This window comes from Hippocampus bargibanti, linkage group LG01 (genome assembly GCF_051943395.1).
Source record: "Hippocampus bargibanti isolate YZ-2025 linkage group LG01, ASM5194339v1, whole genome shotgun sequence".
NCBI classification, from domain to species: Eukaryota; Metazoa; Chordata; class Actinopteri; order Syngnathiformes; family Syngnathidae; genus Hippocampus; species Hippocampus bargibanti.
Window position 1 is genome coordinate 12,325,231 of NC_142734.1, and position 121,896 is coordinate 12,447,126.

Below are 121,896 nucleotides of genomic sequence, written 5' to 3' on the forward strand. Positions count from 1 at the left end.
ACGCAATCCATGAACCCAGTGAGAAAATTACATGCCATAACCCCCATTACATCCCCCAGTTATCCCCCACAGGATCGGACATAACGATAGTACGGTTATATCGACATTTTTTCTGACTCCCAAGAATATCGATATAACGAGACTTTACTGTAATTCAAGTCGAGAAATGTCCGTGAGGTAGGCGACTTGCATAAATTAGCATACAGCCTGACGTCAGTTAAGACCAGCCCATTATTAACGTCCCGAGACTCTTTTTGTCTGATTTCAGGACCAGACAGCGGTAGGGCGGAGCGAATACATTAATAATGTTGAGTGTCAAAATTTCAAGCCAACAAATTTTGATGACATTTTTCAAGTTGGTCAATTCAAACAAAATATTTAACGTTTTGCAGTTTTGAGCATTGTTTTTTGCGAAACAATGAAATAAGAGTTTACTGAACTGATTACAATATTCCAGTGTCCATAAACTTAAAAATCAAAGTAAACATAACTGAGAAAATTTGGTTTGAAGCAAACAACGTGCACATTTGTATCATTTACATTTTTTCCAAGTTAAATTTCTCTTTCACTCCCCTAACAAAAAAGTTTTATACAGCATAGATGAGAATAGCAGTTAACGTCGTTTGATTCGGTTCTTCACCACTTGTAAAATAATCACACAGAACCTAAGGACTGATGTCATTGAACGAGTGCAGCGCAATAAAGTTCCTTCCTCATTGCCAAAATGTTACATCCAAGAACTGTCTGAAAAACATTCCCATAAGACAACACATGACACTGTGTCATAACACTTTCGGATTTTGGCCTAAAGCTGAACTTATATTGTTGTACATCATTTATAAGCGCCTTTCAAAACTCCAAAGGACACTTTACAGTCACAGGATACGTTTTTCTGACCAACGTTTATCAATAATTAGACCAGCAGTGTGCAAGTCCATCATCAAATGCAAAAAAGTACAATAGAAACAGTGAAACAGAGAAATAGTTAATTTTGTGGAACCAGGATCCAATGTCTTACAACTCACTGTGTTACGGAACACAGTGAGTTGTAACACTGTGAGTTGTAACACAGAACGCAGACCGGACCGAAAAATACACGCAAGGTTCCAACTAATTACAACTGCATTCACAATAATAGTATGTTGTGTTTTTAAAACAATAAAAAATAGGCTAAATATGCCTGTTTGTTGAAATGTGTCTTTTCTGGAAGGGTTGGCCACATTTCTAGGGTGCTGAAAAATCATTGAGATCATTTCTGAATTGGTTCATCACATTTTGGTCAGCTATAAATAATATAAATTTGTTCAATCCCCAAAATTTGGCAAGTTAATTTGCACCATCATTGGTGTTTTGTAGACGAATCCTTCTTTCTCATCCATTTCACTTGGAGAGCCATTCGCTGATATTTGTATCAGCTGCATGCTTACACGTTGGGTTTGAGCAAAATCGATTCATCGTTGCTAAATTCTGTTTTCGAGCAATTAAGGCCAAAAGGCTTGGCTTCAACGAGCAGAGGTGCTGCTGAGTCAATCTCACAAAAGCCAATATACAATACATACTGATGTATATAATAATAATAATAATAATAATAATAATAATAATAATAATAATACATTTGATTTCTAAGCGCCTGTCAAAACTCTCAAGGTCACTTTAGTCATAGGATTAGTTTTTCTGTGGGTGAGCAACGGCAGCCACACGTGCCAGTGTTCACTCAACCTAGAAGTAAATAGCGCTTCAACAACGCCTGAAGCTGTGACAAAGCCCTTAACATGGACACACTACGGCTACTTCCTTGTGAGACACTAGAATGTCATTTTAGGTCAGCGGTCGGGAATCTTTTTGACTAAGAGAGCCATAAAAGTAAAATATTTAGAAATGTTTTTCAGTGAGAGCCACAACACGAGAGCGCACGCGCGCACACACACGCGCGCACACACACGCGCACACAGACGCACGCGCGGCCACTTTTCAACAAAATGTCAGAATGTATTATTTAAAATAACTTTGTTATAGTACTCACCGTTAACATGATTGGTAAAAATCCAGCCAAACAATCGGAATGAAAGTCAACTTGCCGGCTCCATACGCGAAGTTACTGCTAGCTAGCCTGCACACGGCTCATTAGCTTCCACACTTGCTATGCAACATACTTCTCACAGAAGTACCTTAATGCTAACGTTAACATGGGGCTTGTTAAAATGTCACTGACATTTGACTGTTTCATCGATGGTATTGTTTCATTGCAAATTAGAATCAGAACCTTTTCTCTCCACAAAAGCGAATCCTCGGTGTATTCAAGATGAAGTGTACTTTGTTTTTACTCGTCGGGCTCATTTAAAGGGCCGTTTACCTGTTTCAACTGACGCCCAGTAGCATCCAATCAAAATCGCGCTTTCCGCCAACCTAGGTCAGTGTCATCCAATAAAAATTGCGCTTTCCGCCAACTGCAGCCACAACAGTAAATGAACAGAAAAAAACAAGAATGTGTATTTAGATTTATCGGCGAGCATTATGCAATCATCAAAAGAGCCATATATGGCTCGCGAGCCATAAGTTCCCGACCCCTGTTTAGATAATTCAGAGATATATGATCCAGACCATGAAATGTAATACTATAATAATAATAATAATAATAATAATAATAATAATAATAATAATAATAATAATAATAATAATAAATATCTCAAAAGTATTTGCTCCATGTTTCTCACGAACCACACACCATAATGCATACTGATACGCGTTCTGAGTAACGACTGGCCTGAATGCCTCACTTCCACCGGTATCACCTCATCAGTATTACTAATCCGATGTTGCCTAAGCAGGCTATTGTATGAACGATCCAAATTGAACCTCACCCCGCCAAACCGGTTTAATGAAGGATTTAGTTGTTTTATGAAAATCACTTCTTTTACTCCCCTTTCAAACCATGTATGTTCTTTCGCTAAAATTTTAACCTCATTGTCGTCAAATGAGTGATTGCTAGCTTTTAAGTGCATATGTACTGCCGATTGAGGCCCACTAGTATTATGCCTGCGATGTTGATAAAGTCTTTTTTCGAGAATGTGTTTCGTTTCCCCAATGTACTGCTCTTTACAATTTTCATTCTTACAATGTATTGAATAAACTACATTACTTTGTTTTTCATTTGGCAGCCTATCTTTTGGATGCACTAATTTTTGCCTTAAAGTGTTTATCAGTTTGAAATAAGTAGGAATTTTGTGTTGCCAAAGGACTCTTTGTAGTTTTTCAGAAACTCCTGCAATATAAGGTACTGCTACTCCTTTATCAGACTTTATCAAGAAGGGTTATAAAGAAGTAAGTATTGGTCAGTGTGCAGGGTTTATAAAGAAGGGTTCCCCCTCAGACCCATTGTTTGTAGCATTGACTCCTCTACATACAATGTAGCCAAATATTTAAAAACGATCTTAGCTCCGTTGGTTGGTAACACAGAATATCACGTAGAGAACACCACAGGGTTTGTAGAGAGGATCAAAGACCTTATATTGGAACCTGAGGAAACTTTGGCATCTTACGATGTGACTTCTCTCTTTACATCTGTCCCAACCACAGCAGCAGTCTCAGTGGTGAGGACGAGACTGCTGTCGGACGTTTCTCTGCATGAAAGAACCAAATTTAAACCGGATCAATCTGCCAATTATTGGGAATCTGCCTTAATACTACGTATTTTCAATTTAGGGAGAAATTTTACAAACAAATTCATGGTGGTGGTATGGGCTCACCAGTTTCACCCATAGTGGCTAATCTGTACATGGAAGAGATGGAGAAACAGGCCCTCACATCCTTCCCGGGGACAAAACCTAGACAGTGGTTTAGATATGTGGACGATACTTTTGTCATAATTAAAAAAAACAAGAAATTCAATCCTTCACAGATCACCTCAACTCGGTAGACATCAACATTAAATTTACTCGTGAGGACATTAAAGAGAACCAACAAGCCTTCTTGGATTGTAACGTAATTATAAAAGAGGACAGAACGCTAAAAACAGAAGTCTTTAGGAAGGCTACGCACACTGACCAATAGTTACTTTTTGATTCTAACCACCCTTTACAACACAAACTACGAGTTATCAGAACCCTCCAGCATAGGGCTAAACCAGGGGTCGGGAACCTATGGCTCGCGAGCCATATATGGCTCTTTTGATGATTGCATATGGCTCGCCGATAAAACTAAATACATATTCTCGCTTTTTTGCCGTTCATTTCCCGTTGGGGCTGCAGTTGACGGAAAGCGCAATTTTGATTGGATGACACTGACCTAGGTTGGCGGAAAGCGCAGGTTTGATTGGATTATACTGGCCGTCAGTTGAAACAGGTAAACGCCCCTTTAAATCAGCCCGACAGTTTAAAAAAAAAAGACGAGTACGCTCCAGCTTGAATGCATCGTAGGATTCGCAATTCTAATTTGCAATGAAACAATACCATCGATGAAACAGTCGAATGTCAGTGATATTTTAACAAGCCCCATGTTAACGTTTAGCATCAATATACTTCTGCGAGAAGTATATTGCAGATAGCAAGTATGGAAGCTAATGAGCCGTGTGCAGGCGAGCTAGCAGTAACTTTGCCTATGGACCCGGCAAGTTGACTTTCATTCCGATCGTTTGGGTGGATGTTTACCAATCATGAGGAACGGTAAACCATTCATGTTAACGGTGAGTACTATCACAAAGTTATTTTAAATAATACATTCTGACATTTTGTTGAAAAGCGGCCGCGCGTGCGTGCGTGTTTGCGTGCGCGCGGGTGTGTGGCTCTCACTGAAAAACATTTCTATATATTTTACTTTTATGGCTCTCTTCATCAAAAAGGTTCCCGACCCCTGGGCTAACTAATACCAACAAGCATTGAAGGTAGAGAAAAGGAGTCAAAACATATCAGGAGAGCACTCACTAACTGTGGGTATCATCAGTGGTCATTCAACAAATGTCAGAAAGAAAGAATAGGGAATGAAACCAAAAATTATCAAGATACAAAAAGGAGAGGAGGAGCAGTACCTTACATTGCAGGAGTTTCTGAAAAACTACAAAGAGTCCTTTGGCAACACAAAATTCCTACTTATTTCAAACCAATAAACACGTTAAGGCAAAAATTAGTGCATCCAAAAGATAGGCTGCCAAATGAAAAACAAAGTAATGTAGTTTATTCTATACATTGTAAGAATGAAAATGGTATAGAGCAGTACATTGGGGAGACTCAACACATTCTCAAAAAAAAACTTTATCAACATCGCAGGGATAATACGAGTGGGCCTCAATCGGCAGTACATTTGCACCTAAAAGCTAGCAACCACTCATTTGACGACAATGAGGTTAAAATCTTAGCGAAAGACCATAGATGGTTTGAAAGGGGAGTAAAAGAAGCGATTCTCATAAAACAACAAAATCCTTCATTAAAACGGTCTGGTGGGGTGAGGTTCAATTTGGATCGTTCATACAATAGCCTGCTTAGGCAAAACAGGTTACGCAACATTCTAATGCTGATGAGGTGATACCGCAGGGAGTGGGGCAAACAGGCCAGTCGTTAGTCAGGAATGTAGGAACAATCAGTGGGGCCACAGGGAGTGGTCCTCTGCTCCCCCCAACCTGAGAGTAGGGCCCTATCATAGCTGTGTCCGGCGCCGCCATGTCTGGAATTTAGGGATATATAAATAGGGCCGATACGACCAGTAAGACTTGAGTTCGCTGACGAAGCCTCTTGGATAGGAGGCGAAACATCCGACACCTTCAAAAAAGTACAGATGACGGCTGAAGAAACCTTCTCATCGATGGACCACTCCTGTACGACTGAGAGCCTACACAGACTTTATCAAGTCTTAATCAACATCGCAGGGATAATACTAGTGGGCCTCAATCGGCAGTACATATGCACCTAAAAGCTAGCAACCACTCATTTGACGACAATGAGGTTAAAATTTTTGCGAAAGAACATAGATGGTTTGAAAGGGGAGTCAAAGAAGTGACTTTCATAAAACAACTAAATCCTTCATTAAACCGGTTTGGTGGGGTGAGGTTCAATTTGGATCGTTCATACAATAGCCGGCTTAGGCAACATCGGATTAGTAATACTGATGAGGTGATACCGGTCGAAGTGGGGCAATCAGGCCAGTCGTTAGTCAGAACAATAGGAACATTCAGTGGAGTTGCAGGGAGTAGTCCTCTGCTCCCCCCCCAACCTGAGAGCAGGGACCTATCATAGCAAAGTCCGGCACCGCCATGTCTGAACAGTAGGGATATATATAGGGCCTAAACTGCCAGTAAGACTTTAGTTTGCTGACGAAGTTTCTTGCATAAGAAGCGAAACGTCCGACACTTTCAAAGAAGTACAGATGACGGCTGAAGAAACCTTTTCATCGAAAGCTTTGACATGATCGAATGAAACAGCTGCAGCTTCCTGTGTGGCACCAGAACCTTCCTGTCGCCTTGCTGCCAACAGCAACAGGTCAGCCAAGACATCAGCCAATAAGCTTAAAGCAGGAAGTCAGCCCGATTGCCTCAAGGAGAAAGATCATTACGAAACTCACAAAGTTCATCTGAGGATATGCCACGAGGGGTAGGAGTGAGCTATGCCTTTCCCATCTCTCTTTCTATCGCATGCACCCATGTTGGCGTGACTTTTTTTCTGTCTTTCTCTCATCACTCTCACAATATGACTCCCTGATAAAAGATAAAAAAGAAAAGAAAAAAAATGTTTGTATCCTAATGTATAAACAAATCAGAGACTGAACACACCACGCTGATGTCATACAATCTAGACAAATGGGGCAAGAAAACATGGCGCCTGGCCGTATCTCGCGATCTTCAACACGTGGCACCCTAGCGCCATCTTAGAACCCAGTGCGAGTGAAATGTTAGTAAAAGGCTCAGAAATGCAGATTAATCAATGTATATATATCGTACCTTGTCCTTTGTTTTTGTTCTTATTAAGGTAGCAAGACATCATCCAAATGCTTACTATCAGCCTTGGAAACACGCTGAGTAGTCCAGAGGCATTTTTGCTCATCTCCCCTTTTCTTCTTATGTGTCATCGGTTTTCAACCCACCTCATTTTCATGATGCAAATGATCGGCATAATCCACGGATGATATGAATCCCAAAATTCCATCCCTCTGCTTAAAAAAAAATGTTTCTTTGCTCGATTGTTAAACGCACCAACGTGCCTGTTCCTTCACCCCCTCCAGAAGGAAAAAAAATCCCTCAAAGGCAAAAGTGCAAACATTGCATGAGGGGGAATAAGAAACTTATCATAACAGCTCACACTGATAAGAGTTCCAGCAAGCACCCCAGTCGTCCTGCGTTTGTGATCCTTATAGAGTTAAATTGGACTTTAGAGGAACAAGAATATCAACGTTTCGTCCCCGATTTCAAAAGTTCACCTGCACGACCCATAACGTACTTGTGCCTGCCATCAGGCGACATGACACCTGTTCACTATGGAAAACCACTGAAAGATTGCTCAATGCTTGGTCCCAAAACAGAAAGAGAGGAGACAGCGAGCATTAGGGAGGTGGGCCAAGAGTGTGAAGCGACGCAATACGCGGCAGGGTGTCCCGAAGTCCCTCTAAACTCGACAAAAGTTTCTCCTGCTTTGCCCGTCGAGTGAAAATGGCGACGTGCGGCGTGGCAGCTGACAACCGACACGTTTACAAGCCCAAGATCAGGACAGCGGAGTAGGAGAGCAACGTGACAGGATGGTGAAATAGACAGCGAGAGGTGTTTCAGGGCGGAAAGCGAAAATACCTGCAGCCTGTATGAGAGCCACGACCTGTGCTGGAGGAGAAAAGGGCCATGATGACGGGAAGAAGGAAAAAGAGAGGAGTAGAGCACACCCTCTCAGAGCAACACCCCTTTTTTTCCCACAATCCCATCCTCCTGACAGGAGTGTGTCTGTGCATGCACAGGGTGACACACAGCCCTACAAACACATGCGCATACTCAGAATCGAGGGCAGGGCACCGAACCAAACTCAAGGAAACGAAACTGAGGCGATGACACTGCAGATGCGAGTTGTAAACATCTGCATGGTCAATTTTGCCAGCCTTTGGATCGCCCTCTGCTCTGGTCTGTGCTGTGTTTGCCTCCGTCTGCCAGCCCACTTTGGCACCGCTGCCAAGAGGAAAACAGAGCGAAGGGAGGGCAGACTGTACACATGCAGTAAGAGGAAGGGAGGGACATGTCGCGAGAGAGGACGGACGGAGAGGAGGAGTCTGCAAAAAAGGAAGCGTGGAAAGAAAAAGTGTTACAGTAAGAAGTCACATGAATTGTTCCAAGCAGATGCAGAGACACATCACAGTGACAAACTGCGCAGCTGGGTCACCGGTGTGTTAATGATCAGATCCCCACGCTTGGCCTTGTTTTGTCCTTACGCAGCGACGGACAGATTGCGAGTAGAGATGAGCTGGTGCCTTATTGTTCACCCTCGCCATTTTTGCTGGATGCTAGAGATGCTGCTTTACGCGAGAAACAAGTAACAGATGGACATTCACACTACCATTCTCTCCGTTCACTCAGTCGTCTTTTAGAGGCATGTCCATTTTCATGTGCTGCACATGAGTGATCTCAATCATTGCTGAAAGCAAAAATCCACCTTCTGTGCGCCTGCCCGTAGGCCAATGACTCGCCATGGAGCACACCAGCCGACCAATGTGAGCTCACGATAGAGCTGACATCATTTCAAAAAATGCAGAAAACAGAAAAGCGCCCTTTGTTTTCAACTTCTTACTTTTCACAAGCACCTGAGAACGCCACTTCGTTGGAAATACTATGACAAAACACATGCTCCTCCCACCCTCACCCGGGATTCTCCCGGTCCTTCAAACACTCACCCAGGAAATATCAGGAATAAAGTAATGGTCCGGGTTCTCAGCTTCAACTCCACTTGAGTCTTTTCTTGGAGACACACATACACACACACACACACACACACACACACACACACACACACACACACACACACACACACACGCAAACACACGCACACACATACACAGCTGTAGCGTACTGAAAGACATGTGGAACTAACAATCTAGTTGTTCCATGGACGCTCATATTCAGGCAAGAGCTCGGACAGCCCCTCCGACCTGACGTCACATCTCCTTTGTTGTTTATGAATTTATTTCTCTCCTCAGCTGAACTCTCTGAACCCAAAGTACCCACCCAACTCCTCCCCTCATCTAGTCCTGTTTTCCAGTCCTACAATTACTCCCAGTCAAAGAAGGCAGGCGCGTACAGTACGTCTATAACAAGGGGTACATGCAAAGGGGGAACATGGGGGAGGAAGAAGGGTGCTCAAAGTGCCTTTTCCATGCTCCTTGTCTTTCTCGACGGCTGCCTCGCGTCTCTTCCTGCAGGCTTTGTAAAAGTTTCATCTGCATGGCGAGCCGGCCTCTTTTGGCACTTGTCCAACGACTGACTCTTCTGTCCCTCTGCAAAAAAAGGTGGAGATGACAGCTATGGTGACGACTAGACTTGTATCGATTCTTGTTCTCAAAAGCCAGTTTACATTGCTAATTCATACATGTACAAAACAGAAGATTTAGGCATTGCTTCTCAATTCGGATGCATCAAAATTCAGCTGTGTGTTCGGTTGGATGTCAATGAAGAAAAGTCAGAAGTTTTGTCCTTTACAAAAAGAATAATACACTGTAGTTTGATTGCTGGACCCTTAGCTGCTGACAACCAGTTCACACAGGGACAAGCGTGCTTTCCTTTTTTAAATGAAATGTTCATGCTCTTGCCAGATAACAAGCAACTCAGCTGGAAAAAAATAAGCCTTTAATGGACAACCGACTTCTCCGGACAAGTTGTGTCCATAATTTGTAAAATCGCTTCAAATGTCTTCTACTGAGCGTATTTTACAAAGATTCCACCGCATATAGCTATATTTTACGTATTAAGACTCGCGCTGAATATTCCGGAAGTCTTGTTTTTGAGTTGGTGACGATTCCTCACCCTACGTCACTGAAGGAAGGCCCCTCACAGAGAAAGGACATACCTTGCATCACCTCAATGCATTTTGCGGTACTTTGTTTGGTCTGAAAACTTCATGTTGATCCGTGTTGATGGCGAAATTAGAAGGAAAACACATAAATAACGCAATGGTGAATCGTTGTGTGTTGCACCAAGACTTCTACAGTGTATTTGATGTTCGCTTACAAAACGTCCCAGGAGACAATTTACACGGAGCTTTGTCACCCTCCTCTGCCTTTTTTGTGGTACTGTGAGTACTAAAGAGTTTGTCACTACATTTCTCTACAGATGCATCAAAATAACTGGAATAAATTATTTAATCTATTGCAAACATGTATGCTTTCATCTTCAGAACTATTTGAATCATATTCATAACTGGATGAGTAACAAGAAAGCATCTTTTCCGAATCTGAAGCCATTGTTTTGATTCTCCAGCAAGGCAAGACGTCTTGGGGTGACACCACGAACAAGGGGGCGGGACCTTCTGAAACTGGCCACTTCCGGGTTCAATTTGAAGAAGTTTTTGGACACTTTAAGTCATTTTTATTGGTGTTTTGCATTTGACTAAAAAATATCATACTGCGTGTTTTGAGTATTTTAGATGCTATAAAACGTTTTTCTGATGACAGTTAGGAAACAAAAAGTGATGTTGGTTGTCCTTTAAATGATTAAGATCACTAAAAGCAATGTCATTGGAATAATAATAACAACAGAATTAAGTTGGTTTCCTCAAATTTGGAGAATAGGATGTACTTAAAAGCCTGGAACAAAAATCAACTATAACACCATGGCAAATTCAAATGTTAAAATATTCATTGAGTCAGTGTTCAAAAGTAGTGAATAATATTTCATCAGTTAAGACTGCCAGAAACAATTAAATGAATTCATAAAACCAAGGGAGGTTGAACTCGGGTAAAAACCTGATCTCCACTAATGCCTTTAGACTCACATGAAAGCGAAAACGTTCAAAATGTCATTTTGACATGGTCATCATAAAATCAAAGACGTATAGCTTTCCTCTGTTATTACATTAAATTTACATTATATGTTAATTCAGTTCCAGGCCCCTTAAAACAAAATTCAACCACGTCAAAATTATTTTTAACTAACTGTCTGCTGTAACTTTTGATTCCCAACGACCAAGACAGTACTGCCCTCCTGTGGTTGTATAGAAGCGAAACAATCCTTGAGGACGTGAACAGCTTGATATCTTTACTCAACTAGATTTTCTTTAACAGCACTGGTCACCGTTTATTTCTTTTTGTCATTTTCCTAAAATAACTCCATCTGGTAAACACATAAGCTAAGTCTGAATCAGCAGTGTCACTTTTAAAACTATTCTACTTGTGCTGATCTGATTACAGTGATTGAAAGTAGCCCTAGTGCTAATGGTGAGCTTGCCAACAGGCTGTTCCACCTGTATTAACGATCCACTCCCTGTCAGATGCCTGTTGCGGAGGCGTGGACTTTCCATCATTCGCCACACCTTGCTACCAAAGGGTATGTGATGTAAATCATTAAACAGGGCTGACGCAAGCTCTTTTGTTTCATTGTCATAGCAGTTTCATATAATAATAATAATAATAATACATTTAATTTACAAGCGCCTTTCTGAACACTCAAGGACACTTTACAACAAAGACAACACACAAAACAGTAAAATCATGCATAAAGCAATAAATAATAAAACAGCATAATAAATTAGACCATGTAAGCAAGTTTAAAGAGGTGGGTTTTCAGGTGAGATTTGAAAGTAGGAAGGGAGTCAATGTTGCGGATGTTGGGTGTGTGACGACGCTCGAGTGCAAAGAGGCAGAACTCGAGCGACGGAATCTTGGCGATAGGGAAGGACCCGAAATACACGGCGTGACAGGCTTGGATGGATCAAGAGTCTTTACTGGAACATGCATCAAATAATAACAAACAGGGAAGAGTGGAGGAAGATAACTAAATGACAGCAGACCTGGCAACACGGAAGTGGAAACGGCAATGACCAAAAATACTCCGACGGAGACGGTAGTGAGCGACAGACAGATATAGGCAAAAGGCACAATCAGTGAATGACAATCAGCTGTGGGAACCCAGGTGATGATGATTGGAGGGGCCGTCTCCCAAGATTGGCGGAGGAGGTGACAGGAGGGGCGGGGCGCGCCCCGGATGGCAACGAGATGTGACAGTGTGGAAGTGAGTTCCAGAGTTTAGGAGCGGAGCGGCTGAAAGCTCTGCACCCCATCGTTGTGAGACGGGCAGAGGGCGTGTAGAGGTGGAGGGAGGAAGAGGATCTGAGGGCCCGAGTAGGAACGGAGATTTGAATTAGGTCAGACAGATAGGGGGGGGCAAGGTTATGGATGGCTTTAAATGTAAACAGAAGTATCTTGAATTCAATACGGAGTTTAACAGGGAGCCAGTGGAGCTGTTGGAGGACAGGAGTGATGTGGTGAAATGAGGGGTTTTTTGTGATGATCCGGGCTGAGGAATTTTGGACTAGTTGGAGTTTATGGAGACATTTTTGATTGACCCCGAAAAGAAGTGAATTACAATAATCGATACGGGAGGTGACGAGACTGTGGACGAGGATAGCAGTGGTGTGAGGGGTGAGAGAGGGACGGAGACGATTGATATTGCGGAGGTGAAAATATGCAGACCGGGTTATGTTATTTATGTGGGAGTGAAAAGATAGTGTGCTATCAAGGATGACACCCAGGCTCTTAACCTGAAGGGCGGGGGACACGGTAGAATTGTCAATGGTGTCAATGGTGAGAGAGAAACTGTTTGCTTTGTGAAGGTTTTTTTTCGCTGTTTAGTTTGAGAAAGTTATGAGAAAACCAGGATTTGATTTCTGAGAGGCAAAGTGTAAGGGATGCAGGTGGAAGAGAGGCGTTTTGTTGTATAGGGAAAACAGAGTCCGTGAATTCCCACTGTTAGCATCAATCAGTCCAGAATAGTATTCCGATTTTGCGCGTGTGATAGAGTCCTTGTAGTGGGTGAGGTGAGCTGTGTACATGTCCTGGTGGGTGGTGAGGCCGGTCTTTCTGTAAAGTCTTTCCAGCTGCCGAGTTTTCGCCTTGGTGGAGCGGAGTTGGGCGGTGAACCAAGGGGCGGATCGAGTGAATTGGACTGACCGGGATTTAACAGGAGCAAGGGTGTTGAGCATGTGTGCAAGGCCCATGTTGTATTGGGAAACAAGTTCATCAGGGGGGGAGTTGTAGTCCGGTTTGAGGTTGGCAGCCATTGCAGTGAGGGTGACAGTGAGGGTATGCTGTGTATTCATGACTTCATGACATTTGTCACTGTTTTTTCTTCAAATTAACACATATCAAATATTTATTTGAATGTCTGCTGGCCTTAATTGTCACATAAAACTGAACATAGTAACAGGAATTGTTCACATATTATTTTAATCGAAATTCTATAGAGAATATACTTTGAAAAATACTATAAAGAAATACATTATTGGGTGTATCGAAAACAGCTGTAGAACATTAAATAGCATTTCCAAACAAAGACATTAGAAAGTGATTTTAAAAATGTGGCGGCCCAGTAGTCAAGTGGTTAGCACGCCGATTTCACAGTGCAGAGGTCCCCGGTTCGCGTCCCTCCCTGTGTGGAGTTTGCATGTTCTCCCTGGGCACGTGTGGGTTTTCTCTGGGACCTCCCGTTTCCTCCCACATTCCAAATTCTCCCTAGGTGTGAGTGTGAGGGTAAATGGTTGTTTGTCTCTGTGCCCTGCGATTGGCTGGCAACCAATTCAGGGTGCCCCCCCCCCCCCCCTCCTTCCCGAAGACGGCTGGGATAGGCTCCAGCACACCCCGCGACTCTAATGAGGAATTAGTGGTACGGAAAATGGATGGATGATTTTAAAAATGCATTTAAAAACCCTCACCTTTGGTATTGGGGGTCAAACGAATTGTTTTCAAACTGCATTTAAAAGTATTCACACTTGGGGCTAACTGACTGTTGGCTGTCTGTGTCCAGCATGGCACCCAAATGCTGCTTCACCATGTTTGCTTTGCAGTCTGGGCTCCACTAATTGGCATGTGTCTGTAGACTCCAGGACCTTTCCGGGGTCTTATACTCCGACTGAAAATCAATCAGCTACTCACACCAGTCAGGAAGTTTTTTTTCAGGCAGTCAATCACTGTTGCAAAATTTCTACATGATGAGTTATTTTTTCTGTCCCCTACTACAGTACAGTGTCAATTTGAGAAGTGTTGTCAAGTGTCAGTGATTGTGCTCCAATCAGGCCAGTGAGAGACAATGCATATCTACCTACTAGCCTCAGAACATCTTATTCTTGCTCAAGAATTTCTGTTGGGTTTGATTTCTCCAAATTTGAGAGTTGGATTTGTTTGAAATAAAATAAACGACCCATCACTGAACTATAACTATCCTAAGTATAATATGCAAAATGTCACAGACAAGTTAATGAATAGCAAAGGTGTCACAACTCTTCAAGAAATTGATGTTTGAACACAAATGGTGGAGCAACATATACCACATTGATAACAAGTCACATTTTGCCTTCAAGTGGCCAAGCAAAAAATGTAACTTGGATCGTAAATATCTGTGTAAGCTCTCAGTCGTACAGGAGTGGTCCATCGATGAAAAGGTTTCTTCAGCCGTCATCTGTACTTTTTTGAAGCTTGGATCGAAAAGCGGACTAAACCCATGACTCATTGCCAGTCATTAGCTGAGCACATAAAGTGATGACTGCCTTTCACACTCACTGTGTGGGAACGCAGCACACACCATATGCACTGTAGTCAAGTGAATCTCACACAACACCAATGGTGCCAAAATTTTATTTCATTTTAGGTCCACATAGAGAAAACCAGAAGGATGGTATACCCACTTTGAAATTACCTGAATTTAGTTTATTGAACACACAAAAATCAATCAAGCAAGCAATTAAGTTGTTTGTGTTTTCTGGTTTAAAAAAAGACTGCACTTGTGGAATATGAATGAAACACCAAAATGGCCCCATTATTATCAATCTTGGAGGGCTAGCCACATTTTTCTTGTACAGCACAGTGACTGAAAATGGCACCCAAGACTATTGTAAGATGACTAAACATAGAAAATAGATGAATGGTTGTTATGTTGAATTGGTCAAATAAAAAAAGTGCTGGATTCTGTCTTATTAAGGGCATTTATGCTTGTTTTTTTTAAGTTTAGCACCTTGTCAATAAAGGATGTTTCGAAGAGAATGCAAGGCTTGAAATAAGTGGTTTCATATCACTGTTTGCAAGACAAAATGTTCATTTTGTGATTCATCGGAAAATATTGAATTAGGGTAAGTACCGTATAAATGTGACTGAAATTCACTTGTATGACATTCACATCGTAATTCCTGTGTATACTATATACTTCGATGAGAAGGTTTCTTCAGCTGTCATCTGTACAAATTTGAAGGTTTCGGACGTTTCGCCTCCTATCCAAGAGGCTTCGTCAGCGAACTAAAGTCTGACTGGTCGTATCGGCCCTATTTATATATCCCTAATGTCCAGACATGGCGGCGCCGGACACAGCTATGATAGGTCCCTACTCTCAGGTTGGGGGGAGCAGAGGACCACTCCCTGTGGCCCCACTGATTGTTCCTACATTCCTGACTAACGACTGGCCTGTTTGCCCCACTCCCTCCGGTATCACCTCATCAGCATTATGAATATCGCGTAACCTGTTTTGCCTAAGCAGGCTATTGTATGAACGATCCAAATTGAACCTCACCCCACTAGACCGGTTTAATGAAGTATTATGTTGTTTTATAAGAATCGCTTCTTTTACCCCCCCCCCCTTTCAAACCAACTATGTTCTTTTTAACCTCATTGTCGTCAAATGAGTGGTTGCTAGCTTTTAGGTGCAAATGTACTGCCGATTGAGGCCCACTTGTATTATCCCTGCGATGTTGATAGTCTTTTTTTGAGAATTTGTTGAGTCTCCCCAATGTACTGCTCTTTACAATTTTCATTCTTACAATGTATTGAATAAGCTATATTACTTTGTTTTTCATTTGGTAGCCTATATTTTGGATGCACTCATTTTTACCTTAAGGTGTTTATCGGTTTGAAATAAGTAGGAATTTTGTGTTGCCAAAGGACTCTGTAATTTTTCAGAAACTCCTGCAATGTAAGGTACTGCTACTCCTCTCCTTTTTGTATCTTGACGGCTGAAGAAACCTTCTCATCGATGGACCATTCCTGTACGACTGAGAGCTTACACAGATGTATACTATATACTGTATACAGTTTCCATTATGCGAAATGCTTAAGCTTACCAAGGTCGTGTGCATGCTGAAACATAATTCAGCTGTTTTTGGGCAATGGACAGGCATTGTCAGCTGTTTGCATGACACACAGACAAACAAACACTCATCGTCACACTTAGCAGCAATTTTTAGCATCCAATGAACCTACCACACTCGCCTGACTTGTAGTGCGGACAATATTGGATCGGTTCCTGCTCAGTGATGGGGTGGATATGGGCGCGGGTGGTTGTTCATCTCTCTTTGTGCCCTTTTGTCTGAAGTCTGATGGGATTGGCTCGAGCACCACTCTCATGTTTATACGCAGGGTAAAAGTTGTCAAAAATTGTATTTAATGAAACCGGGATAACTGAAGAATGCCCACGCAGGCACAGGGAAAGCATACAAACTCCACATAGAAAGTTGGACCCCCCCATTGAGCCTGATGTGTGCGTGTGTGTGCGTGTGCGTGCGTGTGTGTGTGTGTGCGTGTGTGCGTGTGTGTGTGTGTGTGCGTGTGTGTGCGCGTGTGTGTGTGCAGTTGCGCTCGCTACACAACTCTCAGGACTAAAACTTAAACATAAAATGGATGACATTTTTAGTGTCAGTAATGTTATTTGTCTGTTTTCACAATACAGTGAGACCTCAACTTACAAACACCTCAACTTACAAACTTTTTGTCTTACAAACGTCAAATTTATGAAAATTAAACCTTATAATAAGCACTATTTTCATAATACACACCCACCACAGCTGGCGGAGTGATCTTCGGCGGAAGCACACGACCGAACAGCACCAGAGGTTAAGTTACCAACAGTCCTTATGGAAGGTGACTCTCCTTCCATAAGCCATCAACGACCATCAAAAAGGTAAATAAAACTTATTTTTACAGCACAGTTTATTTCTTTAATTACAGTCGTCATGTAATGCGCCTCTCTTTCCAAACAGCAATTCCCTTTGACCTTCGACCTCCAATGCCATTCCATCAAGCCATAAATGGCCATCACAAATGTAACTAAAGTGACTTTATGATACAATGCAGTGTATTTCTTTCATTACAATACAATAGCTCATTTATTATACATAGAATAAGGTATGTTGTGTGTAGTTTTAAGGCTTATTTAGTTGAAAAGTATATTTTATGGAAACCCGGGAACGGATTATTCCCATTTTAATGGTTTCCTATAGGATTTTTTTTTTGAGATACACACTTTTCGCCTTACACACTCTGTCTGGGAACCAATTAAGCTCGTAAGTTGAGGTCTCACTGTATAGAGTGCTGACTTCAAATTTTGACTTCTGTGCAACAAACATTTTCAAAGTTAGATTCCGGTAGATATACCTTGATCAATCAATGATTATATTTCAATAATGAAATTTGTTGCTTATATCAAAAACAAAAAAAAGTTCCATCGAAATATTGTCATGTTTTTTTTAATTATAAAATCTTTCCTTCTGGTATCTCTGGGGAGAAACCGCACTTCCTAATTAATTAGGAAGACACTCTTCAGATATAGTCATTGATTATCACTGTAGCATAATGCTGCTACACGGGGCGAAAAATGTAACAAGTAGCATGTACAATAATGTAATATTTATCAGGTAAATAATTGTCCATGAGGGGCAATGTAAAACTACACTTAGATGTGTTTTTTTCCATGGGTACGAGGAAATCTTCTGGTAGACCATAGTTTCATAAAAATGCCCCCCCAGCCAGAGGTTCAATGCCATTGAAGCACCTGCCTTTGTGTCCTGGTGTGGATAGAACCCTGGTCGTGAGGCCCAATTCATCAAATTTTTTTTTTACTTTTCATATTTTTATATAATAGGCTTCAGGATGGCGACTCGGTAGTCGCGTGGTTAGCACACACGGAGGCCGGTTCGCGTCCCACCCCAGCCTCCCTGTGTGGAGTTTGCATGTTCGCCCCGGGCCCGTGTGGGTTTTCTCCGGGTCCTCCGGTTTCCTCCCACATTCCAAAAACATGCATGTCAGGCAGATTGAACACTCTAAATTGTCCCTAGGTGTGAGAGTGACTGTTGTATGTCTTTGTGTGCCCTGTGATTGGCTGGCAACCAATTCAGGGTGTCCCCCGCCTCATGCCCGAAGACAGCTGGGATAGGCTCTAGCAACCCCCACGACCCTAATGAGGAATAAGCGGTACGGAAAATGGATGGATGGATGGATGGAGGCTTTAGGATTTTACATGATCATTTTCACAATTTTAGAATCAGAATCGGAAAGCCTTTAATATTCCGAAAATGGGGACATTTGCAATCCAAAGTAGCAAAATTGAAAGGGGTGGGTGGCTCAAAAGATAAGACAACGTATTCTATGGACAAAGGAAAATGTCAGGAGACTGAAATGTACAAATGCACAAAAAGAGCGGTGAGGCAGCAGCCGACTGAGCCTCACCATGGATTGCGCAATCACTATGCTAACTGTGCTGGCTTGCTCTGCAGTGAGACCGCATTGCTGTCCTTCTGCATATCGGTATTAAAGCGTTCAAACACGTTTAGTATGTGAACTAAATGTCTACAGTTTAGCTGGTGTATATAATGTACAGTCACTGTACATTATAAACACTGTACTACAGTGTTTATTTTGTTTTATTTTCATCAAAACTCTGTGCGTAGATGAGGCACACAGTTCTCCTGCCTCATGACAGAGGGCGCTTGTGATTCCAGAGATACTCCACGGCTGCAGAATAATAGAATTAGCGACAGCAAGCTACAGTAAACAGTTAGCAAGTAAAGTGCAACCCTCCAGTCATTTTTTCGTGTTGCTTGGCCTCATTTTCAGAATGGAGGATTACAGATATAAATTGAAAGAATTTTCTAAACTGGACTTTCAATCGAAGCAGGAGATAATAATTAAAGGAAAACCAACACCGGAGCTAAAAGGTTTGCTTCAGACAACGGGACCGAATACTCGCTCTTTTCAGATGGACTGGTACACACGAAAAGGCTGGCTGTGTGGATGTCTAGGAAGAAACCACCTTTTCTGCTTTTCCTGCCTTCTGTTCTCAACTTATGACAATGTCTGGACTCAAATGGGATATTGCGACCTAAATAATTTACAACGGAGCCTCATCAAACATGAGCGGTCGACCACACACATCCAAAGTCAAATCGCGCTAAACACATTCGGGATGTCCAGGATTGACTTGGCTTTGGATGAACAGCGAAGACTCAACATCAGCATCCACAATGCTAAGGTAAAGGAGAACCGGGATATTTTAAAAGATCTCATCAATGCCACCTGCTTCCTTGCCAAAAAACACCTAGCATTTCGTGGAAATGATGAAAGTAAAGGCTCTGCTAATCGTGGCATTACATGCTTTCGCTGAGAAAGATGACAGGCTAGCGAGACATTTGGAGACATCCACTGTATTTTCTGGCCTGTCAAACAGAATACAAAACGATTTAATTGAAGCAGTTGGTGATGTCATTAGAAATGACATTAAAAAGGAGATTGGTGCAGCCCCATTTGTTGCTAGAGAAGTAGATGAGACCACAGATGTTACAAACCAAGTTCAGATTTCGGTCATGTTACAGTATGTAGCTACATCTGAAGCAGTCTGTGAGGTGAAGGAAGCGTTTTTGGGCTTTGACGATGTGAGTGAGGACAGACGCGCTCCTGCCATTGCTGAGTACGTCCTCGGAGTGTTCGAGAAATATGACTGTGCTGATAAGCTTGTAGCTCAGACATATGATGGAGCCGCTGTAATGGCCTCAGAACTTAATGGTGTGCAAGCTAAAATTAAAGAAAAAGTGCCCGAAGCCATGTTTACGCACTGTTACGCACACAAACGGAACTTGGTGCTCTTGCATTCAGCGAAGTGCATGCCCGAATGTCGCACGTTTTTTAAAACAGCTGAGGGACTAGCGGCATTTTTCAGCAAGTGCACAAAGCGCACTCACTTGCTAGATGATATAGTAAAGCGCCGTTTACCCAGAGCAGCACTTACAAGATGGAGCTCTAACTCCAGGCTGCTGCAGACAATAAGCATGCACCAAAATGATCTGCGCACATTATTTCGGGTAATTACGGAAAATCCCGACAGCTGGGATAATGACACGCTGATGATGGCGGCAGGATACGATCGGTGGCTGTCAAAAGCATCAACATGCTTTCTCCTTATGGCATATGAGGACATTTTCTACAAAACTGACACACTTTTTAGAGTGCTACAAAACAAAGTGACCGACATTGAAGAATCATGAAACACTGGACGTGATGTTATTCTGTCCATTTGTGCCAATGGATGGTCCTCACATGAGATTAGCCTTGATGTTGAGAGTGGTGTGGGAGCTGTGCCCCAGGGATGGGAGGTTGTGAATTTGGGACACATCGTCAGTAGTGTGCCAAAGAATCATTGGGTGTTTCGGCCTTTTAATCACTAGACACCCTCATCGATGGTGGCCAGCGACAGGTTGATCACGCCCGCGCTTGTGCCCCATGCCCAATCAGATGTTGAGAAGCTGGTGGGGGGAGGGGTGTTGTGTCTTAGGTTGCTGTTCTATGAGCCCAACAAGGGTCCTTCCTCTTCATCCAGATCCACTGGCTGCTTCTTTCTACGGCTTCAGAGACTGATCTAACTGTGTGCCGCAGAGCCTGGCGGTGGATACCCAGGTCTTTTAGCAGCCTGATGGTGGAGGAAGCCACAAACCCTCTGCATCCAACTTCAATTGGATATACCTTAGCTTTCCATCCCCGCTGTTGCGCATCCACTGCGAGTTCTGTGTAGCGCAGCTTCTTGCGCTCATAGGCCTCTTCAACAGAGTTTTCCCACGGGACTGTGAGTTCTGCGATGTAGACAGCCTTGAGTGAAGGGGACCAGAGCACCAAGTCTGGTCTGAGGGTGGTGGCTGCAATCTCCGCTGGGAAAACCAATTGCTGGCCAATGTCAACCCGCATCTCCCAATCGCGGGCCCTGGATAGCTGTCCAACTTCTGGTTTGGCAGGAGGGTGGTTGGGCTTTTCCTGTCCCTCTCGGATGAAAATCAATGGTGCTGTGCTGGACGTGGTGGCTCTCATTGGCAAGGAGTTAATGGTATTCCTCTTGCTCTCAAGGACAACTGCCAAACTCTTCAGGACCTGGTTGTGCCTCGAGGTGTAGCGGGCTTGTGTGAGGCTGGTCTTACAACCGGGCAGGATGTGTTTGAGAGTTCCTGGAGTTCGACAGAGGTCACAGGTTGGATCTTCGCCATACCATTGGTGGAGGTTTTTTGGAGATGGGAGCACATCATTGATAGCTCTGATGATGAAGCTGATGTTGCTTGCCTCCTCCAGAGATCCCTCCAGCTGAGCTTTCTCTTCTCCAGGCCTTCCCACCTCATCCATTGTCCCTGCTTGGCAAGAGAGACAGCCTGTGCAGTTCTTTCAGCTTCCTCTTGGCGGCGCACCTCTGCCATCACCATTTTCCTTCTTTCCGATGTTGAAACCTTACGCCAAGAAGGTTTGTTTGTAAGGCCAAACCCTCCTCTTCCTAGCTGAACGTATCCCACAATGTCGCTGTGCCTTAGGGCTGCTGTGGCCAGCTGCACTGCAATGGATGGCGTCCATTTCTGTCCAGTTGATAGGGGGGGTGCAGCTTGACTGATCTTCCGGTCTCTGGAGTCTGTGAGGGTCATCTGAAGTCTCACTTTAGCACACTTGTACTCTTCGGTAAGGCTTGTGATTGGTAGCTCAAGGACCCCTTTGCCATAAAGGCCGATGTTGGACAGACAGCGTGGAACACCAAGTCAGAGTTTCATATATCTAGTGATGGCTCGCTCCATCTTCTCCACAGTTGAGAGTGGCACCTCATAGACTGTGAGTGGCCACATTACCCGAGGGAGAAGTCCAAACTGCAGACACCAGAGCTTGAGCTTTCCTGGCAGTGGAGTCTTGTTGATGTTTTCCAGACTATTGGTGATGTCCTACTTTAGTTGCTGCACTTGATCTTTGTCTCTGAGTCTTGCATTGTACCACCTGCCCAGGCTTTTGACCGGTTCCTCAAACACCGTTGGTATTGGGTCATCACCAATGCAGAACTTCACGTTTTTTAGCTGTCTCTTGACGATTGAGATGCTGCGTGACTTGTTCGGCTTGATTTTCATCCGGGCCCATTTGATGTTTTCCTGCAGTTTTCCAAGAAACCGCCTGGTGCAAGCTGCGGTAGTGGTCAAGGTGGTACATGTAATCCATGTATGCCCGGATAGGTGGGAGGTAAATCCCATTCCTTGTTCGCTCACCCCCCACCACCCACCTTGAGGCCCTGATGATGACCTCCATGGCCATTGTGAAGGCCAGGGGTGAAATCGTACAACCTGCCATGATGCCGATTTCTACCCGCTGCCATGATGTTGTGAAGTCAGGTGAACATTGTCTTGCACGCATCCTCGACACTGTTGCAGCTCTCGAGCGTATAAAACTGAAGTACGACAGGTTCTGTGACCGGTTTGAGCAGAAATGCAGCGCACTGGGCCTTACAGAGAGTGGAGACAGACATTTGATTAGATGTGAACGAGTGTTCTGTAACATTCTGGAGAACATAAGCTGTCAAATGAAGGCCAGGTCTGATCATTTTGGTGAGCTGGCTTTTCTTGGTTTGGTGGACTGCGCAAAATTTGGGGAAATGTCGAAACATTTTGATGAAGCGAAACTGCAAAGCCTGTCAAAATATGCCAGGTTCTTTGACTTTGTGAAGCTAAAGGCAGATCTCGTTGGACTGTAGAGCTCCCAACCAGTGAGTGATGGATGTAAATCTCCTCCACAGCTTCTCAGCTTTTTGACCCAAAAGGATCTAATTCAAACTGTTCCTGAGGCGACAAAGTTGCTCCAGCTCGTGCTTACTGTTCCAGCTACTACAACATCAGTGGAGCGGTCATTCTCAGCACTGAAAAAACTGAAAACATACAGTCGGAACGGGACTGATCAAGGACGACTTTCTTCACTGGCAGTGATCTCCATTGAGACAGAGATACTTTTAAAACTGAAGAAAGATAAGGAAGGCTTCTACAAAGAAGTTATCGATGCCTTTCTTCAGAAGGAGCGGCGCATGGACTTCATTTACAATAATAATAATAATACATTTTATTTCAAGCGCCTTTCAAAACACCCAAGGACACTTTACAATAAAAACAATAGAACACAGCACATAACAATAAAACCATAAGTAAAATGATAAATAATAAAATAGCAGAGAGAATTAGACATTGAAAGCAATTTTAAACAAATGGGTTTTGAGATGAGCCTTGAAAATAGGGAGGGAGTCAATATTACGGATGTTGGGTGGGAGTGAATTCCAGAGTTTGGGAGCAGAGCGGCTGAAAGCTCTGCATCCCATCGTGGTGAGACGGGCAGAGGGCACATAGAGGTGAAGGGAGGATGAGGATCTGAGGGACCGAGAGGGAACAGAGATTTGAAGAAGGTCAGAAAGATAGGGAGGAGCAAGGTTATGGATGGCTTTGAAAGTAAACAGAAGTATTTTGAATTCGATACGATGTTTAACCGGTAGCCAGTGGAGTTGCTGGAGTACAGGGGTGATGTGGTGAAAGGAGGGGGTTTTGGTGATGAATTTTGGACGAGTTGGAGTTTATGGAGAAATTTCTGATTGACACCGAAGAGAAGTGCGTTGCAATAATCGATGCGGGAGGTGACAAGACTGTGGATAAGGATAGCAGCGGAGTGAGGGGTGAGCGAGGGACGGAGACGGTTAATATTACGGAGGTGGAAATAAGCAGACCGAGTAATGTTATTAATATGGGAGTGAAAGGAAAGTGAGCTATCGAGGATGACACCCAGACTCTTGACCTGAGGGGAGGGGGACACGGTAGAACTGTCAATGGTGAGGGAGAAACTGTTAGTTTTGTGGAGGGTGGATTTGGTACCGACAAGAAGAAGTTCAGTTTTTTCACTGTTGAGCTTGAGAAAGTTATGGGAAAGCCAGGATTTAATTTCTGAGAGGCAACATGAGAGGGATGAAGGTGGAAGAGAAGCGTCGGGTTTGCTGGAGAGGTAGAGTTGGGTGTCATCCGCGAAGCAGTGAAAGTGAATGCCAAACTTACGGAAAATATTGCCAAGAGGAAGTAGGTAGATAATAAAGAGAAGTGGCCCCAGGACAGACCCTTGAGGCACACCAGAGGACACCGGAGAGGACCGTGAGGTGAACGAGTTGATTTGGATGAATTGTGCGCGATCAGAGAGATAGGAGTGAAACCAGCGGAGTGGGATGTGGGTGATGCCTAGGGTGGAAAGTCTGTCGAGAAGGATAGGGTGGGAAATGGTGTCAAAAGCTGAGGTCAGGTCGAGAAGAATGAGGATGGAGAGTGAACCGGCATCGGCTGCCATAGAAAGATCATTCGTGATTTTTATGAGAGCTGATTCAGTACTGTGGCGGGGGCGGAAACCAGACTGGAATTGTTCGTAGAGGTTATTGTGAGTGAGGTGTGAGTGAAGCTGGGAAACAACTGTCTTTTCAAGAATTTTGGCGATGAATGGAAGGTGGGAAATTGGACGTAGGTTATTGAAATCGTTTGGGTCTGAGCCAGGTTTTTTCAAGATTGGAGTGACAGCTGCGGTTTTGAGTGGGATAGGAACAATTCCAGTTGATAATGAGGAGTGAATAATAGTAGAAATAAATGGGAGAAGAGAGGGTAGGCAGGACTTGATAAGGATAGTGGGGAGGGGGTCGAGTTGACAGGAGGAGTTCTTGGATTTAGTGATAATGTCTGAGATTATAGAGGGATGGGGGAGTGCAAAAGCGGAAAAAAGTTTGGAAGGAGTAGAAAGGCTGGGAGAAGGGGGGCGGACAGAGGACCCGAGGTGCTGATGGATTTTGTTGATCTTTTCGCTAAAAAACATCAGCAGAGTGTTGCATGTCTCAGAGGAATAAAAGTGTAACAAGTAAAGGTAACACAATAATAATGTTTTTTTTTAAAATAATTTTTTCTATGCTACAGTTTGTATATATAAAGAATGCTGACATGACATTTTAAACAAAACACGTTAACTGTTGCCAATCAAATGGTGAATAAAATACTCTGTAGAGTTCATGTGTTTGTAAATCGGACTATGATGACGTCAGTGCCTCACCAGCCATGAACCTCACCAGACGTCACTGGTTTTAAATAATAATGTTCAAACTTTTACACGATAAATAACACGGATTTACATGTTAAATGTTTTTTTTATCCTGATGTGGCAGCATTACGCTTGCGTGGATAACAGCAAGAAAAACACGTATTTCGAGAAATTCGAGGCTTGGAATAGTAGCGCATGCTCGTCTGAGGAAAAACGCGAAATGTGCGGCAGGGATTGTGTGACGTGCTGGGAGGAGTTTGGAGTGCTCGAGCCAGCCAAACTTTTGCGTTTGCGCGTGTAGGCGACGCCACGCCTCTGTTCGTACGTGCACAACGCGCACTCATTTCACTTCAAACTCATTCTCGCCAGTATCACCTTTGCTGCCAAATTCGTACTTCTACATCTTGTTATTGGCGAGTGCGTTCTTTTTGTAAGACGCATTCGCGGACCAACCCAGCGGCGGCAGAGCAGCTAAGCCGTCACAAGGTGAGAACGTTTGCCCAGCCAGCAAACTTTCTTTGTCTTTGTTGCACGCAGAAACTTTCAGGGGCATTGCGGGTCGGCCGAATAGCTCCGGCGAAGTTTTGGGATACTTGGCATATTTTGCATCGTTCTTGCCGGTGTTTTGATAATTCGCATCTTACTATGCGTGTGTTTTGGATTGCTTGATCCGTGTTCTCCTTTCACCCCAACGACTCCCCCTCCCAAGTCTTCTCCCAACTTTGCCTGACTTGCTTGCTGTATTATTAGCACAAGCGCTAACCGCCTAGCCTGCCCGCGCGTTAGCTGTCGCTTGTTTTGATTTATTCAATTCATTTACAGCCGTCAAATATTGTTTTTGACGTCTCTGTTATGACTCTTCTTTTTGTTGCTGTTGTTTAGCTGTTTTGAGCACTCTAGCCTCCTTTATCAACCAACCTAAAGAAAATAAATATTTTTTATTTATTTTTTGTTTGCTAGCAATTGCGAGTCTGATTTGAAAACAAATTTTTACCCTTCCGAAAAAGTTGTTTCCATACTTAATTAAGTTTCTCTGTGCCCACTGCCTAGTAAAGCCGCCTGTTGTGGAGCTCCAACTGAGCCCGTGGATGCTAGTAAAAGCACACGCAAAGCAAAGCCACGAACCTTTATTACTGGGGTGTCCTCATTCAAGCAAGAAGCTTGTTGTCACAGGAGTTGGTCTGCGTGGGTATTGCCAGCGTTTGCTGAGCTCGGTGCTTTATTTAGCTCGGTGGCCGCTAGCCTGGATCCCCACTGCACTCAACCACTGACCTTTTGGTTATAGTGATCTCGATATAGCATTGGTGTCAAACTCATTTCTGTAGCGGGATGCATTGTAGTTGTGGTTTCCCTTGGAAGGCTGATATGATTTTTGGGAAACCATATACAGTACAATACATGCAATACAATACATACACACACTGCATGCACAGTGCAGAACGAATATGTGGATAACTAGTTTAAAGCCAGAAGTCAAGAATAGTGACTGTTACTGTGGATTACATAGGATAGTTTGAAATTTTGGTTCAGAGTTCAGAAAGCATCATGGAACTTCGAAAAAGGTGTGGAGACATGATCTGGCCCATGGCCCTTGGCTTTGATACCTGTGCTATATACGATCCCGACTTTCCAAGAAGCATCAAATGTACATTTTCACACAGAATGCGCTATTAACACTATTCAAATGCCCTTCTTGGTCAAAACACACTCTTCTCTTGTCTGTTGCACCTTTTTTAAACCACTAAGAATACATCGGTCTCAATTTTAGGTCCACCTCCATAATCTATTAAGGTTTATTTAAATCTCAACATTAAGTACCTCCCAATTAAGTTATTAAGTATTAGCTGCTTTGGTTTAATATCGATTTGGTGACCTTAAAGTGTTTCAGGTGCAAATTGAACTTTTGAAATATATTATTACAACAAGTGATATTTTAATTCTCAAGCATTTCATTTTTTTTCCAAGAGCTGAGCGACTTAAAACAAGTAGCGCATTTTTTATTAATTTATTTTTTAAGCAGCTTAATAATACGTCTGTGTAAGCTCTCAGTCGTACAGGAGTGGTCCATCGATGAGAAGGTTTCGGACGAAACCATGCAATGTTGTCTTGTACCACATTAAACAAAAACAGAGCATCAATCTTGGAAAACACACGTATTTCAAAAAGATGTAGATGAGAATCCAGAAGGAGTTGATTGAAAAATCCTCCCATTTATTTGAATGCACCTTGCGTAGTGCATACCACAATTACGCATCAACCATTTGTAAATCTTCGTTTCTAAGGTGCATTATAAGGAAATTTCTAAGGCCACCAATTTTGGATGGCATCAAGGTACTTTGGACCGTTTCAACTGATGTAAAGATGTTTTTCAAGCCATTTTAGACTGTCATTGTATATTTTGCGCACTGATTGCCCTTTGCTGGGACACGATCATTAAGATTACGTTTTTAATTACATTTGTGCAGCGAGGGAGATGTTTGTGCAACATTGAGCTATGACGACACCAGAAGGACATTTGTGGTTATTTGCTCTACCTCCATGTATGGGGATTTTTGTGCTTGCAATCTCATAACTGTTTAAATCTATAATATGTGTTTGTAGCGCACTGACCATAGTTGTATGTGATATTTTGCATTATTTAGTTGCTGTGACATTTAATGTTTGTTGTAAATTGCAAGGTTGTAATGTTTTCTAACTACCAACCGTGCCAGCAAAACACAAATAGACTGCATAAATATGCAATTTGCTTTACATGATGTGAGTGAAATGATCTGAGGCAGCGTAACATTCAGTGAACTGAATCGCCAATCCGACATGCCACAATAATATTTAACGGCCACACAATGTGGCAATGTATTTTTTTGACAATTGTAGAAATTAAGTAGTAACAGTGACACTAAAGAAAGCTGTTGGGCTACTCCGATGCCCTGTTTCTCTGTACATGAGCTCGATTTCATTACTCCTCTGTCTCACCTTGTTTTTCCCAATCGTGCTCAAGAATCTGACAAAATAAATGCAGTCAAATGTTTCTTTTTGTCCATCTGAATCTTCTATTTTGTCAAATGATTGTGTGTAAATGGGCGGAGTCTTGCTATGCTTTGTAACTGATTTTTTTTTTTTTTTTTTTGGGGGGGGGGGGTTTACCTATTGCTCGATGTGTGCAGTGATATGGGCAACAACAGTATGTGAGGATGCAAGAGGATTTTGCCCAAAGCCCCTGTTTGCCCCTGTTTCATGTGATTATGTTGCATTACTGACTCTGTGATGAGTTTACTACGAACACTGACAGCAAACCTAGAATTGGCTGAATAAATGTGTTGTCTGGTTCACATGGCGGGAGTGAAGTGATCTAAGCCAGTGTAACACTCAGCGAATCAATCGCCATGTGACATGCCGCGGTAATATTTGACACCAACCTAATGTGGCAACGTTTCTCTCTCTCTCTCTCTCTCTCTCTCTCTCTCTCTCTCTCTCTCTCTCTCTCTCTCTCTCTCTCTCTCTCTCTCTCTCTCTCTCTCTCTCTCTCTCTCCCTCGCTCTTCATCACAAGTACTATTATAATTAACACTACCGTGTTATCAAAGTTGTACGTTCAGTGAATGCACTGTGCCCAGACTCCTGCTCATCATGCAGTAATTTTAGTGCATATACAGTACTCAAAGGCCTTCTGCAATACTATTATACTTGAAATTGCAATCCCTCAGTTAGTGAATGTGAACCTCTGTGCGACTGAACGATGCATTGAACAAATCATTTTGATAATTTTATTCCGTGACTGCAGTAAAAGAGCCGCCAATCTCATCAACAGCACAAACAAACCTGGAAAAAACAACATCTTCCACTCAAAGACCCCCCTGTATATCACAATGTTCTCTAAGCCTTTGCTCTCTCCGAATCATGTCGCTCTGGGTCTGCCTGATTTCCATGGCAACAGCACAGTACTGTCAGTAGTGATTGAAAATAGGAAAGCCCTGTGCCAAATGTCCAACTAGCGTCCACCGCAGCAATGGAAGCTGCGCGACCACACTGATCCTCTCTGGATCAACTGTGGCGTGAAGCATGCTGGCCACTTTCTGGAAAACATTACGCACCAGCCGGGGTTCTCTTGCAGATGTCTGTTCGTGTCTTTCGAGCAGACTTGGAGCATCCTCAACAATAACACAAGAATGTGTAATTTCCTCATGTGGCCTGTGCAGACAACTGATCAGTTTTTTTTAAGTTAACATGAAGTCGATTTTAGTTCATAACCAGGGCTGTTTGCTAAGGAAAGAGACCAATTACATTAGAGCTGATTTTGACACCATGTCACTAGTTATCACAGCGTTAAACTGATGATTATCATATAACTACACCCAATAAAGCAGGAAAACCTCTGTGTTCTAGTTTCTTGGCATTTTAGTAAATATGGCCGAGGTACACACTGAAAAATCGTTGAAAGGGCTTTCTCCTGGTTTCGAGCTTTCCTGACTAAGGAAAAAAACAAAATGATTTAGTTTTTTCAATTATCTTGTGTTCTGCAGGGTTTTAAGAGTGAACAAAACTTTTGCTCCTAATACAGTGTGTTCATTTACAAAATCATGAGATTTTATAAGGTGATTTGAGTTTTTTTTTAATCTTGCTAACTTCCTTACAGTATCGGGATAATTATTGTTTTGTGAGGTTCGTCTAAATGATATCGTCTTATCACATTTGGGTATCGTTATATCCCTAAAAGCAGCCATAGTGACGCCATCTGACTTGAGGGAAACTGCAACACATTTAAAAAAACGCATGTGGGTGCGTGAATATAAAAGTCAACTGTTGCCTATATTGTTTTAGTCGTTCCCCACACAAGTATAAAGAAGCCTAAATAATTCCGTATTGCAAGTGCAATCTGTGATTGACACATTCGCTCACTTTCAGATGACAGAAAAGGTTGCAACGCATATTTTGCTACAAACCAAAAATAGACGATTACGTATGAATATGTTTATCTGATAATGTCATTCATATGCAATTATGGTTGAGTTTATTATAATGTAAAAATCATTGGACACCTCAATGAATGCTAATGTTCAAACTGTGTTTTCAAGGTGTGGCTGGAGCCGTCATCATTGCGTCGGAGTGGAGTTGCCGTAGCAGCCCTGACGGGGCGCAGGAGGAGGGCAGTGGCGATGGACTTGGTGACGGGGCAGACCGGGGCTTGGACGGCGACCCTGAAGGGGTGTGGAGTCCTGACATTGAGCAGAGCTTTCAGGAAGCTCTGGCCATCTACCCTCCTTGCGGCAGGAGGAAGATTATACTTTCGGATGAGGGCAAGATGTATGGTGAGGAAAAGCAAATGACTCAAACTTCCACTTTCTTTTCAAATTACAAGTGAACAGCAGCCAAGTGAACATTCTTAATTCTTAATGTCTTGAGTTTATTGTGACTGCCGTGCATGATTTGCCTTCTGCATTTTATTCCCAAAAAGTATGCTCAACTCAATAACTGGTAGCATTATCAGCAAATACGACATTTGTAGCAATGAGCATGCACATACGGTTGAACATACGTTTGTTTGCATGTACAGTGAGACCTCGGCTTACAAACACTTTAGCTCACGGACTTTTCGCCTTACGAACATTAAATTCACGAGAATATAATCTTGGCATACAAACTAGTTTTTGACGGACGAACCAAACCACACAGCGACACGGTGGCTGGTGGACTAGTTTAGGCAGATAAACAGCGCCACGGTGGCTGACGGACTAGTTTTCCACACCCACTTTCAGTGCAGACGTGGTTTGCTATTGAGTGGAGTACTTTTGCTATTATGGGAATGAAAAAAAACCCCACCACAGGCTAGTGTTAAATCGAAGAAGACACAAAAGAAAATTACGGTCGAGCAGAGAGAGGGGATCATTGAAAAACACGAACGAAGTGTGCGTTTGTGTGACTTAGCGTCCCAGTTCCAGTATGCTAAGTCGACCATTGCTACGTGTGGCTAAGGGTGTTTCTGTATTGTCTAAGCAACGGTCTCGGGCCAAAGAAGAGTTTGAAAAACTTCTGTTGATCTGGATTAACGAAAAGCAGCTAGCATGGGACCGTGTGAGTGAGGGTATTGTCGCCGAGAAAGCCGGGCAAATTCACTCTGATATCATCAAGAAGCAACTACATTAACAACTTTTGGCTTTTATAATTACTTTACTCTGCCCCCCCAACCTGAGAGTAGGGACCTATCATAGCTGTGTCCGGCGCCACCATGTCTGGACATTAGGGATATATAAATAGGGCCGATACGACCAGTCAGACTTTAGTTCGCTGACGAAGCCTCTTGGATAGGAGGCGAAACGTCCGAAACCTTCAAAATTGTACAGTTGACGGCTGAAGAAACCTTCTCATCATAGGACATAGTTCATAAGCAAAGTCGCGGCAGTGAGCTTCTCACATTTTGCTGTAACAAATTTCTTTCCACTATTTTGTGGGAAAATAAATCTGGTCATTACAATGTAGTTTACATTATAACAGTGTTTTTTGAATGCGAAATCAACAAATGGAAAGTGAATTATGTGCAATCACATCTTTGAATGTGAATGTTCGAGGGGTCAAAATGTTGTAAATTGGGTATGTCGAAAAGAGACTCGACTGTATTTTCTGCAGTGAGTACATAGATGAGCAGCTGTTTGGATGTGGTTGGAATGGAAGGGGAAGACTGAGAGTAAAAGCTGACCAGGCAGTTTATCCCAACCACATTTGAGAAGCCTATTAACTACGGTGTCCTGCATTCTGTTTTTCCCCCTCCCTTTTTTGCTTCATCTCCCTTGGCCATCCGCCAGCAACAACTACCAATGTTGCCTTCAATTTAGGCAAGTCTATAAAAGTCCAGCAGCAGTCTGAAGTTAATCCTCCATATGCTTCAGACTATTTTTACTGTCATGTTCAAAATTGGTGCTTCATTTCACATTTACTTTGGCACACAAACATTTTTTTCATAGGTGCTAAAGAATTGTTGAATGTTGAATGTGAATGAAAAACTCATGCAACACAGTGGTAAACATGAGCCTGCCCCAACTTTTTAGAACGGTCCCATAAAATTCAATGTTAACTTTTTTTTGCTTTAAAAAAAAAGTAGTATCACTTTGAACATATATCTTTGTAGTGTATTAAATTCTTAATTTGTGTGTGCATTTATGTATGTGTGTAAATATTTCTCTCTCTCTCTCTCTCTCTCTCTCTCTCTCTCTCTCTCTCTCTCTCTCTCTCTCTCTCTCTCTCTCTCTCTCTCTCTCTCTCTCTCTCTCTCTCTCTCTCTCTCTCTCTCTCTCTCTATATATATATATATATATATATATATATATATATATAGTCTCGTTATATATATTATAGTAAAAACACATATAAAGTATCGTTATATCGATATTCAAGGGAGTCCGAAAAATATCGATATAACCGGGACTATCGATATATCCGATACCCTATTTGCATGTAATTTTCTCCGTGCGTGCATATAAATAGTATCGATATAACCGGGACTATCGATATATCCGATATCGATATAACGAGACTTTACTATATATATATATGTATATATATATGTATATATATATATATATATATATATATATATATATATATATATATATATATATATATATATATATATATATATATGTATGTATGTATGTATGTATATATATATATATATATATATATATATATATATATATATATATATATGTATGTATGTATGTATGTAATATATATATATATATATATATATATAAAATATATATATACACACACAGTGAGACCTTGGCTTACGAACTTAATTGGTTCCCAGACAGTGTGTAAGGCGAAAAGTGTGTATCCCCAAAAAAAATCCCATAGGAAACCATTAAAATGAGAATAATCCGTTCCCAGGTTTCCATAAAATATCATTTTCAACTAAATAAACCTTAAAACTACACACAACATACCTTATTCTATGTATAGTAAATGTGCTATTGTATTGTAATGAAAGAAATGCACTCTATGATAAAGTCAAACGGAAACAAATTGTTTCCGTTTGACAATATTTGCCATCCAACGGTGAGTTATGTGGAGTCCCATTGTGATGTCATTTCTCTTTTTCCCTTGTAGGTCGAAACGAGCTGATAGCTCGCTATATTAAGCTACGGACAGGAAAGACACGCACACGCAAACAGGTGCGCATGCCTTGACGGTTTCATTTTTGTAACCTATGAGTGATTGTTCATTGTCATGTGGCATCTCTCCCTTATTAAAAAAATGTAAACCCTCCTTGTGGAGATGTTATCCTCCCTTCTAATGTTAACCTTGGCCAATAGGTGTCTAGTCACATTCAGGTTCTGGCCCGCAAGAGGGTGCGTGAATACCAGGCGAGCATCAAGGTGGGCGGCCGCCGAATAAAACTCATCCCTCTGAGCTTATCTTCTGTCTTCTTTCTCTTTTCCTCTTCTTCCTGTCTTCTTTGCTGCATTCCGAACTTGACGATCCGCCTTCAGGTCTCTAGTCACCTGCAGGTCTTGGCCAAACGAAAATCTCGTGAGATTCACTCTAAGCTGAAGGTACACGCTCTGTGTTACTGCAATGCTTCCTGATCTGCCCTGTACGGCAACCCAATTCGCATTAACACTGTCATTGAGCCCAGGCTGACTGGCATGCCTTGACGTCGTATAACCTTCTTTGCTACAATTAAAATGAATACATTTCTTAAAGGACAACCGACATCTCCGGACAAGTTGTGTCCATAATTTGTAAAATGGCTTCAAATGACTTCTTCTGAGCGTATTTTACAAAGATTCCAGCGCATATAGCTATATTTTACATTTTAAGAACATTCCGGAAGTCTTGTTTTTGAGTTGGTGACGAGTCCGTACGTGACGTCACTGAAGGAACGCCCCTGACCGAAAAAAGGACACATTGTAGCAGTCCTTCCATCACGTCAATATATTTTGCTGTACTTGTTTGGTCTTAAAATGTCATGTTGCACCAAAAAGAGCCAGAAGGGGGCGACGAAGCTCCATGTAATGAATTTATCAGCCTGTGGAAACGGGCTGATTAATTCCTCACACGGAGCTTGGTCGCTATTTTCTGCCTCTTTTTTGGTGATACATTTCCCCCCAATGTTGCCTCAAAATGGCACGGAATTAATTATTTAATCGATTGCAAACATGTATGCTTTCCTCTTCAGAACTATTTGAATCATATTCATAACTGGATGCGTAACAAGAAAGCATATTCTCCGAATCTGAAGCCATTGTTTTGATTTTCGAGCAATGCAAGACGTCTTGGCGCGACGTCACGAACTAGAGGCGGGACTTTCTGAAAATGTCCAATTCGCAGGTCAATTTTTTGCAGATTTTGGACACTTTAAGTCATTTTTATTGGTGTTTTGCATTTGAATAAAAATATCAGCCTTTGTGTTTTGGGTATTTTAGATTCTATAAAACATTTTTCTGATGTCAGTTAGGAAACAAAAAAGTGATGTCGGTTGTCCTTTAATGTATAGATAAGGGACTAAAGGCAATGCATGATCAGGCCTTTTGGATTTTGAATACCAACAATTAATAGCAATGAATGGATCTTTTATGTTAAGAAAAATGTGTTTCAAATTTTGATGTACGGTTATTCAGTTTGTTCTGCGTTTGTCTATTAACGGCTGAGTTAATCTTTGGTCGGTTACTTTTAGAAGCTCAGCTTAATTATATTTTAGCTTGTTTTCTTTCCACACTCTCCCTCTCTCTCTCCCTCCATCTCTTTATCTCTCTATCTATAAACATGTATGCATGTTGCCATGCCGTTTGCATGAGATTGAGTTGCTATCACATGACCCAGCTTGCACCCGCACTAATGTGTGGTGAGGTTTTCTTGAGTGTCGTCAATGCATTCTGGGAACTCTTTCTGCCTTGATGCATTTCTCCATATTCACGCTTGGACGTTTCCCTCAGCTCTTCAGATCTTCACTGATTTTTCTTGTGGTTTTACCATTCCCAGTAATCAAATTTCTTTCTCAGCCAAATATGTCTAAATACCTGTTTGTGGTCAGTTAGTTAATGTTCTAATCTTGCATTACAGTCTCCCTTTCTGTCATTGTAATTATGTGTTTTAGTTTTACGTATGTTGGACAGTACTATTAAATGTAGCAGGATGGTTCCCCTTTTTTGACAAACGGCTCCATTACTCAAACGATGCTCTTTTTCTTTTTGACGTTTCTTCTTTGCCGTAGGCCATGAACTTGGTAAGTTTTGGACATACTACAGTACTCTGCTTTTATGCTTAATTGTTGGCCTCACAGTTAACAATAAATGCAGTGCAACTTCTCCATCAAAAAGATCGGCTTATGTATGTTTCTTTATTTGAAGTGGCTTTAGTATCATAATGGTGGTGGCTATAATTTCCTCTACTAGCACCTCCAGCTTTAGCATCACACTGTATCTCATCTGCTTTGCACTCTGTTCTGAATTTGTCTTAGTTATTGCATCATGCAGAAGGAATTTATTTGAAGATATGCATGTTCAGTTATTGGAAGACTCAAATTTATTTTTAGGTGTGAATGTGAGTTTCTTGCCATTACGCCAAGCTTACCAATACATTTTCGATAGGCTTCAAGTTGTGTTTTTTGTTTTTGTTTTTGTAATGGACAGATGGAGTATTTTTGTTTGCAGGCTGGCTTGCTGTCAAGAGTAGCCATGAATGATAACGCTTTGGAATGTTGAGTTCGTAGGTCTGGCTTTGTCCAGTTGGAACAACAACCATTTTATTCATGTTCAGGACCAGGTTTCCAAAGACAAAGCACTACAGACAGTGGCCAACCTTTCATCAGCTCAGATTGTGTCTGCGAGTGTGATGAAAAGCCAAGCTTCTTTCCCTCCACCAGTCAGGGTACGAAGACACACACCGACATACTCACACATCTGGATGAAAGACTGTAGTCAAGATTGCTCTTTCCCCTCTCCGCTGTTTTCCTTGGTCTAGTTTTGGCCGGGCCATATGGCAGGACAGCCTGGACATTCTCAGGAGTAAGCATCCTTTGTACATCACATGCATCACGGGTGCAGTTTTTCAATCAGTATTTTTTTATTTATTTTAGCATCAAGCCCTTTGCACAGCCCCCATACACAACACTAGCGGCTCCTGTCCCTGCACCCATCAGTAAGTATAGAACTCTTAGTAACTGTAGAGCAGCGCATGACATGGGGGAGAGTATACAATTGAACTGAAAAGAGAAATATATTAATGACCCATGTGATGTAATAATTTGCTATAAAGTAGTACCAAATGGAAAAGTCAACATGGGCATGCGATCAATGTCAAGGGTTTTCCAAAACAAAAAGAAGTAACAAATTGCACATTTATTGTACTGTACAGTGATGACTCTGCTACATGATGTTCTTTTCTCTTAAAATATCTATCCAATGACACTTGCTCTCACTCCCATAGCCAAATCACTAGATTTCACAGCGTCCTTATTCTTTAATATCGTACTGATCGTAGATTTCGCCATGCTGTATTCCCTACCAGGGGTGCTCAATACATCGACCGTGATCGACCAATCGATCTCCATGGTAATATTGGTAGATCGCAAGAGAAGGTGATGTGACATTGTCAGGAACTGACGCTTAACAAATCAAGTGGAGTTCTTTTGAAAAAAAACTCGACGTCAGCCAATCAGCCATCCCTTTATTTAATTGATACACCGGAGAACCAATCTCACTGAGAGACTCACTGCGAGCTCAAACAAAGCCCCTTCGTTGCAAAGTGAACAAGGATGTCGTTAGTTACATCCCAATTTTTCGCTCGGTTTTCCCCTTAAACGTAAGAGAGTATAAAAAAAGTGGAAGAGTTGGACAAAGTAAGAAGAAAAAACAACGTATCACTTTCATACGGAATGAGAGGATGACTTTTTTTCACAATGACATTTTCATGTGCGGTTGTCTCGTCTGCCAGTTATCAGAGTGTACTCAGGTAATGGCAAACAATTGACATAATTATGTTGTGTTGTGCAACATATGCGGATATACATCAACATAAATTGCAATAATCTTCACTATATTTCTCAATAAATATAATGAGTAGGTCATTTTGACTTGGTCATTTCAAAAGTAGCTCCCTTGCTGTATAAAGTGTGAGCGCCCCTGCCCTAGCCAGATCAGACACTCGCACACCTCCTTCATATTTCGCTATTATTTCTTTCTTAAATGCAATAGTTGTACGCACTACTTTACATTTTTCACTTGTAGCAGCACTTACTTTCTTTGGAGGCATGATTAGGGGCTAAAACTCTTCGTACACCTATATTAAACGCGAGAGCAAAACGCAGCACGTCCGCAAGCGACAACAGTTGGTCACGAAGAGAGCGATACACCCGTACGCCGCTCAGCATCCCACCCTCGCGTACGCACTCACGGGTCGCACCGGCGTTCGAAATCCCATTGTTGTTCGAACTACGAAGCAAGAATTTCTCGAATATTTTGTTCGGACTCCGATTTGTTCGAGCTGTGAGTCGTTCGAAAACCGAGGTTCCACTGTACTTTATTCTTACTTGTGACCTATTCTTTGCTTCTTCTATTTTGAAAATTACCACATGATTCACTTTGACAGTGCTTTATTTACGACGTTATATCAAAGGTTAGCAGAAACCCATTTCCATCTGTTTGGCAGGCTACGAGTCCCTAGCTCCCCCTCGCCCGGCAGCAATCGCAGCGCCTGTGTGGCAGGACAGAACCATCGCCTCAGCGAAACTACGGCTTCTGGAGTACTCTGCTTTTATGGAGACTCAGAAAGACAACGAGATGGTACCTTTCGTCGTCACTGTGCAACTTCAGTTCCATCTTTTCTTTGTTTCCTTGCTCTTCTTACATTTGCTCATTTCTTCTTGCAGTATAAGCATCTGTTTGTGCATATTGGCCCATCCAACCCCAGCCACAGTGACCCGGTGCTGGAGTCCATAGACGTCAGGCAGATTTACGACAAATTCTCTGAGAAGAAAGGAGGTCTCAAGGAGCTGTATGAGAACGGGCCCCACAATGCTTTCTTTCTTGTGAAATTCTGGGTTAGTAAACTTAACATAGCATTGAGGGAAAAAAAATCACAACATGGGATCCATAGGAATTTCAATCGATTCAAAATAGTGACGTGAGTTATGGGATTATACTTTACTAATCCACAAGGGTGAAGAAAATAGCAATGTAACAGTTTTGATACAGTTTCATTTTCCTTTCTAAATGGTTATGTTTGATGAGGGCCTGCTTTGTAAACATGTCACATTTTGTCAATGCTTTATTTAGGCAGATCTTAGCAGTGATCTTGAGGAAGGTTCCGGTGCATTCTACGGTGTGAGTAGCCAATACAGTGGAACGGAGAATATCACGATCAGCGTCTCAACAAAGGTCTGCTCCTTTGGCAAGCAAGTGGTGGAAAAAGTCGAGGTAAGCAAAGCAACCCACATCGGCTTTTAAATGTGAGTCGACTTTCTCTTTTCTCCTTGCTCACTCCAGACAGAGTACGCACACTCAGAGGGAGGAAAGCACATGTTCCGTATCCATCGCTCGCCTATGTGTGAATATATGATCAATTTCATCCACAAACTCAAACATCTACCAGAGAAATATATGATGAATAGCGTGTTGGAGAACTTCACCATACTACAGGTTAGTAAACTTGTCCTGTTGGGGATACATTAATGCCGCAATTAAATTATTTCACCCTGATGAGAGCAAAGTAAATTAGCAATTACTGTATGTTTACGGTCACAAGAGTGTGTTAATTCATTCGTAAAACCCACCTGTGAGATTTGGTCCTGGGCCACGAGTGGGTGACCTAATTCACCTCTTAAAAACACCATCAAGTCAGAAAGTAACATACAAAATAAACGGTATGCAACAATAATGGTATTTGTGGCATTAAATAATATATTATTAACATATTTAACCATTATAGACCATTATTACTGAAGCAAAAAATACAGTTATGTGTTACAACAAAACCTCAACACAACAAGATAGCAGTCCACTACCATTATGTATTAAAGGACAATCGCCCCCTCTGGGCAAGTTGTGTCCATACTTTGTAAAATCACTTCAAATGACTTCGACTGAGCGTATTTTACAAAGATTCCACTGTTAATAGCTATATTTTACGTTTTAAAGGACAAACAATGTCCCTTTTTTGTTTCCTAACTGACATCAGAAAAAACCTTTTATATCATCTCCAATACCCAAAACACGCAGTATGATACTTTTAGTCAAATGCAAAACACCAATAAAAATGACTTAAAGTGTCTAAAAAGTACTTCAATTTAAAACCGGAAGTGGCCAGTTTCAGAAGGTCCCACCCCCATGTTCGTGGTGTCACGGCAAGACGGCTTGCCTTGCTCGAGAATCAAAACAATGACTTCAGATTCGGAAAATATGCTTTCTTGTTACTCATCCAGTTATGAATATGATTCAAATAGTTCTGAAGAGGAAAGCATACATGTTTGCAATCGATTAAAGAATTTATTCCGTGTCGTTTTGGAAATATAGCACCGAATGTGTGTCATCTGGAGGGGGGGTGGAAATGTAGCACCGAAAAGAGGCAGAAGAAGGCGACAAAGCTCCGTGGAAACGGGCTGATTAATTCCTTACAGTTTTGTCAGTGAATATCAAATAGATGCTCGGTGCCACACACAAGGATTCACTATCGCATTATTTGTGTTTTCCTTCTTATTTCGCCATCAACACGAAGTTTTCAGACCAAACAAAGTATTGCAAAATGCATTGAGGTGATGCAAGGTATGTCCTTTCTCGCTGAGGGGCGTTCCTTCAGTGACGTAGGGTGAGGACTCGTCACCAATTCAAAAACAAGACTTCCGGAATATTCAGCGTGAGTCTTAAAACGTAAAATATAGCTATTTGCGGTGGAATCTTTGTAAAATACGCTCAGTAGAAGTCATTTGAAGCCATTTTACAAAAAATGGACACAACTTGTCCGGAGACGTCGGTTGTCCGTTAAGACTCGTGCTGAATATTCAGGAAGTCTTGTTTTCGAGTTGATGACGATCCCCTACGTGACGTCACATTTGGGTCGCCCCTGACCGAGAAAATGACACACAATGCATTTTGCGGTACTTTGTTTGGTCTGAAAACTTCGTGTTGATCGTGTTGATGGCGAAATTAGAAGGAAAACACATAAATAAAGTGATGGTGAATCGTTGTGTGTTGCACCAAGACTACTACAGTAAAGTCTCGTTATATCGATATCGGATATATCGATAGTCCCGGTTATATCGATACTATTTCTATGCACGCACGGAGAAAATTACATGCAAACAGGGTCGGATATATCGATAGTCCCGGTTATATCGATATTTTTTCGGACTCCCTTGAATATCGATATAACGAGACTTTACTGTATTTGATATTCGCTGACACAATTTCCCAGCAGACAAATCAGCCCATTTCCTATGGAGCTTGGGCGCCATCTTGTGCATTTTCTGGGACTCTACATTGCAGTCCAGACGCCTCAAAATGACACGGAATGACTTCTTTAATCGATTGCAAACATTTATGATTTCCTCTTCAGAACTATTCAAATCATATTCATAACCGGATGAGTAACAAGAAAGCATCTTCTCCAAATCTGAACTCCGTAAGCCCATTGTTTTGTTTCGTGAGCAAGGCAAGACGACTTGGCGTGATGTCACAAACTGGGGGTGGGACTTTCTGAAAATCCCCAGTTTTGAGCTGATTTGTTGCTGATTTTGGACACTTTAAGTCATTTTTTATTGGTGTTTTGCATTTCACTAAAAATATCAGCCTGCGTGTTTTGGGTATTTTAGATGCTATAAAACGTTTTTCTGATGTCAGTTAGGAAACAAAAAAATGGTGTTGGTTGTCCTTTAAGAGAAAAACCTTAAATTGTACTCACCGATGATGCTGATGCAGGGGTAGAAGACTTTTTTTTCCCTTCAGCTTTTTTAAGAAAGTTGTTCCACAAAATATTACGTGTTGAAACAGGCCACCCGGTTACTGTGTTGGTTGATTTAGCCTCATAAAATCCAGTTGTTGTAAAAAATGAGAATGGACAACTTTCAAGCAGCAATTCAAAGTGCAGCATGTGCTCATTTTGTGGAATAATATCTAAAACCTGACTTTTTACAACAAATTAGGCCCCCAGTTCCTCCTCCTTTATTGAGTCCATCTTGCTTACATTTTCATTTACTTGAGAACTTCATTTCATCTCTGTCAGTGTTACTTGTGATTCTATTTTTCTGGCGCTAGTGCTTTGACGGGCTCTGACCTGAGCTTTCTCCTATCTTCCACCAGGTGGTGTCCAACAGGGAAACTCAGGAGACTCTGTTGTGCATAGCGTTTGTGTTTGAAGTGTCCACCAGTGAACATGGCGCACAGTACCACGTTTACCGACTAGTTAACGATTAGCAAGTATCAAAAATACATCGACTATCCTTGACATTTGCAGCCTTTGTATCCAGATTGACACCAACAAACCACGTATGCCTCACCATCACAGTCCTAACTTGATATTTGAAACACTAAAGTGGGAAACGCGTGTCATGTATTTGAGTGTAAATAATCCATCCATGTTCTGTCACGTCGTACTCTTTCACTACTTTTCCGAGTATTTTTGTCAAATTCACAGAAGAATAACATGACTCCAAGAGAAAATCTCTGCAGAATTTGAATAGTTTGTGGGGAGTTTTTTTCTCAGTATGATGATGCATAAGAAGTCAGCACCATCATTCCCAGCAACATTGATGCGTCATCGACTGCCTATGACTTCGAATATACAGCAAGTACACAGCACACCTCATATCTTTTAAGAGGTGGAGTAGAAATAGTGATAATGAGGTTGTGCAAGTGTGCACACCCTATTAAACTGGGATTTGGCGGTGTTCACAATTAACCAATCACATTCAGACTTGTCAAGTGGGAGGCATCACACTTCTGCAACCATGATAGCTGCTTTTAATGACCCCCAAAAAGTTCTGATATTCTAGTAGGCTTTTCCTGACATCTGTTTGCTTTCTTCCAGATAGCCTGGTGGATTTGTGTTAACACTGACTGGTGCTTTTAAAGTGTTCATAATTAAAACAAAATCATCCCCAAAGCTGCCATCATCACGTGTCATTGTAACTATGGTTGTTTTTTGGTTGCTTCAAACAACTTGAGGGTTTTTAGCCAATTTCGTATTAAGTGGACCATAATAAAACGTCCCCTTGTGGGAGTGATTGTTTTTGGATGTCGCTGGGCTTGAATAAAACTTCAATTTTGCCAACCTTCCCCATTACCCTGACATATGGGGGACTGCGAATGTATTGGACTGCCAGTACTTGCCAGTAATTCCTGCAGCTCTTTCAATCTTGCTTTTGGGCTCTTGGCCCTCGTGACCAGTTTGTGTTTTCAACAATTTGGATGAATGTGCAGTTCTTGGCACTGGCACCAGTGTGGCAAATGTCCCCCACCTGATGATGACTGTTGCGTTTTATATTATACTGAATTCCTTGGAATTTACGTTACAATTTTCTTTTCAATTTACCTTTTGAACAATGAAATCCCAAGGATGGAGCGGGAACACTCATTCACCATAGCACATCCTTTCAAAGATGTCAGGATAAAGCCCTGTAGAACACCTGAACATTATATGGAGTTAATCAGGCGCATTCTGTGTCAACTGTGTGCTGACTCTTAACAGGAGTTTGAATGTTTGGGTTATTTTGAACATACTAGCCACATCCATATTTATTAGAAAGTCTGCACATTTAGCACAACCACGTGATATCATTGTTTTCATGTTTGCTTCTTAGATTCTTAATTTATTTAATCAATATCATTTATTTAGCCAAGTACAAAAGAAAAACATTGAGATTTCGAAAGCTCTTTTCCAAAAGTAACCTGACCGAAATGGCAGAACAGAATCAAAAGGTTTACAGCAAACGCACAAAATGTATCAATCCCACACTACAAAAGAAACAAATTGAGATTAGACACTTATAAAATCTCAATTTCAAGGCTTTCTGTGCATCATTCAAGGTACAAAGTAAAACGAGGCAGAAATATAAAACTTTCTTAAAATGTCTTGCGACCCTTGTTTGAGTTCAATTTGAGTTTTCAAATCGGAGTGTATTGTGTTAATGTTTGTAAAAGTTTGAAATAATTTGTCAGATTTTTGTTTTTAAATGGTATATCACAAAAACCTGTTATTTGGACAGGGGTGTGTAGGCCAATATCCATTACACAACTATTTTGGATTTTATATTTCATCACTGATATCTTATTGACCACAATAACCGTTTTCAGATGTCCTGTGTCTCGTGACATTTTCTGAGTCAGTCAAATGAAGACAAGTTACAAGAATGATGACACATTAACAGATGAGAAAATATTCATTCAAACCAAGTATGATAAATTGCCTCGCTTAATTGATTGGGAGTAAGAAAAGATCAACTCTCAATAAAGCATTAATGATCGCTTCAGTCGTTACCAACAAACAAAGTCACACAAAGGCTTTGACATTCTGAAAGGAAGACAAATTCCTGCGACTGTTTATTTCCCTTTGCTGCATTTTTCTACCTCCACTTATGTTGGGATTCAAAATGTGCTTTCATAAAGCCCCGACCTGTGGAGCACTGACGTATAGGATGTGTGTACACTACATTTTTAATGGTACGTTTAATAAGCCGAAATTAGCTCATTATACTCTTTTGTTTTTGTAAAAGCAAGCATTTTTACCTGTACTGCTAGCGCTATTTTTTTTGTTTGTTTTTTTTCTTGGCCAGCGTGGAACAGGTGTGGTCCATGCTGCTGTCAGCTGCACGTTACAGGGGTTAAGTCGTCCGAACTGACATTTGTTTTACTTTGTGGAATGTTTTTGACTGTGTACATTTAACCCTGACTAAGCAACAACTGTTAGTTGTCTTGTCATACCCCCATCGACCAACAAGATTATCAGTCATGTGGATGATGATTTTGTTTTTTTCACCATGAAAGTTTGAGCCAACATGTTCACTTGTTAATATCGCATTCACTGTGTGGAACTACGTTCTCGTTCTGTTTTTTGTAAGAGGGGGTCATATTCCTTCTGTCGGTGTATTCACATCTCAGTGCGTTGAATGTGTACCTTTGAGGCTATGCCAATAAAATCAGTCACGGTGTTTGCAGGGCCCAATGAATACTGTCCTTGTTGTTAGGTAGCGTTGCAAATTTGGTAAAACGTCGTTTATTTATTGCCACATATGAATTTTTTTGTGAACGTGGCCATTTCATTTCAAATGCATCATCAAACTAAGGAAGCAATAGGCTTACGTTGAATGTGTACAGCATTTCAGCTGCTAGGTGGCACTATTGCCACATTTATTGGAAGTCTTTTTTTTTTTACATTCCGGTACTGCATACAAATCAGCCCACTTGTTATTGAGTCGACTAAGTAATGTGCCGTATTAGTGCTCGTAAACAAAATGCGGTCACGAGGTCATTTTGAATGGGTGCATCCCTTCATGAGTAAATCAAATGCGAGCTTGAATTTGGGTGACTTCAATGACCAAATGCGCCCGAGTTGAGATTTGATGTTAAGATTGTATGTTTTACTGCGGTGACGATATGTTGAGTATGTAGAAAAGACATTTCCTTTACATGCCGCAGCATTGCAATGTGAGCTTTCACCAACCCTCATCACCAGGAACTTTCTCGAAGCCGGATCATGTTATCTCAAAGAACAACATTCATGCAATTTAAGTACAGCCTTCTGTGACTCATTTGTTGAATGACTTGCTACTGCTCTGTCCCCTCGCTACCCCAATAGTACAGTAATCCCTCGTTTATCGCGGTAAATGTGGACCGGTACCACCCGCAATAGATGAAATACCGCGACATAGCGAACTCGACATGGATTGTTAAATTTACATGCGTATAAGTACAAAAAATATTTATAAGGCCAAATTTAGTGGAACACAGTACAGGACATGCGTAATAAAGAAGCACAATAAATGATAGTAGTACAGTAAAAAAACTAATGCAATAAAGTAAACAGGCCACTATCAATATGAAGTATTTACAGTACTGTATAATTACAGTATACTGTACACGTTAAGTTTCAGAAGGCGTCGAGGGTTCTGCGGAAAGCTCGGATGATGATTCACGATGGGTGAGGAACATTGTAATAGGTAATTGGTCACACTCTCTGGCTTCCTCATCTTCCTGGCCTGCTCCTTGATCAGAAATATATATGAGATGAATTATAGTTCCAGAGCGTCAACGCCATTATTCTTAAATTTAACAACACATGCCTCTTTTCATCTGTGTTGTTCTCAGAGGTTTCCCCAAACTGTTGTATTTCATTTAGATCGGTGCCTCACGTTATATAGAATTCAAATCAAGTTTGTCATAAAGCCGAACAAGTAAAGTGTTTTGTAAACTTTATGCATAGTGCACATTTTAACACTGCCTGAAGATCGTAAAGTTAAACATTAGTTTCAATAACTCTATTAAACTGTTGCACCAATTACACTGATAAATGCAGTATAAAAACAAACTATTAAAGATTAAATGGACTGCTGAAACTGCTGAACTTTACGATGTGTGACATTAAGATCACTGTTGCAAACATAAATGTGTCTGTGCGTTAAAAACAAAGCACCACATTTGTCCATCATAATATTGCAGTCTATCCTTTGCTTGACATATTGTCAGCATTGATAATGATTCCCATTATTGATGCACTGAAACTTTGCAGACATTCGGTTTTGTTGTGTTGCAGGTGTAAAGGGTGTGGTGGGAAAAATTTAGATCTGCCTGCATAAACGTAGCCAAAACATTCCGGTTATGCGCTCACGTTACTTAATTTTAGCTCCTCCTCCTTGTCATAATGTACTTTGCTAGGCTTGCTCGTGTCATGGCCTGTTTCGCTCAGGCACTTTGCCAATATGAGCATTAGTGTCAATGTTTGAGCAGTAGTAATGGTTGGATCCAGATTGAAGTATTTATCCTAAGCGAATCCTGACTGTTTTGACCTTTTCTGGAAAGGAGCAGAAACATGTGTTGGGTTGAATTTTGCATTGTGAGTAATTGTTAGCTCACTACCTAAGGCAGCAAAATGAAATGGGTGGAGAATATGCTCATAAATCAGTGAGTCACATTGACCCATCATAACACCAAAGGTCAGCCTAAACACACAATCAACATCTGGCGTTTAAGTCTTCCGAGCATCTATCGTAACTGCGGCCCAACCCAGACAAGTGATCCCACAATTTAGTCGTCCAAATCTGATCACGTTGTCTGAATTGAAAGGGAACTGCCCAAACACGTAGGTCTTTGTGTCATAATTTTCAGTTAAAAGACACATACAAGGAGAGGGGGTGGAGATGAAGAGGTTGAATGCCGCAACAAAAGGTGGAAAACATGCCTCACAATGATGTTACGTCACCTCACATCTGTCTACCCGCAAGAGTTTTAATCAAAGGGGCATGGAGCAGCAAGCACAAAAATGTTCAGCGTTACAAGTATGGACCGGCAACTTAAAGGAAATGTCAGGAATCACCCTGGAGGCCGAATGATAGCTTCACTGTGGCAAGAAAGCCTTGTCACACCTTAGCTCTTATCTAACTGGAGAAAAGATTCAGAATTGGAACCCCAAGCACCTGGGGTGGCAGGCAATCTTGACTACCCCTGGTTAAACTCGTTCTTTGTCCCGGGTCGCTTAGGAGTTCTGTCTTCCCCATGAGGGCCGTTGCAACAGTGAAACCGAATAAATGTTCAATCATCACATTATATTATTTGTACACAACAAATTGATGCTTTGTTTGTTTTGAAATTCAGTCAAGTCACCTACCGGTATTTGATTGTTGAATTATTGCTTAAGTGTTATAAAATATGTGTAATAAAATTATCATAAAATCTTAATTACACATGACAATGTGACATTTCACAATATATTTTAACACGGATCCTGAGAGTTGACACACATAAAATGACACGGGCATTCCGAATGCAGCCCTCGGCCTTGAGTTTGACAACTGTGATCATTCACCAGAAAATTAACAAGTACAGTGAGACCTCAACTTACGAACTTAATTGGTTCCCAGACAGAGTGTGTAAGGCGAAAAGTGTGTATCTAAAAAACAACATTTCCCATAGGAAACCATTAAAATGGGAATAATCCGTTCCCGGGTTTCCATAAAATATACTTTTCAACTAAATAAGCCTTAAAACTACACACAACATACCTTATTCTATGTATAATAAATGTGCTATTGTATTGTAATGAAAGAAATACACTGCATTGTATCATTTACATTTGTGATGGTCATTGATGGCTTGATGGAATGGCGTTGGAGGTCGAAGGTCAAAGGGAATTGCTGTTTGGAAAGAGAGGCGCATTACACGAGGACTGTAATTAAAGAAATAAACTGTACTGTAAAATAAAGTTTTATTTGCCTTTTTGATGTTCGTTGATGGCTTATGGAAGGAGAGTCACCTTCCATAAGGACTGTTGGTAACTTAACCTCTGGTGCTGTTCGGTCGTGTGCTTCCGCCGAAGATCACTCCGCCAGCCGTGATGGGTGTGTATTATGAAAATAGTGCTTATTATAAGGTTTAATTTTGAGAAATTTGACGTGTGTAAGATGAAAAGTTTGTAATATAAGGTGTTTGTAAGTTGAGGTCTCACTGTACAGGTTATCAAAATGGAGACAGAGGAAAATTTGTCGCGTTTCGAAAGGTGATTAGGTTAGAACAGGGATGGACAATCTTCTCTGCTAGCCTTGAAATATCTGAATCACAGACTAATGTGAATATTTTGTCCATGAATTCTTGTGAAATATTTCAAAATTGTCTTTCAGCTTCCTTTCATTGCTTTTCCACTGTTGTACTGCTTCCAGATGCGTGTTTTTGTATTATAACCATTTAAATCAATCACATTTCAGCCATCATTTGTTACCAGGGTCAGAAATCTACCTGGACGCCTTCACAATCAGTTCTGTGGGCCTTGTCGCATGAAATGACTCTGTTGCTTTAACCAATCAAATTTTGAGTTGGTGACGCGGAGGGCCTGCTTGCTGACCTGGGTTGCATCAGAGTTTTTGCAAACTATTAGATTTGTCACATGATTAGCTAGTCACTAGCCAATCATAGTATCACTAGCCGCTAGTAATAAGAGCATACTGGCCAGAGCTAGCATACCGTATCTGCAGCGAGCTGCCAAAGAAAATATATTGTCAATTTAATAGTCATTTTGTCAGCCCACAATGGCTGAAGGGGGAGAAGAAATGGATTCGGTTGGAGATTTACTGTGAAAGCCATTTTCAAGACAGGCCTTTCAATAATAGATGGACATCATTCAGCCGTTGTACGGCTGTGAAGCTAACAAAAATAGCAAATAATATCGCCATTTTATGAGGCTATCATGAATCCACTTTTTCATAGTAAAGATTCGAACAGTTTAATGACAGTATTTCTTCAGTTTCTTCAAGTCCCAAGTTATTTCCTGGCCAACGACATCCTCTAGTGGACATGTAGTAAATCACTCGCTGCGCATTTATTCAGACTTAATAATAATGATAATACATTTCATTTATAAACGCCTTTCAAGTCTCAAGGTCACTTTTCAGTCACAGGATCGTTTTTTCTGCGGGTGAGCAGCAGCAGCCACATGCGCCAGCGTTCACTCAACCCAGTAGTAACTCAAATAGATAGAAAGCTAGCTAGCTAACAAATAGCCAATCGATAGCAAATGGATAACCAGCCAGGTAGCTAGATAGCTAATAGATAGCCAGCTAGACAGTTAGCTAACGAGCTAGATAGCCATACAGTCAATAAATAGCATGCTACACAACTAGCTAGCCAGATAGCTAATAGATAGCCAGTTAGGCAGATAGCTAATATATAGTAAATAAATAGCCAGCTAGATAGCAAATAGGTAGCAAACTTAGCACGATTGAAGGGCGAGGACTGACATTCACGGCTCGCCACTGGGTTAGAAAGTACATCACTGGTACTGAGGGTCTGTGCGCAACCAAAGAAACTAAATCTGAAGTGTTATTTGGGCAAAGGACAGAATACTGGCCAACAAAGACTTGAATTGTTCCACGAGGTTCCCCTGAGTCAAATTCTTCCGATTTCCCACTGTCCCTCTTTGTGTCTGCTATGAATGAAGCACTTGCTCTTTAAACACCACATATTGTTTAGCAACCTTTGCCCATCACCCTTTGGGGATTTTGTCTTAAAATACGTATCAAGTCCCGATCAATTGCTATCATGGACACATGTTGAGCAAAGGCCCGCACAGAGGAAAAAAAAGAAACATGTTGAGAGAAGAGAAGCCATTAAAGTAGGCGTCGTCCGACAACACTTAGACGCTTGAAAAGCATGCTTGCGTTAAACAAATTTGAAAGTGACTATTTAAATACTCTGACACACAGTTTAACCCTCTCGTTAGGTTTTTTTCTCACAAAGATAAAATTCCTTGGTTAATTTGGTACCTGGATATATGTCAGTATTCACATACTGTATTTGTATGTATTTAATCACCATTGGATTAATTTTGTGTGCATTACCACTCAGTGTATCTATTTAAATAGTTTCGTTTCTTGCAATGGTGAATTTTGGGTTTCAAGCGAGAATGGTCACAATTGAAATAATAAAAGCGAACATTTTACTATTCTGACTGTATGTAGTGTTTGTGTGGCCATCGCTCATGCACCACAACTCAAACACTCACACACAACTAAACGTTCATATTCTGAAAAATGCTTTCCAGGGCCGTGTATAAATCGTTGGTACTGTGCAGGGTGTCCTCGTCTATATACAGTATTTTGGAGTGTCAAGTCCTCGTCATCTGTCTTCGGCGTTCCCACTTCGACTGGGCGCGGCGAAGTACCGGGGTGGAGCGCTGTCCACGCCTTGCGTGTTTTTGTGCGCACGTCCGCCGCGCGCTCGAAGCTCAGCTGAATCCAGGAGACAGGTGGTTCGGACAAGCAAACGTTTTGAACGACCGACCGAGCACCGAGCAAAGACATGATGCTTGCTGAGCCGCTTCGTTCGGCCATGACGATCGGGAGAGTGGAGGACACGTCGTTGGCTTTGCCGTCCGACGCCAGGCTGCACACGGGGGCGCACCGCGTGCTGGATCAAGTGCAGACGATCAAAAGGACCAAGTCGAAGCAGGGCAAGAGCGGAACTCCGACAAGTAGGCAACTACTTTGCTACTCATAATCCTGCGCGGGTGCACTTTGAACAACAGTCTCTTGCAACTAAACTACACTCTGAAAAAGAAAGTACTCTAATGCTGTTCTTAATTTGGCGCGTCTGCGAGGAAATTATTTGAGTACAATTTAAAAAACACAAACACTCGGTTATTTTGCGTCTGCATTTCTGTTATTGATTCCTTCAATTTGTTGTATGCTTTTCCCTTAACTTTCTTCACATGGCAAATGTGTGTTTTACTCTTTCATGAATATATACATATATGTATATCTGTGTGTATATATATATATATATATATATATATATATATATATATATATATATATATATATATATATATATATATATATATATATATATATATATAGTAAAGTCTCGTTATATCGATTATTCAGGGGAGTCCGAAAAAACATCGATATAACCGGGACTATCGATATATCCAATATCGATATAATGAGACTTTAATATATATATATATATATATATATATATATATATATATATATATATATATATATATATATATATATGTATGTATGTATGTATATATGTATGTATGTATATATATGTATATATATATATATATGTATGTATATATATATGTATATATATGTATATATGTATATATACGTATATATGTATATATACATATATATATATATATATATATATATATATACATATATATATATATGTAGATGTATATATATATACAGTAAAGTCTCGTTATATCGATATTCAAGGGAGTCTGAAAAAATATCGATATAACCGGGACTATCGATATATCCGACCCTGTTTGCATGTAATTTTCTCCGTGCGTGCATAGAAATAGTATTGATATAACCGGGACTATCGATATATCCGATATCGATATAACGAGACTTTACTGTATATATATATGTATGTATGTAGATGTATATATATATGTGTATATGCTGGCCACCTCAGCTCCACCCTGACTTAAACTATTTTTTTGTCCCTCTGAATTGGATGAATCAAATTAGAATTTGGTCCCGCATTTTTATTATTATTATTTTTTTTTTCAGAAGAAAATCACAGTTTATTATTTTATTAGAGCAACAACATTTCCCTGGCCTCAAAATAAGTTGTGACACTTTAGGCAGTGTGTATATAGTAATTGCAACCTACTGTATATCACAATTTGTACGCTTGAGTCTTACTTGATCCTATTTCTGACACCCTAAAGGTATCTTCTCTGTCAAGACTGCCACATTAGTGGCGTTTGATCCGTGAGTTTTCTTTTTGGGGCATGTAAAAAGAAATAAACAGTTTAGTTGTGCTCGAGTTGTGCTGCTGTGCACAGAGAAACGGCAGAAGTTGCACTCCTGCTTTTTGTGACGAGATGTGAATGGGATCTGCGGCTAGATCTGCCAAACGACTTGATGTCCGACTTTCTCTGCAGGGGCGTTTTGCTCCCTCCAAGACATGAATGAGACCCCTCATACTCGCACTCGAGCTTTTTCAGCTTGACTGCTTGCCCAGAAAAAAAAGAAGAAAAAAAAACAGAGATGAATGACTTTTATCCTAGTTTCTTCTGTGTAGCTGAGAGTCCGAGTGCAGACGAGATGCTGTCGGATAGCTTCGACACAGTCACATATAATCATTTGCTGATGCTTTGTGACATGTTATCATGAGTGTGAAATGTGGGATGCAGTCGATAAGGTCACTTCGGACCTATATGAAAAAGTATTGGAATATTTGGCAGTCATCTTGAGCTTGGCATGTTCAAGACAGAAACTAGAACACCTTATTTTAGGTTTAAAATCCGGGTTGGTTTCATGATGTCTTCATGCTAACACATTAAGGTTTCTTTGTAAATGCACAACATGAGTGCAGAAGGAAAAATAGGCGTAACCACAACAACGATAACCAGGCTCATTAATTCCCCAATGTTGGCACATTACTGGTTTATCCAGTACAAGCTGTTTTATTGCTCTTCAGTCAATGTGACAAAGGTCAATTAATGGGTGGATCTATTGATTACATTTTTCTTAACATTATGCCCTAATTTTTCCGATCGCTTTTTTGTCCAAGTAGAGGGATTGGAACATTCAGCCAGCCTGGTAAACCAGTCTTAAACACATGAAATATCCAGCACAGGATAGTACAATCGGCCAGAAAGAGCTTATGTGTACATGCCATCGATTGGTACGTGTTAAAGTGGGTGTGGAAAATCTCCAAGAGCTAATTCAGAAAAGGAAAAGATAAAAAAAGGTTACAAAGCCCTTTAAATGTCGAAGGGGAGGATAACAGTATCGCTGTTAGGTTTCATAAATGTGCAGACTCGAGTCAGTGAGTGAAGCCCGGGTTTTTAAAGAAAATGTGGTGATGTGACATCTTGCTGTGACGCTGCATCCAGATGGAATAAATTGCCAACACAAGCAAAGTCTATCCCAACTATAAATGCTTTGTAATGATTTTGGTTGAAAACAGTGCCCCTCCCTTTTTAATGAATATTCTTGTAAGCATATTTTCAATGAGTTTCATTTCACTGTCTTGAAGTAATTTTAAGTTACTTTAAGTTTTTTTTTAACGTTATGTGACTGTACTTAATTTCTGTCACGTTTAGTAATCTACTTTTTTTGCTATGCCTTTAAATATCTTCAGTTATTTTGTTTGGAAATACTTTCAAGTGAATTTGGTTCAGTGAATCACATTGAGTTATCCGGCCTTGCAAAAACACAGAGTGCCACAAAACAAAGATTCAAGATTCACCTGTGACTCTGAAGCCGCAGATTACAGACCGAGGGGTTAAGTTATTGCCCGTATGACTCATTTAGTTTTTTTAATGACATACAAAGAGCATAAAGCATGGCAGAGAAACCGCTTGGTATAATGTCCTTCAACATTTGAAACAGGCAGACGAAGAGAGCATAATCCTTTAAAGATTTTATCGGTTTTTGTGCCATGATTAGCATGCATTTATGAATCATGCGTGACAAATCAATGAGCCGAAACAAGTTCGTGCAGGTGATCTCTTTCAAACTTAACCATCAATGTGGGAATAACACGAGAGAAGCTATTGGAACAGTTGCATGCTGTATGTTTTTTAAACATTTTTTTTGTTCAAACTTAATGACAGACCATGGCAACGGTAGAAATATGACTCTCGAAAACAATCACGTTTCACGAATGGCCTCATTCCATCATGCGTACCTTTGCTGCTCATTAAGTAGATCTTTTGTTTCCTTCTGTTCATCAAGACAGACATGCTTACCAATTGTCCCGGTGGCATGCCGCCATGTTGGAGTGTACTTTTTTTCCCCCCTCCCACCATCATCATTGTTCTGTTTCCACAGGCCCTTTGTCGCCACTGGATGAGTTTGGAACATTCCAGTTTTTGCCCACCAAAGCCAATGGCACCTTTGGTCGCAGCGTCTCAACCAAGTCAGGAGCATACAACAAAGCGGTAATTGTTACTCCTGTGGAACACTCTCATTGGGTTTTGTGCCCTTTGAGAGAAACAAAGCCAAACATTCTGCACATTTTTTCCTTCTGTTTCCTCATTTATTTTGAAACATTTCAATGATTCTGCAATTAATCATTAGTGTATTAGATCAGGCTTCCTGCATGCAAGCAAATCTCTTGTTTGTTTGGTCCTAGTTTTTGACTGGAAACTCGTCCTGCATGTACACAGCTCTGTAGTGAGGATAGGTGGCATGGGGAATGGATAGATGGACTGTCAAATTATTCTCCCCATTTGAAAGGACAAGAGATGCTTATTATCCAGCCATTGCGCTCCTTCCAGTTTGTGCACCTTGGCTACCGATGGGTGAAATATAATAAATACAGCCACCTGTACATAAATGAAGATTTTCACAACAAAGTGACTTAGCATGCGTCAGTCATATTGTTTTTTTTTTTTTTTTTTTTGCAGAGGATAAAAAGAAATTGTGTGTTGGTGATTGTTCTATTGTTGCTGGAACACAAATGCTATTCTTTAGTTCATATGTGGTATTTTGCATTGTGTGTTATCGTTAAGCAAGTGTGGAAAGAAAACAGGTCCGAGTTGTTTTAAAATCACAAATTGTAAGTGACTTTATTTGATGTTCAGTTTGACGGTAAACCTTAACTCGAAGTGCTCTTTCAAGCCTCTCCTTTCAAGAATATTTTGCTATACAGCATATGTGGCAAATAGCATATGTGCTGCTAGCAGAGACGTGAGTTGCGTCCCAAATTTTTGCTCGTAAGTCCAAGCAAAACATTGGCCGAACGACAGTTTTACTGTTCCATGTTGCGGAAGGAATTCTATTGATTTTGAATGTTATCCTTTAAACAAGGAAGGTGGACATCGCCGTGTTCAAAAGTCAGCGCAGGTTAAACAAACAGTCAATTGTAGCTAAACGGTAAGTGACGTGACTGCCTATCGATTGGCCAGGCAAACACATGAAGACATCACCAGACCACATGTTTTGACTTTCTTTGTGAAAATAATGACTGACAATTTCCAAGTTTTGTGCTGTTACTCGTTCATTATGACACATACATTCAATTAACGTGTGTTTTTCACAGAGCAGGCAATGCTTGAAAGAACCAATATTCCCAGATAGTTCCAATGCCGAATAGCTTCCCAGTTAATGTGTTGGCAATTGATTGCAAGTCATCAGCTGAAAGGTGTGTCTGTTTAATAGAAAGGCCTGCCAGCCTTGGGTGATTCATGATGAGTAAGGACATTTCTTAGTGTATGCACTCATGGCCAGGCAATTCTCATTTTCCTCATGCAACTTGTCTTGCAATCAGGCCAGTTGTAGACCATAATCAGTCAGGACAATAGAATATAGTATAATAGTCCTCTGCTCCCCCCAACCTTAGAGCAGGGACCTATCATAGCAGCGGTCTGGCACCGCCACCTCTGGCCAGTAGGGATACATATATATATATATATAGTGCCAGAGCTACCAGCAAAATTTTAGTTAGCTGACGAAGCCGCTTGGATGAGAAGTGAAACGTCCGACACCTTCATAGAAGTACAGATGACGGCTGAAGAAACCTTTTCATCGACTCATGGAACTTGCTTTGTCTGAGAGAGAGACACAGAGACGGAGAGACAGAGATCACATAAAATTAATAGCACTGAGTTGCAATTAGACTGATCCAAACACAGCATATAAGCTGTTCTTTTTCCTTTTCTTGGGGGGAGAAGACTATGAATACACTGTCCATGTTTATCATCTTCCCCTCATACAGTAACTACGACATTAGATAACTGAAAAATGCAAGCCCTGTTTGTTTTGAAAGAAGTAGAGAAAAAAAGAGAACAGGACACAAAAGGCCAATGCCATTTCGGTAACAGCAAGTTCGCATTCGGCATTGATCATTTGCAGTGATTAATTATGGGAGATATTTACTGAGATGTCATTCAGGGGACAAAGCGAGAGATTCACAAACAAAATATACTGCTGATCTGACAATCTGTAATTAGATGCGATTTTAATTGCACCGGGTCTGTGAATTGAGGTTGTGCCGGTGCTGTGCACAAAGCACTGCTGTCTTTAGCTGCTCTCGTGGGCAGTCTCCGGTTGCAGCTATTATGTTACCCGCTCTTGGTCTGTGTGCTTGTTCTGTCCTTTCTGCTGCCGTTCACATAAACAGAAGAGTGAAAGAAAAGCAAAAGCTTGCAGCCTTGCTCCAGATTCCCTTCTTAACTTGTATGCATGAGAAAAAAACAGTTTTTAAACACCAATCTAGCACATAAGCCTGTTTTCACATTGCTGTTTCTCCAAATAAAACAGCGCACATCTCCCTCCCCCCACTGTTTTGTAGCAATATTCCCAAAAGAGTCGGACTCTGTCCACGAAAAGCCTGGGAGCAAGACACCTCAGCACCTCTGGTGGATGGGACCAACAAATCAATGTTTCTAACTGGCCTCAAAGTCCCGCCGGGATGAAGCCCAGCCGCAGTGATCCTGCCTTGGCTCCTGCGAGCATCAGGGTGATCACTTTTTCTGCTGGGAGGTTTCTGACGTGTTTTCATCGTTCATTTTAGTGTATTTGCATTTTGTTATTTGGTAGAGAACCAAAGGGCAGACCACACAGACTCAAGTGAAGAGACTCAGCACGTACTCCACAAGCAACGGCTTCCCCACGGCAATGGGCCAACAACGTTTTTTTGAAGCGCCTCCCGACCAGTCTCAATTTATCAAAACATCCAGGATTGAACAGCAATCTGCGTGAGTTCTTTTCTCGTGGCCACATTGGATGCAATAGAAGAAACATGTGCTCCTACTCAACTATTTGTGTGCATCTGCAGCCTCAACAGTTCACTGAATGCATCGGATTTGACAATCAAGGAAGCTGTCGAGTTCTTGTCTCACCCTGAGGAGAAGTTCCAGCAGTGTGGTGCCACCATCATTCAGCAAACCACTTTTAAAGAGGATCGTGCCAAACAAGAGGTCAGAGCGTAAAAGCATCCTCTTTGCAACAAGTACCTTATTTTCCACACTATCAGACACATTTGCCATATTTTTCGGTGTATAAGGCACACCCAAAATCCTTCATGTTCTTCAAAAGATGTCCCTGTGCCTTATGTGTGGGTGTGCTTTATATGTGAAGTAATATTGAGCCATAACAGATCTCACAACTACTGTCAGCAGCCACCGACTCCATTACCCCGTAGAAGTATTAGTGCATAACCCAAGCCTTTACTGTAGTTCCTTATAATGTGGTGTGCCTTATATTTGGAAAACGTTTTTCATTAATTGAAGGTGTACCTTTTAGTTCGGTGCGCATTATACAGTATATATAAAAGGTTTGAAAATACACCATTCATTGGGGGTGCGCCTTATACTCCGGTGCGCTTTGTACACCGGAAAATATGGTACTTTCTCAATGGCCGACTGTGCACGTTATATTTGGTGAGCCTTATATATGGATCAATATTCTGATTGCTTGGACGTCATATTTTAAATGTTCTGTAAAGTCTGTTGTAATAGCTGAAGCGGTTGTGGATTGTATTGTATTTATTTTAGCATAGCTCCATCTGGTGGATGCATAATGCAACCGCAGCCATGATTGTAGCTTTTATTGTACGGGCCTTATAAAACAGTGTGCCTTATGTATGAAAACAGTTGCCAATTTCCCCATTGTGGGACTATTAAAGGCTTTCTGATTCTGAACAGTTTTAAAATAGGCCATTGATTGAAAGTGCACTTCATGCTCCGAAGCACCATTAGAAATGTTGGAATCACAAATCCTTGGAGCGTCGCCTTCTCCTCACTTGATATACGACCACAAGCTTATGAAGGTATAACTAATATGAAGAGAAATATGATCTCTGCTCCTGCTTCTGGCTTAATTATTATGGAGCTGCATTTTAGGGCAGGTGAAGTGTCTCAACAAGAGTCCCTTGGATGGTCTATTTGCAATGTATTGGAAAAATCCCAGTGTCCAAAAAAGCATGAGCGACCTTATTGGGACCAGGTAGAGACAAAAAATACCAATAGTTTCTTCCCTTCTTCACAACTAAACCAGTTAATCTACGAATCGGCTGCACCAATGATTGAGCCTGCCAAGCGAGCCTTCCTACTAACACTGAGGGTGCAATGACTGGGAATGTTGTGTTTCCCAATCAGGTTCTCCAGCTTGGCGGGATCCCCACTCTGGTGACTCTGCTGCGCAGCCCAAGTCCTGCCGTCAGTCAGGCCGCCGCTGGTGCCTTGAGGAACCTGGTCTTCAAGCACCACAAGAATAAGCTGCAGGTTCAACAGTGTGGTGGTATCGCCAAAGCCCTGCAGTTACTCAAGGAAACCGACTGTAGTGAGACACAAAAGCAGATCACAGGTGCCGTATTTTAACACGGGCAAAGTATCACAAAAGGCGAGGGGGCAAATGAGGGTTTTCTCTGACAACGGTAGGCCTGCTGTGGAACTTATCCTCCGCCGATGAGCTGAAGGGGGAACTTATCGCCACGGCGCTGCCCGCCCTGACCGAGAACGTGGTGGTGCCGTTCACGCGCTGGTCGGACGACAGCGCCACCAACAATATCCACCCGGAGGTTTTCTACAACACCACCGGATGCCTGCGGTGAGAGTGCTTCAGGATCTCATAGGCTTCTCGTCAAGTGGTGGGGAGTGGAGTCTCGAATAAAAAGGATTTGTCATCCAGTTGAAGGCCCAGGCGCAATTTAGTATGTTCTTTTTATTCTCACTCAAGGACAACTTGGTAGTCAGACAAACTTCTCGTTACAAAGTGAGGCCAAACTGCAATTGGTAATTTTGATAATATTCTGTCTTTTTCAACAAGTGCACTGTTATGGTTTAGTCGTGAATTGCCTTGCTCGTGCGGACAAAGAGCGTACTATGTTGGACTTTTCTACAGCAGGATGGAGCTTTTGTACACTTCTGTAGTCTTCTAACTGAATACAAAGCCGCCGTTCTTTTGAAAGAATCTCACTGAGCCAAACCCTCAAATGTTTGCAGCAACCTGAGCTGCGCTCAAGTGAGAGAGAGGACGGCCATGAGAGACTGCCGTGGGCTTATCGACTCCCTCATGTGCTACCTTCAGTCCTGCGTGGCTGACAACAACCCCGATGACAAGGTTAGGCCAAGTCATTCTGCCAAAGGCCTTTGTAGAATAGCTTAAAATGAGTGCTAGTTATGTTATAATTCCTTTAACCTTGGTCTGCCGATTGAGATTGGCACAGCATTGCAAAAGAAGTGTTCCTGTCCACGCCAGAGCAGCGTAGTGACCATAAATCTTCTCAAACTGGCATCGAACAGAAAAACATCTTTCCTGGAGGCGATTTTGCAACACCGCACCAATGTTAGTTCTTTTGCAAAAAACTACAACCGTCACCTCTGACGCCTTCATAAAAGAAACCTGAAATATAAAGAAGGAAATGTATCATGTTCTTTATGTGTTATTAAACATGGTAAACTATTTTTTCTTCAACATCATCTTATGACATTGGCCTCATTGGCTGTCTGACTGGAATGATCACTCGCGTGAATTGCACTCCCATGCCCCATGTGACGCTCACAGTTTATATAATAAATTCATGCTTCAGATCATTTGCACGCACAAGCAGCTCTTTTTTTAAAATGGGTTGCACTGGCTTTTCCTGTCAATCTAGCCTTCGGCATCCGTACACAGCCGAGAGCGTTCAACCTTTGTTATTCTTTACATGGATACAACAGAGCTCCAAAAGGAAAGGTAGCCTGTTTTCAGTTGCTTGGATCTTTAGTCGTCACAAAGGGAATTCTTGACAATGTCCAGGCGCAGCTGAATAAATTAGGATATCATCCAAATCAGTAGTTCAATTATAAATCTTAATACTTACTTGACTTTTCTCATTTTCTGTCCCATTTGTGTAGTCTGTGGAGAATTGTGCATGCATCCTTCATAATCTGACCTACCAGCTGGAGACAGAGTCCCCCAAGTGCTTTGCTGATTACATCCCTTCGACAGAGAGCCAATCTGGCAGGAGAAGCCCGACTGCTGGATGCTTCAGCCCCAAGAGCGGCAAGGTTCAAAAGCAGGTCAATAACAACCCCTCGACCAAAATTGAAATGACTGAAACCCCATTGCAGCATCTTTTCTAAAGTGACCGGATCCTCCTCCTCCTCTTCGCTTCAGTTTTCATTTGATAGCGTTCGAGGACTGCTCAACGAAGCTGAGCCAACAGGTGCCAAGTGGTTGTGCCATCCCAAAGCCATGCAGACCTACTTGTCTCTGCTCAGCTCGTCCCAGAAAGACGCCACCTTGGAGGCGTGCTGTGGTGCGCTGCAGAACCTGACCGCCAGCAAAGACCTTGTAAGTCCTTGGGAGTTACAGAAAAATTCGACACACGTGCTATCACATTTTCACATTTTTGATGGCTTTTCCTGACATTTTTTCTGATGGAGTGATACCTCGGTTTACGAACGCTTTAGCTAATGAACATTTCGCCTTACAAATATTAAATTCGCGAGAATATAATTTTGGCATACAAGCTAGTTTTTGGGAAACACGCGGAGCGCCACAATGGCTGGCGGACTAGTTTTAGGCAGAAGAACACCAAACCACACGGCCGAACAGCGCCACTGTGGCTGCCGGGTTACTTTCCCACGCCTACTTTCTTTGAGTGCACTCAGTGCAGACGTGGTTTGTTATGGAGTGGATACTTTTGCTTTTTTGGGACCAAAAAAGACCCCACTACAGGCTAGTGTTCGGCGGAAGAGGACGCAAAACAAAATTACGGTCGAGCAGAAGAAGATCGAGAAACACAAACGAGTTGTGCGTTTGTGTGACTTAACGTCCCAGTGCCGGTATGCTAAGTCGACCGTTGCTACGTGTGGCTAAGGGTATTTCTGTGTTGTCGAAGCAACCGTCTCAGGCAATAGAAGAGGTTGAAAAACGTCTGTTGATTTGGATTAATGAAAAGCAGCTCGCAGGGGACCGTGTTAGTGAGGATATTATCCCTGAGAGAGCACGGCCACTTCACTCGGATATCATCAAGAAGCAACTACAAACTCAAAACGGCGGCTGTCACACCAATTCTTAAAAAGCCTTGATCTGATACCAATAACTTCAAAAACCTTTTCCAAAATCCGAGAAAAAGTTGTACACTCACCTCTCCCAGAATGATTTCTACGAACCATTCCAATGTGGTTTCCGCCCCCTCCACAGTACAGAATCAGCTCTCTTAAAAGTCACGAATGATCTTCTTTTGGCAGCTGACGCCGGTTTACTGTCCATCCTCGTCCTTCTTGACCTCTCTGCAGCATTAGACACCATTTCTCATCCCATCCTCCTTGACAGACTTTCCTCCATAGGGATCACCGACACGCCCCTACGCTGGTTCCACTCTTATCTCTCTGACTGCTCTCAGTTTACGCAAATTAACTCCTTCACTTCACAGTCCTCTCCTGCATCTTCTGGTGTGCCCCACGGCTCTTTCCTGGGACCGCTCCTCTTTATCGCCTTCTTCCCCTTGGCAATATTCTCCGCAAATTTGGTATACAATTTCATTGCTTTGCGCATGACACCCAGCTCTCTCTCTCTCCTGCAAACCCAACGCCTCTCTTCCACCTTCTTCCCTTTCACCCTGCCTCTCTGAAATTAAATCCTGGTTCATCCATAACTTCCTCAAACTTAACAGTGAAAAAACGGAAATTCTCCTCGTTGGTACCAAATCCACCTTGGGCAAAGCTAACAGTTTCTCTCTCACTATTGACAATTCGACCGTTTCTCCCTCCCATCAGGTGAAAAGCCTAGGTGTCATTCTTGACAGCACACTATCTTTCCACTCCCATATAAATAACTTACCCCAGTCGGCGTATTTCCACCTACACAATATCAATCTTCTTCGCCTGTCTCTCACTCCTCACACCACTGCTATCCTTGTTCATAGTCTTGTCACCTCCCGGATTGACTATTGCAATTCACTTCTCTTTGATGTCCCTCAGAAACGTCTCCACAAACTTCAAATCGTCCAGAATTCATCAGCTCGGACCATCACCAGAACCTCATCCTTTCACCACATCACCCCCGTCCTCCAAGAGCTAGCTCCACTGGCTCCCGGTCAAATATAGAATCAACTTTAAAATTCTTCTTTATACATTTAAAGCTATCCATAACCTTGCCCCCCATACCTATTTGACCTTCTTAAAATTTCTATTCCCTCTCGTTCCCCCAGATCTTCTTCCTCCCTCCGCCTCTGTGTGTGTCTCCCCCCCCCCCCCCCCCCCCCGCCCGTCTCAGCCCGATAGGTGACAGAGCCTTCAGCTGTTCTGCCCCCAAACTTTGGAACTCACTTCCTCCCAACATTCGTAACATCGATTCTCTTCCCACCTTCAAGTCCCATCTCAAAACCGACCTATTTAAAATTGCATTTTCTGTGCAGCTCTCTCTTGTTTCTATTTATAATTGTATGTTATTTATTGCATTGTATTTGTGATTATATTTTATTTATTATAGTACCTATGCTTGTCTGTGACTGCAAAGTGTCCTTGAGAGCTTTGAAAGGCGCTTAAAATGTATTATTATTATTATTATTATTATTACCATCACAAAGGTAAATAAAACAACTTTATTATACTGTACAGTTTATTTCTTTACAATACAATAGCACATTTATTATACATAAAATAAGGTATATTTTGTGTAGTTTTCAGAATCAGAATCAGAATACCTTTATTCGTCCCGCAATGTTTAAGGCTTATTTAGTAGAAAATTATGTTTTACGGGGACCTGGAAACTGATTATTCTCATTTTTAATGGTTTCCTACAGGAAATTAATGTTTGGAAGACACACTTTTTGCCTTACACACACTTTCTGGGAACCAATTAAGTTCGTAAGCTGAGGTATCACTGTATTATAGAAATGTCTTTATGGTATGCATATTGGAAAGTGTTTATAATTACCTCCACCTTGTTTAAGGCCCCACTTTTGCCTGAAGGACCCTTCCCCACTCCCCAAAAAAATCATTGTGCTCCCAGCACCCTTTAATGTGGGGAAGGCGTTCTTTGGGTGATGAACAGTATTGTTTTTGCCATCGTGAGAATCTCGGCCAAAATGGTCAATGGTATTTATTGTATTTATTTTATTTATTTTATTTATTTTTATTCTACGTGTTGTTATGACAAGGGTGTGGCGTGTCACCTTTTAGTTCGTCTTGGTGATTGAAGTTTTGTTGTTCAATCGCCTTTCAAAAAGAGTTTTGTAAAATAAATACTTAATGTAATATCTAAGAAAAAATAAAGAAACTTTGACAGACCGGTAGTCACACATGATTTGCTTGAGCTAGTAAAATCAAACGAGATGACACATCTGATCTGACCCCGGGGTCTGGAGTGTGACAGCTGTTCTATGACGAAGCACAAACATTATTTGAAAACCCTTTGGTAAGCAATTCCAACTGACAATCTAGTAGATTGTCAATTTTTCAAGGAAAAATGTGAATATGTACATTTTGCGTAGGACAGCCCAGTAGAAAGACTCAACTTGAGCTTATGTGATTTGTCTCTTCCAGGGGTCCAGTGCCATGAGTCAGATTCTGGTCCAGAAGTTGGGGGCTCTGATGCACATTGCCCCTCTTTTGAGGTCACCTAAGCCAAGCCTGCAGAAGGCCGCTGTGTCCCTGCTGGGTAACGTCGGTCGAACCAGCGGCTTGCAGTCCACCATTGGTGAGAAACGTCACATGAATGCAGCACTTATGAATCAGAATCAGAAAACCTTTATTCGCCCTACAATGGATATCTGCAGTCCACAGCAGCAATTTGAAAGGGGATGGGGTGGGGGGTGTGAAAGGATAGAAAAACAAGATATTCTAAGCATAGTAAAATAAAAATGTCAACTGTGCAAGTATCAAGAAAGGCATATGTGCGATCTATGTCATTTTGTTACCAGGCAGCACCGCTGAGTGTCTCGTGTCTTTTGTACAGCAAAGCAGGTTTTGCCTGAGCTCACCAGCCTCCTCGCTGCCGGCCCCCGAGAGCTGGGCAACTCGGATGAAAGCATTGCAACAGCTTGCAACACAGTACGCAATCTCATGATGGCGGACACGGAGGTCAACAAGAAGTTTATCGATGGCGATTTGGTGTCATCACTGGCCGATCTCAGCGGGAATGGGTGTGTTTTGAATATTGGAAATTGAGGCAGAGGCGAAATAAGCCTCTCGTGCGCTGTGAACGAATTGGCCAATTGCTTGGACAATACTTGAAAATGTGTAGTGAACCACAAACAACATTTAATGCCCTGAGAGTTCCAGCTTATTATAATTATGCAAAAACGGAAAACATCAGAGTGTGCTACATTTAGGGAGTGTGAAAATGTCGATGACCTCATTCATTGACTATATACAGTAAAGTCTCGTTATATCGATATCGGATATATCGATAGTCCCGGTTATATCGATACTATTTCTATGCACGCACGGAGAAAATTACATGCAAACAGGGTCGGATATATCGATAGTCCCGGTAATATCGATATTTTTTCGGACTCCCTTGAATATCGATATAACGAGACTTTACTGTATGTGCAAATCAGTGACAGAGACTCTCCACGCTTCACTCTTGAGTCAAGCCTTTATTGGTCTCACTGTGGAGAAATTTACATTTCACAGCAGCAAAGTTATGTATAATATATTAATTATAATTATATTATAATTCTGTATTATATTAAGTTATGTATAATAAACATACACTGTATAAAATGTTACTCTACATTGAGTGACAGATTAGTCGCTTTGGGGCACGTTGCTTGATGTACGGTGGGGCCAAAATGTTAGCTCATTCAAATAAACTGTCGACATGTGGAAAACAAGCAATAATTCATCTAGTGAAACTACGTATGGAAGGCTACAGTGTACCTTAAAATATGCCGGCATTTCTGAATTTCTATTTATTTTTTTTGTTCTTCCAGCTCTTTTCCCAAGGCAAGCAAAGCAGCCTCTGTGCTCCTCTACCACTTTTGGAATGACAAGAACTTACAAAGCATTTTGAAAAAGGTACATAACAAAAACAGTACAATGCAACATGCACAGTTAGAACTCAAAACATGGCTACCATTGTATATTCTCGTGTGTTTTATTAGTCTGGCTGCACATTCACTTTCTCTGTCGAGCCCCACCCTAGTTGTTTTGTGAACACGGAAACAGTCTGTTTGGAATCCTGGCAGACTGGTTCGCAGCACTCGCCATCTATTGTGGGAGGAGTAATGGAGGGAAACGGAGACATTAAAAAAAGGTCAAGGCACCTAGATTCCGAAATGTAGCTGTCAAGAAGAAAAGCATAGTCTGCTACTTTGCATAAAGACAGAAATGTGACTTGAATTGTGTATATACCTGAACAACTAGATCGCAACTAAAGAAAGGACAGCACTCGGGGGTAGGAAAACATTATAAAAGTGCAATTTTGACATAATTATGATTTACTAATTCTAATTACTTGCAGCATCTCTACCAATGCAGCATGCAGTTAGGTAATTACTTACACCTACACCCAGAAAAAAAATGCACCTTCCCCGAATACCGCTATTTACGAAACAGCCTGTTTTTTTACATTTAATTTTCGAAGAATTTGCCATTTTGTGTTATTCAGGCTGTATTGAAACATAAAACCTTGTGTGAAAGGTTTTAGCAAGAAGCATGTGCTCAAAGATGTGAGCCAAAGTCTGAATAACATTACCACTGTCTTTAATAAACAATTAACTTTCCCGCAAGTGTCCTTTTTACGTGGAATTAATATTGAATAATCATGCTGCTCGGCCGCAGCATCCGGAGGTCTGTTAGCTCACTAGCTAGAAGGTGGCTCATGCTTCATTTTGCATCGCTGGCATTTTGTTGGTTACCGACTTCAAACTTCTATATTTTAATGGCTCAGACGTGTCATGGGCGGTAGGCAAAAGCAAGAATATCGACAAATGCGGTACATTCGTTATGTATGTGATGAGGGTTTTCATTACTTTCTGTGGACTTGCTCACATAGCATTGATTACGTAGACAAGATAATGTCTCAATTTGAGAGGCTTGTTCACAAAACCTCTTCCTTTGTCATGGCAATTTTAAAAGACGTTTTTTTATTTTCACTTCAAAAAGTCTTCAGTTTTAATAATGAATCACAATGTTGGTGCTAGCATAGCTTATTGTTTTGGATGGTGTATTTGATGTAAATATTTGCTCTTGAGATTGTTCACAACCGCTAAACGAGTGGACTTCCTCTAACTGCTCATGTTTTTGAACTGTCTGATCCACAGCTAGGAATGAGCAAGTCATTATTCGTCAACGACAGCACAACGGCGGCATACAGGTCCGTGCAGATTATCGAGTGATGTGGAAGGTGGGGAGCGACGCCACGTTTGCCCAGAGGTATACTGTTGGAATTCCTGTGTGTCCACATTTGAGGGTTGGTAAATGCACAGCAGAGGGATTAAATCCTCCTTTCATTATGCCTCTGCCTCTTTTCAGAGATGTTTGTGTGTGCGTCTAGATGGAGATCAGCATGTTAAGATACTGTTGAGGCCACACCTTTGCAACATGGAGGGTAAAATTACCACCCTCACAACTGGTGCCCTGAAAGGGCTTTAGCAATTCTGAATCTTATCCTTGCTATACATAAAATGTTGGAAGAAAAAAAGGCATCAATAATCCTGCGGTGTTGTATGTATTTAATTTGGATTGGTTTGCATCTGTGTATAGAAATGGGCAAGATTTTTTTGTTTGCAGTTTTTTTTTTGCTTGGTTAACTTGTGAGTTTTTTTATGGCTTCTGTGGAATAGTACAATACATACAATACATATTGATTTATAAAGCGCTTTAACAACAGCTACAGCTGTAACAAAGTGCTTAATAGTACATATATGTAGTTAAAAAGTTTCACTATATCATTCCCAATCACATCTTTCTTGTGACCTTGAGGACTCAGGAGGTGATGATGATTATGAATGAAAGAAAAATGGGAATGTGTGCTTTGTTAATTTTTTTTTTTTGCTAAACATAGAGCTACAGGGAAATTGTTTTAGCTGACTAAAATGATATTTAAAGGAGAAATCTATACCATCTAAGACAGTTAACCTAGCCTGGCTTGGTTTTAGGCTTGGTTTAGGATCTCCTCACATAATACCGACCTAAAATGTTATAACTCATTGGTATATTTTGAAACATGAAAATATTAGAGATCATGATATACTGTGGAAACACATGACACGGTTACATTGCGTTTGCTATATTATTAACCCGCTACTGTCAACTCATAAAACTCACCGCAACAGTATATGTGTACCATTCACTTTGAATGTTCTTTTTCTGTTAATGTTACAAGCAGGCAAATGAATTGATTTATATTTCAGGTTACAGCTTCCTTTTTTTAACATTCTTTTTCTGTTTTATGAATAAAATGAGGAATTCAAAACACAGAATTTGTATTTGGGAATTGTTTTTATTGTGGTCAACCATTCCATGCATGGTCTTTTGAATAAACTGAAGCTAACAAATTGAACAAAGATGGAGCAAATCGTGACTTTACTAGCTCTATTGCTCAAGTAATTTTTTTGAAAGGAAAACATTGCAAAAAAATGTCCAGTTTGAGTCCAGTTTCCTCGAGTCATCCTTTGGGGATTATGACATGAGTGATTGATAATCTTCCCAAAGGGTTAAAAAAATTACCAACACATTGGTATTTGTTCCAATGATATACTATTATGCTATTGAGCTAACAAAGTGAAGATTGTTGACAATTTTCGTTCTCCCTTTTTATTGGTAAACATAATTTGACTGCTTTGAATTTCGAACACGCCGATGCAGTTAAAGTTTTGTTGAAATGTGTAAGAGGCATCTACTTACCAGCATTTACTGTCATCCTGTCACAAAAGAATTGTGCTTTTTTTTCTGTACACCTAAACTGCAATCGTAATCTTGTCATATTTTTGCACAACAAACGATGTAATGATACACTGTCACATTTCTCACGACAGGCGAAATCCCTGTATGTACTCATTTACTCCTTTGTGTATCTTTATCACTCAAGTTCTCTATTTCTTATTTGGATTGGATTGGATTTGCCTTTATTAATCTCGCAGTGGAGACATTTACATTTCACAGCAGCGAAGTTATGGAAGGAATGAAGGTAGAAAAACAAAATACAGGAGCTGCTGGAAAGGCAGCCACTCTCACGGCACCGTCTTGAAGTAAAAAAAAAATAAAAAATGAAATAACAAATAACATGAAAAAACAAAGACACAGAGAGTCATTCATTCTTAAGCACTTTCTGTACCCTCTTTGTTACACAACCAGCTATTTGCTATTTTTATTGATTCTTGAATGAAGACATATTTTTTTGCTTTGTGTCAGTTTCGTGACCTAATCATTTGAACAGTCCCAGTCAAGTCAGTGCTTGTTTTTCCTAAGGAACAATATTTTCTTTGCTTTAGGCTTTTTGGCCTTTTCATTCCTTTGTTGCTCTATCAAGTGGTGAACTCGCCCAGAATTACTGTTCACAAAGTCACAAAATAAAATTGAAATGATTTATTTAACATCCATAAATACAATAATGGTAAGTGATGATGCAGCCTGTCTATGTGATTGATGGTTGTTATCTGGAAAGAGTTGCGAGTGGTGATTGGTTTGAACTTGTTTGATTTCAACCTCCATCTTATTTCCTCAGGCCTCTCTTGGTCCTCTTCGATCTGTGGACAACACAGAGCGCATGAGCAAACACCCGTTGTTGTTCTCATTGTGGTAAACGCGCCGTTCCAAAAATATCATGTCAGTTAGCAGTATGTTGTGTGAAACATTCTGTGCCGGAGGTGTGGACTCTTGACAGCTGCGCCACACCCAACCAAGCAGCCAGCTCGTCCAGTTAGAGCAATCAGAAGAGGATTGCATCACATTACTAATTTTTAGTCATATTGCAGTGTCATCAAAGCGGGAGTTTACTTAGCAGACATGCACAATTGGGTGGAAATTAATGTGAGATGTAATAGGTTCTGCTCAAAAAGAGATTAGTTCAATGGTTGCTGTTCCACTTAATCAAAAAAGCAAAACAAAACTTCATATGAATATTGAAGAAGGATTATATGCAGGCTGCAGGCAGGGCCTGTATGAAATGAAATTGTGAGTGTTTATACGTTTTCTGGTGGTCACTGACACGGTTCCGTAGTACGTTGATCTGCAAAGAAGAAAAGATCAAAGTTTGACTTTGGCAAATTATGTATTCATATAAGGTACACTGGTGTTTGTTTTGCTTTTTTGCTTGAGGCTACATTAACTGCATTTGTACCAGTGGCGGACCGTCAAGGCCTGCAAAGCCTTCTCTGCTGTCCTAAAAATATCCGAATCACGGACTGATGTTAATTATATTTTGTCCATGAATTCTTTTATTATAATTCCAAATTGTGTTTCAGGTTCCTTTCATTACTTTTCCCCTGTTGCGCTGCTTCCAGATGTGTGTTTTCGTGTTGAAGCATTTAACCAATCCCATTTCAGCCATCATTTGTTAACAGGGTCAGAAATCTACCTGTGCGCCCTCAGTTCTGTCAGTCAGTTCTGCGGGCCCTGCCGCATTCAGAATAAAAATCAGAAAACCTTTATTCGTCCCACATTGGGGAAATTTGCAGTCCACAGCAGCATTTTGAAATTCAATTCAATGTGGTGTCGACCGATGACTCCGTTGCTTTAACCAATCAGATTTCGAGGCGGTGTCGTGCAGCGACTGCTCGCAGGCCTGAGGAATGTCAGAGTTTTCGCAAACTATGATTGGCTAGTCACCAGTCAATCATAGTATCACTTGACGCAAGAGCATACTGGCCAGAGTTAGCACACTGCATCGGTAGCGAGCTCCATTAGCAAATATATTGTGTTGATTTAATAGCAGTTTGGTCAACCCACAATGGCTGAATGATGAGAAGAAATGCATTTGGTTGAAGATTTACCGTTAAAGCCATTTTCAAGACGGACTTTTCAAGAAAAATGGACATCGTTAAGAAAGGTTGGACAGTTATTTCCTGGCTAATAGTGGCCTCTAGTGGACTTGTAGTAAATCACAACACACTACACTTTTTTAATATGGATTGATTCAGACGTAGCAGTACTGAAGGCCTAGCGATGAAATCCACAGCCCGCCACTGATTTGTACCGTACTGCACTTTACTAGATTTTGTTGTCATCTGTACATTTATGTGCATGTTTTTTTCTAATGTTTTTCATTTCTACTCATTAAATTTGAAAAGCGTTATCTGTACTTTCTGGTCACCATCGCTTCTTATGTTTACATTTTTCCCATCTAGCTCATTTAGCATTTTAGTCACTCCGTTCACACACAAAGCAAAGTGATGGGGATACGTTAGTGAGCTAGTCACGCCAATACGAGCTAGCTCTTTGACAACATGTAATCAAAGAATGTCAAATAATGAGATTAGCATCACAACATGTACACCCTCAAAAATTACTCCATCCCTTATATAACTCAGAAAAATATATTTTTTGTCAGTCCTGTGACCATCTTGAAAGTTAGCAATAAAAAAACTATTATGGTGAGCAGAGAAGTTATCAAAATAGGAAATATACTCTCAGCATGAATTTGTACTTTTTTTTAAGTACTAACTGGGTCCGCTTATATGCTTTTGCTTAAGTGGAATTGTTAAATATGTACATGTACTTTTATCAGTCATTTTAATACATGTACAGTAAAGTCTCGTTATATCGATATCGGATATATCGATAGTCCCGGTTATATCGATACTATTTCCATGCACGCACGGAGAAAATTACATGCAAACAGGGTCGGATATATCGATAGTCCCGGTTATATCGATATTTTTTCGGACTCCCTTGAATATCGATATAACGAGACTTTACTGTATCTTGATACAGTATTTACTCAGTATTTCCGCTTCTGTCGAGTTCTCATTCGATTGGGTGAGTATCAAATTCTTCCATTGTTAGCAAGGCCACACGCTGCCAAAATACAGACATACACATACCTCATATTTTTTGCTGGTGATCTGGTATTGCAGCTCAAACTTCTCGGCTTCCAGCTCTTTCATCCACTCCCACAACTCCTTCGCTTTCGTTCTGTAAGTCAGCAAAAGAAACAATGGAAAGGTGTGTTTGAACGTTTTAGAGAATAGCCCGTGTGCGACTAGCACAATCTTTTTTTTCCCCGACATACTTGAGCTGCTCCTGGTTCATAGTGTCAATATCAAGAGACTTGCGTCTTTCGCTCAATATTTTCTTCTTCTTCTCCCTCTCTGTTTGCTTCTTGCCGCTGCGCTTCTCCGTCTGTGGGACAGCCATGTGTGTTTTATTTCAAGAGTGCCATTTCACGAGTGAAGTTACCTGGGGTCACTTGACTGATCAACTTTCACCCTCGCGCCCCCAAATTCTCACCAGTTTCTGCATGTAGCCTCCAAAGTGAAGACTGGTCAGGGTTTTCTTCTTTTTGGCGTCCTCCTCAGCTCTTTTCTTGGCCTCCTCCTCTTCTTTGCGAGTGCGCTCCTCCTGAATGGCCACCAACGGATAATTTATTCAGAGGGCATCATTGAAGGACTACTTCTCACACACTCAACAGAGATTGTCTCAAGTGAACACTTGAAACATTCTCACCCACTCATGAAATGATCTCTTCAAAATAATGTTTTCATACATGCAGTATTTTTGGCACACAATTGAAATGGTCCTTCAAGCACTGCTGAACAGCTCTCACACACTATTTAATTAGAAGTTATTTTTCTGGTAATGTTCACATTTTAATTTGTTCATTAAAAAGACTCACATTCAAAATACCTTAGTTTTTTTTTTTTTTTTTTTTTTTTTTTTTAGGAAATTCAGCCATACACATGACTGAAAATACAGGGTAACCAAAAAGATGCGTACCCATGAAAATTTCAATTGTGGCTTTGATGAAAAAGCTATTTATTTCAAATTAAAACCACACATTACTCAGTTTGTGGAAGACCATTCACCAGAGTTTCAGCTATTTCTATAAATTTTAGTCAATCTGGCTTTCCCAAGAAACCATTCCGTTGCAAGCAAACCTGTACTCATCTGACAAAATTGTCAATCACTTCTACACACTCCTCTTTCGGGAGAAATTGACATCTACAGTGTTTCTAGAACTGGAACATTTATACACAGAAAAGAAATAATTTGCGATTGAAATGTCTCGTAATAATTTTATGACAGCGGTTCAGTGGAGTATCTAATAAGTAATCTTCAATTAAGTCCTCAGTGGTTTTTTAATTCTGTCGTTGTGTACCTCTAAACGTTTCTGTCTCTCTTTCTCTCGCTCGCTGCGGATTCTTTGCTGCTCTGCTCGTTCAGAGCGGCGCCTCTCCTGCATAAAAAAAAACACACTTTGAGCCATCTTGAACATGTGTTTTTCTTTGTGCGTGCATGTGTGTGTCTTAGTGCACTCACGATCCTCTCCTTAAGTTGCATGATCTCATCTTCTTCCTTCTTCCTGCTCTCAAAATGAACCTCAATCAAAGTTTGAAGCTCCATCAGGTCCTTTTCCATCCGTTTCCGATGTATGTCCTTTATAAGTGAGCACAAAAGGGGACCACCTTTGTTTTAGTCGTCTTGTGTTAGGGGGCAATGTGTACAAAAAAAACGACATTTAAATTTACAACAAAAAAATAAAATAAACAATAGTACATAGATGCAAAAAGTGTTTTCACTACCTTGTACCCATCCAAACAAACACAATTCTGACAGAATCGTGATGACAGCTTTAATTTTGGATTCATGCTGACACATTTTTGTGTGACTCTCATAAGCAAAGTAAAAATGACCAGTGAGTTCAAAGGAAAGTGAATGGGGGAAATGGGGGAATTTACTGACTAGTGTTGTACCAATAGTTGTGGTGTAGCATTACATCATAAGGAGGACTCTTTGTAAAATGTCTTATTTAACTACATGATACGCTTATACACCATCAATCTTCTTCTTTTCCTTTCGGCTTTTCCCTTCAGGGGTCGCCACAGCGAATCAATGTCCTCCATCTATCCCGGTTTTGTGCATCCTCTTCTCTCACACCAGCTACCTTCATGTCCTCTTTGACCACATCCATAAACCTCCTCTTCGGTCTTCCTGCCTGGCAGTTCAAGGCTCAGCATCCTTCTCCTGATATAGTCACTCTCTCTCCTCTGGACATGTCCGAATCATCTCAGTCTGGCCTCTCTGACTTTCTCTGCAAAGCCTCTAATATGAGTTGTCCCTCTAATATACTCATTCTTGATCCTATTCAACCTGGTCACTCCCAAAGAAAACCTCAACATCTTCTGCTCTGCTTCCTGTCTTTTCTTCAGTGGCACTGTCTCCAGTCCAAACATCATGGCTGGTCTCACCACTGTTTTATATACTTTTCCTTTCATCCTGGCTGAAACCCTTCTATCACACATCAGCTTATACACCATCAATAATAATAATAAAAATAATATTTTTTGGGGGCTCCAGTAGAAGACATACTAGGCAATAAAGATGATTCTGATTAATAATAATAATAATAATAATAAATCCGATGTTGGCTTGTAGGTGTTCCGAATATTGAACTGGATGCGCGTATTTAAAGTTGGATGATTTCCACCTCAGCACACGTGCTCCGTCTAGTACATAACTCACATCAAAATCAACCTTCTCGCCATCTGGAATTTTAGGCGGGATGAGGTTGGGCATCATGAAAGGCCTACAGAGGAAAACAAAGAAGATACTTGTATTTTTCAAAAAGATGGTTTGCTGCATGAAATAAAAGTGTAAGTGAATGGACGGGCTTACTTGAACTTTGGTTTACTTTCTTCTTTGTTGAGAAGCAACAGGATGCAACAAGAATGTAACAAGAGGAGAGAACTATTCAAGACTGCGCACGCTCATTTGCATTCAAGCGTGCAAGTTCAGACAATGAACGATGTGTGTGTGAGTTGGCCAAATGTGTTTCCCAGAAAGTTCAAGATAGAAACATGAACTCATTGGCGCTGTCAATTTTACCTTCTCCTTCGTCTGCTTCTGCATCAGCATCTGTAACCAAAAGCAGAATGCGTCAAACTCAAATGGCCAAGTGAAAGTCAATGAAGAGGACAGCACACACAAGGTGAGTAACACCTGTCACTTTGTCACTTACAAGGCCTTCGAGGTCAAGTGGCCATTTGTCCCGTTTTCCCACATGAACATTTGTGAAGTCACAATCCCCCAAAAGTATAATTCATCTTTCCTTTCGATAGTGTCGCTCCTTTAGAGTCCCTTGTTGTCAGAAGGGCGCACGTCATGCAGAGAGAGGCAGTTGAGTGAGTCCAAATTGACAGGCTGCATGTGAACCAGTGCTTCAGGCTGGCAAGGCCACATTAGCGAGCCTCATTGTCATGGCATATAAAAGGCCCGTGATGACATAAGACATGTTGACATAGTAGCATCAACATGGAAACAACATTATGTTTTTGGTTGTTGTTGTTGTTGTTTTGTTTTTTTTTTTGGGGGGGGGGGGGGGGGGGGGGTCAATACCCCCCAGGAGTTGATGAAACGCCCCTCACTGGCATAATATGAAGTCAGCAGATTATATAATGATGAATGGTGACTAAAGTTGCGCTTTGGTGTTAGTGTGTGCTTGTGTTTGTGTGTGTGTGGTGGAAAGGCGAAAACCAACACATGCTGCTCATCAAGTCGCTGCACTATCAAATACCAAAGTGACGTCTGTCTCAAATAACATGACTTTCTCATCAGTCTCGTATCCCCAAAAACATGCGATGCATGTGTCTCATGGCTTTATTTTATATGTTCACATTCAACCTGTACCTCGTGTTTCTCTTCTCTTACCTTCTTCCTCGGCCACGGCGTCCTCCTGCTCTTGGTCCGTGGGTTCGTCTGCTAGCAAGACAAAAATATGTCACGTGTAAGTGAGAATCTTGGCAGCCATGAAGCTTTAGAACAGAACTTCCTGATTTGATAACCTCATTGCAAAAGCTCAAGTTAGAAAGTATAAATCTTCAACTAAAGTCTTGAGTTGTTAAGAAATTCTCGAAATATATATATATATATATATATATATATATATATATATATATATATATATATATATATTTATATTATATTATATTGAATATATATATATATATATATATATATACAGTAAAGTCTCGTTATATCGATATCGGATATATCGATAGTCCCGGTTATATCGATACTATTTCTATGCACGCACGGAGAAAATTACATGCAAACAGGGTCGGATATATCGATAGTCCCGGTTATATCGATATTTTTTCGGACTCCCTTGAATATCGATATAACGAGACTTTACTGTATATATATTCACACAACTTGCACAAACAAGCTCTATATATATATATATATATATATATATATATATATATATATATATATATATATATATATATATATATATATATATCTTTGCGGAGCTGTTTTGGAAATCAATCACTTTATTTGAAGTGCTTTGTAATTTTGTGGAGCTTGTTTGTGCAAGTTGTGTGAAGGGACAACATTAGTTTTCTTTATTTTTTCACATATAAAACGAATGAACAATAGCTTATCATTTATTTTTGTGGTGCATTGAATAACTTTCACTGCCAATACGCCACATTTTTTTATAAAATCAACAATTTTTTATTCTTAAATCCACGAATGCATAGCTGCAAACCTTATTTTCTTGTGTTTTTGTGTGTAAACCAAAGATGATGCCACACCCAACCTGAAAAACAGGGGGAATAACCTGTGCCTCAATCCTTGACGTAGGTGACGTAAGCGATGCAGCCCAACAAAGTCTTTCTCTTCAATCTGTGAGTCGCAAAATGCTAAATTTGCCTTGCAAACTGTCATGCGAAAGCGCTTATTTCGAGCCTTGGATAACATTTTACAAGCAAATTCACCCGTGAGCGAGCTCTTCTGTTTGAAATGGGCTTTATTTGTGTAAGTGGGGAAATAGTGATCCGTTTGTTCCACTGAACCAAGGAAAAAAAAGTTGATCCAACATAAGGTCCTTGGAGATAACAACAATGAGCTACCCACCTCTTGTATTTCAAAGCACGTAACACTCAAAAATGATTCTGTGAGGGAGTGGGGGTGCGCGCGTTACTGTTAAAAAAAATTGTGAAAGAGGATTCATCCAGCAATTGAGCACAATGTGAGTCAGCAGTCAGCACCAATCACACACTGTACCTTGCTCCTCGACCTCCTCCTCTTCTTCCTGAACTTCCTCTACCTCCTCCTCCTCCTCTGGGAAAATAAGAAGTTGATGTGATTTGACGGAATCCTCTAAATGTCTCTGGAATGTTGGACTTTCAAAGAATTTTTGAGTTTGTCATGAAACTTGGAAAAACGGCAATGCAGTCGTGAACTACGTGCGCCCATTTACGGTGGGACTTGTGTTCATTTTGGGTCGCGGGTGAGCTGCAGCCTGTCCCAGTTAAATTTAGGTGACTGGTCGCCAGCCAATTGCAGGGTGCATTAGAAACAATCTATCAGGTGGATCAGTCAGTCAGTCACTAAGTTTCCGTCAATTACATCAAACAACAAAATAAATGTGGGAAAACTGATTATGATTACATTACTGTGTCTTATGTTCCATATTGTGTTATATTATTTTGTTAGTTTATGTTCTCTGGTCTGGAAATAACTTTACAGCTGTAGATATTGTGAAAGCACGAGAAATATAAATGTTCTATTGTATTGTATTGTATTGTATTGTATTGTGCTGTATTGTATTGTATTGTATTGTATTGTATTGTATTGTATTGTATTTCAGGCTATTGTATTGTATTGTATTGTATTTCAGGCTGACCAACCAAACCCCATCCGTCCTTGGTCGTGAAATCAAATCAACCACGTCGCTCCTGTTTGCGGGACCAAAAGGTATGCAACAACGTGCTAAGTCACTTTTTTTTGGGGGGGGGGGGGGGGCTGTATGTCAGGTATGTGACACCCGCTTGTAATGTGGCAAGTCCATTCCCAATGTAGTTTTTGGCCAACTCGTCGAGACTATACGGACCTGAAATATTGACGGAAAGCTCACAGGTGGACTACCACACAAATGAATGCTTACTTTGTGATTCATTACCACCCGAAGGACAATTTTAGAGCTTTCCTTGAACCTCACATGATTTAGGACAAAAAAGTTCACTTATAGGATCATACATACAAAAACAAAAGAGTTCTGTATTTGTTGGAGATGAGACAGAACGTCATTTGAAATTACCGTATTTTCTGGTGTATAAGGTGCACCGACCGCAGTATAAGGTGCACCCACAATGAATGGTCTATTTTCAAACCGTTTCCACATATAAGGCGCCGCCCTGGACTATAATGCAGACCTTCAATGAATGAAAAAAAGTTTAATATACAGTAAAGTCTCGTTATACCGATATTCAAGGGAGTCCGAAAAAATATCGATATAACCGGGACTATCGATATATCCGACCCTGTTTGCATGTAATTTTCTCCGTGCGTGCATAGAAATAGTATCGATATAACCGGGACTATCGATATATCCGATATCGATATAACGAGACTTTACTGTATAATATAGATTGGATTGCATGTACACTTCCTTTATTCGTCTCGCAGTGGAGAAATTTACATTTCACAGCAGCAAAGTAATGAAAGGAAGAGGAAGGGAAAGAAAGAAGTAGAAAAACCAAATACAGGAGCTGCTGGAAAGGCAGCCACTCTTGCGCCGTCATCTTGAAATTAAAAAAAACAAAACAAAAATAATATACAAATGTATGAAATATAAAAAAGTTTTCCAAACATAAGGCACACCACATTATAAAGCACGACAGTAGAGGCTGGGGTTACGCATGACTTCTACAGGGGGAAATGGAGTCCGTGGCTGCTGACAGTAGTTGCGAGACCTGTTGTGGCTCGATATCACTTCACATATAAGGGGCATCTGCGTATAAGGTACAGGGTCATCTTTTGAAGAAAATCTAGGCTTTTGGGTGCGCCTTATACACCGGAAAATACGGTATATTGAATAGATGTGCACAAAATTAAAATCCTCTGGATTCAGATACATTTTTAAGTACTTGTACAAATACAAACATAAAAATGTATCTGGATGCAGATTTTGCCAGTTATCTAGTCTACTTTCAAAAGATATTTGGATCCAGATGATTGTATTTCTTGCAACCAGCAAACAAAATAAAATTGAGCAAATCCAACATGAAATTTTTCCAGTACCGGTAAAAGGAGAATATTCCTTTTACATCTTTTCTCCAATTTGAAAAGATTTTTAGTCGAGAAATGCTTGTCATTTTTGACACATTTTGCCATCAAATTAAAAGTAGGCTTGTGGTATTTTTCCCTTTATATCGAAAAAGGTCCCAATTTGAACATTCTGCCCAATTACGTTTCAAATGAGGAGTTGTGATTTACTGCAAGCTTTGATTTTGCAACATTTACGATTCAAATTTGGGGAATTGGGGATTAAACGATCCGCGCTCATTTGGCAATGTGACCGATCACTGTCATGCACTTCTTTGAATAGTGACGAGCTTGTAAATTGTTGTGAGCACCTTGGGTGTCATGTTACCTTGTTAAGCCGTCATGTTTTGGAGTAAGCATTTGTTTGAACAGCGCACCTTTTGTTTTGCCAGCTTAGTGATCAGGACTTTTCTTACCTTCCACCTCCCTGTGAAAATAAAACACATTGAACACATTTTATGATGTGTATTAAAATGTGCGTTGCTCTACAGTTTAATATCAATGATGAAAAAATACTTACTCTTCATACTCCTCCTCCACCACCTCCTCGTTGTCCGACATGACCAGCGGTGACCTTCAACTCACACACCTTCAATTTATCCAGAAATTATCTATTGAGTCAAAATTTACAGGGAATCTCTCTTTGAGTTTTGTCACATAATAATGGTTTCAACTTCATGCAATGTATGAAGCAAACCTGCGAAACAGTGACGGGTCACAACAAAGGTCCTATGAGTGAAGCGTCAGGCCCAGTGTAAAAAGAATCAAAGTGGAAAGCTGAAAGACTGCACTAGCTTTTGTTTGGGTTATTAATAGCTTTGAAGATAGCTGCCGTTTGGCCTTTATCAGCATAACCAAATGCGGAAGATTGTAAATGCAAACACACATCCTTCTATGGCAACCATCCCGCTGACAAAACACAGACAGGGGACTCTAATCTGCAGAGATAAAACGATGGTGATGTCTAAAGTTAGGGTGTTTAATTGTGAAGTCTATTTTTAAACATTTTAAACATGTCCTTTCCACTGAGTTCAGTCACCCATAAAATTATACTTTTAGTGCAGTACAATCAGATGAATATTTGTATGTATGCATCTATTCAAATGTACACATGTGTGTATTATCAGTGATCAGACTTGAAAAAAGACAGGTTAAATCTTAACTCATTCACTGCCAGACGTGAAAAAAATGTGTCCACTCCAGTGCCAGGGTGTTTGTCATTGTCACTGAAATTCCAGGACCCACAGAATATTGAGATTTATGACTACATAAACATTCAATACAGCGTAAGAAACCTTAGTCTCTCTTCTTTGATCAGGAAAAAAAAGAGTTAATCATCCCTAAATTACATGGGTTTGGAGTTATATTAGCATGAAATGAGGGTGGCTGTCCAAAATACAATGGAATACATACATATTGGTTTATATAGCGCTTTGATAACAGCCGAAGCTGGAACAAGCGCTAACAGGGAAAACAGGGAAATGCTGCCTCCTTGTGGAAGGGAAAAAAACATTTCCAGAGGTCTGTCCAGCGCTTAATCGGCATCTAAGCAAGAAAAAAACAAAAACAAACTAATTCGGGAATGCCGCTGTATGTACGTCATCTTTTCAATTCCCGAATAAATTTGTGAATGACTTAAAAGGTTTTCTTTCTTTCCTTTCACAACAAAAGAATTCCCTTTTAGATTGGTGAATGAACTTCTTCAAAACTTCACCTATTCAATGGACAGGACTTAAATACTAACAAATTGCATTTGTACTTTTAACATGAAATAACCATTCATGGGAAGCATGGCCACCCATTAGTGAGCTCTTCAGCCTCACAGGACATAGGTGCAAGCTTCAATTGCAGCTGTGGTCTTCCTGTATGAAATTGGCATGTCTTCCTCAAGCCTAGGTGGGTTTTCTCAGGGTAATCCCATTTCCAACCACATTGCAAAAACATGCAAGGCGGTTTGATTTGGCACTCCAAATTGTCCCCAAGTTTTATCACGAACGTTTGGTAATCTACGTGTGTCCCGCAATTTTCAGGCAACCAGCTCAGGGTGGGTGACCAGCGCCTACTTGCTGAAAACCACTGCAAAAGGTTGTAACATGCCTGCTACACTTGTGATGATAAGTAGTTTATTAAACAACGTTTATTAAACAAATGGGTGGATAACCAATTCTCCTAACTGAGCAACAAACACGATCGTTTTCATTCTTGTGAAATTACAACTTGTTTTATTTGACGTTTTTCCCCTCCAGAAAGCCAACCAGGAAGGAGAAAACATATATTGTAACTCAAGAAAGACAACACGTCTGTGTAAGCTCTCAGTCGTACAGGAGTGGTCCATCGATGAAAAGGTTTCTTCAGCTGTCATCTGTACTTCTTTGAATGTGTCGGATGTTTCGCTTCTCATCCAAGAAACTTCGTCAGTAAACTAAAGTCTTAGTGGTAGTTTAGGCCCTATATATATCCCTATTGTCCAGACATGGCGGTGCCAGTTTCTGCTATGATAGGTCCCTGCTCTAAGGTTGGGGGGAGGAGAGGACTACTCCCTGCAGCTCCATTGATGATTCCTATTGTTCTGACTAACGACTGGCCTGATTGCCCACCGGTATCACTCCATCAGTATTACTAATCCTATGTTGCCTAAGCGGGCTATTGTATGAACCATCCAAATTGAACCTCACCCCACCATATCGGTTTAATGAAGGATTTAGTTGTTTTATCAACATCACTTCTTTTACTCCTCTTTCAAACCATCTATGTTCTTTCGCTAAGATTTTAACCTCATTGTCGTCACATGAGTGGTTGCTAGCTTTTAGGTGCATATGTACTGCCGATTGAGGCCCACTAGTATTATCCCTGCGATGTTGATAGTCTTTTTTTGAGAATTTGTTTAGTCTCCCCAATGTACTGCTCTTTACAATTTTCATTCTTACAATGTATTGAATAAACTACATTACTTTGTTTTTCATTTGGCAGCCTATCTTTTGGATGTAGTAGATGGAGTAGATGAAAAGGTTTCTTCAGCCGTCATCTGTACTTCTTTGAAGAAACCTTTTCATCGATAGACCACTCCTGTACGACTGAGAGATTACACAGACGTCTAGATGGAATAGATGTAGGTGGAGTAGACGCTGCTCCCCCCAACCTGAGAGCAGGGACCTATCATAGCAGAGTCCCGCACTGACATGTCTAGACAGTAGGGATATATATAGGGCCTAAACTACCAGTAAGACTTTAGTTTGCTGACGAACTTTCTTGGATAAGAAGTGAAACGTCCGACACCTTCAAAGAAGTACAGATGACGGCTGAACAAACCTTTTCATCGATCAAGAAAGACAAATACAAAATAATTAAAATGATTCAATTTCTCATATTTACAAAGATGAAACAAGGTTCCTTGTGCTTTGTCAAATTGATACGACCAAATAATGTTTCACTTGTACATTTTTCCTCGTTTGAAGCTCCTGACGTTTTTAGGGCTTCTCAAACAAATCCCTTTTGCTGTTGATGTCCACGTTTGAAGTCCTGCAACACAACACTGGAAGGTTATTGCTGGCATTTGAACAGGAAAATGCTGTGTTTGTCTTTAAAATGGATGGATGGATTTGCCTTTATTGTGGAGAAGTTTACATTTCACAGCAGCAAAGTTATAAAAGAAATGAAAGTATAAAAACAAAATACAGGAGCTGCTAGAAAGGCAGCCATTCTCGCGGCACCATCTTGAAGTCAAATGAACAAAATTATGTGACAAGAGAGGAGTGGCTGAAAATCCGACGCATTTCAAAGGATATAAACCTTAGAAGGCAATAAGAATGAACGAGTGTATCTAATTCTGATTAAATTTAGCTGCAGTAAAGAGGCTCCATCTATCGGTAAAGGAAATAATCACTCCCTCAGTTCAATAATGTTTATTTTTTTAAGTACAACTCGTGTTTAATAATTTACAGCGGTTTTAAGATTTTATTTAGGTTAATTTTTAAGTCTATGAATTGCTAAGTAGTTTTATTAAATATTTAAATGCAATTGTCCAATTAGTCAAAGTCAAAGTCAGCTTTATTGTCAAATATGCTAATATGCATGACATACAGCACAGATGAAATTACTGTCCTCTCTGACCCAGCATGCCCAATTACTAATTACAGTTGAGAATAATAAATACAATTTAAACAATAAAATCCTGTTTTGTGTTTGATGGTGTGATTCATTGTTGGTTGGGATGGTATAAAAGGTTTTGCTTTCACGCTACCCTGACAATAAAAAAAAAAAAATTAAATAAATTAAAAGGGAGGGGGAAATGGGCTATGTTCTTACATGCTTGGAAGGCCTTATTTGGCTGGCTGCTTGCGGCTCCTTCTCAAAGATGCCCCTCTTCCTGGACACCTCGTCGAGCAAGTACAAGGCACGCTGGCTTGCGTCAGGTGATCGGCCCGTTTCCGATTTCTGTGTAAATGTCAAATGAAATAAATCCGACTGATACTTGCTTGATGATGAAGATCCAACAATTCCAACCTGAGCAGCCTGGGCAAGTCTCTCCATCTTCTCCTGGATGGATCGAGATGAGACTCGTTGCACGGAACTACACAAGGGTTCCAATGTGGTGAGTCAAGGAGGAAATGTAAAGGTCTTCAAATAGATACGTAAAAAATAAAACTTACTTCCTCTGGAAAGGTGTTGCTTTGTCTTTGTTGAGGGTTTCATTCTGATCCAAACCAAAAATTAATTTATTAACACATCATAATCTGTGACCCAAGCAAGAGACATTCTGTGGACAAAGGTACTGAGATATCTGTTCCTTTCACCAAGAGCAATTGTAAAATGACACTAGCAATTGTCTTCCGCCAGAATGTTGTCTGGTAGAATTTTGTCCATTCTTCCAGAAGGGCATTGTGGATGTCAACGATTGCTGATGATGAACTTGTCTTGTAACAATCTGTGTTCCCGTTCATCCAAAAAGTTTTTGATGGACTTGTTTTTCCTGAACTGAACTCATCCAAGAATGCTCCTGTGTTTTGCTTTTCTACTTTCATTTATTTCATAACTTTGCTGCTGTGAAATGTAAATTTCTCCACTGCGAGACTAATAAAGGCAAATCCAATCCAATCCAATCCAATCCAATGCATTCTTGCAAACTAAAGCAGGCAAAATTAATAAAATATTCAAGGTCATCGATGAGTTACCTCAAGGGTCCGAAATCAGCTACAAATGGTTCATATTACTTTATTTTTAATGATACTTTAATTATATTGAAGGGAAAAGGAAAAAGGAAAAGAGATTGGCAGTGTTTTTTTAAATATTTAAATGTGTCTTACTAGCTGATGAATTAGTCAAATTCCATGCTGCATAAAAAATGAGCAAAGTGCATACTTTGCTGTGTCACACTGTTCATAATCGGTTAGAAAACAGGGACTTGATATGATTCGAGGGGATACCATGTTATTTAAAAAACATAAGACATTGGCTTATAAAGCAAAGTTATATCTGTGTTAAGGGTAACATTTGTGTAATAATCGCAATAATGATTGGGAATATGATTTGGGCTCGAATTTTTCATTAAACAAGTTTGAAAATATACATTTTATTTTTTTCATCATGATTACCGGTACATTTTCACTCCAATTAAATGTTACTTGATTGAGTACCTAGTTTGAAATCCGTTTTTCTTGTTAAAAACATATTGGGGCATAGGCTTGATAAACTGGTTTCTCGCTAACCGAATCTGATCGAATCAAACACGGATGGTCAATCCGTCTTTGCCTTTTTGCGTTCAAGCGCACGTCACCTTTCGCATCCTGTTCGTCTCACTTAAAAAAAAGTATTTTAAAATAAAATAAAATGCGTGTCACCGGAAGTTGTTTGCGGTTACGGCTCTTCAATGGCTCCTTGCGACCAGAGCTGTCGCGGTATGTCTGTTATTGTTATTGTTAGTATTATTGTTATTATTTGCATTCACAGTTTGTTTCATGTACAGCTCGCCGAGCGCACTGGCAAAGAATGGAAATCTGGAGTGCTGGGACATGTGAGCTCCGATCGTAGACACGCTGCAACAGTGAAAGCCATGCTTCCGTGTCGGGTCCGTACTTCTAAGGTAGGCAGTGATTTCCTTTTAACAAATTTGTCTATCTATTTTGACGTTTGACTTGTGGAAGTGTGTGCGTCTGTGTTGTAACACTTCGACCCCCTGGAATAAATCAGTACATCAATCAATAGTGGGACAGCATTGGACTTTTCAAAACAGGACCCACTATTGGAAGTGGATATTTGTCCAATTTGTCTGAATAATTACGTATTTGGAAGGAGGATGTGTCAATCCCTTTGTTCCCATTGTGTACTTTCAAGTTTGCGTATACTGATTTACCGTGTTGGGTTCAAACGTTTTGGGGGCCACCCTGACGCTTGCACTGAAACAGAGGAACAAAAATGGCAAACGGTTGGAAATCAACATTTCACACAGCCCCAAATCTTATCATAAAACACCATCGGACCTTCTTTGCAATGGTGAATTCTCTTCCTCTTTCTTCCTCATCAACTGTAGACCAAGCATAAGGTGTGTGTGTATTATTGTTTTTGGGGTGATAATACAATGCATATAATAATAATAAATTTCATTTTCAAGTGCCTTTCAAATTAATGCAAGTTATGCATTTACCCTAAAAGAAATTGTCCGGGAGCTTTTTCTGATGAAAATAGGTTTGTTCGGATCCTCTGCGTTGTTGTTGGTCAAAGAGCACACTGTGACAGTCTGAGAAATTGTAAAGCAATCGAATTTCAGAGCAGATTGATGACATTCACTAAAATTGCAATTTTCACACACCACATGCAAGATTTCACAAAATTCATTGACGTGAAAATAATCATTACATTTCTACAAAAAAATCATCTGTCCATCCCAGTGACTCGGTCTGAACAATTAAATGATTGAAGAAAACACACGCACGCAGGCACACACACACACACACACACACACACACACACACACACACACACACACACACACACACACACACACACACACACACACACACACACACACACACATATAAAACCTATAATATATTTGTTATATGTTGTTTCTTTATACATAAATTCAGTCCTTCAGAGGTGCACGTTTACATATCATTGCAAGAAAAATACGAAGTGCTAAATCCACAGATGTGTTTTCTTTATTGTTGTGATCTGTTTTATCTGTTCCTGAAGGGAAATATGAAAGAAACATGTCAACACTATATAATTTGACAAACTGTCTATTTATTAATGTATGGTTCATTTGGCCATATTTATGTATGAGACTGACATAAAAAACGAAAAAAATATGTATAATGTGTCTGGGAGTTTATTGTTCTATAGATTTATGTAATGATTGTTTTTTTTTTTGGTTGGTTTAGAAAGGTAAAATGTATTTGAGTCGAGCAATTTCAATCCAGGCGAATTTGCCATGATAACTTTTGACACTAGAGAGAGCTGTTGCCATTTTCTGACATTGAGCAGAGACATCGAGTCACCTGATTAAACTTGTGTTGAGCCTGCGTGCACTTACCTGTGGTGCGTGTCCATTGGAAACGGGGCTTCTCGGCCCTCGACGGGAGGGACTACTGCTGGCTGACGGCCATTGTTCTCGAGGTGACCTGGGGGTCATTGGCGAGAGGGGGCTCACGGGAGTTGTGTGCCCGCTAGCAGAGGGGCTCTTGTTGAGAGCGATTGAGAAAGAACTACAATAACACACACACAAGAATGTGTGAATGAGCCACAGCTCCCTGATCATCAATCCTCAAAGTATATACAGTACACAATTTCAAATGACGTTATGTCCCATGTCCATTTTTTTGGTGTTGTCTGACAAGTAAATGAATAGCAACATTTACAGCATCGAAGTCCAATCCATTTCTATGCCTTTCTGTGACTCTGCCAGTTCCGCTGTTATAACCTGCTGTCAGTGAGCATTCCCTTGTGAACATCCTGTTTACATAATGCAGGAAGTGATGCTGGTCAAAATGTGAACTGCATGCTTTGAAATAGTGTATTTTATTATATTGATCAAGTTCTGGCTCAAGCACCTTTTGTGCATGTTGCCATTCAGCTTCCTTTTCATTGTACAGTATATTTTCTTTGAATCTATATTGATGCAAAAAGAGATGGAAAAGAGTGCTTGTTCACCTGACAAATGTTTGTCTTGGGTTGGATGGTTGCCTGGAAACAGGGTCTTTCTCTGATGGTACTCCATTTTCTTGCTAACAAAGATAAACAGCAGACGGCACCAACATGAGTATGACGCTTTTGTGCAGTTACCTGATACACACCCCACATTATGTAACATCCTTGGGGCAAGGCCCTCCCCCATTGAGTCGTGTGTAATAAAATGTTCCAACTATAAATCTTGATGATCACTTGAGTCGCCAAAGACGCAATATAGAAGACCTTTAATTTTCTGATCTGCTTGTCATCATGTTGCTTATAACAGATAACGCTTAGAAAACTTGTGTGCGAAATATCAAAGCATGCTACAAGTGCATTTTTTTTTTTTGTTGGTTGAAATATGACAAACAAATCTAATTCTTAATGATTAAAGCAAAGGGTGAGTTAGCTCGAGACAACAAGCACACATGCAAACTGTCACGTGCTCTCCAGTCCTCCCTGAAGTTTGGAGAAACTGCCCCCCACACCTCTTTTTTTGTCTTTCTTTATTACTTGAGTGCTGCCATGACTGACTTGTTGTTCCAAATCGTAGAAGATGATTAACATGACTCTGTGTGGGGCAACTAGAGACTGCTAGCGCTATGTGGCATTTTCCAACTCAACCCCCTTGGTGATCATCTTTGCACAAATGTAATTACCCTCCGCCTGGTCGTACCGTCACGTCTTCAACAACTACAACATTTCCAAAACCAAAATGATCAGTTGAGCGACTGGAATCATGAATATTTGGAGATGGGCCCATTTCTTGTTTTGAGTTGTGGGTGCAAACTTGAAATACAAGCACTGTGTGGTGGAAGATAATGCTACTTGCTTTACAACAAGTGGCAGTTAGACAGATATGATCAGTAAATAGTTTAAAAAAAAAATGGTTTCATGCTGCTTATTGCCACTTTCAACTACAGGTGAATGTTACTGTCAAACTAAACTTCAAACAAAAATAATTACACATTTAGTATTTAGAAAAATGACATGGTAATGCGATATCGATGCTAACATACAAAGGGAAACCTTTTTGTTAAATGGGCTAATTTTTAGTATTTAAGTGGAGGTGTTGTTCCCATTTATGTCTTTAAACACAAATTGTGCTTCAACACATGCAGACACAATAACAATACTCACAGGCATTTGATCTGTATCCAATGCAACTACCGTATTTTCTGGTGTATAAGGCGCACTGGAGTGTAAGGCGCACCCCCAATGAATGATGTATTTTCAAACATTTCCCATATATAAGGCGCACTGAAGTATAAGGTGCACCTTCAATGAATGACAAGCGTTTTCCAAATATAATATTTAAATAGATAACATTTTTTGAAATATAAGGCACACAACATTATAAGGCGTTACAGTAGAGACTGCGGTTAAGCACTACTTCTTTTTCAGGGGGAAATGGAGTCGGTGGCTGCTGACAGTAGTTGCGAGACTTGTTGTGCCTCAATATTAGTTCACGTATAAGGCGCACCGGCGTATGAATCGCGAGGTCAGTTTTTGAAGAAAATCAAGGCTTTTGGGTATGCTTTATACACCAGAAAATATGGTAATATTACTGATGTAGTGAGAAGCCTACAGATGAGCTGAGCCACCAGCCCATGATATCAGTTTGCCTCCAGAATGATTAGCACAATTTAGAGCGATTGTGATGAAAAATGCATGTACAACATTGTCGTCTTGACTAATGCACTTCCAATTCTCTCAATATATTAAATAAAGAATGGTTAATTTTTTTAAACCTTCCTTGAATCATATCACATACCATTTATTGAGAGATGGTCTTTTATTGGAGAGATGCTTTTCTAACGTTGAGGCATAGTAATATAAAATGCGCCTTACGTGTCTGTTTGCGTCGATTTTGATGTCTTTGGGAGGGCAAGGTGTCATTTTTTGGGGCTGCTCTGATCTGCTTATGGTTTTGTGCTGCTGCACGGTTATCTCCTCCCTGAATCCTTCATCGCCACGCTCCTCGACATCCTCGCTGACCACCTTCTGGCGCCTCAGTGACGCTGTGTGTCTCAACCTTCGCTTCTCATCCCGGACACGCAATATCTCCATGAAGTCCACCTGCATTTGCTCCGCACTGAAAACCAAGTTGTAACCAAGTTGTAAATGAAACGTGTAATGACTGGCCTAAATAAAACCACACCGTCAAGTTCGACTCTGCTTTCCAAAAAAAAAAAACTCCTTTGATACGGGAGTCATTTCTTTTGACAAATTCATACACATTTTCATTCACCATGTCAACTTGAAATGTAAACCCATGATTCATCCCCGTGAGGCAAAAGTGTCAGATGCCTTCTATGCTATTGTTTCTGAGAAGACAACCAATACCAGAAAAACTGTGGAACTCTCACCATGGCACCTTGGATCCCGGAATAAAAAAATGGAGGCAAAACTAAAAGATGGATCGATGCTAAGATGGAGCACATACTTGTAAACAAAATTCAAAAGGAATTATTCAATGAATTTAACCTGCTCGAGCCCGGCGTAGTCTCAGGCAGGGGGTCGAACACTCGGTTGCTTGTGGGCGTGTCAACGGCTTCCGCACTATAGTCGCCCTCGGTATCATAGGCGCTGCTTGAACTCCTCACCCTCCTCCTCCTCTCCCTCTCCACCTCCTCCTCATCCTCCATTGTCCGCTGGCGCGCCAAACTAAGGACACAGTACACATGTAAGCTCATAAAACGGAAACGGCTGGACTGCTTTATATCAAATCTTTGCTACGGAAAGCCTGCAGCCTTTTACAAGATACTAAATATGCACATCTTTACGAGTATTACCAGTGATCTCAAACCATTAGATTGAGGAGAGAAAATCAAGCATCATGAAGTGCTTTCAATGAGACTCCATTTCAAATATGACGTTTAACCATTGTGTGCATGAATGAGAAATTACAATCCAAATTGATATTTTCATTGCCATTGTGGAAATGGCAACTTTCATTGCCATTTCGGCCACCTCACAATTGGTCGACTATTTGCTATGGGCAATATTTTTGTTCAGGAATGCAAGCAAGTTAAAGGACAACCGACGTCACTTTTTTGTTTCTTAACTGACATCAGAAAAACGTTTTCTAGCATCTAAAATACCCAAAACACGCAGTATGATATTTTTATTCAACGAATGGACCATGTTCCGTACCTCCCTTGCTGAGGCGGCAAATCAGAGTTGCGGCCGTAAGGTGGTTGGTGCCTGTCGTGGAGGCAATCCCCGTACTCGCTGGTGGACACCAGTAGTAAGGGATGCCGTAAAGCTGAAGAAGGAGTCCTACCGGGCTTATATAGCCTGTGGGACTCCTGAGACAGCTGACACGTATCGACTAGCCAAGCGGAATGCAGCCTCTGTGGTCGCCGAGGCAAAAACACGGGCATGGGAAGAGTTCGGTGAGGCCATGGAAGCCGACTTCCGGACCGCTTCGAGGAAATTCTGGTCCACCATCCGGCGTCTCAGGAGGGGAAAGCAGTGCACCACTAACACTGTGTACAGTGAGGGTGGGGCGCTGCTGACTTCGACTCGGGACGTCGTGAACCGGTGGGCAGAGTACTTCGAAGACCTCCTCAACTCCACCAACACGCCTTCCTTGGAGGAAGCAGTGTCTGGGGACTCCGAGGTGGGCCCTCCGATCCTTGTGACTGAAGTCACCGAGGTGGTTAAAAAGCTCCTCGGTGGCAAGGCCCCGGGGGTGGATGAGATCCGACCGGAGTTCCTAAAGGCTCTGGATGTTGTGGGGCTGTCCTGGCTGACACGCCTCTGCAACATTGCGTGGTCATCGGGGAGAGTGCCTCTGGATTGGCAGACCGGGGTGGTGGTCCCCCTTTTTAAGAAGGGGGACCGGAGGGTGTGTTCCAACTACAGAGGGATCACACTCCTCAGCCTCCCTGGAAAGGTCTATTCAGGGGTCCTAGAGGGGCGGGTCCGTCGGAAAGTCGAGCCTCAGATTGAGGAGGAACAGTGTGGTTTTCGTCCCAGCCGCGGAACAGTGGACCAGCTCTACACCCTTAGCAGGGTCCTCGAGGGCGCATGGGAATTCGCCCAACCACTCTACATGTGTTTTGTAGACTTGGAGAAAGCGTTTGACCGTGTCCCTCGTGGAGTTCTGTGGAGGGTACTTCGGGAGTATGGGGTACAGGAGCGGCTGATACGGGCCGTTCGGTCCCTATATGACCGATGTCAGAGTCTGGTTCGCATTGCCGGCAGTAAGTCGGAATCGTTTCCAGTGAGGGTTGGGCTCCGCCAAGGCTGCCCTTTGTCACCGATTCTGTTCATAACCTTTATGGACAGAATTTCTAGGCGCAGCCGAAGCGTTGAAGGTTTCCGTTTTGGTAGCCTCAGTATAGCATCTCTGCTTTTTGCAGATGATGTTGTACTGTTGGGGCCTTCAAGTGGAGCTCTCCAACTCTCGCTGGAGCGTTTCGCAGCTGAATGTGAAGCCGCTGGGATGAGAATCAGCACCTCCAAATCTGAGACAATGGTTCTCAGTCGGAAAAGGGTGGAGTGCCCTCTCCGGGTCGGGGAGGAGATTTTGCCTCAAGTGGAGGAGTTTAAGTATCTGGGTGTCTTGTTCACGAGTGAGGGTGAAAAGGATCGAGAGGTCGACAGGCGGATCGGTGCGGCGTCTGCCGTGATGCGGACTTTGTACCGATCTGTCGTGGTGAAGAAGGAGCTGAGCCAAAAAGCAAAGCTCTCAATCTACCGGTCGATCTACGTCCCAACCCTCATCTATGGTCACGAGCTATGGGTTGTGTCCGAAAGAACGAGATCCCGGATGCAAGCGGCCGAAATGAGCTTTCTCCGTCGGGTGTCCGGGCTCTCCCTTAGAGATAGGGTGAGAAGCTCGGTCATCCGGGAGGGGCTCAAAGTCGAGCCGCTTCTCCTCCACATCGAGAGGAGCCAGATGAGGTGGCTCGGGCATCTGATTAGGATGCCCCCGGGACGTCTCCCTCGCGAGGTGTTCCGGGCATGTCCCACTGGCAGGAGACCCCGGGGACGACCCAGAACACGCTGGAGAGACTATGTCTCCCAGCTGGCATGGGAACGCCTCGGGATCCGCCAGGACGAGCTGGAAGAAGTGGCTGGGGAGAGGGAAGTCTGGGCTTCCCTACTGAAGCTGCTGCCCCCGCGACCCGACCCCGGATAAGCGGCAGAAGATGGATGAATGGATGGATACAAAACACCAATAAAAATGACTTAAAGTGTCCAAAATCTGCAAAAAAATTGAGCTGCAAATTGGACAAGTCCCGCCCCCAGTTTGTGACATCACGCCAAGACGTCTTGCATTGCTTGAGAATCAAAACAATGGCTTCAGATTCGGAGAATATGCTTTCTTGTTACACCTCCAGTTATGAATATGATTCAAATAGTTCTGAAGAGGAAAGCATACATGTTTGCAATCGATTAAATAATTTTTCCCATGCCATTTTGAGGCAACATTGGGGAGAAACGATCACCAGAAAAGAGGCACAAAATGGCGACCTCCTGTGGCTACCTGAGTTTCCACAGGCTGTTAAATTTCTTATATGGTGCTTGGATACCCTCTTCTGGCGGCTTTTGGGTGCAACACAAGGTTTTCAGACCAAACAATACAGCAAAATACATTGACGTGATGGAAGGACTGCTACAATGTGTCTTTTTTTCGGTCAGGGGTGTTCCTTTAGTGACGTCACGTACGGACTCGTCACCAATTCAAAAACGAGACTTCCTGAATATTCAGCGTGAGTCTTAAAACGTAAAATATAGCTATATGCGGTGGAATCTTTTTAAAATACGCTCAGTAGAAGTCATTTGAAGCTATTTTACAAATTATGGACAAAACTTGTCCGGAGACGTCGGTTGTCCTTTAAGTCAAACATGATCATCACTAAATAACTATTGGATCCCCTTTTGGGTATAAATATGGTGCAGACCATATTGTATAAAATTATATAGTAACCTGCCAAGAACGGAGTGAGAAGTGAGGTGAGAAGTGTTTGCCTCCGAAGCCTGTCACATTCGTTACCATTCGTGTCTTCCGAAAAAGCTCTTTTGAACAGGGTGACACTCACCTGGACAAAGTGGACCAGTTTCTCCGACTGACTGACATTCCGGACGAAAACTGCGTCTTGGTGTACTTGACTGCGAATGAAATGCAACTGACGGGCACATGGAGGGCGGTGGCCAGTTCACAGCACTGAGCAATCACCTTTACCCTGTTCACTGAGGTGTCACATAACCACAAAGGTGAGCCACACACCTGAGGGAGACAAAAATAGTGAATAGACCCTTTCATTTTCAGCTAACAGATGGACGGGCACCGGGGTTTATTCTCTTCTCTTTTACTGTCATTAGCACGCTTTTGCATTTCAGTGAGTTTGAAATAGCCTTTAGTAGGCTCGCAGTGGAGACATTTACATTTCACAGAAGCAAAGTGATGAAAGTAAGAGGAAGCGAAAGGAAGTAGAAAAACAAAATACAGGAGCTGCTGTTAAGGCAACCACTGTCGTGGCACCATCTTGAAGTGAAAAAAAAGCACAATAACAATTAATGTGACACAACACAAAAGACACAGACAGTGTTTCAATACCTGATTTTTCATTCAGGGTAAATTGTAAATTAAAGGGATGTTTCAAAGGAGACTTTGAGTTGGAAATATCCCACATAGCTCTTTGAGCTATGGCGCTACCTTGACCATGCTAGTTTTGGATTGGATTGGATTTGCCTTTATTAGTCTTGCAGTGGAGAAATTTACATTTCACAGCAGCAAAGTTATGAAAGGAATGGAAGTAGAAAAACAAAATACAGGAGCTGCACTTTACTATGCCTTATAGTCCCTACCTAGTGTAAAAATTGTGCTATTTACCTGTCCCATCCTTTTCCCAACTTATGTGTCATATTAGTACCAAAGAGTAGAACTAAGACCATAACATTTCATCCTATCAGATTTGCAGCGGTCATCATGGGCTTCGGTGCAATGAATCTACTGATGCCCTCTGGTGCGCAACATGTAAACAGGACAACCATTCACTCTGAGCTCTTTTTTCCGCTATAAGTGTTTTTGTGCCTTATTGTGCAGAATTCCCTGCTTCATTGTATAGAATCCAACTTAACTAAAACGGCAATTCCTCGCCACCTACCATGCATTGATTTCTCACCAAATTGTTCTATATTACACACTGAATATTGAGGACAAAACAAAAAGAAGCTCTGCCACCATGTGATACTGTTTACAAAGAGAGATAAAAATCAACCTCACAATTTGTTTGCACAATTGAGTGTGCGAGTCGGAGCTTTGTTTGCTCTTTTGTAAAAGGCTTCAGCCTTTCTTGAAGCCCCGTTAATTTGGACTCTGACCCGGAATTTGTCCTACTTGTGCACACTGCCCCACCTTGTTCAGCTTTATGTTGTAATATCAAGTGTTGTTCTCTCCTCCAATAACAGTAATTATAACACTTCCACTTGCAGTTCTGCATTGATATGCCCACCATCTAGTTATAGCAGATGAACCAAAACCTAAAAATTGAACTAAGAACGGGCGCCGCATACCTGAAAGGGTCTATTTTCATTGCCCGTGTAAAGCTTCCAAGTAAATCTTTGTAAATTTGATCAGCGCACTTACAGACAAACTCAGATGTTATGCGGTGGCCATACTTGATTAAAAATATTAAAATCAAGTATTAAACATTTTTCCAAGTTATTCCATTGGACAACAGCGTTAATGAGTGGGCGCATGATGGATTGTGAGGTGAAGTTGACCACTTCACGATGCAAAAGTGTTTCCGTTCAATCAAGACTCTCATGTGTGACTCGAGCTGCTTTCATAGGCCACTGATTAATTAAAATATGAGTCAACCCACACAAAGAGCTCATGGAATCAAAATGAATTAGAAAGAGAAAAGTTAAATATATCTCCATTGCAAATTTCCCCATCGTGGGACTATTAAAGGCTTTCTGATTCTGATTGTATATCAAGTACCGTAAATTTGTGTCCCAAACCCAACTTCAGACGCCCCAGACCATCATCGTACACCATGAAGGCCTTCTGCATGATCTGAATACTGTCCACTTATGGCTATTATTCAGAGGTAACACAAAACATCACAAAGAAACCTGATTGATTTTAATACTGTGTATCACAATTCCAAATGTTTCAAATACACGGATCAAAGTAGTGATAAAACCAATAGACAGTCATGTCATGAGGTTAAAGCAAATCCAGCTGGACATTTGGACATTGTCTTGTGTAAAGTGAAGAAGCTGAGCTGCATTGTGAGAAAGCTGCCATGGGCAGTGAGAGGAGCTCATGTTGCAGGTTCACTGCGCGGAACCCTTGGCAGCGTCAAACATCTTCTTTCTCCCCTCCATGCCTGACATGGCTTCCACATTTTTCCTCCAGTCACTGTCCTCCACTGGCCTCTTCTGTAGACCAGAGAAGTGATACATTTATTTTCTCCAGACCAAAACAGCGATTCACAGCTCTGTGTCCTCATCACACTTTTGTCACGCACGTCGACACACTTTTCTCATTATTAAGCACCCATGACCTCATCTGCGCAGTGGAACTTTGTTTTGAATCGTGCAGTACACACACCTTCTCCGTGTCCTCTTTCTTGACAGACTTGAGGTTGGCTCGAAGATCCATTGAAACTTTGTGCTTCGACCCCAGCAGCGAGCGCAGGATGGCGTCGGCAGACACGCGAACGCGCCGGAGGGCGGGTCTCTTGAATTTCCCCCTTAGGTCCAACACCTTGATGCCAAGGTCTTGAATCTGGAGCAGAGAGAGAGAGAAAAGTCGTATCCGAAACAGGAACAAACATGTTTTGACTTGAGGCAAATGGCCGCCGCATATGGAGCAGGTGATGTACCTCTCGTGTGTTGAGCATCACTTTGGCCTCGATATCGTATCGCTCCTCGTCTACCTCGTCAATTTTCGCATGGAGCTGTCTGCACAGATCCTACATGACAAAGATACACACACACACACACACACACACACACACACACACACACACACACACACACACACACACACACACACACACACACACACACACACACACACACACACAGAATAAGTAAATACGATTTAAGATGCTTAAGATTTGCCTGTATAAATATAATAGTCCTAATTTTGAATGACTTGGTGTCATTTGTTTTCTCCATGTCGGAATCAGGGGGAAAGCGACAGGGTGAGCATGGGTGGCCAATTTGGGATGGACATTTTTGGATGTGTGATTTTTCGGCCATTTTCCTATATATACTGTGTTATTCTTTAAAACAACTGCATATTCAAAGCCTGAATGAAAACTCTACAATACACCTTTATATGTATTAAAAAACTAAACCGCCATTTTACTGTCCATGGCAATTCAAATTATTATTTTCACACGAGAGGTAGCCAACAAGAAGGTCGAGAAGTCATTGTTCGTCATAGCATTTGCAGTCATGGTTTTATGAAATAAAATGCACACACATACACTGTAATGATCTTACACTCAAGAAGGGATAAACGTAAGTAAAAATCAATCTTAATTCAATCACTGCCATACCTGAATTTATTTGGGAATTGAAAAGAATGATGTGGAGGGCCTTACGCGTTTTGGTTTTTCTTGTGGGTATGGTGGGTTGGGGCAAGGGAGATCAAGCTCCGGTCAGAACTCTAGCAATGTTTTTCTTCCCACGAGGGGCCGCATTTGCCTTTTGTACAGACTCCCCCACATCCACTCCAGATAACTCTAGAACCGGATAAGCAACTTTTTTTGGGGGGAAATGAAAGAAGAGTCTAAGGTTTCTTATGCTACATTGAATGTTTATGTAGTCCAAAAAAAATCTATATTCTGTGGGTCCTGCAATTTGAGTAAAAATGACAAAAACCTTGGCACTGGAGTGGACAAATGTTTTGCACATAGTCTGGCAGTGAATGGGGTTTCTAATAAATTAATCCCAGCAAAACGTTTCTTTTAACATTTGTTCCTGTGTGACTAAGAGTGTAATGGGCATTGTTCTGGACGTGTGAATTTTATTTCATGGCACTCGACTTGGAGCCTATCATGACGAAAGATGCCCTTTCCACCGATGAATTCACCCTCTCCACACCACTGAAAATGTTCAGACACAGTCCAAGCACCTGTAACTGGGCCACACTCATGTGGCTAATGTTGAGGGATGGAGCTCTTTCAGACAGGTATCTATATTTCTCCCGCTCTTTATCAACAATCTCTTGCTCGAGTTCCTCTTTGGCTTTGGCCACCATCAGACTCTGGAAAAGACAAAAAGAGAACACAGTGACTGTAGAACATATCTGCTGCCCACCTGTGGCCAATAGTTTGTAGTTCCTCTCACCTTGAGCATTAGCTTCCTTGAAGCTGAAATTTTTGGTTTTCTCTGGATGAGGAAAATGACATGATGTAACTGCTAAAGTGGAGAGTGGTACTTTCGGAATGTTTTTTTCCTGTATGTCAGATCTTACCTCGGGCCTGTAAGAGACAGACGCAGCCAAGAGGAGAAAAGAATTGATTGATATCATGACTTTTGAAGCTGTGAAAAGTTTCGTTTGTTTTTGTTGTTATTCATGGCCTGACCAAATGTTGAATTCGTGAGTTGAAGTGGACAGATGACCGGTCCGGCTCGCAAACGGATGGAATCGACCTACTGTATTATTGTAATACACTTCAGGGGAAGAGGGTAAACCTCCAAAATTAAAGAAAAAAAACAATTCATAAACTTTGTATCTGCCTTTAACTTGAAAAACGTGAAATGGTGGGAATCATCCTTACTCTCCCATAATGTAAAAAAAACTATATTAAAGGGTTTTTCAATGCGGCAAAGTGCGAAACAATGTGGGGATCCACTGTAGAAGTAATATATGACGCAAACATTTCTAAAACGTCTTATACAAAAAAAAACAGAGGTCAACAAAATTCTGATATTGATGATGATTGGGTTAATTTGACATCCAAAGATTGAAATGTGTTCTTGATTATAATGCTGCACATTATGCACAAAATTACTTTTTAGAATGCTGTAAAAGTTATAAAATAAGGAATTTGGGAAAAAAAACATACTCATAGCAGGTATTTGCACCTTGTGGAGAACTTTACAGAAAGTTTACCCTAAGCAAGTATTAATCATTTTGAGCTTAGGTGTTGTGAGCGCGTGGCCGTCTGGATAACCTATGATTAGAAAACATCATCACTCACAAATGCTCCGGCATCCTGATGATGGAATCCCTCTGGAGGAAAGATGGAGAGAGAGACGTTTCATTAAGCGGTCGCTGGCAGTTGCTGTGTCACATCATTATCACAGTGCCCCCCTAGCAGCGCTCGCTCAAAACGCATCCGTCAGCAGGCCAATTACGCCAAATCTCATCACCCTGCTGGTTAACATTCTCCACGCGCAGTCCAGAATGTCAACAGTGAACTTCTTTCTTGCCAGGAGAATCAATCAATATAGTTTCACAGGATACAATAGAGACTATGAGCATCGAGTAACCATGTTATCACAAGTATCTGCATGGACTAATGTAATTGATAATTTTACTGAGATGATAATATTGAACACTGTCAGACAGGCTTAAATAATGACATTTAACCCATTCAGACGTGCAAAAAACGTGTCCACTCCAGTGCCAGGATTTTTTGTCATTTTCGCTTAAATTGCAGCTCCCATGGAATATTGAGTTTTAGGACTACATAAACATTCTATGCAGCGTAAGAAACATTAGACCCTCTGCTTTCATCAGAAAAATAAAAAATATTGCTAAATTATATGGGTTTGGAGTTGTATGAGCTTGAAATGAGCGTGGCTGTTCAAAATACAATGCAATACATATACGGTATATTGGTTTATATTGCGCTTTAACAACAGCTGAAGCTGGAACAAACCACTAACATGGAAAAAAGGAAAATGCTGCCCCCTTTTGGAAGGGAAAAAATTGCCAGAGGTCTCTGTCAGTGCGACACCCCAGCAAGAAAAAAACCCAAGCAAATTTGGGAATGGCGTTCTACGTCATATTTTCAATTCCCGAATAAATTCGGGAATGGCAATGAATGAGTTAAGTATGCACAAGAAAATATTTGGGTAATTTCACTCTGGGCCGGATGGGTCTTTGCCACTTGAATGATTCCGTCTCACATGATTTCAGCCCTTCTCCATACCACCAAGAGTCACATGGCCGATGCGCAACACACCCCAATGCGCATCCGAGGACCGCTCCAGCTGATTCGAAAGATTCCAAACAAATAGCTGTACCTCGTCCAGTTCTGCCCCCTGTCCCTGTCTTTCTCCATGGGATTATCTTGCCAGAGGAATCTGAATGGCCTGTCTCCCCAAATAGACGCGGGGGACATCTGATAGACAGCTGTGAAGGCCGCTTGGACTGGTCCAGGGATTTACTGACAATAACTCATAAGATGCTTGTAAACCTTTGTGGCAAAGCCAACTTTGCAATGTAGTACAAAAAATAATAATGATAATCATAATCCGCCTAAAATTGAGTGCACAGACAGATTTTGTCAGTCGGCAAGGTTTGTTTAGCAACCCAAATTGTTAGTCAAATATATCATTTATAAAATATATTCATGCAGAGTGACAGGTTAACTTGATCGACGCAACAAATAATATTGTGAGGGCATACCTTTTAATGTTCAACGCACTTGCAATATCTGGTTGACATTTCGGTTGGTAAGATTGGAAAACATTGCATGCAACCTCATCGTAGTAGTTATAGACAACTTGTTGGCAGTACAACACAATCTAATTGTTATTGTAGACACTCACATCGTGTACATGAAACTTACCAATGACAGAAGAGGCAAAGAAGACGTGACCACGAATCAATGGACACAATAAGAGATGCGGACAGAACTTGGGTTCCTTCCTATTTAACAGCACCTCCCGTCATCTCATCTTCTCTCGTTCTCTTTTGTTAGTGGAAGCTATTATTAGTCACCTCTATTTTTCTCACTGCCTCATCTCCGTCTCCCCAACAGACCTAACCCCCAGTGCAGACACGCACTTTCTCAGAGTTAAGATCTGGTTCTGACAGTCCACAGTCATGACTTTTCCTGATGCGGTTGTTAAAAAGAGACTTCAAATTTCGCATAGAAGGTTCGGCCGAAAATGTCAGGTGGATCATTGCGATTGTTCCTCACACACAAGCTGAACAAGCATTTTATTTTATTTTATTTTATTTTATTTTATTTTATTTTATTTTATTTTATTTTATCGAGAATTGCTTTCCGTTCGAAAACTGCATTTCTTAAAGTCAGAAATAATGTGCATATGTTACTGTAGAGGTGCCAAAATGCTAGGCTAACTTTTTAGTAAACCAATGGTGGGCTACCTGGGCCTGCAATGCCTTCTCTGCTGGCCTAAAAATGTCTGAATCACAGACTAATGTTAATTATATTTTGTCCATAATTGTTATTAAATACTGTAATTCCAAATTGTCTTTGAGCTTCCTTTCATTGATTTTCCCCTGTTGTGCTGCTTCCAGATGTGTGTTTTTGTATTCAAGCATTTAACCAATCACATTTCAGCCATCATTTGTTATCAAATCTACCTGGATGCCTTCACAATCAGTTCTGCAGGCCCTGGAGCATAAAAATCAATTTCGATGAAACTCTTGCTTTAACCAATCAGAGTTTGAGTTGGCAACCCAAGGCCTGCTGGAAGGTGGTGGAAATGTCAAAGTTTTCCCGTACTATGATTGGCTAGTCACTAGCCATTCATAGTATCACTAGCGGCTAGTGAGCATACTGGCCAGAGCTAGCACACTGTATGGTACCGAGCTGCATAAGCAAATATATTGTGTTGATTTAATAGCAGTTTTGTCAACCCAAAATAGCTGAATGAGGAGAAGAAATGGATTCGGTTGCAGACATACTGTTAAAGCCATTTTCAGGATGGACTTTTCAAGAATAGATAGACATCATTCAGAAAGGTTGGACTGCTCCGAAGCTGGCAAAAATAGCAAATAATATTGCAATTTTTTTGAGGTTATCATGAATCCACATGTTCGTAGGAAAAATTTGAACAGTATTTCTTAACTTTCTTCAAGTGACAAGTTATTTGCTGGCTAATGGCACCCTCTAGTGGACGTGTAGTGGATCACACCAGGCTCAGAGCTGTGAATTGATTCAGATGTAGCACTACTGAAGGCTGAGGGTTGACATGCACAGCCTCCCACTGTAGTAAACAGTCAGCTCACTGTCTGTGATCAGATGCCATCGGACACTGGCATTTTCATTGCACTGATAGAAAATATGAATATACTCGTCGATGGAGAGAAAAAGACATTGTCACCAAAAGCTAATGCTGAAACAACAACAAATCAACTGCCTGTCCTTGTATGAAGGTATTAAAGAAAGTAGTAAATGAAAAGTAAAAAAAGAAAACAAAATGGAAACCACAACATTCAACAATCCCTTGCAAAAAAACAGGCTGGCTAAACTCTTTAATTATTCAGAGTACGTGACAGGAAAGTTTGATTGAAAGCATACCATTTTGGCATGTTTTTGAACACACTTATGTTTGCGCTCTCGTATCAAACTCCTGGATCACACTGTACACCACGACGGCAAATTAAATGACAAACCAATGGTACCTTCTTGACTTACCCATCACTTCTTATACATCCACTTTCATGTAACTCAACCACACACAACCCTTTGCACAGATATTTATACTTCTAATTATTCCAATGTGGAATATGTGGCTAGTGACACCAATTTAATAACTGCATTATATGCATGTAACTACATTGTGTTGTAGTGATGAGTGTATTTTGTAAATACAATATTTGGTCATAAATTTGTGGATTTGTTTTGGGGTTTTTTTTGCCGCAGGGGGGTGTAGAATGCAAGATCAATAAACAAACATTTATTGTACATTGTTAGCATACCTAAAACAAAATAAGAGTGCATGTTATTTGTGGAAGATACATGACATTTGATCCTTTGAATCTTGAATCCAAACACATTTTGAAGTTGTTTTGGTTGAAGGACAAATCCGGTGTGGCCCCCCTACCTACCACTTTGTGGTCTCTAAAAATATAAAAAGCACTCATAGAACGGTAAACACGGGAAGGACTCCCCCTAGTGGTTACAATAAGAATGGCTGACTCACGAGGTGTGGCAACAGCGTTGGGGTTTTCCACAGCGTAATGAAAAACATCCATGACACAATAAATTTTGCCCCCCCCCCCCCGCCCCTTTCCCCATTCTGAAGTGGACTGTGCATCACAGCTAACACTCAGACTGTTGTTTTCGTGACATGCAAAACATGCTTGAATGAACATCATCTGTTCAGGCTAGCTAATAAGAGCCAGCTGATGAGGTTTTGCTGAGCTTCACATATTCAGCTTATTCGGCTGTGCGGGCTTCCCATTTGACTTTTAGTGTATTGAATACAGCAGGGATTCATATACTGTACAGTGATACATCAGCTTACGAACTTAATTGGTTCCCAGAAAGTGTATGTAAGGCAAAATGTGTGTCTTCCAAACATTAACTTCCCATAGGAAACCATTTAAAATGAGAATAATCCGTTTCCAGGTCCCCATAAAACATAATTTTCTACAAAATAAGCCTTAAAACTACACAAAATATACCTTATTTTATTTATAATAAATGTGCTATTGTATTTTGATTAAAGAAATAAACTACAGTATAATAGTCATTTTATTTATCTTTGTGATGGTAGTTGATGTAGTGTCCTCTTGATGATATCCGAGGGAAATTGCTTTCTCGGCGATAATATCCTCATTCACACCGTCCCCTGCTAGCTGCTTTTCGTTGCTTAGACAACACAGAAACACCCTTAGCCACACGTAGCAATGGTCGACTTAGGATACTGGCTCGCTAAATCACATAAACGCACATCTCGTTCGTGTTTTTTGATCATCTCTTTCTTCTGCTCGGCCATAATTATCTTTTGTGTCCTCTTCGGCTTAACACTAGCCTGAGGTGAGGTCTTTTTCTGTCCCAAAAAAAGCCAAAGTACTCCAACCGAAAACAGACCACGTATGCATTCAGAGAAAGGGTGTGTGGAAAAGTAGTCCGGCCGCCACGGTGACGCTGTTTGGCCGTGTGGTTGGGTGTTCTTCCGCGGAAAACTAGTCCGCCAGCCATTGTGGCACTCGTGTTTCCCGAACACTAGTTTGTATGCCAAGATTATATTCTTGTGAATTTAATGTTCGTAAGGCGAAAAGTTTGTTAGCTAAAGCGTTCATAAACCGATGAATCACTGTACTTTATTATTCATTGGCTTAGGTTTGTCACGATTTGGTTGACGACCAACGGGTGGCGCTGTCGGCCCCGCCTGCACCTGCACAGGTTTTGGTCGTTCCGATCAGTGGCAGACTGTCACGTTCTGGTTGGCGACCAACGGGTAGTGCTGTTGGCCCCGCCCTCAGTTGCACAGGTGTGGGTCTTCATCAGTGGCAGTTAAAAGGTCTCCCGGCACGACCATTCGGTGTCGGGTCATTGTGCATTGTATGTGTTTGCTGCGCCCTGTCAGGTTTGTTTCATCTTGGCAGATTTTTACTCATGGTTTTCTTTGATACTTTGTACTTTTCTGTTCGGATGACTTCGACGTTTTAGATTTTGTTCCTGCTGACTTTATTTTAATTTGTCAAATACAACCTGCTGCTCCCTCCTGCCTGCTTTTTGGGATCCATCACCACTTTGCCAACCATGACAAGATTCGCCTTTTAGTCTCGCAGTGGAGAAATTGACATTTCACAGCAGGAAAGTGATGAAAGTAAGAGGAAAGGAAAGGAAGAAGTAGAAAAAACAAAATACAGGACCTGCTCTAAAGGCAGACACTCTCGAGGTGCCATCTTGAAGTAAAAAAAAAACTAAATAACAGATAATGTGACTACACAAAAGACACACACAGCCATTCAATTTTAAGCACTTTGTGCACCCTCTTTGTTGTATGAAAAAAAAGCACAATTGCCCCAATTGACTGTCCAGCGATGACAGTCAAATGCCTCCCAAATCAAAAACAGTGCTAGCATATTCATGCTGCCGAAGAGGCGCAACCGCTCAGCAGAGTCTCCTCCTTGATGAACGTCGTGGCCAAAAATGCTGAAAAACAATCCGTACCCATGGCGTACAACAACTCAAAATGACACAAGAAAACACAAAAACAACACAAAGACAACAACAAAAGCAAGGCTCGTGAGAGCACTTGGTGACGGCTGCCTACTCGGGCGCCATGTTGGACTTCTTCCATGCGGTTGTGTATGAAAATTGGAGCTTGCGAAGAGTATTAGTCATGTTTTATTTATACCTTATGACATCTTATCAATGAAAAGGTTTCTTCAGCCGTCATCTGTACTTCTTTGAAGGTGTCGGACGTTTCGCTTCTTGGACCATTTCTGTACGACTGAGAGCTTACACAGACATATGACATTTTATGAAACAAAAAATGTACCAGAATTGAGAGTGAAAATTGTTTTTCTTCATGACAATCCTCAGACAAGCATGCTAATATTATGAGTCTGTATTGTGCTCGTTTATAAGTCAGTCAAACAGTATTTTTCACCATCAAAAGACAAAAAGACTTGTAGAAGAGGTTTGTGAAATATCAACACATAAACAATCCAAGTATTAATGACTAGATAGCACATGGTTATCCACACTGGAAATAGCAGAAATGGAATCCCGCCGGAGAACATTCATGTAACGCATCAACTTGTTCTTGTCGTCATTTGGAGAAAACCTGAGACCCTTTCTTATTGCTTCACGCCAAGGATGTTGAAATGCTGGAAAACAAAACAAAACAGAACACATGGTTATCTATCATTGTAATATATGACATGTAACAGCAGCTCGGCAACATTGTTGTCATGGCGACTAAGTTAATTTGGGACCTAGTTCACTTGAGGAAGTGTCGCTGCAGATTCCTGTCCTGTGAGCGCATAGTTCAGACTTAATCATGCACGTCATGGGCATGTGAGCATTTTGCGTAAGTAACAAGGGTGTTGTCATGCTTGACTTGGGAGTTTGAACAGTTTTAGCAACCGTTTATATGCTGTACTGTTCATCTTCAATTGTCCGTCTTGGAATGTTGTAACCTAGTTTGGCTCTGGCTACTCCAAAAAACAAATGAACGTTCACATCACACGTCAAGAATCAAAGTAAACTTGGCTAACCGTCTTTAGAGTAGTAATTTGAGCTAAAACAGTTTTGCAGATATCGTAGGTTTGATCCCAGCTTTCGCCTTCCTGTGTGGAGTTTGCATGTTCATCCTGGGCTTGTGGGGCTTTTCTCCTGGGACTCTGGTTTCCTCCCATATTACAAAAACAAGCATAATAGGTTGACTGAACACTCTAAATTGTCTATATATATATATATATATATATATATATATATATATATATATATGAAGGTGCGCCTTATACTGTATCTGGAACAAGTTTGAAAATACACCATTCCTTGGAGGTGCGCTTTATACACCGGAAAGTATGGTACATCTTGCCAAAAACCTCCTCTTCCAACTCTTCAAACAGCCGGATCCTCTTAGATAAGTTTAAAATGAAGCTTTATGAAATGATTTCTGAACATCTTTGTACACTTTCCATGGGGAGCACTGTTATTGTGGTCTTGAAGTTTTGCCAAAACAAATAAATATGTGAATCAAACATTTGAGACCAGCCATGATGTTTGGACTGGAGACAGTGCCACTGAAGAGAAGACAGGTAGCAGAGCTGAAGATGTTGAGGTTTTCTTTGGGAGTTACCAGGTTGGATAGGATCAGGAATGAGTATATCAGAGGGACAACTTGTGTTAGTGGCTTTGGAGAGAAAGTCAGAGAGGCCAGACTGAGATGGTTTGGACATGTCCAGAAGAGAGAGAGTGACTATATCGGGAGAAGGATGCTGAGCCTTGAACTGCCAGGCAGGAGACCGAGAGGAAGACCAAAGAGGAGGTTTATGGATGTTGTGAAAGAGGACATGAAGGTAGCTCGTGTGAGAGAAGAGGATGCACAAAACTGGGTTAGATGGAGGACACTGATTTGCTGTGGCGACCCCTGAAGGGAAAAGCTGAAAGGAAAAGAAGTGATGTTACACTTCCGGGTTTGTCATCAGATGTCACACCAGGAAAACAATGACTTTGTTAAATTTAATAAATAGATATGATCTTTTCAAGCTTTATTGTTTTGATTTTGTTGAATTACTAGTGACATAAAAGTGTGTCATTTGGGGTTTTCTAAAACGACGTCACAGTTGACCTTTTAGATTAGGTTAAAATTAATGACAGTCTAGCACACTCCCCGACAAAATGCTAATGCATCAAAACAATGTGCTGCGCGACCAAGTGTGTGACTAAAAATACCTGGCGGCTAACTGAGGGAGAGGTTGTCCCATGTTGTTACGCAGGCTCAAATTGCAACTTAATAATGGCTTTGACTACGACTTTTGCTTTTATGTGCATGCTGGGAAGACTGCGTCACTGTCGCGCTACCCGACGGGCAGAGGCCACGTTTCAAAAATAATCTTTTCCACCTAGTCATCTGCAGCAACATGGATATTTTCATCTCGTTCTTTCAAAGGACAACCGACACCATTTTTTTGTTTCCTAACTGACATCAGAAAAACGTTTTATAGCATGTAAAATACCCAAAACACGCAGGCTGATATTTTTAGTCAAATGCAAAACACCAATAAAAATGAGTTAAAGTGTCCCAAAACTACTTCAAAATGACCTCAGGATGGCGAGTTTCAGAAGGTCCCGCCCCCTTGTTTGTGACGTCACGCCAAGACGTCTTGCCTTGCTTGAGAATCAAAACAATGGCTTCAGATTCAGAGAAGATGCTTTCTTGTTACTCATCCAGTTATGAATATGATTCAAATGAAATATTATCAAATAGTTCTGAAGAGGAAAGCATAAATGTTTGCAATCGATTAAAGAAGTCGTTCCGTGTCATTTTGAGGCGTCTGGACTCCAATGTAGCTCCCCGAAAATGCACAAGATGGCGCCCAAGCTCAGTTGGAAATGGGCTGATTTGTATGCTGGGAATTTGTGTCAACAAGTATCAAATAGTAGTCTTGGTGCAACACACAACGATTCACCATCGCATTATTTCTGTGTTTTCCTTCTAATTTCACCATTAACACGGATCAACACAAAGTTTTCAGACTAAACAAAGTACCCAAAATGGATTGTGTGTCGCTTTCTTGGTCAGGGGCGTTCCAGACGTGACGTCACGTCAGGCATCGTCATCAACTCGAAAACAAGACTTCCTGAATATTCAGCGCGAGTCTTAAATCGTAAAATATAGCTATATGCCGTGAAATCTTTGTAAAATATGCTCAGTAGAAGTCATTTGAAGTGATTTTACAAATTATGGACATGACTTTTCCAGAGGCGTCGGTTGTCCTTCAAGTGTGAATTAGGCGCCTGATACAATAATGAGATAAGCATGATAATAGGTCAAACATCTTTTAGGATATGTTTTCATGTAATGTGTACAGATTCCACAGTGCTTTGGATGCCTGATGTCAATTTCACATGCTTGAAAAGTATGTTCACCTCACCAAATGTATTCATGCTTATTTTTTACATTTAGTCTCAAATTACTTTAACTGTCTACAAATTTTGATCTGCAAAATCTAATAAGGCAATATAAGAGCTTGCACGCCAAGACAACATGCGGTTTCTTCATGACATTGGAGCATATTCTGACACATTTCTAGTATTTTGCCCTCTTAACCGCAAAGACCTGTGAGAGATAATCAGCCTTGCTGCATAAAGTGTCTACTTCACTGGTCTTAAAGTTATTTATCATCATAAATCCGTCCCTCGCTCACCCCTCACACCACTGCTATCCTTATCCACAGTCTCGTCACCTCCCGCATCGATTATTGCAACGCACTTCTCTTCTGTATCAATCAGAAATTTCTCCATAAACTCCAACTCGTCCAAAATTCTTCAGCCCGGATCATCACTAGAACCCCCTCCTTTTACCACATCACCCCTGTCCTCCAGCAACTCCACTGGCTACCTGTTAAACATCGTATCGAATTTAAAATACAGTAAAGTCTCGTTATATCGATATCGGATATATCGATAGTCCCGGTTATATCGATACTATTTCTATGCACGCACTGAGAAAATTACATGCAAACAGGGTCGGATATATCGATAGTCCCGGTTATATCGATATTTTTTCGGACTCCCTTGAATATCGATATAACGAGACTTTACTGTACTTCTGTTTACATTCAAAGCCATCCATAACCTTGCCCCTCCCTATCTTTCTGACCTGCTTCAAATCTCTGTTCCCTCTCGGTCCCTCAGATCTTCATCCTCCCTTCACCTCTATGTGCCCTCTGCCCGTCTCACCACGATGGGATGCAGAGCTTTCAGCCACTCTGCTCCCAAACTCTGGAATTCTCTTCCACCCAACATCCGCAATATTGACTCCCTCCCTATTTTCAAGGCTCACCTCAAAACCCACTTGTTTAAAATTGCTTTCAATGTATAGTTCTATCTGCTATTTTATTATGTATCATTTTACTTATGGTTTTATTGTTATGTGCTTTGTTTTATTGTTTTTATTGTAAAGTGTCCTTGGGTGTTTTGAAAGGCGCTTGAAATAAAATGTATTATAAATGTATCCGTTTATCTCCCGTATTAATGCCGGTGGTATGTGTTGTATAGGTGGGTGACTGACATAATTAAATGTGCATTAACTCAACTGCAAAGGGTAATGTTAATTTTTGTCCACTAGTTGCTGGACATACAACACAATAATGCCTTTTTGTTCAATTCAATAGGCCAGAATTTGACATCAACTTGGTCCATTTGTGAGTAAATATTTTAGCATAATGTATTGTGTACTAATGTATTGTGGACTAATGGGACATGCTAATAAGCCCTGCCGTGTTTAGCAAAAATCTGTGAATTGACATGCCACAAAATTAGACAATATACGAAACTAAGTGTTTTAATCCATTTATGCCAAGCATGTTTCTATTAATATAGTTCGTTAATTAAATAGTTCGTTTTTGTGCCCTCTCGTGCCGAGCGTGTCCATATGGTCACGGCTCATATCTCAGAATCTACACACCGTGTAGCTAAATGGATGGCATTTTTGAGTTTTTCCACATTCTTATTACCCCATCTGAAAACATTTTCTATTCTCTGCGTAAATGGGTTAACTCACTTCAATATAGTTTCAAGGCACCAATACGCCATAAGATAGCATCAAAAAGGTGTACGGTTTTTCAGGCAATAATAGAGTATATCAGTTATGAAGTTTTTAATATTCCAAACGATGACAAACATTTCAGAATCAGAATCATCTTTATTGCCAAGTATGTAGAACACACAAGGAATTTGTTTCCGGAAGAACACGTTGCACTAGTATCGGCGTCAAAAAAAAACTGCTAAGTGGCACTATACAGTTCCATTTTGGCTACTGTTGAAAGAGTTCAAAGAGTTAATGGCTTGGGGGAAGAAGCTGTTTAAATGTCTGCTGGATTTGGTGCGCATGGATCGGTAGCGCCTGCCTGAGGGGAGTAGCTGGAAAAGGTTGTGGGCAGGGTGCGGAGGGTCCAGTAGGATTTTTCGCGCCCTAGTTTGGATTCTTGCAGTGTGCAAGTCCTCGAGAGTGGGTAGAACGGTGCCAATGATTTTTTCCGCCGTCCTAACTGTCCGTTGAAGTTGGATTTTGTCCATTTTTGTGGCGGCCCTGAACCAAACGGTGATGGAAGAACACAGGATGGATTCGATGACAACATTTTTTGGGGCATTCAAAACACACTTTTTGTAACAATTGCCCACCCCCACGCGCCCCTCATTGTCAGATATGTGACTTGGTGGATGAACACTGTTTACGGTATGTCTGATAGTAATTCATTTATTAAGAAACAAATTTCTCAAACCCCAAATGGGTATTTTCATGGGGAATTGTGGGAAGTACTTTGTTTACTTATGTATTTCACATGTTGGTGCTTTACTTTTTTTCTGAAAACATTTTACTTATATGAAAACTGCTCTGTACTTTTACTCCCTCTTTCTGGGCGGTGAGCATACTAGGTCGGTTATTTTTTTTCCACCTCAACCATGGATATTGTGAAGAGAGATTGGTGGTCAGCCATAGTTCAGAATTTTGGTGACTTAAAAAGCAGGGAAAGCAGTAATTTAGAAGTGTGTTTTGTAAATTACATTATCAAAGGGTATTTTAGCTTATACCTGTACAAATGCCTGTATAAGAATTATTTTTTGTGGTGAGCTATCAAGACATGTCGGATTCTGTCCTTTTTCTTCACATTTACTTCAAGGGGTTCAATCAAAATTGCGCGTTTACCTGTAGATTTTTTCATCCAAGTATGTATAGTTCGACTTGTCACATCTCGTTATCCTCCTCGGTACCGCTCAGATGAGCAGTGGAAATGAGTCTCTTCCTCCCAGTCTCCACGGCTTGGAGGTTTTTGTAACGGACCAGAGCCAAGGCGATCTCCGCGTTCCACGCCGTACCGTCCTGCTGACAGCGGAAGTCAATCTCCTTGCCAGAGTTCATTACTACGGTGAAGTACACCAGTCCTCGCTTGTACTCCACGCAGTCCACCGTCTCCATGCGTTCGAAGAGAAGCTCTTTGTCTCTGGAGCCCGAGCTCCACGCCGCGCAGGGTGGGTGACCTGCAGCCGACTGACCCATGCAGCCGCGCAAGCGGAGCCCCTCGTCGGTCAGCACGCAGCGCTTTTTCTTCCAAAGTTGCAGTAGACCGCCACTGCGTTTCTCCAGGAGTCCGTCTCGCGTGACTTTGGCTGGGAGAGACATCGCTGGTGCGCTCTAACACCAGAAAGACGGTGAAATCCACATCACGCGACGTGGGATTACATCGCCACTGCTACCGCTGCAGCATAACGCGTCGTGGGTGGATGTGTTGGAACATGCCCGGCGTGGAAAAGCGGAACACCCCCGCCCACCACAGTGCACCTGTTCGCACAGCGCACACGGACACACCCTCGCTCCTTATTAGAGACCGCGTCAAAGAGTTGACACGTCACGTGCTGTTACAGTGACTGAAACTATACGCAGTTGACCGAGGGCAAGTTTCAAATTGTTTTGATGAACTTAAATCGTTGTGCGAGATAAAAAGTCAGAAAGGTGACGTGTACTTTTTTTTACCACAATGAAGGTTCAAACATATTTGTAGGCTGAATGTAATAAACGCAGTATTATCCCATCACGCAACTGACATGCTGACGAATTTCGGAAAAACTGCTGCAAACCTAAATCATGGAATGCAGACATATTAAAACTATTACAAAGGCACACTGTTTCCTTATTTCATCACTGACAACTTATACGTTTTCCCCGTAAGTTTTTTTTTTATCATTTCAAATAATGTGCGGCGTACTACAATTTTTATATGGAAATTTAAAAAATGTAAATCGATCTTACAAAGAACATTTTGGGTTTAATCCAGTTTGTCTCAACTGCTGGTAGCCAACGTCAATGCTGCCGCCGATCGCCAGTATTATCACGGCAAAACAGCAAAAGTGTCAATAGAACATCATCAATAGAACATCTGTGTAAGCTCTCAGTCGTACAGGAGTGGTCCATCGATGAAAAGGTTTCTTCAGCCGTCATCTGTACTTCTTTGAAGGTGTCGGACGTTTCGCTTCTCATCCAAGAAACTTCGTCAGCAAACTAAAGTCTTACTGGTAGTTTAGGCCCTATATATCAGTGACGTGCAGTCAGTGGAGGCAGGTGAGGCACTGCCTCACCTGTCATCATGGAAAACTGTCATGGAAATATCAAATGAAAAAATAAATTAAACAGATGTATTTAGTGATTTGTACTTTAAAGTTTTTGTCCATTTAACTTCACCGTTTTAGGATTTTTTTCAAAATCGCTGAATTTACCGTTCAAATACTAAGTAGAGACGAGCGGTGACGTCATTGATGACGTCAGTGCCTCACCAGCCATGAACCTCACCGCACGTCACTGCTATATATATATCCCTACTGTCCAGACATGGTGGTGCCGGACTCTGCTATGATAGGTCCCTGCTCTCAGGTTGGGGGGAGCAGAGAACTACTCCCTGCCACTCAACCGATTGTTCCCATTGTTCTGACTAACGACTGGCCTGAATGCCCCACTTCCACCGGTATCGCCTCATCAGTATTCCTAATCCTATTTTGCCTAAGTAGGGTGTTGTACGAACGATCCAAATTGAACCTCGCCCCACCAAACCGGTTTAATGAAGGATTTAGTTGTTTTATGAAAATTGCTTCTTTTACTCCCCTTTCAAACCATTTATGTTCTTTCGCTAAGATTTTAACCTCATTGTCGTCAAATGAGTGGTTGCTAGCATTGAGGTGCATATGTACTGCCGATTGAGGCCCACTAGTATTATCCCTGCGATGTTGATAGTCTTTTTTTTGAGAATTTGTTTAGTCTCCCCAATGTACTGCTCTTTAAAATTTTCATTCTTACAATGTATTGAATAAACTACATTACGTTGTTTTTCATTTGGCAGCCTATCTTTTGGATGCACTAATTTCTGCCTTAAAGTGTTTATCGGTTTGAAATAAGTAGGAATTTTGTGTTGCCAAAGGGCTCTGTAGTTTTTCAGAAACTCCTGCAATGTAATGTACTGCTACTCCTCTCTTTTTTGTCTCTTCAGAATTTTTGGTTTCATTCCCTATTCTTTCTTTCTGACATTTGTTAAATGACCACTGAGGGTACCCACAGTTTGTGAGCAACAAGCTCCTCGATGTCATCTGCATCCACTTTGAGTCCCGTAGGTGCTGGCAGAGATTTTATTAAAACAAAAGTCTGATTATTCCACGGACAAAACGCGACAAAAGAAGACGGGCGGGAGCGATCCGTCCAGCCTGTCAAGCTAGGCAAAATAAAATGGCACACTTGCGATCCCGGAAAGCAACAAACTTACGCGACCATGGCTGACAATCACCTCGGGCAAAGCAAACTCTTGGACTTGCCAGCGTAAGACACAATGAGGCGCGAGGCGTCGTAATCATGTCACTGGTGCGGTGACAGTGACTCGTTGAAATGTCCCAGTATTGGTGATTAGGGGATCAATACGCACACCTCGTTCGTGTTTCTCAATGATCTCCTTCTCCTCGACTGTAATTTTGTTTTGTGTCTTCTTTGGCAGGCGGAGGTCGGGAGCGGCGGCCCCGCCCCAGCTGTCAACTCACACGTGACAATTTCGGTGTCATTACTCATGTGAAAGCATCGACTAAATAACGCCTTTGTGTAAAGCTCTTAGGCGAAGGATGGTAGCAATGGTGGACGGTACCGGGCTCTTTATTTGTAGAATGGTCATAGAAAGTTACTCTCAGGGAAGTGACACAGCGTGGGAGATGGGTCAGGCTTAGATTCACATGACAGCCACGTGCGTACACGTGACGCCACAAACGCACACCTCGTTCGTGCTTCTCAATGATCTCCTTCTTCTCCTCGACTGTTATATTGTTTTGTGTCTTCTTCGGCTGAACACGAGCCTGTGGTGGGATCTTTTTCGGTCCCATAACAGCAAAAGTATCGTTGAAGACAATCGACATGTGCACTCATAGAAAGGGGGTGTGGAAAGGTAGGCCGGCTGGGACGCTGTTCGGTCGTGTGCTTTTGTGTTCTTCCGCAAGATTACACCGCCAGCCGTGGTGGGGGCGTGTGTATCGCAAAAATAGTGCGTATGCCAAGGTTTAATTTTCATAAATGTAACATTCGTAAACCGAAATGTTCGTAAGGCAAGGTGTTCGTAAACCGAGGCCCCACTGTATTTCACTGCATTTTCTGTTTGAGGAGATCCACTTGTTAGCCGTTGGAATAAACACGTCTCCACATTCAGTCGTGTGTGCTCTTTCCTCAACGGCTACAGTATATTTATTTTATCGCTGTTTACGGTTGGATTGGTAAAACTAAAAGCATAAAGTTGGCATGCGCTGTAAATGTCTGCATTTCCGCTTGTTGGCGTTTTTTTTATCATTTCAAATCATGCATGTACGGCGTAATATAACGTTTATTCAGGAATTGTCATGTTTTATAAGGCCAGTTATAAGCCAAGTTGTCAGGTATGTTATTTACTTTTTGAACTGACTGGTATTGGGGGCCGAATGTGACTAAAAATGTGTTTTTACTCGCGTAAGTCAATTCCCTGTGGTTTTATAGGAAATTGCTTATTTTCTACATGAGCCTAAAAGTACATTCAAACGTTCGCTCCTTTAAACTAGTTAAAAATCGGATTTTTTTTTACTTATCTTTGTACATTTGTACAATGTGTGTATGTTTTATTATTTTTTGTGACTGCTTTATTTCCTGTATATGATAGTTGTCAATGTTTGGGAGCCTTTTCCTGAGCATCTTCATTATGTTGCTTGTTCTGTAGCCACAATATTGTGCCGGTGCCAAGCTCGGATAAATAGAGAGGGTTGTGTCTGGAAGGGCATCCGACGTAAAAGCTTGGCCAAAACAAACATGCGAATCAAACCTCTGAAGATGGAGGACACTGATTTGCTGTGGCGACCCCTTGAAGGGAAAAGCCGAAAGGAAAAGATAGTTGTCAAGGTTAAGCGCTTTGTTACAGCTTCAACTGCTTTTAAGCGCTATATAAATAAACATAATATGTATTGTACATGAATGAAACTATGCTAAACTACCCCCTCTCCTTTACACACACACACACAAAACACAAGGGGAATTTGTCAAATTGTTAACCATTTTTCTGTCTGTTAAGTTAATCAAATACTGAAAGAATTGTAAAACAGTGAATTGTCTGTATTTCATGTCTTTACTGATTACGTCTCAAGTGTCAAACTGCCCTCAAGGTTCACTGTGCGTCATGTTTCAGAATCAGAAAGCTTTTAATAGGCCCACAATTCCTTTCTTCAACACACCTGATGATCAGGTTAGCAAGTTTTTGAATTATTTTTTTCCATAACCCCCACCAAAACAAATGTTATTCATCACCCCCTGACCCCATCAGTGTTGTCGAGTGGAATAAATTATAATTTGGCCCTGTGATTGCACTTATGCTTTCTGCCAACTACTAAATAAAACCAGAAGGAAAATGTTCTTTTTTCCATAACAAGAGGGGGGGGGGGGGGGATCACATCTTTAGTGGAAGAAATGTTCCATGATGGAATAGTGACAGATAGGTTACCTCCTTGCATGTCTTACATCCTTGACATGCCTTTCGGGCCGGTTCCACAATGGGTTTCATGGGTGGATCAACACATGACTTTCGATGGCTTTAATTCGGTCATGTATGTGTGACGTGTTAGCGCTGTGTTATGCAAGGAATGTTTACTATGAATAGGTGTCATCTTTGCCAACTTTAATTGATGTCACTCTTTCACTTTTAATACTCCTGTGCAGCATAATACTTGATGTTAGATACCAATAGTTTCTTTTCTGATTAATATTGAAGAGAGCCCGTATCTCCAAAATTGATCCAAGTCCAAATCTGGGTGCTTCTGCCAACAATGGGTAGAAGTTGATCCATTACGTGAACGTTTTCAGCCTGAGGTCCTTTTTTGTTATTTCCAACACGGGTAACCATGTGGAATCAAATCATTGATACTTGGATTCATACATACATGATACATGTCTTGATATTTCGCAAACCAGAAACATGTATTTTGTTTCTGCTTTTGAAAATATTGTTTGAATTACTTATAAATTGACCGTAAGCAAAAATTGTCCAATTTTTACACGTCGTTTTTTTGTGCAATCAGTTTTAACATTGCAAAAAAAGCTGACCTTCCTGGCGATTATATTTTTTGCCATCTCCTGGGAAAAAGTGTACTTATATGACCATCAATTTCCTTGAATCCTTGAATTCTGCATGAGAACCAAACAGCCTGGTGTCATCCAGGTCCACTTCCCCAATAATTCAAGCACGGTCCGTTGGAAGACCTACGACATCTGACTTTTTGTTTTTCTCTCAGAGATGTCTTCACTTGATAGTATCTTTAGCATGATTAAAAAAAGCATTGTTCCATGTCGACGTTCGTGTCTATACAATCACATATGATTGGTTAGTGCATGTGGACTGGTGTTTGTATGTGTCTAGTGGATTTAAAATCACTCTGATGCCATTCTTCTTTCGTTGGTTCCATCTACTGAGTGAGTGCCAAAGCTCCGGCCCCACCTCCATATCCATAACCTTTTGGGCCAAAGTCTTTTGCGTAACAACCTGTCGGGCAAAACGATGGTGTCAAAAATGCACCCAGAATGCCTATTTGTGTCTTTTTTCTCATCATTTACGGCTTGCTTTACAAAGATGATTTAGATGATGAAAAATGAGTCGATATGCTGTATTTGTAATACATACTTACCAACATATCGAAAAGCTAAGCATGTTGTTTGAATAGTAAAACCTCATGTACCCTCATCTGCACCCGTTTGAGAAATGATGACATTTGGTTTGGTTCAAAGGTCACAGATGCTGCTCGGCAAATGCAAACAAGAAAAAACTGCCGTTATTATTAGTGACCAATTGCATGTTTGTATATTCAATTGGTGACAATTGTAAGTGGATTGTGTTTTTATTTTTGACTCCAAAGCAATACGTCTGTGTAAGCTCTCAGTCGTACAGGAGTGGTCCATCGATGAGAAGGTTTCTTCAGCCGTCATCTGTACAAAAGTGAAGGTTTCGGACGTTTCGCCTCCTATCCAAGAGGCTTCGTCAGCGAACTAAAGTCTGACTGGTCGTATCGGCCCCATTTATATATCCCTAATTCGGACGTTTCGCCTCCTATCCAAGAGGCTTCGTCAAGGGATATATAAATGGGGCCGATACGACCAGTCAGACTTTAGTTCGCTGACGAAGCCTCTTGGATAGGAGGCGAAACGTCCGAAACCTTCACTTTTGCACAGATGGCGGCTGATGAAACCTTCTCATCGATGCTCCAAAGCAATAGAATTGTTAGGTTAACATTGCTTTGTAAACACACCCATATAGCAGTTTCCATGGAAAAATGATAGTTTGTGAACCACTGCACTTTCATTTGATGTCCCTTCCTCAGTCATGTTACTGACTTGTGAGTAATATGGCGCCCTCTGCTGTCGTCTTGTGTTCATGAACGCTCTACCTCTTTTCCAGTCTTCAGGGATGCATCTGGGAAATTAAAAATGGGGGCTAAATTCTAAAATGAATGGGTCCCGATTTAACCAAAATACATTCATTGGTGCATGATATTTCTAAATTGCGAATGAAACACCATTTAATATATTAACAATTTTAATTCAAGTCAAATAATATATTCAATTCAATACATTTTCAATTTTCTTTAGTACTACACAATCAATCCTGTGCTTTTTTGATATTCGATGGTATTACAGAAAAGACAAAGAGAACAGACTTAGCACAATAGTTCTTACAAGTGTCTACTTAAGCACATTTCTTTGCTTTGAAGATTTCCAATGTGCTGCTCTGAAATCATTCCCAGTAGCCACTAAATTCAAATAATTAACAGCAGTTTGCTGCAAAGAATTGTCACTACCCTCCGCAGACTTAGATTGTTTCTTATAAAACGAGAACATGTTTGTTAGTTGCCTGTTTTTAATGTCTTTTAGGGTTTTATTTCTCTTATCACGCTCCATATTTCAAATATCAGTCATGTTTAATGTAAATAGTGCAATGCACGATGGGCAAATGACTATTTGATTGTCTCTTTCGGCAGTTTCCAGCACATTACGGCAAAGCCCAAAATATCCTCAACCACAACTTGGGAACACAGCGAAACAAATGCAAGGTGATTATGACTATATATCGGTAAGGCAAGATAGCAGACGACAGAAGTTAAAACCTCTGATGGAAAATGACCAGTTTTCAATTGCTGTTTAACTAAATGTGTTTATTTAGCTATTTTAAGAGAGTATGTCATATGTGGCGCAGATAATGTAGCAATATGTGCTAATCGTAATAGACATGTGCCAGTGCTGGCACAGCGGAGTTACAAAGTTGCGCCAGTGGCTGTCAAAATGCGTAAATGGTGCAAGGGCGCGGCCCAGATGCATCCCTGAGTCTTTCATAATGAGTCACTTTGAATAGTGGGTGTGCCATTTGAGAGTTTAAATACTCTGAGATAGAAAAAATGTTTAGACCATGTCAAGCATAGCTGCTTGGATGACAAAATATGATCTTTGTTATACCTTTGCAGTAGATTTCTCCATCCTTATCTGCAAGTGTGGTTGACTCAAGGCCCTTACCGCACGTGGCGCAACGGAAACAACCAATCTTGTGCCATGACTGCAATTTAACAGAACGTTAATTATTGTCATCTATCATTTCTGCATGCCTGTCTATGTGTATTTTTTCTTACGCTGCCTGCACCAATCACTTTCTCTGCAGCGTAGACAGCCTTGCCACAACGAGGGCACTTCTCGGATCCGCCAAACTTGCGTGCAAACTTTGAAGGGTTTTGGTTGGTGGTGGGGCGATGAGGAGCAGGCCTGAACGGGAAAATATAAGGTGCAATGTGACTAAAAAGATTAAAAACAGATAAAAAATCTGTGAGGACTCACTCTTCATGAGAGTGACCCTGACCCTGGTCCATGTTCAAAGTCCCTGCTCCAACACCAAAACCGTAACCCTTTGGTCCGTAATGTTTGCTGTAGCATGACTTGCAGTAGATTTCATCCAGATGAACAGCAACAGTTGTACTGTCTAGGCACTTCCCACACGCCACTGAACAGATGCAACAGAAAAATTAAACACCCGGTATTATTTTCCCAGTGTGTCGTTTTTCAGATTTTTGCTGTGGAATCCGCAGTCCTTTTATGGAGCATTCGTTTGTTTTCATGTGAATTCCATTGAAGCAATGTGCCATTGCGACACAGAAACACAAATGACATCATCACAATTCTGTCTGGGTGAACTTCATTCGACAAATTCTTTCACTTGCAACTGGGGATTCAGCCCTTGGTAGAATATGATGATTGAACCAGGCTAGAGGGGCATAATGAAGGTGTTTTATGCAAATGTCTTGTCAGGGTTTTGTCTAATGGGACAGGCTTCATCTTGCCTGTGACCCTAAACAAGTAGGATAGAAAGTGGTTTGGTAGAATTGGCATGGTTGTGATTGCCAAGGATGCCTGGTGAGATTTAGAAAGAGCATTTGTTGAGGCATTATCGACATGAACATAAAACCAAGTCAACATTATTAAAACAAGGTGAACACAACTCCCCCTGAGAGTACACCAGCACTGTTTTTGCACAAACATGATCTCCGGGCAACTTAACATAAGCTTTGTTTTGACCGATTATCATTTTTAAGGCAATGCTCACATCCCATATCATCATTTTACTTTAACATGCAAACAGCAAGTCATCATATTTACAAGCATGTACGTGTTCTCAAATATTCCTTCCCACGTCAGGAGCTCTTTATTCTATCACATGGGTCAGCAGTCGGTTAGATATATAGTAAACAGTTAACTCACAGCACAAAAAGCAGGACTTGTGGAATCTCCGACTGTCGCAGAGTACCTCCTCTGCGAAGTAAACAGTCTTCTTACAATGGCCACACTGGTGTCCTCCTCCTAAATTCATCCTTTGCCAAAGAATACACACAGGAACACTGACATATCTTATAATTCGTTTTATTTAAATGAATACAGATTACTTGGGAAACTGCACAAGTGCCGGTAGACTTTATGGATAAGAAGTACAATAACAAACCTGGGACTTTCTTAAGGTTAAAAACATATACTTTAATAAGTGGAACTATTTTTCTGTGTTTTATGCTTCGTGTGCCTGAGTCCAGATGCCGTCATTTTACTGCTGCCAATCGACAAGGCAAAAGTTCCACTAAGGACTGCATTCAAAGTTGGGACGCTTGTGCGGAAAAATTATTTTAGAATAGTATGATGTGAAGTATGTTGGCAGCCTGCCTGTATTTTGCTTTCAAGCCATAATGACTTGAACAGTAAATTCTCATCTTTCCAATGCGATGTTCCTCGCGATGAAAGGCCTCATCGAATCACTCCGTTTTGCTCTGCATCACTTCCATTCGGGCTGATGCCAATGTTTTGCTGCATGGGAAATATGTGGAAGGATTATTTTTATTTTGATGGGGGGATTCTAGTTCAGGTCAGGCACGACTTGGAGGCTGTCTTGTATTCCTGCTGTTTGCGATTGTAGCATATAAAATAAACCTCTAAATATTAATGTAATGCGTATTAATTATACTTCTGTGTTTGTGTTAGGTAGTAATACACAGTCATACACGCTTATCATTGGCTTTAACCAATGGCACTTACTTCTTGTGAATGTGATTGGAAATTTGTAAATATTAAACCCCAAAGCAAAGACGTTATGGACCATTTCGGTCTTTGATGTATTTAACTGGAAACAAAGTGAATTGGGACAAAAGATAAACGTTTTACTGCAAACAAATCTGCTATTACAAAAACATACTTGATTCTTTGAGCATCTGATGTTTTTTCCTACTTCCCTTCTCCACTTAACATAAAAACCGGCCTGCCAATTTTTGGAAGACCGCTCAGAGAGAACATGGGAGAAATACTGTTCTAAGTCCTTCCTGGAGGTATTGGAATCCCATGATTTGAGACCTGACTGTGACATTGTCTTTCTCGAAATGGGCTGTCAGTTGAAAAACAAGTAGGAGCATGTAGGATAGTGAGTTTCATGGGAGTCGAAAACAGGTACAAATGTAGAGTCAGCACAACATGAACCGCCCTCCCTCCCACAGAAATGAGTTGTGGTAGCCTCTGACAGAATAAGTAGTAGAATATTTACTTTAGCACTCCTGTGTTGTTGCTTTTTATCTGCTCCGTTTTTCAGGTGCCCGAGTACCGACAATGTCTCTTCCGTCTTAGCAAAGTCAAAAAACGGCAGTTTTGCCTGGCGGCTTGCTGGACTTAAGCGAGAGAAAAGGGCGTTTGCCCTTCATGCATTGGCAAGCAAATAGAATGAGAGCAGGAAGCTGTAGGATTTCAAGTGTTGCGTACCTGAAGTTTCTGTCAGTCGGCGGTGGTGAATTACAGGTGAAAGTCTGACTGGCGATAAGGAGCTCTGCTGCCGCACTTCCTCTGTTGAGAGGGACGTGCCTGCGTGGCTGCCTGCCTGCCTTGTGTTGACGCCTCAACTCGAGAGATGTGTCGTCCGCGGACGAACCGGCTTTAAGAACCGGCTCTGGGAAGGGACCGACTGGAACCGGCTCCTAATAGGGAGCCTCTTTAGGAGTCGACTTTAAAACCGCATGTAATTGGTCAAAATCCGTTGTAGAAGACATACGGTAGGGTTCTACACACGCGCACACACGCCAAAAGGAGAGGGTTCGAGACACAGCGGCACACTTTGAGCAAAGACGATAAACCCCTTCAAAGGTATATTTAATGCCAATATTCACAAACACCTCACTACAACCTTTACCTGGATGTTGTTTTTTTCTTTTTCTTTTACTAATTTAAATTTATAATTTGTTGTGTAGAAATCAAAGCTTACTTATGTTGTTTTACTGCAAATAGTTAAAAGTTGATAAAAATACATATTCAGTGATGTTATTGACGGTTATTGTCAGACAAAATGTTGTTGACGGTTTTGAGATGGTTCTTTGTTTTTGTACTTTGTATATCTTTTGTAGCACTCCATAGTGTACTCCATGTTGTGTATTTTCAGAACAATATAAATGTAAAAAAGGGATATATTGTATATTTTTACACTAGTAATTCGTTTAGCATATTACTATACATTTTTGTCGGAACAACAAAAACTGAGGAGCCATTTGGCAGCCGAAAGAGCCCGAATTTCCATCACGAGATAGAAATACTGTAATATTGAAACCAAACACGCGCATGCGCAAAGGGTATACCCTTCTTTCACGCCTTTTTTTGTGACTTTTAAAAACATGTTTAAGAACATGTTTATATTCCGCCAGTCAATTCAAACGCTCTTCAAAGATCGGAAAATGAGCAACACCCGGAAGCCCCACATAGCACAAAATACCGGTACGTCATCAACACCTCTCATGCATCTCGAGTCAATCCCGGGGCAATCTGGTGTTCCAGCGGAGTGAAAGTTGCATTGAGTTGTAAAATTGGATTGAGTTGTGCCACATATGTGTGTTGCTTTGGTGTTTTCTGTTACGTCGTTTCGTGCCTCAGCTTTTTTTGACATTGTTTCCTTTTGGTACTTTCCTCTGCTGTTTGCCTCTGCTTCCTATGGAACCGTCAGTTTTGGCAGGAAATTGTCATTTTGTGTTCGGTTGTTGAATTTGGGCCACGCCTGTTGCATTGTTCATTGAATTGAGAAAATGTGGGCACAGCCAGCAGTGTTTGGTTGGCTGTTCTTATTTTGCTGTGTCAAACGGTAAGATCAGAGCATTGGTATAAAATAGTGAGTATCTTCTTCTTTTCCTTTCGGCTTTTCCCTTGACTGGGTCGCCACAGCAAATCAGTGTCCTCCATCTTTAGAGGTGTGATCCGCAGGTACAAAGAAAGCACTGTTTTCACTTGAGGTTGACACGCTAGCACTGGCCCCTTGTCATTATGCATTTTGCATTTTTTTTAATATCGTATCGGTGAGTGGCCATTGTACGCTTACTGATTTGTGCTGCCGCTACAGAGGAAATATGGACTATTTATTTTTATTTCTAGAGATTTT

At 41.2% G+C, this 121,896-nt stretch overlaps 7 protein-coding genes and 1 long non-coding RNA gene across 16 annotated transcripts in view; 2 read left to right on the forward strand and 6 right to left on the reverse strand.

Annotated features, from left to right (window-relative positions):
- LOC148903114 (uncharacterized) overlaps positions 1-8,414 on the reverse strand; it is a 10,631-nt gene extending 2,217 nt beyond the window's left edge. The window contains exon 1 of the long non-coding RNA XR_016115016.1: positions 7,766-8,414. This is a non-coding gene — a long non-coding RNA (uncharacterized LOC148903114). The remainder of the gene's footprint in view (positions 1-7,765) is intronic.
- A 17,189-nt stretch (positions 8,415-25,603) lies between these two features.
- tead3a (TEA domain family member 3 a) lies at positions 25,604-44,442 on the forward strand. Of its 4 annotated transcripts, XM_088996625.1 has the most exons (14): positions 25,604-25,788; positions 30,374-30,607; positions 33,402-33,466; positions 33,608-33,670; positions 33,785-33,847; positions 35,509-35,520; positions 36,054-36,164; positions 36,258-36,301; positions 36,373-36,434; positions 37,944-38,077; positions 38,164-38,334; positions 38,570-38,710; positions 38,780-38,932; positions 41,588-44,442. In XM_088996625.1, exons 2-14 carry the CDS (start codon positions 30,601-30,603, stop codon positions 41,699-41,701), a joined length of 1,140 nt encoding a protein of 379 aa, XP_088852751.1. In that variant the 5' UTR covers positions 25,604-25,788; positions 30,374-30,600; the 3' UTR covers positions 41,702-44,442. The 4 variants fall into 4 exon arrangements, with proteins under 4 accessions (XP_088852751.1, XP_088852740.1, XP_088852760.1 ...); XM_088996614.1 differs by having other exon boundaries at positions 33,608-33,847; XM_088996634.1 differs by lacking the exon at positions 33,785-33,847.
- A 5,729-nt stretch (positions 44,443-50,171) lies between these two features.
- Positions 50,172-66,593, forward strand: pkp1a (plakophilin 1a). The gene is made up of 15 exons (XM_088996679.1): positions 50,172-50,459; positions 53,797-53,906; positions 56,261-56,428; positions 56,509-56,666; positions 56,747-56,888; positions 58,068-58,275; positions 58,350-58,518; positions 58,914-59,031; positions 59,808-59,972; positions 60,070-60,246; positions 63,447-63,600; positions 63,859-64,045; positions 64,841-64,925; positions 66,173-66,284; positions 66,384-66,593. Exons 1-14 carry the CDS (start codon positions 50,288-50,290, stop codon positions 66,245-66,247), a joined length of 2,088 nt encoding a protein of 695 aa, XP_088852805.1. The 5' UTR covers positions 50,172-50,287; the 3' UTR covers positions 66,248-66,284; positions 66,384-66,593.
- Positions 66,594-66,733: 140 nt separating this feature from the next.
- tnnt2a (troponin T type 2a (cardiac)) lies at positions 66,734-78,918 on the reverse strand. 4 transcript variants are annotated; one of them, XM_088996730.1, is made up of 15 exons: positions 78,820-78,918; positions 78,643-78,733; positions 78,539-78,549; positions 76,080-76,136; positions 74,718-74,768; positions 73,896-73,925; positions 73,686-73,707; positions 73,533-73,596; positions 72,330-72,446; positions 72,169-72,246; positions 71,301-71,411; positions 71,083-71,192; positions 70,895-70,985; positions 69,041-69,081; positions 66,734-68,599 (listed from the first exon to the last, which is right to left on the reverse strand). In XM_088996730.1, the coding sequence occupies exons 2-15, from the start codon at positions 78,681-78,683 to the stop codon at positions 68,566-68,568; spliced, it is 858 nt and encodes a 285-aa protein (XP_088852856.1). In that variant the 5' UTR covers positions 78,684-78,733; positions 78,820-78,918; the 3' UTR covers positions 66,734-68,565. The 4 variants fall into 4 exon arrangements, with proteins under 4 accessions (XP_088852856.1, XP_088852848.1, XP_088852837.1 ...); XM_088996722.1 differs by lacking the exons at positions 78,539-78,549; positions 78,643-78,733; positions 78,820-78,918 and having other exon boundaries at positions 73,686-73,704; positions 74,718-74,765; positions 76,080-76,763; XM_088996711.1 differs by lacking the exons at positions 78,539-78,549; positions 78,643-78,733; positions 78,820-78,918 and having other exon boundaries at positions 73,686-73,704; positions 76,080-76,763.
- Positions 78,919-81,390: 2,472 nt separating this feature from the next.
- On the reverse strand, positions 81,391-92,469 carry lad1 (ladinin). The gene is given in 13 exon segments (XM_088996690.1): positions 81,391-81,632; positions 81,634-81,641; positions 82,428-82,556; positions 82,626-82,692; positions 82,772-82,815; positions 84,472-84,514; positions 84,599-84,642; positions 84,763-84,855; positions 85,651-85,822; positions 86,268-86,341; positions 88,137-88,380; positions 88,773-88,952; positions 92,342-92,469. Coding segments are annotated over 13 exon segments (1,179 nt in total). The 5' UTR covers positions 92,380-92,469; the 3' UTR covers positions 81,391-81,589.
- Positions 92,470-94,377: 1,908 nt separating this feature from the next.
- tnni1a (troponin I type 1a (skeletal, slow)) lies at positions 94,378-96,748 on the reverse strand. The gene is made up of 5 exons (XM_088996766.1): positions 96,615-96,748; positions 96,400-96,531; positions 95,138-95,227; positions 94,864-95,040; positions 94,378-94,691 (listed from the first exon to the last, which is right to left on the reverse strand). The coding sequence occupies exons 1-5, from the start codon at positions 96,621-96,623 to the stop codon at positions 94,587-94,589; spliced, it is 513 nt and encodes a 170-aa protein (XP_088852892.1). The 5' UTR covers positions 96,624-96,748; the 3' UTR covers positions 94,378-94,586.
- Positions 96,749-103,175: 6,427 nt separating this feature from the next.
- On the reverse strand, positions 103,176-110,217 carry phlda3 (pleckstrin homology-like domain, family A, member 3). Of its 2 annotated transcripts, none has more exons than XM_088996778.1 (2): positions 109,596-110,208; positions 103,176-104,043 (listed from the first exon to the last, which is right to left on the reverse strand). In XM_088996778.1, exon 1 carries the CDS (start codon positions 110,067-110,069, stop codon positions 109,635-109,637), a length of 435 nt encoding a protein of 144 aa, XP_088852904.1. In that variant the 5' UTR covers positions 110,070-110,208; the 3' UTR covers positions 103,176-104,043; positions 109,596-109,634. The 2 variants fall into 2 exon arrangements, with proteins under 2 accessions (XP_088852904.1, XP_088852912.1); XM_088996786.1 differs by lacking the exon at positions 103,176-104,043 and adding an exon at positions 108,639-108,977 and having other exon boundaries at positions 109,596-110,217.
- Positions 110,218-114,585: 4,368 nt separating this feature from the next.
- Positions 114,586-120,393, reverse strand: csrp1a (cysteine and glycine rich protein 1a). Of its 2 annotated transcripts, XM_088996742.1 has the most exons (7): positions 120,243-120,393; positions 118,713-118,822; positions 117,795-117,957; positions 117,593-117,722; positions 117,423-117,519; positions 115,604-115,713; positions 114,586-115,461 (listed from the first exon to the last, which is right to left on the reverse strand). In XM_088996742.1, exons 2-6 carry the CDS (start codon positions 118,819-118,821, stop codon positions 115,619-115,621), a joined length of 594 nt encoding a protein of 197 aa, XP_088852868.1. In that variant the 5' UTR covers position 118,822; positions 120,243-120,393; the 3' UTR covers positions 114,586-115,461; positions 115,604-115,618. The 2 variants fall into 2 exon arrangements, with proteins under 2 accessions (XP_088852868.1, XP_088852877.1); XM_088996751.1 differs by lacking the exon at positions 115,604-115,713.
- Positions 120,394-121,896: the final 1,503 nt, after the last annotated feature.

Bases quoted from the DNA above. Each gene is read 5' to 3' on its own strand.
- tead3a (XM_088996614.1), top strand. The intron at 36,165-36,257 runs GTACGAAGACAC...TCCTTGGTCTAG, and splicing joins CTTTCCCTCCACCAGTCAGG to TTTTGGCCGGGCCATATGGC. The intron at 36,302-36,372 runs GTAAGCATCCTT...TATTTATTTTAG, and splicing joins CAGCCTGGACATTCTCAGGA to CATCAAGCCCTTTGCACAGC.
- pkp1a (XM_088996679.1), top strand. From the start codon at position 50,288: ATGATGCTTGCTGAGCCGCTTCGTTCGGCCATGACGATCGGGAGAGTG. The intron at 56,667-56,746 runs GTGAGTTCTTTT...GTGCATCTGCAG, and splicing joins AGGATTGAACAGCAATCTGC to CCTCAACAGTTCACTGAATG. The intron at 63,601-63,858 runs GTGAGAAACGTC...TCTTTTGTACAG, and splicing joins CGGCTTGCAGTCCACCATTG to CAAAGCAGGTTTTGCCTGAG.
- tnnt2a (XM_088996730.1), bottom strand. From the start codon at position 78,683: ATGTCGGACAACGAGGAGGTGGTGGAGGAGGAGTATGAAGA. The intron at 73,708-73,895 runs GTAAAATTGACA...TTCTCAACAAAG, and splicing joins AGAAGCAGACGAAGGAGAAG to AAGAAAGTAAACCAAAGTTC. The intron at 68,600-69,040 runs GTATAAACACTC...TGTTGTCCACAG, and splicing joins GTCAGTGACCACCAGAAAAC to ATCGAAGAGGACCAAGAGAG.
- tnni1a (XM_088996766.1), bottom strand. The intron at 95,228-96,399 runs GTGCTTGGACTG...TTTGTCATGTAG, and splicing joins TGAGTGTGGCCCAGTTACAG to GATCTGTGCAGACAGCTCCA. The intron at 94,692-94,863 runs GTGTGTGTACTG...TCTGGTCTACAG, and splicing joins AGAAAGAGGACACGGAGAAG to AAGAGGCCAGTGGAGGACAG.
- phlda3 (XM_088996778.1), bottom strand. From the start codon at position 110,069: ATGTCTCTCCCAGCCAAAGTCACGCGAGACGGACTCCTGGAGAAACGC.
- csrp1a (XM_088996742.1), bottom strand. From the start codon at position 118,821: ATGAATTTAGGAGGAGGACACCAGTGTGGCCATTGTAAGAAGACTGTT. The intron at 117,520-117,592 runs GTAAGAAAAAAT...GTTAAATTGCAG, and splicing joins AAGTGATTGGTGCAGGCAGC to TCATGGCACAAGATTGGTTG. The intron at 115,714-117,422 runs GTATAACAAAGA...TTTGCCGAGCAG, and splicing joins TGGAGAAATCTACTGCAAAG to CATCTGTGACCTTTGAACCA.